The following is a 139,219-nucleotide window of genomic DNA, read 5'->3' on the forward strand; positions in this document are numbered from 1 at the left end:
CAAACTCCTGAGTCAGGCCCTTTGGTCCATCTTAGCTGAGTAATGTCTACAGTGATTGGCAGCAGCTCTCTAGGATTACAGACATTAAGCCTTTGCCAGCCTACCTGGAGATGCCAGGGATTGAACCCGAGACCTTCTGTGTACAAAGCAAATGTTCTGCCTCCGAGCTACAGCCATGCACTATTTTAACAAACCTGCAATGCACATAAAGCTATTACAGTTGCGGGAACTGTGCTGTCTGTTTAGTTCAACTACTGGAATCAGGCTCCCCACTGGGTAACTAACAGCCTTATTAACTGGGCTTTACAGTGTTTTTTTAAAAAAACAAAAACCAGTTTTCTTTCCTCAACTTTCAGGAAACAAACCAAACCAGAATAATAATAAAAAACATAGTTAAGCAGCGAGTGTTGTTTCTAATGCTAGTTGTACTCAAAATAGGCACATTGAAATTAATGGGCATAACTAACTTATGTCCACTGATTTCAGTGGGTCTACTACTGTAAGTTAGGGACCCAGGTGGCGCTGAGGTTAAACCACAGAGCCTAGGGCTTGCTGATCAGAAGGTCGGCGGTTCGAATCCCTGTGACGGGGTGAGATCCCGTTGCTTGGTCCCAGCTCCTGCCAACCTAGCAGTTCAAAAGCACGTCAAAATGCAAGTAGATAAATAGGAACCGCTACAGCGGGAAGGTAAACAGCGTTTCCATGTGCTGCTCTGGTTTGCCAGAAGCGGCTTTGTCATGCTAGCCACATGACCTGGAAGCTATACGCCGGCTCCCTCGGCCAATAATGCGAGATGAGCGCGCAACCCCAGAGTCGGTCACAACTGGACCTAATGGTCAGGGGTCCCTTTACCTTTACCTTTACTACTGTAAGTAGAAGTTAGAAACACAGGAAGCTGCCAATGCACTGAATCATTAGGGCATTTAGCACAGCATTGTCTACACTGACCGGTGGCAATATTCCAGGGTTTTCCTGCATGAAAAGCAGATGCCCTACCACTGAGCGGCAGCCCCAAGTTAGCTCGATGCAACCCTGAACGTTCATCACATAACCTGCATTGACCATACCTTTCGGATGCCCTTTCCTTTGCCCAGTCTGGTATTAATAAAGTAGGTCTCTGGGAGACACTTTAAGGAGCAGGATGCTCAATCCAACCTCTGCAGCTTCTTGAGAAGTCTTTTCAGTAGGGGGCATATCTCTCATGGGAAATCAATGCCCAAAACTCAGCAGCAAAACATTCAAGAGGGCAAGAAGAGGGAGTGGGGAGGTGCGTGTGGCTGACGTTTTGCTGGTCTGAGTCATCCCTCTTTAATAATGGAGTTACGTGTTTTCTTATTCGAACTTGTCTCCCAGGTTCACTACGGTGCTTTAATTGGTTTCCAGAAGGATTGATTTCTCTGCAGGTTGGGGGCTGGGAAACCAACCAACTGGAAAGTAGCAACTAAATTTGTAACATTTTAAATTCTTGATAGATCGCTGGAATCGTACGTAGTAGCACATTTGCCTTTTGACAGCTTCCTTGTTAAGATTATTTGATGTATGCTCTTCTTCGTAGGGGCTGGGTTACAAATGTGTTTTTCTAGCCCAGTAAAACTGTCGACTTGAGGCAGTGCTGCCTATTGCGTATTTGGACTGGTTAGAGTAGAAGGCAAGGAGGCCCAGAAATAGGGTGTGGGAGCTAGACACAATGACAAAGCCAACCCATTTTAGTTTAGTCCCCATCCTCTCCCTGCTGAGTTCTGCAAGGGGAACTCAAGAGACTAAGGCAGTAGTACCGGCTGGGGTTGGCAGTGTCCCAATTGCCTAAATCAGTGGTTCCCAACAGGTGGTCCGGGGACCCCCAGGGGTCCGCGAGCTATGCCAGAGGGGTCCTCAAGATCCTATTAGAATAAAAAAATATATTAACTATATTTCGTATGATAACAGATTTTTTGTTTTGGCCGCTTCCTGCATGAGCAGAGTCTAGCGCAAAACTAGAATTCGATAGAGGCAGTAGTTCTGCTGTATGCCGCAAGGACTACAAGAAACTTGGAGATAAGGCAATGAAAAAGATCCTTCCATTTGCAACCACATATCGGTGTGAGCATTTTCTTCCATGTGTTTCATGAAAAAACAAATATAGGAATCGACTCGACATGCGGTTGGATTTCAGAGTGAAAGTTTCAAGTTTGGAACCTAATATTTCAGAAATAATGGGCTCAAAGGACAGATTTAACTCATCTCATTAAGAACTGAAAATTAAAACTAACTGTATACTGATGGAGTACTCTGTTGTAACTGTAAAAAAAACGTATAAATATAAAATATAAAAAGACTCTTAATTTGGCTCTCACTTTTTAATTTTAGGATTAGGAATTAATGGGGGTCCTTGTCACAATAGCGGCTCGATGAGGGGTCCTCGAGAAAATTTTGTTGGGAACCCCTGGCCTAAATGGATCAGCCTTGAATGCCTTTGGCAGAACGTCTTTCTCATCTCCTGTTCAATTATAGATCCCAAGGATTGAACCTTGTACCATCGGCATGGAGGGGTGGCACTCTACCATTGAGCTATGCTCCCTCTCTTAGAGGAGCATTGCCCATCGTTTTCTACTCTGACCGTATCTTTTAAGATCCCCAAGCAGAAATGGGCCATTTTTTGTCTTTGGTTGCCAAGAGTTAGATTTAAAGCCTTCTGTGGGGAAAGCAGGTGCCCCAACACCAAACCATGTCCCCTTCCCCACATCAGGCAGATTCAAATTGCTATTCCTTAAGAGCCGTTCTTAACATCTTCTGACACTGAAATGCAGTTTGTGGAGGGGAAAGTGGAGGCTGTGGGCCCGTGGGAGGGTTGAAAACCCATAATTTTCCAAGGGGCAGCCAGAGCAGATGGTGCCATTTACAGATTTGTTGCATTAAACAGATTCTTTGCTCTCCACTTCCAGCTCCCCAGGTAATCGCCTTCGAGGGTCAACCGTGTCAGGCAGCACTAATCTAAAGCAAATGACTGATGAATAATTAAGGGAAGAAGCGGCGCTTTTGTTTTGAAACCATTGGGCACCGTTACCACCACCAAGAGCTCCACCACATTCAGTGTTTTTAAGGCTCAACACCCCTTCTCAACACAATTAATTTTTCATAAAAGGGATTTCTGCTTTCTTCAACACGCAAGGTGAAATGTGTGCACATTTCTAGCCAACCTGAATTTAAGGGTCGGAGCCTACCTTCAGTCCTATTCAAAGCAGACCTACTGAAATGAATGGCCATGACTAACTTAGCTGCTAATATTGATGGGTCTACATTACATTACACTGATACAACCCTAAGTTTCAGAGGGGTGCATTCTTGCCTGGGAAATCTTTTAGAGGGGCCAGATGCCAGTGGTGTATGGATCAATCATTTTAAGTGCTACCTTTGTACAGTAGGCCAGTTTCTGTACACACCCTTCTCTCTCCTCTATCCAGGCAAGCAAGAGGCATTGTCAAAGATCAGAGGCACACGCCAGCCAGGCATAAACATTAGAGGATGCAAAGTAGGGCTGGTGAGGGGGGTGGCCTGTCCCTGAGGTTACCCACCTTTGTTTTTTAAAAAACCTACTACGGTACTAATACTGGGGCACTCAGAGTCATTTCAGTAAATTAGCAGGGTAAAAGTCCTGTAAAAAACCTGGCTAGTGATGGTTCCATTCCTACTTAGTGGTTTACAGGTGGTGGTGCAGCCAGGTTGCTCACAGGAGCAAGGTAGTCTGAGCACATAACCCCCACCCTAGCCTGACTGCACTGGCTACCAGCTAATTTCCAGACCCAATTCCAAAGTGCCACTTTTGATCCATAAAGCTTTAAGTGGTTCAAGACACCAATACCTCAAGGGATGCCTCTTCCCATATGAGCCAATGCGGGCCCTGCATTTGTCATCTGAGGCCCTTCTCCGTGTGCCCCTTCCAGGAGAGGTCCAGAGGGTGGCAACACGAGAACAGGACTTTTCAGAGGTGGCTCCCCACTGGAAGAAATATCCCCCCAGGGAGGCTCTCCTGGTGCCATCATTAGGTGCCAGGCAAAAACATTTCTTTTCAGCCACAGCTTGGGCTTTTAATTATCTGTGGCTTCCTTCAGTTGGTGGGACGTTTCAGGCCTCTTTTTCGTCTGCATCAATCTGCCTCAGGAGACAATGGAGTGCATCTCTGGGGTGACTTTACATTTTTCTATTCTGTCTTTATGCTGGAGTTATTGCAGGTCTTACTGTTGTAGCAAGTTGTGGGTTTTTTTTGAAGGGGGTTGAGAAAGTGACTATCCTAAGTTAACGGAAAGGGCATAAGGCGGGTAACAGGCATTGATATTGCATATAAATTGATAAAATTGAGGTTGGAGGGGATCCAAAAGACATACTCTAAGCAAATAGCATTACCCCATCCCCTTCCCTTCTGAAGCAGAGGGATGACAATGCTCTAGGCAATAAACCATGTTCTAGAAGACCAAGCTACCACCTCCTCACATTCCAATTCAGGTCAACAGTTCATATGACCTGAGGAATATTCCATCCCAACTCCGGATGTGGGGATTTCTTAGTTAATTTGAAGTTGCAGTTTTGATTCCTGCTTGTAAGAGTTGAGGGCAATATACAATAATAAGGTTGGCTGCCATTTTGGAACCATTATGATCTCAGTTCCAACTTGGGAGAGAAAAACAAGCGGCCCAAGACAACTCATGTCAAACTGCTTTATTACATCTTAAATAACAGTACATTTTAATATAGTATCTATCTTGCATCCAGCTTTCTTGAAGTACACTGACTTTAAAATTAAATACAAAAGGTGAAGGATACAAGGGTGTGGAGAAAGCTCTACTGAGAATAGTTCCATAAAGGGGGGAGGGCGCAGGGGAAGAAGAGGGGGTTTTTTCTTCATTTTTTCTTTTTTTGAAATGCCAAATCCAGGCCTAAAAACGCACAATTACAGCACATTTTGTACAAAGTGTTGCCAGAGGGAGGGTGGGGAGAGGAAGAGACACACCCCAAAATGGATAAAAGCCATTGCTGTAGCAAAGGGGTGGGGGGAGAATTCCAGTACAGTGAAAAAGAGAGGAACAACGTTAGACAGAGTAATTTGCTGCCCAAAACACTATTTCGTTTTTTTGAATTTTTCTTTCATTTTCAAAACACAAAGCCAGGAATGGTTGCTTGTTAGGGGGAAGGAAAATCTAACCTGATAAAAAGGGTTCCTTTGACTAAAGTCAACAGGCTGTTAGAATTTAAAAGCATGTTATTCCCCTCCCTTCCCCACCCTAGAATCAAATCTACAGTGATTGTTTAAAATAGGTGGTCGGGTTTTTTTTTTTCCTTTTCCTTTCAAATTAAGAATAGTGATTTATCTATCACACTACTCCATAATGTGCATAGCTCAGTACTTTTCATCCTTTTGTTTTAATGCACAGAGTAGCAACAGTAAATGAGATCAGCAATGGTTACAGCTTTTTTTCCAAATAAAAAACAAACAAAAAACAGGTTATTTCTTGAAAGAAAACACATAAGGACACATTAGTCTCATATGCACTTGAGCATTTCTACAGCATGCGATTCTAAAGAGTAATCCAACCCAATATGGCAAACCAAAACAAATTTTCTCTCTTTCCATTGTTCTTGTGTAACTTAGAAAGTTTTTTAAAGATCATTATTTCCAAAAACATTAATTTGTACATTGTTTCATACACAAAGAATTGATGGAATAGCCAAGCGCTGAACAGGTTTCTCTTTTCAACACCTCCCACCCCCCCCAGAAAAAGCCCAAATCCACAGAATCGTGTTTGTTTATTGAGATTATGGGGTAGTGTTAGGCTATGAAGCACCTTCCAAGTGGGCATAAGAAATCCATACTATGCCAAAATAAGAGAGTAATAACATGTGAGGTGGGGTGGAAAAAACTAGATTTTGCATTTTGTTACCCATAAAAGGTGATTTAAAAAAAACATTCAATACCATGTACAGCGTGTGCTTGGTTATCTTAACATTATCCTATATATGCAGTATTTGTGCAACAATTTGTGACACTAAGACAGAAATAATAATAATAATAATAAAAAGACTTCAGGGACTAAATTTACAGCATTAACAATCCCAGAGGTATCTGGGTTTGGACTCCCTTGTCTTGGCTTGGCTCAACAATTGACCATAAAATCAAATTGCACGAAAGGGAAAAAAAAGAAATGGAAATATGGACAAAAAGTAGATATCAACCCTGCTACAAACACGACTTCAAAGTTTGAAAGTGAGATAAAACAAGGCCCTCCCACCCCCAACTCATAAAGTCAGTAAAACCAAATCAATGGTTTGCAATCTTTAAACTACAGTGAAAGTTAAAAGTTGTCTGCTTCACAATGATTTTTTTCTCTTTTTGTCTGGACATGCTTAAACAAAGTGTGTTTTTTTCCTTTAGTTTTCTAGACGAAAGGTGGTCCCAAAAGGAATGCACAATTTTACTTCTTTTTCTATTTTGTATATAACCACAGAAATTCTTCTTTTAGAGATAATTGTGCTCTTCATTTCAGCAGTAGGAGACGTGAAAGATCTTGCCCTTTGGTGGCTGGGTAAGATGGGAGGGGGGAGGCAAAGGGGGGTGTCCAAGTTAGTATGGTTGGATTGGATACATTATTTTAAATTTTCAACCGTTGGAAAAGTCTTCCAGTCAGCGTGGAGTCCACTGCTATTCTGACACAGAACACATACAAAAGGTTTTGTTAATGATCATCATCAGTAACTTCTAATGCTAATCCTTTCCCTCTCTTCCAAATTATTTTAAAACCAACCTGGACCTTGCATTCATACATTTTTTTTCCAGGTATTAAATCTATTACCCTATTCATTTCCTATCACAAGCTAGTTTCACATAATACAACACAGTGTAAATAAACACTACTTGGAATTCTCTCAAGCATCAACTCAGCATGTTAAGAGAGGCCCCGATTTACATTAACAAGGACATTTAATCTGTGTTAGGTACTCTGGATTAAATAATTTTAATCATAAGCCAATGAGCTTCATGAACAACACATCCCAATCATAGAAGCCTAGAAAGAGGAGACAGCCTCCATGTGTGAGAGAAAGGGGTGGGGTGGGGAGAGAGTATGTTGGACCCCCCCAAAAATATCTTTTTTTTTTAAAAAAGTACCTACCAGACTTTAGTTCCAGATCTTGAGGAAGCTATCCCATGATCCTGTTGCCACCGCCATGCCATCATCAGTTACACCTAAGCAACTGACACGGTTATCATGGCCAGCTAGGACGCCTAGAAATTGAACAGAGAAACAAAAGCAAAAGAGTTTCAGATTCTGCATGTTCCAACATCCAAGAGAAATATGCAAAACAAAAAAATGTTCAAGTGGAGCCTGTTACTTGGCTCCCAGGATTTAAGTTGCTCTTTGGTAATTGGGAGAAAGCAACTTTCAATGACAGTGATGTTCAACAGGTTTACTCAGCTGCTCCAGTCTGGAGGTTCTTTATGCACATGAGTGAAAGCAGAAAGCTTTGGACAAGCATATCTCCTTGCACATCAAGTGCTCTTGTACACAGGAACTGAATCAGAGATGTTCTGGAGCAGGGGTCCCCAGACTTACCGGCGTTTGGGCCGGTTCCCACCGCGCCGATCGCGCAGCGGGCCGGAGGACGGGGGAGCGCGCGCCTGTGTGCATGCGCACGGGCGCGGCGGCGCGCTTCCAGGGTGGAAAAAGCGCCGAAAATCCGTTGTGCGCATGCGTATGGGCCTCCCCCGACCCGGAAGTGCACCAGAAATGACCTCTTCCAGGTCGGGAGAGGCCCATACGCATGCGCACAAAGGATTTTCGACGCTTTTTCCCCGATCCGGAAGAGCGCTGCCGCGCAGCGCCGTAAGATAGGGCGGCGGCGGTCGTCTCGGGCCGGATTGGCAGGCCAACTGGGCTGCATCCGGCCCCCGGGCCGTAGTCTGGGGACCCCTGTTCTGGAGCTTTCAGTTGAAGCAAGCAATTACAAACAAATTGCAGCCCATCATGGTTCCAAGCCAGTTGTCACACTAAAAAAACCAGAGAGTGAAGCCGTCTGCACAAGGCATAAAAGGGCAGCTACAGAAACCTCAAGGAAGTCTGAGTCAGCAGCATCCAAGCCTCAAGCACCAGAATCCTACACATTAGGAGAGATAGCCAAAGCCTGGAGACCAACGGCATGTTGGAGAATACAGTCGAACCTCTACTTACCACCACCTCTTCTTACAGTCATTCCAAGTCGCGACCGTGGCAAACCTGGAAGTAACCGGCGAATTTGTCGCCGTTCGCGCATGTGCAGAAGTGGGCAATCGCCGATCGCACATGCGCAGAAGCAGGCAATCGCCACCAGTGCCTGCACACAACGACACCTCTCCCAGCGACCCGTTTCGACCTCCAGAACGGATTATGGTCGCAAATAGAGGTTCCACTGTACATGCTGCCACACAGAAACCAGCTCCAAATGGCAGGGAGCTATTTTGGTGCCAATAATTGTCAAAATGAACAGGGTATTTATGACTGAGGACAAAGTATGTATTAGTTTAAGCTCACTCAAGAAACTAAAGAGCTAGCAACGACCAGCTGCTGGAAGGGCTGCTCTGTTATGATGTAGCAGAGTAAAGAGGCAGCTTTATTTTAAAGAAATTGCCAGGTTCTTCCACATTTCTTCTCTTCTTGGAACAGTAATATCAAGCAGACAAGTACTGGCTCCTCTGTTGTGGGAGGGTGTGGTTTCTGGGGCTACACTACAGATCCCCCCCATTATAATTAGTAAATACCAAAAGGGGGGGGGGAGAGAAAGTGTCAAGTTAAGGTACATGAACAGTGGAAGCTCTGGAAACAATGTTTAAGGGCAGGAACAGAAAATAAATTCTATTAAGAGAGGGAGCGTTTTGCTGAGGGCAGGATTTTAAGTTCATAAAAATCAGCAGCTACAAATCATTAACTGAGAGTTACTGGTACCTTACAAACAAACAAGCAAAAAAACTCACAGCGTGAATACCCAGAGGAATATTAAACATCAGTTAAGTATTTCTATGCAGCAGAACTACCAATTCTTCATATGAATCATCATGAGGTAATGTCAAAACATTAATGTCGCACAGGTGCTAGTTCTTTGGAGCACGGGTGGACCACTTCCATTTTGTTAGCCGCAATATGGAACATGCATGTGAACACACACACTCATCCTTTCGCTCTCTGACGTCCAAAGTGTGTGCTTTATTCCCCCGCGTTCACTTTCTGATCTCTTCTTTCCTTGCCTTCTCCAACCAGACAAGTTACCAAAATGTTTGAAAATGATTATGCAACTGAAGCCCATGCATGGGAATTTATATATTCAATCCCAAGTGCTGCATTTGAAAGGAATGTAAAGCTTTTTAGAAATACAACATCAAAGCAATTAGTGATCAGCAGTGAATATGGGCTTCAGGTGTGTTTTGTAGAATTTAGGCTATTTCTGTATCTTATCTGGATCATTCATTACCTGCCCAGAATAGACAGCTTGAGTAAGTACAATATGGTTTTATATGGATTCCCACGGCTACCATCTGATGTGATTCAGCAAGATTTGAACCATATTATTTTGCTGATTGTGTAGCTTGGCTTCAGGTTATTTTTACCACTGCCATGCCTTCGCTAGCCTATGGTGCCCCAGGTTAGCACTCAAATTACCAGAGGGGAGTGGCTGTCTTAACTTTTGGTTTTTGATGCCGCGGGGGGGGGGGAAGCTAATCTGACTAAAATTGCAGTAAGTTCTACATGGGGCTGCCCTTGAAAACAACTTGGAACCTTCAATAGCAGCCAAATTTCTGCTAGGGTTCCGTTTAGATTGCATATAACCTATTTTAAAACAGCTGCACTATTTGCCAGTTTGTTTCTGGGTCCACCAGTGTTTAAAGCTCTGAATGACTTGGGCCCCAATACCTGAAAGACTCCCTCCTTCCCCACAGACCCTCTTAGGTGCTAAGAGCAGCAAAAGGAGCCCTCTTGATTGTTCCTCTGCCCTCAGAGGCTTGGGTGGTGGTGGTGGTCCAAGCCCAGCAGAGGACATTTTCTGTGGCAGCCCCTAAGTTGTGTAACTTCCTCTCCACAGAGATGTGTCCAACACCTTCATTATACAGTTTCTGGTGAATGTTGAGGACACACCTTTTGACCCTGGCTTTTCACCCTTGAGGTATTTTTAGGACCCACGTTATTTTTGTGATTGTTAATTTGTTTTAAACAGTTTTAAATATTGTGTCATAATGGTGTGACCTGCCCAGGGTGAATGTTAGTTTAATAATAATTTTTAAAATCGGCAAGTGTCCGAAGTCGGGGATCATGGATTTGATTCCCCCCACTTCCACTCAACAATTGTGCACTGCCTCAGTTCTCTATTCTTTTTTCTCCATCTTGTTGCTTACTTCACCCTCTTTTGTTCAAGCACCCTGCTTGTTCCATAACCACACACATTTCTTTCCCCAGTCCCTATTTGTAGTCCAAATGACACTAGAAGCATTACCTGCTCTGTCAGCTTTGAGTGTGTCCCACACATTGCAGTTGAAGTCATCATAGCCAGCTAGGAGGAGACGGCCGCTCTTGGAGAAAGCTACAGAGGTGATGCCACAAATTATGTTGTCGTGGGAATAAACCATCAGCTCTTGGTCAGCACGGAGATCAAAGAGCCGGCATGTGGCATCATCAGAGCCTGTGGCAAACGCGTTGCCATTTGGGAAGAACTTTAGAGAAAAAAGAGAAACACGGATGTAACACACAGGATAGATGATCTAGTCTGGAAGAGGCTTCAACAACAGCTGGGAAGCTGTTTCAAGTTCCATCAAGAAGATCTAGTGATTTTCCAATACCAGAAAAATGGGCAGATATATGTAAATATTTGGGCTGAGTTATTTATAGGAGCAATTTAATATAATAAGAAGGATGTGTTCATTTTTCATATGGAAATATGGGGTTGTATCCTGCATAGCTGGATAGTAATGCAGTCTGTCAGTAAGAATTTCTACTTGTGCAATAGATCTTCCCCACTCTCCTCCCCGCTATTTCTCTTCTAGGGGTTCCCCAAGACCTTTGGAGCAAATGTGGGGAGGACACAGGGCATGCACAGGGAGAGCAAGCAAGGGGGTGATGTTCTGCTGGGCAAGTGGAAATTAGCTGAATACCACTCATGGAATAAAATAATTGTTTTTTATAATTAATTTTGGAATAGTATTTTACAAATTAATAAAAAAGACAGTTTACTAAGAAGATGTCCATAGTAACTGCCAGCCACCTGCTATGCATGAAGACACACTGTCAAAATCCCATCTCCTCCCCATAACGTTCTTACGTACACAGATGGCATTGATGTCTGATTCATGGCCAGTGAAGGTTTGCCGGCACATCCCTTCTCGGACATCCCACAGCTTTGCAGAGGCATCACAGGCACCAGAAACAAAACATTTGGAATCAGGAGCGAGGGACAGACTCATAACATCTCCGGTATGACCAGTAAATGTGGTTGTTTGCTGGCCTGTTTCTATGTCCCAAAGGGCGCTGGCGGAGAAAAGGTTTAAGGAGAATCCAAAATGAAAAGGGTGACCATCATAGGAAAACAAGCAAGCGTTTATATAGTGCTTTAGAGTGTTCCAATTGTTTGTTTGTTTACATATTATTAACTCAGTAACAGGAATCTAGGAAAGGAAAAGAAAAGCAATACTAGGAAATAACACTAGGGAAAATAAGACCGAGACGCTGTGGTTTGTCTAAAATCGTGGTTCACTTTGGCCTTGTTTGCACTGAAGTGGTAGGCCTTCATATGGGCATACCACTACAGATTAAAGGTGAGGACACACATGACAGGAGTGCTCTTCCATTAAAAAAAATCCTCTTGGGGAAAAAGAGGCTCTTCAGGGTGCAGAACTATACTAGGAAGTACACTCTAAGATGAACATATAACAGACAGAGGGGTAACATGAAGATCTGTGGGAAGTTTACAATAAAAAAATAAAACAGTGAATCTGCCACCTTTTGAAGATCCAATGAAAACATTCTTAACACACAGGCAAGTAGACTTTTTCCATATGAGAGACTCATTTTCTTTGCAGTTAGAGCTCTCTTTCTCAAAGGAATTAAGAGCCCTAAGAAACTACAGACAGGTAGCGACCATTTTGCGTACATTCAAGGCATGCACAATTGTGCACTCCCGCATCGCCGCGAACCCAGAAGTGGCAGGAAATGGGGGCAGGGGCGAGCTTATACATGCTCCGCCATCACACTCAATGTCCTGGAACACAACCCCCACACAAACAAAACAAATATGTTTTATTGACAGCTGGAGCACCCACCTAGGTGAAGATTGTATGGGTATAGCAGTAAAAATATTGACTCTAGTCTACAAAGCTCTTAAGGTGACAAAAGACTTGTGGGGTTTTTTTAACAGTTTTCTGAATCTATCCTAACATTAAATGTGTATGCCACATTTGCACATGCAAACAGGAATAGCATCAATGTGAAGAGAAGGTATGCTTAAGTTGTCCTGTTCTCAGACTGGCAAGTCCTAAAGATCAATTCTTATTAAATCTCCTTGCTAGTTGAAAGCGAGCAAAGCAGGGAGCAGACACTAGAGACAAGGCGCTCCCTAAGTTTGTTTAGGATATAAGCCAATCTCTACAGTAACACTATTGGTGTGCGCCTTACCAAGTAGTATCTCCAGAGCTGGTAACAATTTGATTATCATCCACAAAACGGCAACATGACAAGTAACCTGCAGCAGGAAGAGGATTAAAAAAGGAAGAAATGTGATTAAATATGGATAATTCCTTTTTGCATCTCACACCCACTGTTTTTGTTAACTTCCACCTTATTTTCTTCAACAGCAAGACAAAGATATAGGCCAGGGCCAAGGGATCCCAAGCATCTTAAACAAATTTCAGGAAAAGCTTTCACACAGTAAAGTATTATAAGAACATAAGAAAATCCCTGCTGGATCGGGCCAAAGGCCCAACTAATTCAACACCTCTGACACTGGCCAACAAGATGCCCACAAGCAGGGAGCTGAGCACACCAGCACTCTCACCACTTACAATTCCCAGCAACTGGTATTCAGGAGCATACTGACTCAAATTCTTGAGATAGAACATAACCATTCTGGATCGCATTCACTGATAGCCTTATCTTCCACGAACTTGCCTAATCTTCTGTCAAAATCATTCAAGTTAGCAGCCACCATTGCCTCCAGGGGGAGTGAATTTCATAGCTTAAATTACATGCTCTGCGAAGAAGTGCATTTACTTTTCTCACACCGTGCATAATTTTACACATCTCTATCATGCCCTGCCATACTTTCTTTTTTCTAAGCTAAAAAGCCCCCACTATGTTGTAACCTTTTCTCACAGGGGAGTTGCTCCAGACCCTTGATCATTTTGGTTTCTCTTTTCTGAACTTTTTCCTGCTCTACATCACAGTATTGCTTCTTAGAATCACAGATTAAACACATCAACTTCTGAGGCCTGGTCCCATAGCTGTTACTAACATGACTGGCTACTTTGCCCTCACTCCAAGCTCCTTGAACTGTGTTTATAATAAACTAGTTATATGGACAGACCAATTCAGCAGAGACCATAATTCCAGACTGCAAAGGCTCCGGCTGCTTTAGAAAGTAGCTTAGTGCTTTGTCAAACAGCAGTTCACCAGAAGTACAGGCCTATCAGGTGTCCTCTCCTTATGCTCAAAAAAAGGTTGATCAAACGAAACAAAAATCCCATCACAACAGCTATTCACTCTTTTTCTCTTTTGCCTCCTACCAAGAGCTTTTCTTGTGAACATGATTTGCCTGCGTTATCAAAACTGCCAAGAATCAGTTTTAACTGCTTCTAGGTACCTATAATAGAACAGAGTTCCTATGAACCAGCTAAAAGACAATGCAAGAAATGCACCACAAACACCAGTTTGAATGCGGCATTTGTTATTCATTACATTAAACTGAGAGTTCTGAACACTTTGGCTTTGCTGGATTATAAATAACTATTCATTGCCGAGTAACCTTAGTTCCCCTCTGTGAACAGTTTTCAGAGAGCTCCCTTTAGCCTGTATCAGTAAAGCCTTGCAGCGGTGAAAAGCCAGCAAGACACAGAGCCCGCCTGAGGTTTCCTCTTAAGAACTGTTAAAAGGTTTTTCCGGAGCCAAGCTGGCAACCTCTGGAGGAAGAGGCCTCTGCGCTTGGCTGCACCTTGAGATTTTGTTCTTTTACAGAAACAAAAGACAGCGTAAAAATGTGACATAGCTCTGGGAGAGGTGGCGGGGGCAGGAATCTATAACCTTGCAAGATGGAATTCCTCCTGAGCCACTTTTCTGCAGCTCATCTGATGTATTACTACGGATTTCAGGAGCCAACTGAAACTTTGTGGGGGCTTCACTGAATGTTACATATGATGCCCATTAGCATAAAAGTACACCAAGGAGCACCAGTGTCTAAGTAAAGGCAGGAAACTTGCCCTCAGTTCCAAAATCCACACAGGCAATACATCAACACCAGAGGACTCAGCATATCTAAGAGACTAGCTCTTTTGCTATATCCCTCCCTCTGCTGTCCAGATGACTATCTACAACACCATGAAGCAGCTACACAATTATTCCCCTTTCCAGGGAATCCTGGGAACTGTAGTTTGAGGGTGGAGTAGGCATCTTCAACACAGAATTCTCAGACCTCTCAACAAATTACAGCACTCAGGATTCCCTGGAGGTAGTCATGCCAGTTAGCTGGCACACAAACCATTTACCGGTAGCTCATAGTGGAAAAGTGGGCATATAGCAGCACAGACCAACCAAAGCCTGACAAAAGTTCCAATAATATATCTGGAACTTTGAACAAGTGAAACAGATGCTCAGTCTTTAGAAGAGAATACATCAGGATTTTAATCTATTAAATAAAGGAACCTGACCATGGTACTGGAAAATAAGGAAACAAAATGCTTAAACACCTATCATAATGTTTGCTACATAAAGATTATTTTTAGTTTATACAGTGTTGTATTTGGCAGTGTTTGCTTTTTTTTAAAGACCAGTTTGGGGAGGATTGTCTAGACAACAAGATTTACAGAAGACAAGGGAAACCATTAATGTTTTTATTAACATAACTGCCTGTAAAACTATGGATTTATTGCTAAATTTGTCCCCTAGCTTTTGTGCTTTTGTTTTTTAAGATGAAAATGTGGGGAGGGGAAAGGTGGCAGAAATAAATATCACTAGGTTGGTGAAACCCACGTGTCACGCACAAGCAAGGTGTAAGCCAGTCTTTCAACAGATGCCATGGGGGCGGGTGGGGACACTGTTTAAAAAGACATGTTGAAGGCATGTTGTAGAGCTAACTGAAGCAAAAACACACTCACCTGTATGGCCAGCCAGTTCACGGCTTACACGTACATTGCCTTCACGTGTTTTCAGGTTGTAAATGGAACAAATGTTATCAAGACCACCGCAGGCCACATAGTTTCCAGATGGAGCATATGCGCATGTCATTACCCAGGATGAACGCAGGGGAATAGCATGGACCTAGAATGGAAAAAAGAGGGGGTAAAGCTGCCATTTTGTTAGGTTCCTTGCCCATTATCAAGAGGTAAAGAAAGCTGGCCAACCCAGACTGTAGATTTCTTTTCCTTTGCTAACAGTTAAATGCAGTGGAGTGGGGGAGAAACAGATCTGACTTTGGGGTGGAGGGAGAACCCACCAGAAAATTCTCCTGTAGAAACCTCTTTGAAATAAAAGTAGAACTGTGCAAAAGGTTACATGCTCCAGAATATATATTACTTGTCAATTTGTAAACTGCCTTCCAACATGTGCAGAACATCCTTAAAAACCTTTTTAATAGCTACATGCAGTAGATTAAGTTTACAAGAAACAGAGTCCGAAGTCCCAGAGTTCACACGGTGGTTGCAAAGAGGATTTGAGGATGGTTTCAAATTGTCTAGCCAAGGCCTATTTTTAGAGCCTGCATCCATTATTGAAAAATTTCCCATTCCCAGCCGTCAATATCACATTTTCAGAAGCCCAGGCTTCTGTGCTTTTTTTCCCAACCCCAACTACATATTATCATAGTCTGCATTTGAAATTTATTTTGCTTTCAACAACGGTAACATCTCCGCATTTCAATTCTAAGCTTTTCCAACTCGGCTTAATTCTACCTTTTCTCATCAAAACCTGCCCATCTTTCATGCTTCTAAGCTCCATGAGCCAGGGGTGCTGCATTTATTTGTGTGCCCCTGAGATTTACTATGAAATAAAGCCCTTGAATTTTTTTTTAAAACATTTTCTCTTTTAGGGATTAAAAGATGAAAAAAATCAAGACCCAGCACATGTTAGTTGAGCATGTCACTGCAATAGGTGTGATGCTTCATTACTATAAATACAGCTATTTAATCACCAAAGAATATATCCCCTCCCTGACAGCCAATGAAATGGCTCAAAGTGGTTGCTCATAACCACATCACTGGAAGAGGACACGTTTTTAACGGGCATCTTCTTTGTTAGGACCACCATCACATCCAGCACAAGTGCAAGACTGCTTAGCTACAGCGGTGTTGCTAGAGAGATATATTTATACATGACTTCGTATGTGTAATCCAGCCAAAGACTTATAAAAATACAAATCTAAAACTACATTCTGGTTATTGCAGAACTGTCATCCAATTTCCTGGATTTGATTAATACCCTTTACTGACAAAAGTCTCCTTATCCTTTTTTGGTGGGGCTGGGGGAGCAAGGGGGTGAGAGATAAATAGGACAATAGCCTGTAATTTGACAGAAGGACTCTGGTAAGTTTTCCATCTCAGAACATTTGATCTTCTTGGAGATATGCAATTATGCTTGATCACACGGGAGGACAAATCCTGGGGAACTGCATAGTCTCTTGACTCTCATAATACTGTCTTGAAGCATGTGGACGGCATGAGCAAATATAGAATATGGGGGAGCAAGTGTTAATTTCTTCCCCCCTCCCTGCCCACTGCAACAGAAATATGGTGAAAAGTACCACTGTAATGCAGATTAGTTACCTTATTACAATCATAGCCACAGGGTAATTTCTCCCCCCATCTTTTCACTGTAAACATAGGGGTTCTGATCTGCTGTAAGTGACTGTAGTAAGTTATTGTAGACCAATTAATGTGAGGTGCATTCCTTAGAAACACTCCATGACATTCTGCAGTGCCCCAGAAATTCATAAAATGGTATCTGCTGCTAACTATTGCCCACAGATGCCAATAGGTTACTAGTGACAAAGTGGTTGCTCTATCATTTGCAAGGGCAATAGCACGGAGTTGGTTAGCTCTTCTATATAGTGACAGCTTAAATAAGTACTGCCTCATGCAAACCATTAGGAATTTTGAATGGTCTCCCTAGTGAATGGCCCTGTTGCTACACTAATTTCTGGCATTTTGGTTCCAAAAGTTGTAGATACAACTAAAGGTAAAGCTTTTTCTACTTAAAATCTCATGAGCCCCTAATCCTTAAGCATTAAGGTGGAATTGGATGCCCATTGCTCAGGTTTTCAATCCTTTGACCCAATGAACTCCTGGTATGCGCACCTCATCAAAATGTATGTTTCTGCATTTAGAGAATTTGACTAAGGTTTTTGCCCCCGATGACAAATGTAAGCTTAGATGCCAATATTTTTATTGCCTACACTTTAGCAGCCAATGAGGTCAAGTTAAATGTAGGGACAGTGATTCCCCAGTCCAATATAGTTAAATCCACTGTTATTTAAGTGGACTAGGGACTGTTACTTGTCACTCAAAGTCAGCACTGTTCAAAGGTTGAAGCCACACCCTATGCCAGAAAAAAAACAAAGATGAATCTGACAGTATCCGGAGACCATTTCCACCCTTACTGTGTTCACCAAGGAATGAGGAACAGTATATACAGTTTTCACCAAGCACCCGAGGGTCTACATTAGACGTACTCAGGACCTCAGGCTCTTAATTTGCCAATAAAGTGGTGCCTCGGTTTACAAACACAATTGGTTCCGGAAGTCTGTACTTAACCTGAAGTGAACTTTCCCACTGAAAGTAATGGAAAGTGGAATAATCTGTTCCAGACGGGTCCGCGGAGTACTCAACCTGAAGCGTACTTAACCCGAGGTATAAGTGTAATTGGTTCCGAAAGTCCGTACTTAACCTGAAGCGAACTTTCCCATTGAAAGTAATGGAAAGTGGATTAATCCGTTCCAGACAGGTCCGCGGAGTACTTAAACTGAAAATACTCAAACCGAGCAGTACTTAAACCGAGGTATGATTGCATTGGTGAGCAAGGAAGAAATCCCCAGAAGCATAATCAATATAGGGGTTAGGGAACACATTGGCTAACTTATTATGCACAGGTGTGGATACACATGGGTGTAACAGCCTTTTTTCATGCGCAGAAAGGCTACCACATATGCCTTGGGACAAAGTCACAAAGCGGTCAACAGGTCAATCTCCATCCTCAAATGACATTCAAAGGTCATCAAGTTTGGTCATGCTGAATTATCCCCTCCATATATGGGCCCTATAACAGGTGCTATAAAGAGTTATTCATTTCTCTTTGTTTTGAGGTTCATGGTCTTGAAATGACATATTGGACGGCCTCTTTGCTGTCTATTCCTCCACTTCCCAAGAATGGGAAGCTGGGTGTGGAGCAGACAGATTCATCCATTGTGCATTTCACCTATGCAACTTCTCCCATTAACTCCTAGGTACACTGTTGGATTTCTCTTTCCTGTCCCTCTATTTTTTCTTCATAACTACTATTAAATTGTTGACAACTATTTTTTGTTAATGATTTTCTTTCTTTCTTTTTAATTCATAAGCAATTTCTATGCTGAAGTTAATTCCTGTAACTGGAATGCTTTTCATCTCCAGGAAGGTCATAACAATTCCACCCCATCCCCCTGGTTTGGCCTTGCCTTCTTCCATTTGTCAGCTCCATTGCCTGCTGATGAGAACATCACTTCATGGTTAAGTCCAACTTTCTGTTCTTGCCTACCGGTAGTTATACTTTTCAGTTCATAAATCACTATAGTGCTTGCTTTCTCCTTTCAGTACCCACATAATTAAATGCAAAATCACTTAGTGTTTAACCACTGTTAAAGGTGTTAAGCCTGTTATAATCGAGATCCATGTCACATGCAACTGCACCCAGGATGCCAAGGATTATCTTGAGTATCCCCATCAGTTTTCACTATAAAGGCCAGAACCACAGAAGCTATTCTTTGCCCCACACAGCTTATATCTCTAAGAAAACAAATCTGCTACTTAGCTTCTTTCTTATCATCTCCCAAAGCGGGGGGAGAGGGTAGGCAGGACCCCGAGCTATTACTTTAGTCTATAATTGTTCTATATTTGCCCCTCCATCAGATCCTTCTTTCAGAGAATAAAACAAAAGATGAACAAAAATACACAATCTGAAGGATTTGTTTTATTAGTGTGCTTCCTTTAGTTTGCTTTTCCTCCCTTAGCAAAGTTGGAATTAAGTCACTGAACCTTATTAATTGCTCTCACCTTGTTTGTGGTGTAGCTGTCCCAAATGATAAGCTTGCCATCCTGTGATGCACTAACAAGAAGCCTGGAAGCGCAGGTTAGGGAAAAGAGATAAAAAGTTAAATGTAAACTAAGCATACATCAGAAGTGCAGGAAGACAATTTACATTGGAATACATTAGTCTTAATCAATTCAACAGTATATTTTGATATGCAAAATGCTTTACTGCCGTTATCATCTAAAGCTGCCATTTAAAGTCCTTTTTACATATTGAGAAATTGAGACAGCGGGATCTGCCCAAAGTCATCCAGGGAGCCCATGATGGAGTAAATATTTCAAACAAGGTCGCCCACTGATCAATGGACTGAACTGGCTCTCATTGTGAATGTTTCCAATATAACAGTATCCTACGAAACTGGATTAATGGAAGCAACAGGCAGAATTCAACTGGAAGTGACATACTTCCTCTAATGTACCATCTTCCCAGCTCTTTTCTATTCTTAAGGAAAGATCTAGGGTTCTGTAAGGTGCTTAAGAGTAGTGCAGATTATTTAACTTGAACAAACAAGCTCAAGTGAATTAATAAGATTGCTTTCATTAGATTAAAGCCCTCTCCCCCCATCAGCTTCTGCTGATTTAATCACTATTAACTATGAGCAGACAAATCCACTATATACAAATATTTAATTTAAAAGGAAAATTATGAGAGCATTGATTGTGCTCTGGCAGTCAGTCCATGACAAACACATATTCACCCTGCTGACGGCCAGCTTTGGATCCCTGAATATTTAGAAGTGTGAGAGCTTCAGAAATATTATTTTAAAATAATTTTATAGCAGCCATAAGGCATTTTCTATCTGTATTTTTTCCACACAAGGAGAAACCAACATATGAAAATGGATTTCAGTTTTGCTGTCGGCACAGATGAACAAATGTTATTAGTTTTCAGTGTTGCTCAATTCCTTTGGTACTGGAGTAGGGCAAGAGAATTATGAAATTCCCTATGAAGTAACTGTGTGTACTTTTAAACACACGACTAAGTGGTGGTGCTAGTGGGAAATCTCTTCTGCTAGGCAAACATATGGCCCTTCAGAACCTTGCCTATGTAAAATGTACATCTATCCCTTGTACAGCTGTGTAAAATGTACATCTATGTCTTGGGTAAAAACAAACACATTTTGGGGGTAAAAGTGACATCTTCAAGTGGGAATCTCAAAAATGCCAATGTTATATTTTAGGTCTGCCAGGGCTGTTGGAAAGTAGAAACTGGCAGTCAGATATACACACACATGTTGCTGTTGCAACTGCAATCGCTGGACTTAGTTATCCCTTGTTATCTTTGCCTTCCTCATTTCACTCTCCCGCCACTAGTTTATTTCCTCTCCCTCCTCCTGTCTACAGTCTGCTTTTTTAATTCCTTCAAGCAAGGACCAGTCATATATTTATACATTTTTATCCCACCTTTCCTCTAAGGGGCTCAAAGTAGCATACCTCCCCCCCCTCCATTTTATCCTCACAATCATTAGGCTGAGAGGCTGTGACCAACTCAAGATGGTGCTTCTGCAGCGCAGGAACTCACCTGGAATCAGTGCCCCAGTGCATTGCATAAATTTTAGCCAAGTGTCCCCGCAGTGTTCTTCTAGTGCGCATCTGAATACGACCCACTGGATCAATGTTGGCTGTGATCTAAACGGGAGGTTAATTGTACATATTTATAACTGTCAGCTGCAAAAGCATTTCCTGACTGAAGAAGCATTAACTGAAACTACTCTCTCTTCTTGAATTTCTTTCCCTGTTGCACCAAAGAACTTGACCAAAACACCTTACTAGCTGCTTTGAAAGGTGTTTACTACTGCTTCTTCCCAAACAAGCTTCTCGTTTCAAACTTCTAGTATAAGCATAATTTATCAGAGGTGGGCAACCTGGGAACCTCTGGATGCTGCTGGACAACATCCCATCACCTGACTATTGGTTATACCGGACAGGGCTGATGGAAATTGGGAGCCAGCAACATAGAGAAAGGCAGAGATTCCCCACCTCAGAATTATCACATAACTGAAGGACAACTTGCAGGTGTTTTTTTTTTTTAAAGCAGAAAAGTACTCACATGGCATTTCCACTGCATCATTTTTCACTATTTTCACACGAAAGCTCATACCAAAATAAAAACTTAGTTGGTCTTTAAGGTGCTACTGAAGGAATTTTTTCATTTTTCACTGTCTGCTTTCTGACTTACTTAAGGACTGTTATAAATCCAGATTGTTCCAGCTCTTACATAGCAAAATCACATCTATTGGTACTGACTTGGAACTCTTGTATAATTCAAGTGAGCAATATATTTATCGTAATATTCAAACCAGATTAAGGGACATTGAAAAACAAAACATTTAAGTCAGCTGTAAATAAAATCTGCTCCGACTTCTATGGTTTAAATACAACAGATAACAGGGTCACTTATACAGTGGTACCTCTAGTTACAAATTTAATTCGTTCTGGAGGTCCATTCTTAACCTGAAACTGTTCTTAACTAGAGGCGTGCTTTCGCTAATGGGGCCTCTTGCTGCTGCGCCGCCGGTGGCACACAATTTCCATTCTCATCCTGGGGCAAAGTTCTCAACTTGAGGTAACTCTTCCAGGTTAGTGGAGTTTGTAACCTGAAGCGTTTGTAACCTGAGGCGTTTGTAACTCAAGGTACCACTGTATTTCAAAATTAATAATTCCAGTCCAACGCAGGGCCTTTATGTTAGCTTGACTGAATCAGATTTTGTCAAGGGCAGATATTTAAACATCCCCAGAAATGACAGACATTGTGGGTGTTCTTTCATCATCCCTTTTTCTGGAACCATATTATTTTGGTTTTGTGTATTAGCCATACATTCACACTTCTGCCTAGCAATGGAGGCTATCATTTCATGCATCTTGATGGAAGTGACCTCTGACTTCATGCCATAAGGCAGCCTTCCCCAATCTGGTACCCTTGAGCTGACAATCATTCCTGACAATTGCTCATGATGCCTGTGGGTGATGATAGCTGCAGCCCAAAACATCTGGAGAGCACCATGTTGGGAAAGACTACCATAAGGGTTTTAAAAACCCTGCTACAGCTTTTAGAGTATCTTTGAGTATTCTTTCTTGTCTAAAATAATCATATCTTCTAGGAAAACACTAGTAAAAGGGAGATAAATACCTTCATTTCCCTGTACTGTGGCCAATTAAATTTAAGCCTTCTCTGTAGCATACTGCAGTGAAGCCAGAAAAGTTTGTAGCACAGCCCACTTTAAAAAAATGTCTGCATATTTGTTCTGTCTCCATGTAACACAATTATTTAGCCAAAGGACACAGGCAAAGAATTCCTGCTTCCTCTTGAAATCTGTCAAGGCAGCTTAGTAGGGTACAGGCCGCTTTCCGGATTTAGAATTCCTTCATAATTGCCTGTATGTCAGGTTCTTAGAAGCTCCCTCCCTGTCCCCATAGTCTACGTTACAGCATATGGAAAATACTGGAACTGTTCATTCAGCATTTTTGGCAACTCTGTCAAACATGAATGATTCCCTATAAATTGTGCTAAAAAGAATGTCTTGCAGTTCACATCACTTTGAGTCAACATTAGCAGTGGAAGCAAATATCGGGCATCTCGACTCACACACCATTATTTTATTTTAAAAGTTGTTTTTAACTGTTTTTTACATTGTGCAAATGTGGTTTAATAATAAAGTTATGTTTTAATTGTTGTAACCCACCCTGGGACCTTAAGGTTAATTTGAATAATCATAATAATAATGTCATTTAACTTCAGATTCTGACCAAAAAGCTTCAGCAGGACAAGCAATAGGAAGCCGAATTCAAATTGGGAACATTAGTTGTTGCTGGCTCCGTTTTATGTGTGGGTAGCTTGCCCCACTGGCTGCAAGAGGTCTAATGTACTTTGATTTTTTGACCTCTTGTTCAAAAATCTGAAGACTAACAAACTTAATGCTGGGAAAGGCAACAGATGGCCAAGCAATGCTTATAACATTAGACATACTGAAGGCTACATCTAAAGGACAAAGCCCAGCATAAGCAAGAAGGTGCTGAAAGGCTCTTCGTTGCTTTTGTTGCAATGGACCAACACAACTACCTTTCTGGATGTCTTCTGCTTTACACACCCTCTGATGCTGAATAGAAAAAGCACTTCAAGGCAATAGTTGTTGGTCCATCGTCACATGCAACAGGCATTTTGGGACAGCATCTGTGAACTGGATGCAACTCCTTAAGCACCACAGATTAAAAAGGGGAGGCTGCAGGACTCCAACCACCCTCCCCGGCATGAATCTTCCGTATGATTGCTAACCAGGGTTTACAGTCAAATCAGTTTTGAAACAAGCTTCAACCCTGTGCATACACCAAGTTAGCAATAAGCAGGGTTAAAGCTTGCACTAATGTAAGCCTCAGCCATGTTTTAGGTCAACCAGGAGAAAGCACAAAGGGAATGAGACTGAGAATGTGATGCAGTTATAGGATTGAGAGCATTACATATAAATCAGACAGGTGACAGCGATAAATGAGGATGATTTAGAGAAGCGTTATTCCTGGCATCTGCTGCCAAGAAAACCGAAATGGTGATCATACAGCAACCTTTCAAAGAAAGCATTCCTATTAAACCAAGTTGAAATACCTCAGCTTTGTTCTTGATATAAGCAATTTTTGGGTTGTTTGTTTTGTAAAAAAAAAAAAAGTTTGATAACGCCAATATACTTTTGATGACATGTTCATTGAGCATCCACCTACCTGGGCCAGCGTAGCATCAGCACATGCTTTCCTAGCATCCTGAAAAAAGGGAGAATTAAGAGTGTCAGAAAAATGGAATGTGCTCATTGATATGACTTACTTGATCCTAAGCTACTATCTACTTGTATGAATAGATTTCACAAGGTGCTGAAAAAATGAAGAAACTGGGATGACCCAGTACATGCGTCTCAAAGGAGGATCTTATAATCCGCAAGTAATTTAGAAAATAAATTATTGTAAATTTGGATGTACATCTCTCTCACACTCTCTATCAAACTTCACTGTACAAAGTTGCTTTGACTGTGGAAGTAAAATCAGGGTGACAAAATAAACACTAAGATCTCATAAAGCTAAGTAGGATAATTATTTTTTCTTTATGAAACCCCTTTCTATGGGCACAGATTCAAACCAGCTGAGTACATAAAGCTGTACTGCTCACATTTATACAAATAGTACATATACATAATCAGCCTTCAAAATAGTATCTAGCTGCTGTAAGTAGCCAATTAAAGTCACTGGAGAACTCCATCACTGACTTTAAAGCAGCTAACAGAGATTTAAAACTAGTAGTACCTCTTAACTGACTAAAGGATCAGGCAGCAAGTGATGTATCCATCAATACATCAGTCACGAAGTTGAGATGCTTTACAACAGGGGTTGAGAACCTGTTTCAGCCTGAACATTAATTACCCTTGCGGGTAAATCTCTGGGGGTTGCATGCTGGTGGTGAGCTCGTCCATCCCACCCCCTCCATTAACCCATTCAATTCCCACTCACACACAGTCATTTAAACTTCCCTTCCTCTTATCTCTTTTTTATTCCTTCCCTTATCTCCCTTTCTTCAGCAAATGGCTTAGAAAAAAGGCAGCATTTCAGGAACTGGACCTGTTTTCCTAAGCCTAATGGGGCACACCAGAACAGGGATTTTCCAGGGGTGGCAGTGTAGGGAGCCATTCTGATAGAGCCACATCTCCCCCTAAAAATCATGCATAGCTTAACTGGCTGTAGATCCTCCAACCCTACCTTACAGCGATACTGCAGCCAATCACCATAAAACTATTTTCAAATAAATGAACTAGAAGTACAGTACTATTGTGAAATACACCTGAGAATTCTCGCCACATATATCCTTACAAAAATCATGTGAAGTAGGAGAAACTTCATTTTTATTTATTTATTACAGACAGGAGGAGCAGGGGGTCAAGATATGGTGCTTTCCCCCAAGGCTCCTCAAAATCAGCTGCTTCGAATCTTTTCTTTCCCACTCTCACTGCAGCCATGTAAATGCCAAGTAGAAAGACTTGTTTAACAAGTTTATTCATCATAATTATTTTTAAAGCACTTGAAATTTACAAAGCACGGCACAAATATTCAATACAAGACAGTCCCTGCCTGCAGGCTTACAATCTAATAGACAACACAGAAGAGAAAAATAAATAAGTGAAGCCAGGCACTAATTTCAAGTTACTTAGAATGGAAACGGTTGAGGGAAAGGAATAGAAGTGGCTTTAGTTCTACTGATCTCACAGCCATGGCGGTGAAGTGTCCCCCAACCCCATCTCTCCCTCTGCTGCAGCCTGTTGGAGAGGAGTAAAATATAGAAAGCCTCCAGGTTTTAATGCCACTCTCATGTTGTGTGTGACACAGGAAATTATCAAGTGCTCAGATTCAAACTGGGTCATGTAGGGACACATGTGACATAAACAGCTGGGAGTAGAGGGAGAGACTACCAGTTAGGGAGTGTAATTGACCAGCAAGACTGCACAGAGATAATGAACACAATCTACAGCAAGTTTCCAGTGCACCAGCAAGTATGCCCTTTCACAAATTCCTAAGTTCAGTGGGGTTTGCATAGTTCACTATAATGTGTGTCAACAGTTAGGTTAGATAGCTCTTCTCAATAATAATAAGAAGAGTGGGGGAAAGCCTCAGAAATGTTTGCTGTATTGTAGCTTCTCAATACACCTCATGCTGTGCAGTGTATTTGTTCTTATTTTAAACAAGAGAGCCACACAGGAAAGCAAGATACAGAAAGTCTCCTTGCTGAAGCCAAAACCTTTCATTTTTGTTTAAAGAAATTTAGAATTAATGAAGGCAGAAAGACATGGATATTAATTTCTTTAACTAGTTGTGTATACAATGGCTAGATAATTTGTGAGTTGTCCCACAACAGTCTTTTATACTGATATATTTAACATTAAGCTATTTTATTTAGTTTAGGAAGGATGTGGGGGAGGGATGATACAATGGGTGGAATTCCATGTCACGCTATTACAAATGTTCCATTTGCAAAAGCTTTTTCAGCTTGCCAGATGGAACAATCTCCCCTTCCCTTCTCCACGGTTTCAGAGTTTCTCCCACCCATCCTCCAGCCAATTTCAGAGGTATGGGGCAGGGGAGGAAAAGGAAAGGCAGAGGTTCCACTGACAGGCCACATTAGGTGAACCCTGCCCAATGAATATGCAGGCTGCTTTTGAGAAAATACTCAAGGTCTAGCTCATAGTTTAAGAAAACAGTCCTAATGAGCATCTTCATTAAGGGTTTGAGGAGCTCTTTAAAAAAAAAAAAGCAGCCGCCTAAAATGCAGCTTGCAATTAACATAAAAAATATGTAATAAACATACTCAAAGGATTCTAATGATAGCAATTTGTTGCCAATGTTATGCAATGGGGTGCTACATTCATATATGGGAAGTCCATTTTCAAAATCTTGGATACTTCTAAGACACCCATCCATACATCACACTGCCCAGAACAAAAGAGAACTTCTGCTCCTCTACTATTACTTCTATTGAAAACTGTTCCAAATTAGGCAAGAAGTACATTTAAACTTAGTCTGCCTCAATTATCCAACAACTTCTCATTGCAAATCATGGAACTAGGTGTACATCTATGTGCAGCATAATAGATCCCTGCCCGTATATATTACTGGTAGGAAGCTATTTCAGAGCTTTGGTAATCTGCTCGAGTTAACCTCCAAGGCACACACACACAGCACAACTCATAATAGGATTTCCTAAGCAGGTAAGCAGTGTTCTGCTCTTAATCACTCGACCGAGAACTGAACTACATATAACTGAACCTTCAGGAGAAAGTAGAGTATAAAAGTAAACACAATGAACTCAGCATTCAGTGTGTAATCCCACCTTTAATGCACACATAGACAAATGAACATGAAAAGCAGGTCTGGAAAGTCTTTGGTGCCATCTCCCTTTTGGAGTCATTCCAGTGGAGGGGTCAAAGTGGGGCTAATTATGCTTTTCTTGATTTCTTGTTCACCACAGTCAGTTTCAAGAGCTTAAATCCAGTTTTGTAAAACCCCTGACTACTTTTGTTTACACAAAGTGTGTTTGGTCAGAAGTTGTATGTTATTTACACTATTGTGGCTGTCAAAAGTCTTGTTTCACAATATACCTGTACAAAATTATGCATACATTGTTTAAATTCTGTGTTTAATAGTGTATTTAATGTAGCTCTACTGGTTATCGACATATACTATACATACACTCTCTCTCTCAACCTAAAATGAGATTGCCTCAGTTTTAAGCAAAACAGCATATACTATGCATCCAACTTAGGTATATGTGACCTAAAACTTGTGCGCCAGGTCAACAGAATGATCTGCTTTTATTATTTGTGTAAGCTTTCAACCAGAAGGAAAGAAATAGTTTCTTTTTCATGTAAATAAGCTTGATGTGCCTTGACTGAAAGTAATACTTTTTTCAAACTTCTGGAGGGCTTTGTGAAGGTTCGGCCCTGAAAAATGACTAATAAATAAGTTTTAAAAATAAATAAGTTATTTATTAATCACTTTTCAAGGCCAAGCCCTCACAAAGCCATGTAAAGAGAGAAATAAAAACAGTAGAATCTCAAAAAGTGCATAAGGGATACTGAATGAGATCATCAAAATTGTCTTTAGAAAAGGCAACAGTAAAAAGGTCTTAATTAAGGTCTTATTGAGTGCCAGAATTGAAGCACAGCATATGAAAATTATCACATTGCAATAAGTAAAATAAAGGGTTTGCAGGAAAAATGAAAATGAAATTCAATCTCTGCCTTCTACTACTTAAGAACTTTTTCCAACATGATGGAGTTATTTGTCCACAGAGAAGCAAATGATAGCAATTATATAGCACATATGTGCTTCCACATATGTTACCTCAATAACCACCATACTAAGATCAGTCAGTATATCACAATAAATGACTAGAAACTGTGTTGACAGCAGCTTGCCTAAGCTGATGGCAGAGATGAGAAATGAGCCTCGGGTTTTGTAGCATACAGCTCAGTCTCATAGTTGCTTTCCTCAGAAAGAAATGCCAAGGAGGAACAAGCAAAACTTTATTTTCTGGAATAAATATGTTATATTCCCCAAATCATATTTCTGTGCATTTTGAAACAGAATGGTTCAAGCAACTGTGCAACACCATTATTTTTATATTTGGTGGCTAAGTTATTTTGACACTGATTTGCTGAGTTGATATGATGGCCTGAAATGTTCTGTTGCTTAGGGAAAGAAGTGTGTAGTCCAACTTCTATATCGGAAAAAGAAGGAAGCCAAGATGGCACAGGTTTGCTAAGGGGAGTTTCAACCCTGGCAGGGAACTTCTGCCAGCTGCGGCTCCTACTGCGCCTGCATGATTCTTACCTAGAAACCATAAAGGGAAACGGAAGATGAAGAAAGTGGACGGTGTAATGGATGAATCTTACGAATAAGTTAGTAGAAACCTGGAGCTGAAGAACTGGCTAGTTGCTTCTATTTTTAGAAGGTGGCTGTAGTCTGGAGGGTTTCTGTGTAGTCCCTCTTCTTTTACATAGAAAGAAGCCAGATTATACTAGCCTCTGAAATGAATAGTATTAGGCTTTAAGTCTCAAGACTATAAGTCAATGTGCATGTCACATGCTTTTTTCCTTCACTGAAAGCTAACAAGCAAGTTTAGAAATTTATGCCATACTATAGCACAGTAAAGTAGCACTTTGAGATGGGTAAGCATAAGCAGTTAATGCCAAATGGCAACATGACAGACACTGAAAATGTACCACCATAAAGAGCAGTTTTAAGTGTCATCTTTATGTGTTTTATGGTTATATTTGTTCTTAATGTTGCTTAAATTGCTTTATTATACATTTATTTGTTTTGTTAATCACCTGGGACGCTTCAGCTGAGATGTGGCCTGGAAATCTTTTTATATAAAAAAAAGCTCTTTATTTTAAAATAGCAGCTCTTTCAAATAAAACAAGTAAGTTGTTTTTAAAATCCCCCCTACCACACAGATTAATTTGAGAGAGAACGAACGCACCCAAACATCCAGAACAGGTGAGAAAGGCAAGATGTTTAGTCTATAATACTTACTCTGATTTGGTTTTTCAGTTGCTCCGCCTCCTGGCGTAACTGGTCAAGTTCACTCATCTTCCCGTACTAAAGGTGTGCTTCTACAACACCTCTCAGATGCTCAAAAATCTGGGAGAAAAGTAAAAACAATTTGAAGTCAACTGAACCTTTTTAAAAAAAGAAAAGCATTTTAAGTAACCACGGTATGTTATTTACAATTAAGCTAATATACATGAAATAAACATAAATAAAAGCAAATACCAAGAGCGCATTAAAAAATTAGCTTAACGTAAGTATCCTTACAAAGTGCAGTCATATGCATGTTTATTCAGAAGTAGGCCCAAATACGTGCAGCCTTCATCTACGTTACTTAAAGCTGTTTATGTAACTTTAGGTCATAGCTAGGGTGGAGTATGCACTCCGCATTAAACTTAAACACACGTGGATCCAAGGTAATCAAAATTCTATGCTAAGTAAAGCTCTGCCCTACAGACTATGTAAATCATGCCAATCTGCATGTTTCTCATAATTTGCATAAGTTATTCTGGTTTTCATATTCATGGGGAAGGACAAGGAATGGTGCATGACATGGAAGCTCTACCACTTTCTACTTGAAATGTTCATCATTTCCTCTGGTTCTAAATTTCAAAAGACTTGCTTCATACATTTTCTAGATCAGCCTTCAATACTCTTCCATTGCCTCCCAAGACAACCAGATACCAACTAGTCTTCCCCAACCTGATCCCCTGCAGATGTTCTAGACTACAATTTTTGTCATCTGAGCCACTGGCCATGATGGCTACGGCCGATGGAAATTGGTAGTCCAAAACAGCTAGGAAGTCGCCCGTTTGGGGAAGGCTGTTTATAAACATATTTGCAACTACAGGGAAGATAACTGCTTTTCTGGAATCCACTGGAAGCCAATTTCTGCATCCAACGTATTCTGCAAGCCTTCTGCACCCTCGTGGAATTGTGGAACACACACATTTGCCTCTCTCAACTTACTGCTAAACTTACAGCAAACTTACAGTTCACTTACAGCTTACTCTCTCCCTTAACTTACTGCTAAAAGTTCTAATCACTTTAGGTTACTGCCGTCTTGCTGTTTCACAAATAAATAGAAGAAATTTAAGTTCACAGAGCCAATTCTAATATTCAAATATTTCATCAGAAGTGGCATTTGTTATTAAAATAGCAGTTTTAACCATCTTGATTAAGTAAGATATCTCAGTTCAGCATCTAAAGCAAGTATAGAAAAAACAGAGTTTGCATGGTTTTGCCCTATAATCACCATCAATAATATTTATATACAGTTAAATATGCAAAATCCCTAAGCAGTTTACATTACATAGTAAGAATTTGTGTTCTACCATTGTGTGTGGTAGGAATAGTTAATTTTATAAGTTCACTTCCATTAAAGTACAGGAACTGGGAATCAGGGTATCTGGAAATTAGGATGTGTTCTACCCTCCTTTAAGGGATTGCAAAAAAGTGAAAACTGAAATTTTGATTTATTATCAAATTAACTAATATCTGCTTCTGACAAAGGGGACTTAAGAGGAGTGCACTGTAGTCTCTCACAAAAATACTGTATAAACTGTGTCAGAGCAATGTGGGGTAAGAGACTTTGTGCCAGAAGTGGGTATGATGTAGCAGCAAACCTGTGATTGAAATGCATCACACACAACATGGTAACTATATTTTGTGCTTTTATCCTGTATTTTAATGTTGTTAACCGTCCTGAGATCTTTGGATGAAGGGCAGTCTATACATTAAATAAATATTAAATGATTGGTGTGTGTGCATGTGAGCAACAATAATTATTTTGAGGTAGCTACAAACACACTAGTGATGTTATGGGCCGAAATCCCCTTTACACTGCATCACCACAACTTTTTTTAAAAAAAATTAATTCCAAGACAACCTTGGAATTCAACGCACATAGGATTGAGTCAGTGTACCCACAACCTCTGCTCCTGCTACTTCTTCCCCAACATGTTATTTCTGCCTCATCATCTGCCTACCACAGCCTTACGTTCTTCTTCCCAGCTAGTCAACCCACTGATTTCCCCACCGCCACTCCACGGCCAGGAACATAATTTTCAAAGTTAGTCCTTCATGGACCCTCTCCTGCTGTTTAAAATTGCCAGTTTCTGTACTTAGGTGACATCCCTTTTCCCCTGTGCTGTATGTGGGGGAAAGAGTTGGGGCAAATTTATCTGACTTTTCCAATAGCCTCACTTGAACAGAAAGCTACATAAAAAACAACAACCCTGAACAAGCAAAGTGAATGGTCTTAGCAGTACTTAAAACATATTTTACAGTCAAACGTTGTGCTGTATTGATATCACAACTTTGAAGTTGTAAGATTAGAGATTGCAAACTTTGAAAGCATCACTTCTGAGGGCTGGCTGCTGGTGAGACAATTCATCTATGAACCCCAACAAACCCTAGCCATGAAATTAAGAGAATATTCTACTTTGAGGACATTCACTTTATATGAAATTCTGCTTAGGTCTAAAGAACTACCAGCTTCTAGTTACTATTCTAATTTCCCAAGTATTAACAATACATTCTCAAAAAATGCCCAAAATATACTTACAAGACACAGAGCCTGTAAACCTCCCCAGTCCTGTGAATTTCAGAAGCTAATGGTACAATTTCCACATGAACACAGGGCTGAACTGCCTGTCTTCTGGTAGCAGTGTCATTGTTAAGCCTTAATAATCTCTTGTCTGAGCTTAACTACTCATTCAAATCCAGTTAAGGTGAAACCTACATTTTAACACCTATCGCTATCCTCATCTCTTTAGAGGAGAAAAATAAAAAAAATCCTTCAGTAGAGGAGAGTCTGTCTCAGAAATCCTGCCACTTTGGGGGTGGCTGGGAGTGATGAAGTTCCCCTATTTAGGAGTCATGAGCTACTGATTTGCGAGGCAACCACACTGAGCATGTGGTCCCAACCTAATGTAATATACTACTGTGGCAAACACATATCATTTCCTCCTTATTTGCTGCTGCTAGCTCTTCTGGTTCTTTAAGTCCAAGAGAAGCAGCTGCTATAAGCACCACATTCCTCGTGCCCTGTACTAAAAGCAGTGCTGAAGTCCTATTGGAACTGGTTCAGTGTCTCACATGGCAAGAGACAGCTGTCATAGCATACCTGTTGTCCTTTCTGGCCCAGGCAGCAAGTACCCCAATGCCTTGCCCTGCCAAACCCATTGCCCTGCCAAACCCATTGGTCTCCCCAATTCTATCAAAGCTTGTTGGAAAGGACGGGGGGAATCTTACTCTACTGCCCCAACACTGAAATATGATGTTCACTTTCTGCACAAGTTCTTTATTGCTGGTGCAGAAAACCCCAGATTCATTTTATCCCAAGGGTGCTTAAAGCAAACTACGTAATCAACTAATAATCACTTTCTGCCTAAATGAGGTCAGGATGACATGGGTCAAAGTGCTTGCAAGTTGAAATGGGCCAGTATTCTCATCTTCCTCATATTTTCAAGACAGCACAAAACCTAAAGGGCCTAAGCGTTTAAAGAACAGCCTGATGAGGACTTAACACAGTCAGTAGCCACACAATGAGCATCAGCCTGAAAAGTAAATCAGAAGGAAGAGAAGATAACAGGGTGAAGGAATAGCTGACTGGAACCCTGAACAGGAATTATAAAATGGTTGCAGGTCCCACTTGCCTATAAATTCAAACAATCCTTCAGTCAACAATCTCCCAACATTCTATCACTCACATCAAGGCCAAGCAAAAGGATCAAAAAGCAGAAAGAGGCAACTTGATTCCTGGAGTAACCAATGGTGAGGTGCAAGTTTTGTTCCAACTCCAATGGTGCCTCTGAGTGCAAAACCTTTTCTTTCTCCTATAAGAGTGACAGACTGCCATTCATTCCTATGAGAGACTAGTGCTGAATCTGGCACTGTTGTACAAAGGAGTGTGTCGTTAACATTATTAATGTTAAGGGTCATGTTATTATTTTAAAATTTTATCTTTTGTCTAAATGCTAGAATGCCTGCAACATAAATACCTTCCTCCACACGTATTTTATCTTTAAAATGATGGGGATTTTCGCTAGCACTATATATGCAAAAGAGTGTCTGAAACCATTGTTCCATTACTTATATTTATTGAGGTGGGGGTTATATGCTACTTATAACTATCATACACCACCAGTCACATTAAAAAGATGATTGGGTATCATGGATAAAATACTCTTCCATGCAACGTCATCTGATTACTATAAACATGCCTAACCTGCTGTCCAATTTAAATCCTCTTATCAAAACTGATTGGTTCAAAATTGGGAAAGGAGTACGACAAGGTTGTATATTGTCTCCCTGCTTATTTAACTTATATGCAGAATTCATCATGCGAAAGGCTGGACTAGATGAATCCCAAGCCGGAATTAAGATTGCTGGAAGAAATATCAACAACCTCAGATATGCAGATGACACAACCTTGATGGCAGAAAGCGAGGAGGAATTAAAGAACCTTTTAATGAGGGTGAAAGAGGAGAGCGCAAAATATGGTCTGAAGCTCAACATCAAAAAAACCAAGATCATGGCCACTGGTCCCATCACCTCCTGGCAAATAGAAGGGGAAGAAATGGAGGCAGTGAGAGATTTTACTTTCTTGGGCTCCTTGATCACTGCAGATGGTGACAGCAGTCACGAAATTAAAAGACGCCTGCTTCTTGGGAGAAAAGCAATGACAAACCTAGACAGCATCTTAAAAAGCAGAGACATCACCTTGCCGACAAAGGTCCGTATAGTTAAAGCTATGGTTTTCCCAGTAGTGATGTATGGAAGTGAAAGCTGGACCATAAAGAAGGCTGATCGCCGAAGAATTGATGCTTTTGAATTATGGTGCTGGAGGAGACTCTTGACAGTCCCATGGACTGCAAGAAGATCAAACCTATCCATTCTTAAGGAAATCAGCCCTGAGTGCTCCCTGGAAGGACAGATCGTGAAGCTGAGGCTCCAATACTTTGGCCACCTCATGAGAAGAGAAGAATCCTTGGAAAAGACCCTGATGTTGGGAAAGATTGAGGGCACTAGGAGAAGGGGACGACAGAGGACAAGATGGTTGGACAGTGTTCTCGAAGCTACGAACATGAGTTTGACCAAACTGCGGGAGGCAGTGCAAGACAGGAGTGCCTGGCGTGCTATGGTCCATGGGGTCACGAAGAGTCGGACACGACTAAACGACTAAACAACAACAACATCAAAACTGATACACAGCCTGCACTCTTTCAGAATGTGAAAGTACAACTTAAAGTACAAGTACTTAAAGTATAACATTTTTAAGTTGTGAGTTGGAAGGATGAGATAAAAACAAACAAACAAACATGGATGGCATGATTAAAGCAAAGGTGCAAGCTTGAATGGAGTAGGGGTAGATATGAGAATCTCATAGAGATGTTAAAATTTTGTAACAAATTAACTTTTATTCAAATACAGTTGTACCTTGGAAGTTGAACGGAATCCGTTCCAGAAGTCCGTTTTGCTTTTAAAATGTTTGAAAACCAAAGTGCGGCTTCTGATTGGCTGAAGGAAGTTCCTGCAGCCTATCAGAAGGCACGGAAGTCCCATCGGACGTTCAGCTTCCAAAAATAGTTCCCAAACCGGAACAGTCACTTCAGGTTTGCGACGTTTGGGAGCCTAAACATTCAGGAACTAAGCTGTTCGACTTCCAAGGTACGACTGCATTAGGGATAAGCAGCACCAGTGCTCTTGTTTAACAATAAACATTCAGCTAGGTGAGGGGACTCACTTGCAATTTACATAAGGGCAGCCAATGGTCCATCTAGTCCAGGAGCTTATTCTTAAAAGCGGCCTCAGAGATGCCTATGGGAAGCCTGAAAGCAGGACTGAGTGCAATAGCTTTCTTCCCACCTGTGCTTCCCAGAAACTGGTATTCAGAGACATACTGCCTTTGACAGTGGAGGTAGAACACAGCCATTGTGGCTAGTAGCCATTGACAGCTTCGTGCTCCTTGAATTTGCCTAACCCTTTTCTAAAGTATTCCTGATTGGGTGGCCATCACATTCCAATTTTTACAATATTGTTTGCTGAAGGAAAACCTTAGATTATTTTAGAGGTCCAAGACACATGGCCAATGGAAGAGGAATGTTGCTTAAGCACAACAGCACCAATTGTAGGCTGAAACTTGCCACATTTAAACAGATATGTATGATCACCAATATATAAATGATTCTTATTATGCACAGTTGTGACATTAATTTTCAATTATCTGTATTCTTTGCCTTCTGAGCCTCAGGCAGAATTTCTGACAGCAGACCTAAAGAGTAAATCTATCTTGCTTTCAATTAGGAAATTACTTTTAAATGGGCCTTGGTTTTTAAGAAAATATACAGGTCATGTTTACTTATTTTTAAGGGGGTCAATGTTTAGTGTTTTTGACTGGTTTAATCAACACTTCGTTTTTCATATTACTGTTAATATCACATTGTGTGATACACACACATGGTGTGATATAAATTGAAATAATATATACAGTAGTAATATAATATAAAATTTCCTGTGTGTAGCACAACCTAACTGATTTTAAGGATTGTCTGCAAGTTACAACATGGGACAAGAAGGCAGAATGTACAAGTGACTCTTGTTTACTTTTCACTGCATGCTGGCTCATTCCCAAACAGAAAAGAAAGTAATGTGCACATATCCCCTCTGTAAGGTGATGGTTGGGCCCCGGGAACTTACAAAACATGGGTATTGGCAATGAAAAGCAGAGTCACTTGCTCATTCTACGGTATTCTTCCACCACACTGTCATACGTATTTGAACAAATCCCAGGACTTGCAGACTTGCTTAAGAGAGGGAATATGTTGTCTTTTGTGCTGAATATAACCAAGGAAGTATCATGAAAGGCATTTATTAATTGATTTTCTAAGGTTTAGGGTGTCTTGAGTTAATAGTTTAAAACAAAACGTAAGAAAGTGCAGATTTAACAGCACCAGAAACACCCAAATATACTAACCAACCAAGGCAAAAGCTACTGTTTTGCTGTTTTGTTTTTAATTACTGTTGGGGACCACCAGGGGTCAGCAGAGAGCCCGGTAGATTGGGACAGGGGCTCTCGGATGAAGCCAGAGCCCCAGGGCCTAGCGTCTTGACAGCTTCCTCCGGAAGGTGAGACTGGGGCTCAGGAGGAGGTGCAGACCCTCAGGGATATTGAGGAGGCTAGGTGAACCGCCCTGAGATCTTATGATGAAGTGTGGTGTATAAATCTAATACAGTGGTACTCAATTCGTTCTGGGGAGCCATTCACTCCCCGAAAAGTACTTGAACCAAGCGCCATTTTCGCGCGTGCACGGAGCGCTTCTGCACATGCGTGAACCATGCAGATCGCTTCTGTGCGTGCGTGCACCACGGAAGTAAACACTTCCAGGTCCACAGAGTACTTAAACCGAAAGTACTCAAACTGGAGCGTTCTCAAACCGAGGCATGACTGTAAATCAAATTAAAAATTAAATTAAGTTCTCTGGTCAATGTGAGATTTGAAGCCAATCTTGGGACCACAGACAGCAACACTTCACAATAAACAGATTCCTGGCATTCAGGATAAAGTAGTCTTCACAAAGAATACAACAAAGGGATCCTTTTTAGAAGTAATGTTAATATACTCTAACTAAATCCAGAGACAAATATCATAAGAGCATGTTCAGAGTGCTGTATTATTCAACACTAAAACTTTTCCAACTTACTTTTGATCTCAGTATAATGGAAAGTCTACTTCTACAACCAAATACGCAACTACTGCAAGAAAAATAAAAAAATTCTTTCAGTAGCACCTTAAAGACCAACTAAGTTTTTATTTTGGTATGAGCTTTCGTGTGCATGCACACTTCTTCAGATACAGTGAAATGGGAGTCCCCAGGCACTTATGTAGAGAAGGGGTGGGGAGGGGTGGGGATGGGGAGGGGGGATTACTCAGAAGGGTGGTGGAAATGGGTGATTGACTGACTGATAGCTGTTGATGACCGAAAACGACTGCAAATGGGGACTCCCATTTCACTGTATCTGAAGAAGTGTGCATGCACACGAAAGCTCATACCAAAATAAAAACTTAGTTGGTCTTTAAGGTGCTACTGAAAGAATTTTTTTATTTTACTTCGACCCAGACCAACACGGCTACCTACCTGTAACCAGAACTATGGTACTGCAAGAAAAATAAACCTGAATCATCAGTATTTTAAATTTCAAACTGATAATCTGCAGAGACTAAATAAATTCAAGAACATGGCTACCTGGTAAGCTTTTTCCCATTGACCTGCTACACTTTAAATAATCACATCTCTCAAAATATGTCAATGTGTCTCCCCCCAGATTTAACAACAACTGTCTCTTTCTCTTATGAAGCTCCAAAGATTTAGGGTGGAAAGGGGGTAAGGATTAGCAATCTGATAAATAATCTGACAGGTCAAATTAATTTTGTAAAACAGCAACCAAGTATTTGAAGAATTAAGAGAACAGAGATAAATGTACTGTAATCATAAATGTTAATTATTATAGAAGAATTATGCAAAACTGTTTATTTGCAGCTAACAATATTATGTGAATATTAATGTTATCTGACCCATATTTATGTGACTCAACAGTTTTTCTTGGTTTTTTTCCTGGAAGCCAGAGAAACAGGCTCAAACAATTACAAATTTCATTTGAAATTAAAGTAAACAGGCACCAGAAATGCTGCAAATACAGGGCAAAGGTTCTGAAAGGTGGTTATGGTTATATTGCAAAGCACGGAGTACAAGCAAGGACACACAATTACTGTCAAATAATACAAGAGTCAGTTGCCCCAACAGAGATTACCAACTGCCCAGTTTGGTGCTGTCTCTGTGGCATTTCCCCATTTGTGAATTGTTTTCCCTGGTGAGGTGTGACTGTCATTATTATTCAGGAAGAAGTTTAAAACATTCCCGTTTAATCAGGCATTTGATAGCTGAAGGAACCATTCCTGGCAACCTTGAAATTATTAGCTGTGAGGGTATGTGATTGTTTTTGAATGTTTATTTTACATTTTTATTTTAATTGTACTGTTTGTAGTTTCCTACAAATACAGGTTAATTTTGCTTAAATTACATTGCAGAGGTTTTCAGCTGTATCTGTATCCAGGCATAATACATTAAAGCTTTGTGATGCATACACATTCACACCTTACAAAAACATACCAACATAAATTTTCAATTATTGAACATAATATGATCTATATTTATCCATAAAGAATATGGAGAAGATGATGTGGGGCTACATTAGCCTGCTAGAGATGGACCTCATTTCCTTTTGGAACTGCATGCCTGCAGGCATGAGCATGCACCAATTTTTTAAAAAATTGACTGTGCTGAGTGCAAAACACACATGGGTAATCTAAGCAACAGCATGTCGCAATAGATGACTTCACAGAAGTAAAAGGAACACCATCTTCTTTTTAAAAACCAGCCATTGTATCTAAGGATCTACTCTTTGAAGTACCATAATCAATATGAAAAAGCTTTTAAGACTGCAAGTACTTCCCTAAAGAAAGAACCAGGAAGCAATACAACACTACAGAACTGCATAGAGGGATGGGTTTCACTCCACAGCAGAGCAGGTCAGCAACTAGGGATGAAGCAACAATCACCATAGAATGACAGAAAGCCAGCCACAATTGTCTATGTTAATAATAATAATAATTTTTATTGATACCCCACCCTCCCCGGCCAAAACCGGGCTCAAAGCGGCTAAAATCAAAAGCATAACACATAAAGGTCATGTTGCTGACCTTTCACACACCATGAAGAAGCAGGTAAAACGTCTCCAGATGTGGTAAGGTAATAATTTGTATTTATTTAATTGGCAATATCTAACCAGTTATTGAATGGTAACCAAATCCTAAGGACTTAGTATTCAACTATTGTTCAAGTTTTGGGGCAAAACACCATTAGAACCTAGAAATAGGCAATGACTTAGGCCAGGACAAGAAGATTAGACTCTTAACTCATTATGCAAATGACAGTTATTGTGCTTTCTCCCTCAGATACACATAGGCCCATGCATCATAAAATGGAGAAGGGAGAAACTAACAGAGCTTATACTATTGATTGATTTATCAGGCAATGCTAATGTTATTTCTATATAGGAGATGACTACAGGGTACCTCATTGGGTACTTTTCAATACAAAGGAATTAAATACTTGAAATTATTTTATTTCAACCACTTTTCTTTAAAAAAATGTATACTATATCAGGTGTTGGAGAACACAATGGAAATATGAACATAGTTCCCCTGATAATATAATTATGGATTGGCTTTTTCTTTATTTTTTTAAGAGAGAGACAAAAGCTCCTCTTTTACTGGCTGCTTAAACACAAGCAAAGTTACTAATGTGGGTCAGTTAAACATGTTCCTCCTACTTTCTGGGTAACAAGGAGACAACTGGAATAAAGAGCAATACCTTGTTACCGAATTAAGATTCGTCTTGGAAACTGTCGTCTTTGCACTTCTCTACAAATTCATGGTTTCAGCTTTGTCATATCTTTTTCTGGAGACAGAAGATTGAAGGATTTGGAGACAGTACTTACACCAGCAGCCATCTGCACAGCTGGCTGTTATCCAGATAACAGTGTAGCCTGGTTTACCAGATCAAACTGTGGGTATTGCAAAGCTTCTACATTCCCATTTACCGTACTTTGTTTTCCTCATTTTTTTTTAGTAATCTCCAACCCAATGTTATTGTACTAGTTTCTTGACGCTGCTTGTTTTAAATTCCTCTTATCCACTTTAGGCTCTGTTAGAAAAAAATATTGTTGCAGTTGTTGTTAACAATACAAATAAAAGTCAGTTCTTACAATTGTTCTTACAAGACAATTGGGAGAGGTCTATTAGTGACAGGACAGAAGCAATGAGCTAGTTTCCACCCTTCTGAAGAGCCAGTGTGGTGCAGTGATTATAGTGTTGTACCAGGACGTGGGAGAACAAGGCTCAAATCCCTGCTCACCCATGAAACTCACTGAGTCACCTTGGGCCAGTCGCCTAGCCTACCTTATAGGTATGCCAGCATGAGCACCTTGAAAGTGGGATATAAATGCAACAATAAAAATTTATTAAGACACAGCATCTGTTGCATCTGTAGGACAAGCAAATATATGTAGAATGTCAAGACAAATCCACCTTCAGTTGTATTTGAAAAATGGGGATTATCAGCATTTACACAACACTTTCAAGTGGTGAAAGCTCATCAAATAATAGAAGCCAGTATTATTATACAGTGGTGCCTCGACTTACGAATTTAATCCGTTCTGAAGGCACCTTCGTAAGTCGAAAAATCCGTATGTCGAAAAACGGCATTGGAAACGCGATTTCCCATAGGAATGCATTGAAAACGGAAAAATTCGCAAGTCGAAGCAACCCTACCTTAAAATTTGTACGTCGAAAAATCCCTATCTAAAACCGCCACAGTTTTTTTCCGGATGTCGATACATCCGTAAGCGCGTGGCCATTACCCCCATTCATAAGTCGAAATATTCGGTTGTTGAGTCATCCGTAAGTCGAGGTACCACTGTACATACAGTATATCATTCTTAAGACAGAGAAAGAAAGAATGCATGAACCCTAAAGGCCATGAAGTGAGTCTATAGCAGAGGCAAGATTTGAAACAGTAACTCCCTCCTTGTGGTGTTTTATTTCTTCTTCATATAAAACATGTTTGTCTTTCTTTTTTGCTCAAAATTTCACTTGTTTTAATCCATGCTTTTAAATACATAGCATGGCATTCATTCAGTGCAATTTCACCGCAACCAGAGTTTGTACACAAGGTAACATTTGACTGGTTGATAGATGAAACAAATTTTGCAGTATTACCCGACCATGCACCCCTAGCATAACATGCCACCATGGGTGTACCCAGGGGGGGCAGCTGCCCCCCCTAGAAGCAGAAAAGGGGAAGCGGCCGGGCAGCGCTGAGGGGCCAGCGGGGAGTCTCTCCTTCTTGCTCCTCAGGCCCCACGGTAGGACACGCTGCTGCTTCGCCCCAAGCAACGCCTCTGTGGGCGGGAAGCGGCGGCTTTGCCTCTCCCTCTGCCCAAGCTAGGCTCCCCCCAGCTGCTTTAGTGAGGGGCGGGGAGGCATTAGGGAACCGCAGGGGGAAGCGAGGGGACAGGCCTGGCCCAGCCTCGCCCGGGCACAGGTTTCCCGCAGGCGCAGCCGTTGGAGCTGAGGGCCGGAGCTCTCCTGCCGGAGTTGGGCTTCCTGGGCAGGGGGCAGACTGCTGTTTGGTCTCGCCCCACCGGCCCTCCTTCAAAGGTGAGGAAGAGGGGGGCGGCTACTGCTCCTGCTGCTCGCTTGACATGCAGCCCATGGCTCAGCTCGGCTCGGACGGCTGCCGGGGGAGGCGGACCCCGCTCTTGCCGCCGCGACACACAAAAGGCTGGAGAGCAAGCAAGCAAGAGGGGAGAGCTCCGTCTGCGTGGCCCGAGCATGGCAGGAGCCGAGAGCAGTCCGGCAGAGAAGATACCGGCAGCCAGATGTCCCGTCCCGTCCCCTGTGAGGGCGCCTCTGCTTCTGTCCGCCGGCTGCCACCGCCCTTGAGCGAGAGCAGCAGCAGCAGCCAATGCGGGGAGCCGCGTCTCTTTCGCTCGACATCCCAGCAGAAAAGGAGCGGGGTGGAGGCACAGGCGGCTCTGTATGCCCCCTTGATGCGCCCCCTGCTGGGTGGGCGGCCTGGCGCACCACAGAAGTCAGGCCAATAGGAAGGATGGCACTGTCTCCCGTCCTCTCCAGCCGAGCAGGGTAGCCGCCGCCAGCCCCAGAAGCACAAGGTGGCCGCTGCAGCCGCCGCCGCGGTGTTGGCAGGCCCGCTGGCCCTGTAGCCCCGCCCACATTTCCAATTCGTGGCCCCTCCCCTCCCGTGCCTTGAACCCCCCCTGAAAGAGCATGGCTCCCTCCCCCTAGTTTTGATCCTGGGCACGCCCCTGCATGCCATGCCACCCTCTTTGCTATATGCCATTAGGCTGATGATGAGACCCCCCCCCCCGCAAGGATCTCACTTGTAAAAATGACATTGCCAAAGATGGGGAAAGAAGCAGTGAAGAAATAGGATACATTTTGGAGGAATAAATTAATTATTTGCTTGGCAAAAGGTTAGGCTTCAGAATGCAAATTTCTGTATGAAAATTGGGGAAATCCCTACTTTTAAATAATACAGTGACTTGCTTTCCCTGAAGAAAGCTCTCTCAAGGTACAAAATAGAATAAGCAAAGTTCTAATTTAAAAGTGCCTGCAGCACTTGAAATCCCAAGAAGCTGTTCTGGTTCTCCAGAGCTAGGCCTGTAATTTTAACATTGCTCTTAGAAGAATATGTTTTCTCTAAATATGGAAGTTGGGGTGGCAACGTAAGAGCTATTTTCTCATTTTCCATGATTCCAAAGCAAGTTAAAAGAAATGAAGGGCATAGATACACACTATATCTGTATCTATAAATATCCCATCTGTCAGTGCCTCTGTCTGGAATAGAGTAGGAACCTAATGTGCCGGGTTCCTCTGTTTGTGGTCACCATTAATACTTTATTCCTGACACTCTCCCCACCTGTTTCTTCTCCATTCTGCCTCAACCAGTTCCTGGTTACTATTTTTGCTAAGACTACTGCCTTGTATTTACTTAGTGCCAAGTGTTCTAGGTACTTTATAGAAGAAAACTGTAACACAAGACACAGTTAAAAGAGTTTCAGTCTATTCACACAGACAGAATAGGAAACAAACGGCCTAATAGCAAGAACAGGGCAAGTGAAGCGATAAGAAGAACATAGGAGAAAACCTGCTGGATGAGACCAAAGGCCTATCTATCTAGTCTAGCATCCTGTTTCCTACAGTGGTCAACCAAATTCCTATGGGAAGACAGCAAGCAGGACATGGCCATGTTAGCACTCTCCTCATCATATTCCCATTGTTCAAAGACATACTGCTTTGCCTCTGATCCTAGAGGCAGCATACAGCCATCAAATACATCCTCCAGGAATTAATCTCATTCTTTTTAAAAACATCTTAGTTGGCATCTATCACACAATTTGTGGTAGCACATGCCATAGGTTTAACTATGTGCTGTGTGAAGCCTCTTCTTTTGCCTGTCTTGAATCTCCCAACATCTAGCTTCATTGGATGACCCAGGTTCCAGTATTATGAGGAAGAAGAACCTCTCTCTATCTACTTTTTCCACATCATGCATAGCTTTATAAGCCTCTGTCATGGTCCCCCTTACTCAACTTTTTTCTCATCTAAAGAGCCCCAAACTGTGTAACCTGTCCTCAAAGGACAACCACTTCAGTTCCTACCAGGCCAAACACAGCTCATCAGTGATATGGTATGTGATGCTGGGTGACTTTTCCCCATGAGTAACACCAATGTTGGTTTGGATTTCTAGCCAGTCATTATTTATGGTTGCCACCAATCCCCTCTCCATGTAGCCTGGTATGCAGAATACTGTACTCAGGAAACAGGCAGGACCTTCTCTCATCTGTAGAGGATACCATGTGTGCTGTTTACTAAGAGCTCACACTTGGGTTAGTAAACTTATGGAAGTCTGTGCAGAAAATCACAGTTACTTGCTTCTAAACCTAAATGAAAGAGGCTATCCTAAGTGTTCATTAGCCCACATTAAATGACTATCTGAACAAGTCCTGAGATTGTTGAAGCATTGACACGAACTTTGTACTGAAACATAGTGATTTCCCCAGATTAGGTCTAGCAAAATAGAAAGGGGGAAACAGAAACCACAGTTGAAGTTGAAGTCTCCATAATGTTATTTATAGGATCAATCAGTGACAGGGATGAACACAAAGTCTTCTTTGGAAGCTCTGGCAGAGAACAGCATTAAAAGCTGTTAAGAGGGTGGAGGATGGATTACAGTAAAGCATGTACCTTAATAATAAGAATGTGAACAAGTACGTAGCAGCAGCAAAAAGAATAAAGGCAAAACTCTAGGTAAGGGATGTCCAACAGGTCGACCACGATCTACCGGTTGACCACGAGACCCTGATTACCCCCCCCCCAAAAAAGAAGCTCAACAACTTTGGGCAATCTAATGGGTAGATCACTGCCAGTTTTTTTTACAGTGGGAGTATATTGCAGTCTCTTGGAAGTTGGATGTGCCTGCTCTAGATTTTCCTACCAGGATATATGGAGTGTGACATGGTAAGGTGAGGTGGGGTACCTGTGCCCCTCCAGATATTGCTGGCCTACAGTTCCCATCATTTGACTATTGACCATACTGTCCGAGGCAGATGGAAGAGTCTATTAACATCTCTGCAGTAAGTTGCTGGTCCAAAAATATGGCCACCAACGCTGACCATGAGTTGTATCCAACTAAATTCTACTCAGGGTAGCAACTGAAAGCAACAAACCTATGTTAGATAAAGGTAAAGGGGCCCCTGACCATCAGGTCCAGTCGTGTCCGACTCTGGGGTTGCGGCGCTCATCTCGCTCTATAGGCCGAGGGAGCCGGCGTTTGTCCGCAGACAGCTTCCGGGTCATGTGGCCAGCATGACAAAGCTGCTTCTGGCGAACCAGAGCAGCGCACGGAAACGCCGTTTACCTTCCCGCCGGACCGGTCCCTATTTATCTACTTGAACTTTGATGTGCTTTGGAACTGCTAGGTTGGCAGGAGCTGGGACCGAGCAACGGGCGCTCACCCCGTTGCAGGGATTCGAACCGCCGACCTTCTGATCAGCAAGCCCTAGACTCTGTGCTTTAATCCACAGCGCCACAGCTGCATTCACCATTTTTTAAAAAACGGGAAGATCTTAGTGTCATTTAGTTGTATCCATAGTCTCTTTCCACACCAGAGTTTTCTTTGCCATCTTTAAGGCTTACTTCGTTTTATTATGTCAGGAAGATACTTTATCAAATGCACAGAGGGTGAAGGGGGCACACACACTTTATATTTATCATTTCCACAACTATAGCATTTAGAAACTAAGGGAATACTTTTATCTTTCTGAGAACCTTTTGTGTGTTTATCTGTATTTTGTTTCTGTAAGTACTGTTTACCATATGGATTTTACAATCTGATCAGCAAGCCCTAGACTCTGTGGTTTAACCCACAGCGCCACCTGGGTCCCATATGTTAGTTATGCCATAATTAATGATTTCAACGGCTTAACTCTGAGTAGGACTGGCATTGGCCACAACCCTATATGTGACCACTCTTCCAATGCTCAGCATAAAGAGACAGACACCTTTCCAGAGTCTCTGCATTTCAATGAACTCAGAGTCACTTGAGCTGGGAGCATCAGTTTTCCTTTTCCAAGTCTTTCACAAAACTTAAAAGAGAATTTGGGGGATGATCTCTTGCTGCTTTTGTCAATCTTCAAACCATAGTACAAAGTGAGAGGCAAAACCCCAACCCTGCTGTGAATACTTCAAAGGAGGCTCAACAATGGCCACAAACCATGGCAGGATAGCAAGCAAATGCAGAATTTGTGGTCCTCACCACTCACAATGGAAGGCCAAGATCCTTGAGTGCACACTGACAAGAGAAAACTCTGAACTGTGTTCACTATAACTGCTGCATTACAGCCATGTAACTTTAAAGACCTCTACTGCCCTTCTCTAATTTAATCTGTGCATCTCAAATATGCTTGACAGGATGCTATTACGTTAAAAGAATTTCTAAACACAGTGATGCCGACAAAGGTAAAACAAAAAACAAAACAGGTTTCTATGTCATCTCTCAGCCCAGAAGGGCACAGCATATGGAATTTAAAGAGCAAAATATGTCCTAATTCCACATACAGTATGTAATAGTGTTAAGACATGCTTGTAAACAACTACCGTATATTCCGACGTATAAGACGACTGGGCATATAAGACGACCCCCAACTTTTCCAGTTAAAATATAGAGTTTGGGATATACTCGCCATATAAGAAGCACGACCCGGCGTATAAGACGGCCCCTGAATTTTGAGAAGATTTTCCTGGGTTAAAAAGTAGTCTTGTACGCAGGAATATACAGTACTTGCAAATGTGCCACACAAAGTAGCTTAACAAAAGCTGGCTCTTCCAGACCTAAAGCAAAACCTTTTTTAAAATTCACCCGGCTTTTCTGAGGTTTAATTTACTACAATCTTGTTTCGTTATAAATGTTTGTTAAAACCTGTAAATCACTTTAGGAGGTTGTATTTATTTATTATATATTATATATGAAAAGCTGTATTGTTTTAGTTACTAACTAAACTCATTAGACAGCTAATAGAAAATGTCCTCTGGGTGTCATGGGGGGGGGTTAAAACATCCAAATGTTTCAAATAAATAAATATTCCAACTGCTGACAGCAGTCAAGTGAGGGAGAACATTCCAAAGAGAGGCTGCTCTCTGACCAGAGGGAGAACGTCTCACAGTAAATGGTTATACCTAGGATTATTAAATTTTTCTTAGTAGGAATGTGACAACACAACAATACATTTCATGTTCAATACATGTTGATTGCCATTTCAAAGTAAGTTCATTGATAGTTGTGAGGTTCAACATCTCTTCACTTATGGAGTATTCTCCATATTCTCCTCTGGAAAAATATGTCTGGTTTCAATAGCTTTTACCTTCACTTTGTAACTGAATACTAATAAAAACGAAGGCATTTTCTGAAGAGTTATTATAGAACTATGAAGATATTTTTCAACCTACAGAATGGTTGTCTTTGCACAAAGAAGTACTTTTTAATTACTTTGCTTTTTCTGATCATGTTGAAAGGCCCTGCTGCGTACATTCCAGTTCTCCAAATTACTAGTTTGTGCCAAGTGTTCCAACACGAGCGATTTGATGAAGCAGCTGCAAGTTAGAAGGGCACCATGGGTATTAACATGTAGGCGAGAACTCCAAATGCCCAATTTTGATTCAGATTTCACTTGCAAGCAAAATCCAGTTGAAAAAGATTTTATTCGTTTAACTTATCTAAGCTAGTTAGAGGTAATAAAACTCGCAAAACACCAGTCATCCTCCACAGTGACCAGATTTGAACACCACAGTTAAGTTAAATTAAGCTAAACTATGCCTTCCTCAGATTGTGCAAACATGCAAGCTCCCAGAGAGGAACTTAACATAATTTTGCTCCTCCCCCATCATCTTTTTCACTTCTGCACCACACTGAGCTAAGCCAGGTTTGGCCTAGCATGCTGTGGTTAAGCTCTCATTTCACTAACCGTGACATAAAGTCAAAGTTGATTCTTGGCTATAACACATGGATAGTGAGAGAAGAGCTTAACTAGGAGTCTGGTTTTAGACAGCATGGTAAGCCAAACTCTGACTTAGCTCAGTGCAGCAAAAGGACCAGGGAGCAAAGTGGCTGCCAGTAAGCCATTGTTCGCTTTGTGCGTTCTGTGAACTAGACTACTACAATGAGTTGCAGTTTTTAAAAATACTGGTTATAAAGATAGCCTTGGCAGTGGTTGTCTATTGTCACCGGGATGATGGGGTTCCCTCTGGCTATCACTGGCTAATATCTTAGGGAAGGATGGATCAAAGTTGTAATGGCAAAGCCAGCAACCCAAGGCAAGTACCGTAAGAGCAGTTTGAAAAACAAGGAGAAATAGTCCAAACTTGGAGAAATAGTCCAAACTACTGATTCATTTGGGCTTGCACAGCACTCCCTATATTGGGTACATGAAGCAGGCTTCCCTTTCAGCCTTTCACGGGTTAAGTTTAACCCCCTTTTGGCAAGTGAGAGAATGTACATTTAAAGGCAGCTTGCTGCACATGCCTTCACAGAAAGCTATGAGTTTGAAAGATTAAGTGTCATTTTGGAGAAGAGAAGAATACATAGCAGCTCTGCACCCATTAAGAAAGCACAGAAAACTGTACAGTGCCTTCTGTAGCTACAGGTATTGCTGCAGACAGAAAGCAGATAGATAGGGCAAAGGTTAGTCGGGCCAATCATCACTTTCTACATAAAATATTTGCCTTCTATTATTTTATCTATTATGTTAAAAATAGAAACTACAGATCAGGAAAGATAAGTCTAACAAGCAGATGGCTAATGCTTTAATTTCAAGATTTTGTACACAGCATGAGTGCAACTCAGTTACCTAAACCAATGCTGCATGAAGTACTTGTCCCTGTGTCAAGCATTCCACACAGTACCTGCCACTCTCCACTTGAAACTGGAAAGATACAGCTAGATAAAATATATCCAGTCTTGCTAACCCCCACACACCCACATGTCACAGTGTAAAAGACGCAGACAGTCCTGTACTTTTCTGCACTTTTCAGAATATCAAAAAGAGATATGACATATCAAAACAGTACCTGCAAAAGCCACTTAAGCAGATATGTTTGTCAATGCATGCTGCACTGGAACACACACCTGTGATGTGTCACATAAGCATACTGTGAACATCAGCTAAACTGCCACCAGTCTAAAAATGTGGAACATCTTCTTGGCATCCTGAGAAATTGCCACATTAAGATAGTTTCATTATTTCACTGAGACCAATGAGGAACAGCAGCCATTTTGAAAGAGGACAGTTAATGGGAACCCCAAGTATGTGTACAGTGCAATTTTACAACTACTGAACAGAAAGTACAGTATGTTGAACGGAGGAACACTGAACAAATATATTAAAGCTAGCCGTAAAGTTCATTGCACTAAAAACTGAATGTAATTAGCAGGCTGTTCAAATGTCTCATGGTGCCAATGTTAGAATAACGGAATTGTAGAGTTGGAAGGGAATCCTCTGAGGCCCATCTGGTCCAACCCCCTGCTACGCAGGAATATGCAGGTGGCCCATATAGGGATCAAACAGGCGATGCAACCTTGGCATTATCTGCACCACGCTCTAACCAACTGAGCTAACTGGTGATGGTGTTGTTACTTGGACCAATGTTTTCTCCCAGCCCATCACTGGTAGAAAAACTCATTACACCTGCTCAGAAAGTATAGTGCTTCCCCATGAAAGGTTAAGATGTCACATTCCCAGATAATAAGCATACAGTATTGACACAGCCACCTAGTTAGGCAATTTATCATAGACTAACTCTTACCGTTAACAGTAGTTGTGGCTCAACTGGTCTCTTGATATATTTGGGGTACAGGGGAGAAGAGATGAGCAAACAAGGTTGCACAGCAAAGGCATTAAACCTGTGCAAGGAATGGGCTGTATAAATGTTTTCTCTTAAATTTGGCAAACAGTTAAAAAGGAGTAAGTATTTTTAGTAACACTGCCTGAAAACGTGTGGATTTTGAGTCTTAAGAAAATGTTAGGTAACTCTGTTGTAAGTTGTGGGTAGGAACTTAAATAGTCTACCTTGCTTTCTCACTCATAGTAAGTTGCCAGCAGATCAAATGAATATTATGCAAACCTCAAAATTAGGTGAACTCACTCAGGTGAAGTGTAAGAATATGATTTAGAAGCAAAAGTTCTCAAATACTCAACTCAGTATTCACATGACATTACATGTGGTCACACGATCAGTGTTGATGCTTCACCCATATAAGGTGATAGTTGCTACCGACACACTGCAACCTGTTGCATAAATGCTGTAGGAAGGCAGCTGGGGACTGCAATAAGCCATGCCTCTGTTGATATCATGCTGCACCAAGGCTTGTCCCTTAGGGAACTCCCCAGCTGCACAGGCTGGGAAGAAGCACCAGCTGCACAAAACACAACTGGTTTTAAGTGACTTACATGCTGGCTTTGCCCAAAATTTCAGACCCACTTTACCACTTTCCCAAACATTATTGCATAAGGTACAGTTATATGAATACAATACGTAAGGATAAAGGACAAATGTTAAATATACATTAAAAATATTTTCTTGAGTACGAAGTTCTCTTTTAATGACTCAAGTCTCAGGAGCTTCCCTTGTCAACAACATACAACCCTCCAGCGAGCAAGATTACCAATTAAATCAGAATGCCTGAGTCCTGTTTACCACTGACAGAGAGAAAAATAAGTTAAAAACAAGTCAAAACATTTTATGCAGGTGATGTGCAAGCTTTCAGTTCTAACTAGGTATTCTGCTTTTAACTTTTCTCTCTTTTACAGGTCAGGTTTTTAATGCCATATTTATATTCTGCTTTCCCATCTAGGTAGGGAAATCAAGGTGGATTCCTTTTAGAAGATATCTGAAGGCAGTCCTGTATCAGGAAGTTATTAATGTTTGACATTTTATTATGTTTTTATATTTTGCTGGAAGCTGCCCAGATGGGTGGGGTATAAATAAAATAAAATAAAATAAAATGTATTGTTATTAACAATAATAATGATTCCCATTCACCAGGTAGCAGTAAAATCCATGTTAATAAGTCCTCTTAGGTAACTGTCTTCTTATGACACACAGTATAGTATGTAAAATGCTATAATAACCAGTTTTTATTGTTAATGGAAGGTCAGCAAGAAAGAAGGTAAGGTGCCTTTTAGGGAGAGTAATTGGATAAGAATAGACAGAGACGTTTCAGTGGGGTGATGTGTACGGGGGAAGGGCAGTAAAACCATGATGGCATTTGCCTGAGCTCTTTAGTCAAGGCTGTGGGTTAGCACTGTTAAGTCAAGTGTACAGAGCTAGAATTTGAATGGTGGCTAGTCTGAAGTAATATTTCTCTCTCTGAATGAAGCCATTTTTATAGTACATTGACAGTGTTTAAAAGGCTACACATATTAGCTTAGTAATCCTATAAGGGAGACCAATACGGTAATATCACCTAATATGTTGGTGGAGAGGGGCTGAGAGACAGCAACTTGCTTTAAGCCACATAGTCAGTTTACAGCTGGGGTGAAATCTGAATTTGGGGACCTCCTAGTTGATAATCTTAGGAACTACAGCACATCAACTTTTAGTATTTTTCTGAAGAAAGAGATTTAACTATTGCTGTTAGTACCCTACAATTTCTATAAAATATTATGGTTGAATATCTATAAAACTGTGATCTGTCAACTGTTGCACCTGTCTCATATTTAGCTTGTTTATGATGTACAAATAATTTTACTGGCTGGTATACCACATAGCAACATTACACCTAGATTGGTAAGCAGAGAATTGGGTGGGAGAGAGAAGAGAAACCAGAGAAGAGGGATAAAATAGTACTATTTTGAACACAAGGAGATGACTAAGCATTTGATTAACACAAACTTCAAGCCTTCACTAACCCATTTATTGTTGCAAAAAATCCCCCCCCAAACACTGTTGCAGGGTAACCAGCTTTTTTTAAGAGCCAGAGGAAGGAAGCCTGCATGAAATAAAAAGAAATGCTCATGATTACTAATGAAAGCTGGAAAGGAATCCGAACAGAAAGGAAGCCACACCCTAAAGCTGCACACAAATTCAGACCACATCCAAGTTCTGTTTGTTAACTCACAGAAGCCAGCACATGATGCAGTTCAGATTTTCTTTGCATTTCTAAACAAATTTTCAGAAAGTGATTACCATTATAGCTTTTAGAAAGCAAACAAGAGTTTTCAACATCTTGAGCTTAGACATGTAATATCAAGTATATAATGCATAGAGAAACAAGAAAATATGCTAGAAAAAATTACTTAGTGCAAGGACAGGCCGACTTCTGTCTTGCATAGCCTGCTTTTTAAAAAAATTGTCCACGTTAAATTTTCAAAACAAAAGAACACATTCAGGAGGATCTCAACAGTTAAAGCAGAACTGACCTGCATTTAACAATCCCAAGTACACATTCTTCCTTAAGAATGTATTAAGTGCATACATGGAGCACACCAAGCTGCATCTGACCCAGAATTTGACAACAGAGATCCCAGTGATCAGCAGGCACTAGATGGGTCCTCTGGAAAGCAACCACCAGTCTGCTGGCAGACCACATTCTATGCGTGCCCTTGCAGAGCTCTTTAAAAGAAACAATATATTCTTAGAAACAGGTAAAATTCCAATCTTGCCCTTTTGCCTCAGGCACTTGACCCTGTGTAATTTACAAAATACTACAAGCAAAACACCACAAGCCCTTGCCCCAAAGAACCTGCAATCTAGATTTCCTCCTGAAGTAGAAAAGAGAGGCAAGGCTGACAAGAGACAAGAGGCTTAGTGGTGCTAGTCAGTTGGCCACTTAGAAAGACTAAAATAAAGGCTTCTTTTACAGGTTTGTTATAAGGTTGGAATTCACAGCTGCTGTAAGGACAAGATTTAATTTAATAGCAGCAGTAGTAGTGATGACTTATTAGTTGCTTGTTATACAAGGTCTCCAAATCACTTCCTACATATTTTAAAACACAAGGTTGTTATCTAGTGCTATACCTAGACAAGGCACATTGAAATTGAAGCACATGACTAAGGGTCATTTTTTTCAAAGAGTCTACTCTGAGTACAGCTTAGTTTTCTACAAGCCATTAAAAATACGTAAAAATACATTATCATATCAACAAATTCACACAAAAGCACATGCAATCCATAAACACACACCACAAAACAACCCACCCACTCCCAGCATAACAGCAGCAGAAAGCTTTGGCAGCACACTAAGATCAAAACAACATCATCACACTCTATCAAAGCCTTGGGGAAAAGCAAAGTTAGCAATCTCAAAAGGGTATTGAGGGATAGGACACAGAACATTATTATTTATTAAATTTATATACCACCCTTTATCAGAAAATCATAAGGAAGTTCACAGCATAAAATATACAGCATATATGTATATGTAATCATGGAATGACGAACCAGATCGTGTAGACAGATGATGCTTGCCAAATTTGCAGAAAACACTAAGCCAAGTTATTTAGTTTGTTTAAAGCATAAGTTGCTTGTTGGGCACACAACCTGAACACCTATGTTACATTCCTCCCTTTGTCTAGCAAGCATCAACAAACCACAAGTCCTGACTTAGTAGAATGTCTGAACCAGTACTTGTGGTTTGTTTTTTCTTCAAACAAACCATGATTGGGAAGCCAAGAACAAACCTTAAGCTTTGCATTGTGTCTCTTTAGATACTGTACTATGCTAAGTCAAGACTTGTGGTTTGTTGCTCCTGGTGGGATGAAGGGAGAAGTGGAATGGGAGTACACAACACATTTTGCCTTTGTGTTACATGTGAATGCGGAAATTTGGAAAAGATTTCTCAGGAAAGATGTCTCACCTTGTATTTTGATTTAAAGAAATGACCAACAAATTCTCTCAAGATTATGGTTATGGTATCCAACTATACACAAACCGTCGAAAACACTTGGACTTACAGAAGGCTAAATACAGCGCTATCTGGTACAAAGCTAACATATGTTTAAAGTCTCCTCGTGTCAATCAGCTGAATCGCCAAGCTGATGGTTCAGCAAAGCTTAGAAAGCAAATTCCAGTAGCAGTGCACTTCTTCTCTCCATTAAAAACAACTAAAAACACTATGCATTTAAAAGAAATCAAACAAGTAGAAACAATCTGTTGTAAACTGCTTAGATCAACTACCTGACTCCAGCTGTGTTCGAGAAAGCAGTGTCACTCATAATTCAACGTAAATGTAAAGTAAACGTGTACTATTTTGTGCTGAAATACACACCAGTTTTGGAACAAAGCAAAGAACAGTTTTCATTTGCAAAAAACATTTACTTCGGCCATTTTGTAGCAGCGTTCTGGAATTAAATGCAAAGTCTTTGTTAGGTGTAGTGAACTGGGTAGGCTAATCTAGTGAAACCTTTTCAAACATTTTTGTAGCAAGTCTATGAATTAGTTCTACACAATGCCTTCCATTGCAGGTTGCCTTGATGTGTATCATTTTACAGAACATACAATTCTTTGTATGTATAAATGTTGTTATATGTAATGTACTTGCAACCTACCAGTTCAAGTGCTGGACTAGGACCTGGAAGATCAAAATTCAAATTTCCACTCAGTCATGAAGCTCACAGGGTAACCTTGGGCTAGTCACCATGAAGTAGCCTAACTTACTTAACATCAGGAAGAACTTTCTGATGGTAAGAGCTGTTTCAGTGGAACAGACTCTCAAGAGGTTGTGGACTCTCCCTCATTGGAGGTTTTTAAGCAGAGGTTGGATAGCCATCTGTCATGGATGCTATAGCTGAGCTGAGATTCCTGCATTGCATGGGGTTGGACGACGACCCTTGGGTATCCCTTCCAACTCAAATGATTCCATAATTCTACTTCACCAGGTAGTTGCAGCAGGAGAACCATGTAAGTCACCTTGAGTTCTTTGGAAAAAGGTAAGATATAATGTATATAAATAACCCTGACTTGAGGGGGAAATTTCTTAACTTGTACACTTACAACATGTAAACTTGACTTGCAAATACCCATTTGCCTGGTCACCTGTGGTGTTTAAGCATCTGCCCACATACATCTCAAGATCAGACAATAAAAAGATGTGCTAAGATAGTCTCTCTCTATTTCCTGGAAGGGAGAAAAGCACACTCCAAGTCTGTCTCGGAATACAGCCTTCTATAAAAACAACCACCACAGAAAGCTACACAATGGGTTTCACTCTTCCTGCCTGCCTTTAAAACCAGGGGTGCCAAAACTTTTTTTCAAAGAGGGCCAGATTTGATGAAGTGAACATGCGTGAGGGCCAACCAAGTTGTTGAGCTTTTAGATGCAAAGCTGTAAACAAGATGCAACCTTGTGCACAGCTGTAGCCATCCTCTCTGTGCTTCTGGCAGATAGAAGATGTGGAGGCTGGAAGCTGCCTGTACGCGCTGAAGTATTTCACAGCTAGGAAACATGGTGGAGCATGGAGGTGTCTGGCCACTGCCTCATCTCATCAGTGTCAGAGACACAGCCAGAGGGAGAAAGATGGCAAAGTGCTCTGGTGACAATTAACCCAAAGGGACTACGGTTGGGTAGCTCCCTGCAACTTTACCGTCTAAGCTCTGAAGTTGGAGGGAGGGAATAGAAGGCGCACCAAGTGCTTCCTGAGTGAAGCACTCATGCCACATTTTCTGTGCCTGGAAAAACATGCATGGGAGGATAGAGAAAAGCAAGACGGTGCAAGTAGATTTGGTTTCTATAGTATCCTTACTGCAAAGCTAGTGAATAATAATAATAATAATAATAATAATAATAATAATAATTATTATTTATACCCCGCCCATCTGGCTGGGTTTCCTCAGCCACTCTGGGCGGCTTCCAACCAAATATTAAAAACAGTATAGCATGAAACATTAAAAACTTCCCTAAAAAGGGCCGCCTTCAGTTGTCTTCTAAAAGTAAAATAGTCTCTTATTGCCTTGACATCTGCTGGGAGGCTTCCTTCCCACTCTCAGGCCAGAGGTTCTGTGTTTCTGCTCCAGAGCTTACATTTGGAAAGATTCAACAGGGGGAACCTAACTATAACCACAAAAAAACCTTGCTACATTGAGATCTTTACAGCTAAGGCTAAGTATGCTGTTTCCTCTCCCCCAGATAAATGTATTTCATACTAAAGAAACCAAATCTGTGAATCCCAAATTATATAAACATATACATGACATTCGACTAAATAATTTACCAATCTCCATCCTACCCTAAAAGATTCATGCAGGAAACAGCATATTAAAATTTAAAAAATCAAAGGATTTCAATTATATTGGCCAGGAGAAGCTTACTACAGGGCAAGGGTGAAACACGTGCAATGAAAATGGAATGGAGAAGAAGGAACTAGGATGATGACAAAGGAAACGGATCTAGTTACAGGAAATGGAGCTATTCCAACTTTAAACTTCTCCCTTTGGTATTCAAGTTTCCCGACTCCACACATTTTGAAACCTCACTGGGCGGCCAATAATGGCTGAAGAGAGAGAAAAGTCTGTGTTTTTCTAATTGAAGCAGATTCTCAGGAATATGAATTCTGTACCAGAATAGAGTCCTAGCACTGCATGTGCAGGCACAAAACATACAATTATCTATTTTTAGCAGCTCTGCAGGACAACAAAATGGCCTGGTTTACACATCACTTTAAACCACAGCTAGCTTCACTATGACATAAAGGTAAATATACAACATGCCGGTACATGGAGTAAAATCACAGACTCTGCTCTCCTTCCCCTTGTGCACTAGGAACTACTACGCCAGGCATCCCCAAACTGCGGCCCTCCAGATGTTTTTGCCTACAACTCCCATGATCCCTAGCTAAGAGGACCAGTGGTCAGGGATGATGGGAATTGTAGTCCAAAACATCTGGAGGGCCGAAGTTTGGGGATGCCTGTACTACACCATGGTTTGGTTTTTCTCTATCCAAACAAACCACAACCTGGAACCAAGATTTGTTCTTTCCTTACTGCTTGTGGTTTTAGGAAGCCAAACCACGAGTCCTGGTTCGGATGTAACACTAAGCCAAACCAGTGTTAGAAACTCAGAAATATAAGCTAATTGACAAATGACTCCTTAAATCACAAATTCAAGCTTCAAGGAAAATATTTCAGATTCTTCTCTAAGTGACATTTTCCCTTCCCCATATTTATTTACCTACTTTATTTATATAACTGCCTCACAGGAAAAGTACAGGAAGCCAGTGTGCTATAGTGGTTAGTGTCAGACTTAGGACCTGAGAGAGATCATAAGGTTGTTGTAAGGAGGAGGTTGAACTATGTACTCCTTGATGAAAAAGGTTGGGTTATTAATGCAATAAATAAGCTCTTCTGCTTACCTGTTTAAGAAAGCTGGAGGGGCCAGCCAGATGGAGATGTCAGTCGCCAACCTGGCATCCAGAGATCTCCATGTGTCGCAACTGGACCCACTTCAGTAGCAAAATGCACCTGAACACCGAGCCAAACCATAGCTTAGCTCATGGCAGGACCAAGAGGAGCAAAGCAGTTACCATTGTACTCCATGCGCCCATTGTTAAGCTTAACTGTGGATTAAAGTAACATGTGACCCAGTCCAATGTCACACACATATGACACTAATTATCAAGCTCTTGCTCTCTATTCCGTATGTTTCAGGATTAAACATCCACAGTCATTTCACTTTGCTGTTTCCTTAAGGCACACTTAAAAGAAGCATTTCTATTAATGATCATCTCAGTTAAGGTTTATAAACATAGTTTTTGAATTTTTTATTTCATTTTATAATGTATATAAAACACAGAGAACAATTCTAACAGGTGAACCCTATGAAATAGGCACATATAATGAGTACAGTTGCACATGGATTAAAGCAATGAAGTCCATGTAAAGACTTTCGTTATCAGATTATCAAGTATAGTTCCATATTTGCCAGGTTTGGGACAAGGGTTGCCTTGAAAATGAGAGTACTGCTGTATATGTTATAAAATAATGCCAAATCACATTAAAAGTTTCTGGAGGTTTTAGTCTTGTCAAAATCTCAAACTGTGCATAATTTCCTCCGTTATACCTCTATTCCAGAGAGAATAGTACCAAACATCCAACATAAGAGTTTGGGCTGTTTTAAGGTTTATAAATGCTAACCTACAAACAGTTGTGCTCACAATGGATCAAGATTGGATCTAGGAAATTATCGTTACTGGAAAACATGTGCTCTCCATCCACAAGGACAAAATGATGTGCACTCAGTGCCTTCTGAAGGAGCATTTTCATTACAACAATAAACTGCAGCCCACTAATAAGTGTAAAATAATCCAGATCTTCATAAGTAGCCTAATTATAGCTTCATCAATTATATGTTGCTGGCTATAATATGATATAATGTTGGGGGAAGGGAGTGACAGGGGATAATGGGTATGCTTTGTAATTTTGAAAAAAGAAACAGTTTGAACAGGAAAAAAGGTAGGCTGTCAAATGCTCTTTAAATAGAGGCAGTGAAGGCCTCCAGCTTGGATGGCTTTAACAGAGGATTAGACAAATTCATGGAAGATAAGGCCATCAATGGTTGCTAGTCACGACAGGTTTTACTCTCCACAGCATGAGGCAGTTTGTCTTTGAATATCAAATCAAATCACAGGTGGGTAAAGCACTGCTGTGCTGAGGTCCTGCTTTTGGACTTCCCATAAGCATCTGTCCAGACACTGGGAGAACAGGATGATAGAGTAGATGGGCCACTGGCATCAGAACATAAATAACACCTGGATTATAATTATCCCCTCTTCCCTAGGATTACCAGAGTGCAGAAAATTGTGTACTGCCACGTTTAGAAGACTGTCTTGAGACATTCTATGTTCTATATACAACCACAGTAGATACTGGGGTGGGGAGCATAGCTGCCAAGTTTTCCCTTTTCTCGCGAGGAAGCCTATTCAGCATAAGGGAAAATCCCTTTAAAAAAGGGATAACTTGGCAGCTATGGTGGCGAGTGAGATTTGGAAGTGAGGGGTGGGCACAAAGAGTTTAAAGCTGACTTTTATACTGAGGTTGTCATTTTAAGATATATTGAGCTCAGTTTTGAAGCTATAATTTCCTGCACAAAAATGTATTTTTGTATGCCCCCGCAGTACATATTTAAAAATCAAAGGAGCACTGCAAAACATTCAGGGAAGTTAACAATCCAACTTATAAATTATTTCCAATACATATAAACCGAGGGTTGATGAATGAGGTCAGTTCATTTTAAAATGCAGACTGAACTAATTTATCCACCATCCCTATGCAGAACATGCAAACACAAAAGAACACAGGCACAAAGGACACAATTTGAGGCAACAGTTAAACTGTTTGTAGAGGACAGATCTTTCATACAGCTGCTGTGCCTGAAAATTTTGACATGTTTATTTACTAGCTGTCTCATGTGAGGAGCCTCTATTTAACTTAATAGAGGCTTATTACAGCATGTTAAGAGGTGGCATACTTTAACTTGTTTAAAATCGAGTAAGGGCAGCCTGCATTACAGATACATCATAATTAACCTAACATTTTAAGAGATTAGGCTAATATACTATCCCAGTTAGCATGTTAACTAAACCACAGTTTAGCATTACATAGATAATTGATTCTAATCAAAGTGTAGCTGAGCTCACATGGTCAGAACTTCTGCCAAGTTTAGTTTCACTTTCAAAGAATCTCAAATTAGCATTCTGCATTAATTGAAGGTCTTAGTTTACAACAACCATGGTTAGCCAGCTTTCTTTCACTTACCGTATTTTTTGCTCCATAAGACGCACTTTTTTCTTCCTAAAAAGTAAGAGGAAATGTCTGTGTGTCTTTTGCAGCGAATGCATGGTCCCTAAAGCCGAATTGCCCAGGGGTGAAAGGCAGATTGTGCTTTTTTAAAAAAAGAAAAAGAAAGAAAGAAAGAGCTAAAGGCTAACAAGAGGGAAAGGGTGTAGAAAGGAACCCGCTCAGCAGCTGATTGCAAGAGATTGGGGAGGGAGATAAGGGATGCTAGCTCCCTTCCCGGCCCCACCCCCTTGCCCAGGCCACCATTGTTGAATGTTCTGCAGTTGGTAAGTAATGCAAAACGGATTAATCCATTCCAGACTTTTAACATGAATGTTACTCTCTAACAAGACCCTTGATCCATAAAATGAAAACAATAATCAATGTACTGTACTATAAAATAAATAAGACAGTATAGTCATCATTTGGGGGGGGGGGCTTTTATCCATTTCCACAGTCACACAATCAATCAATCAGCTGAACTGGGTTCCACACAGTCACAAAAACAAATTAACCGAAAAAGCCTCAAAAACAAAAATGCAAATAAATAGCAAAACCAAAAGTGCAAAATACAGTGGTACCTTGGTTCTCAAACTTAATCTGTTCTGGAAATCTGTTCCGAAATGTTTGAAAACCAAGGTGCGGCTTCTGATTGGTCCAGGCCCCCCGGAAACAATAGCCGACAGCTGCATCGGACATTTGGCTTCTAAAAAACGTTTGAAAACCGGAACACTTACTTCCAGGTTTTTGGTGTTTGGGAACCAAGGTGTTTGAGAACCAAGGTACTGCCATTAACAACATTAGCAATTCAAATGCAACTTGGTGTGTGTGTGTGTGTGTGTGTGTGTAAGATATTGTTTCATATCCAACAAAATTATACCATAGAGTAGATCCATCAAAATTTATGTGCCTTAGCTAGTCATGTCTATTAACTTCAATGGTCTATTTTGAGTAGGACTAACAATAAATACAACCCATTGCATTTCTGGTTGAAGATTAATTTCCAGTCGTCATCAGAATTGATGCTGGCTGCAGTTGTAAAGGGTGTCATGACATGGAAGCAAGATTCCTTTGATTTCTTTGGCACTTTCCACGTCCTTTTCATGCCAGAGAGAGGTCTGTACTCATACAATGGTTGGGGGATATTGAGATGGCAAAGACTGTTTGAATGGGGAAAGGTTAAGAATTTTTTTTCTTCTGGTTCATTCTGTTGGGGTGCTGCTTTCACTACCCATCCTGAGCAACAGGGTTGGCATAGTTCACATAAATTCCTAGCTATTTACATAAACATGTCTTTAAAAGGGCTAGACCAGTGATGGGCAACCTTTTGAGCTTGGTGTGTCAAAATTCGCCAAAAAAACGAGCATAACTCGGGTGGTGTGTCTCTTCGAGAAAAAAACCATAATTTCGCGATATTTATAGTTCAAATAACAAAAATGTATAATTGTAATATATAATTGTATTTAATAAACCAAAAACTAATTTAACCAAACCAAAAACCCCTTATTTATCATAAAGTGCCCAGAGTTGTTGAGCTTTTTGGGGGGAGTTGCTGACCAAAGTTTGGGAGGTTTTTTGGGGGGGTGCAAAAGTTGCTTTGCTTTTGGGGGGGGATGTGCCCCAAAGCTGCTGCGCTTTTTTGGGGGGAAGAGAACAGAAATAAATGATGAATAATACCTTCGCTGGAACTAACATGCAGCACCGACATAGTCTGCCAAAGCGCCAAAAAAACTCAGCACAGAACGGGTTAAAAAACGAACGCTGTTACACCCAATCATAGTCTGCCAAAGCGCCAGAAAAAAACAGCACAGAAAGGGTTAAAAAACCAATCTCTGTAACAGCAGAGACAAGCTCTAGCAGAGAAGAGTGGGAGAACAAAGGGGGGGGGGGACAACAACAACAACAGCCCGATTGGCCATGCCAGCAGTGAGGGCTCTGCGTGTGTGTCATAGGTTCGCCATCACTGGGTTAGACCATTGTTCCATATACGGTACCTCTACACTGCCTACACCAACTGGCAATGTTCTCAAATGAACATGAGAGGTATCTTTAAGGGGCAAAAATGATGTGACAAATACAGCTGACCCACCCTCAAAAGTTAGAGGAGTTCCCCTCCCCTCCTTTCAACCAAAACACAAAGTAACAAAGACTTTCCAGCTTGTAGTCTCACATCTGGCAAACTGTGTAAGTCACTTCCTGTTTAGAGCAGGCGTTTCCAACTGCTCGCTTTCCTGTGATGCAGAAAACCTGTGTTTATTTTATACACACATACATACACTCTCTCTCTTAAGATGGCTCTAAGCACCTAGGAAATGCTGTTAAAAAAATAATTGGTTTATTGCGCTCTGAAAAAGTTAAAGCGTTTTTGTGTTCATTCATATATATACTTGAAAGGTTTCTAGGTGAATCAATATTTTGATTAGGAATGACTGATTTAGTACTGCAGTAAAGCCACCACAAAACTAGGATTGCACTGCTGAAAGGCAAGATAAGGGACGGGGGCCTCTAAGTGCAAGAAATATAGCTTATTAGGGGTACAATGCAGTTCAGAAAATTCCTTCTTCAAGTCCAATGTACAGCATACACAGGATAAGGCAGGTATCCCCAAACTTCGGCCCTCCAGATGTTTTGGACTACAATTCCCATCTTCCCCGACCACTGGTCCTGTTAGCTAGGGATCATGGATATCTTAATAAGCAACTTAATATCTTAATAAGCCTAATTTAGATCCTCTGACACTGGACAAATACTACTAGTCTCTAGTTTATTGGGTACCACAAGGTTCTATATTGTGTTCCCTGCTTCAAATATTTAGGCTACAATGACACCTGTAGGCTTATGGCATGCAGTGTTAACTTTCTTTTTCATATCCTAATGTCAGGGAGGGCTGCTGTAATTCTAAACTAGTGCCCAGATGGTTCTCAAATGGATATGGGTAAACAAGCTGAGGTTAAACTGAGACAAGACAAAGGTGATGTTGGGGTGGGAGATTCCCTCACTATGGAAGGGCTACAACTAGGCTACAACTGATGATAGATGGGGTAGCACTCCCTCTAAAATACTACAGTTTGGGAGTGCTCTAGGATTTGGCACTGACTGGGGAAGTCCAGGTAACATCAGTGGCTAGGAGTATGTTTTATCATTTTTAATGGTATGTTAAATGCAGCCCCTTCTGGGGAGGACAAACAGGAATCCATGCTCCAGATAGACAACTGTAATGTACTCTGTAGGACTACTGTTAATGACTGTCTTGAAACTTCAGCAGGTTCAAGTCCTGATGGGTATATGACAGTCCACTGTAATATACCAGCTATGCTGGATACCAGTGCTCAAACTGGGCTGCTGGTGTTAACCTTGAAACCCTAATGATTTGGGATTGAACTACTAGATGACCGCCTACACCTGTACCATCCTTCTCATGCAGTGAGATCATGCAGAGGTATTCTTGGTGTATCCACATCCAACTTCTTTGAGATGCATGACCACATCTTTAGATCTCCCTCCCAGTAGAGATATAGTGTGTAGGTACATGTCAGGCTTTTCTGAAAGTCTTAGACATTTTAGTTGATTGGCTTTCCCTAGGTAACGTTTTGTCCCAGTCACCAGATGAGTGATGGTGCACTGTTACACTACTGCAGTTCTGAGTGTTTTCCTAATAATGGATTTTAAAAATACTTGTACTTTTTATTGCTGTGTCTTTTATGAGCTTTGCTTGGAAAAGCAACATTTTTAAAAATACCTATAACAATAAAATCCATTTGTCTACAGTGATAGCATTAGAACCAAGTACTGGTCAGCAGTAATTTAAGTATGTGCAAAACCCTGCTTGCTTCTTTACATATCATCCCAGTCCAACAGATTCATGCTGTTCTAGTCACAGACTACACCACAAAATCACAGGCAAACATGCTTAACATGTTCAAGTGACGGGGTGTTCTATATAGCTTTCTCCATATAAAAGGATAACCATTGTGGTTCTTTCCTAAGGCAGGGGTAGGGGAACCTGTGGCCCTTCAGGTGCTGCTGGACTCTAATTGCTATGAACTGGCTCAAGCAGATGGAAATTAAAGAGTCCAACAGCATAAAGGTTCACAGGCTCACCACACCTGCTCTAAAGGTTCAGAGCTACTTAAAACTCAAGGAAATCCTCACACAGAACTAAGAATCCTACCTTATACTTAAATACAGGCCAAAGTAACAGAGCAGTTTTTAAGATGCTTGTATGCATCTTTTCTCTGTTCCTTATCTCTTCCAAGTAACCAGGCTAATGACATTTCTTCTTTGATTAACAACTTGAAATACATTAATGCACCAAAATTCCAACAGGACGACTTTGAGCAGGGCTAACATTGAACACAACCCAACACCTGGCACTTCCCTCACCCCCTAGTAACAGAGATGGAAACAACCATTTCCTGATTTAAACTAAGCTTCTTCCCAGTGCTCAGTTGTGAAGACCTGTGCCTTTCTGATTCCTGGGAGCTGGAGGAGCAGAGGATCTTCTAGGCCAGCTCAGCAATTATCACCCTTGTACCACTATTCCAATTCCTGGTTGAGACCAACCAGTGTTCAAAATTCCCCAGGGGTGAGGTGTGTTTTGCTACTGGTATGGGTCCAATTGTGGCTATGTGGAGATTTCTGGGTGCCAGGTTGGCAATCACAGTTTAAAAACCTCTGCCTAGTCAAGTCACCCCAAGCAAGAAATCTTATGATGCTTCTATGAAAAGCTAGTAACTTCTCTTATTTCTGACTGCTGCATTTGGGGCAACTATATTTTGACTGGCATTCTATCACTTTAATATACTATATACTATGTAATTCTTCCCTGACACCCAAGAATTCTTGGAATAGAAAGCAGCCTTCAAATTTTGATCCACACAATGCTAAATGCTCCTATTACAGACATTGCACTACACTCCTAGACCTACATCTTCACTAAGATTCCAAGAAACCCCGTTACTAAAGGTTCATCTTCTAGCACAAAGATCTCTCTAGCAGACAGAACCATTATATGCAATCATCATTTCTGAAGTGTTTATTATCAGGGATGAGGGAATCTTTTTACTGTTAAGGGCTGCATTCCCTTGATGCAGTAATCTGTCGTAGGCTGCATGTCTGCAGTTAGGGGAGACAGATCAACACCCACCGCAAGATAATCATTACTCTCCGCCTGCCCCCCCCCCACCTCTCTTGTATAGTATGAAGGAATTGCTGACTACAGGGGGGTTGCAAAGCATCTAGATATGCAATGCACTGCCTAGTACTGCATTTCCCCTGCATTAGCTCCTTGAGGCTGGGTGAAAGCCTAGTGCTAGATATTATTGCCTTTCAGAACTCAAAGGGTTCCATGCTCAAGAGACTGGCTAACTTCTCATTACAGTCTCACACTCACTTGGGCTGCACAAATCCTGAGTGGATGCCAAGCATCTTTCAGAAACAAATGTTCAAAACAAGATTAAAACATTGGGTTAAGTGCAATTCAGACAGGCACAAAACTGAAAGAGAGCAAATTGGTTATTAATGTAAAATTACTTATGTGTCCTAAGGTGAACAGCATTTCCAATTTCAATACATTTGCATTTTTTACAAATTTTTTTACATACATTGAATTATCTCCTTCCAACTGGTTAGATTTTCACTATGATAAGGACCAGATGGAACCCTATCTTCAATGGATAATAACTACTAGAACAAAAAACATTCGGTGGAAATTAAAGACGTGCCCGTGGCTGAGGACAATTGTTTGAACCATTTCAATGGATATGGGGTGGGGTGGGAAGGGGAAATTGTATGGGAAAACTAACAAATCTCACGAAATCATATGGGAAATACATTTGCATTAAACATAAAACTGTATCCTATTAAACGCTCTAGCTAGTGTTTGACAATCACCAATTATGGCTCATGGTTCATTTTGTCACAATTACCTAAGCAAGGTAAAATTCCTATTCCACTTTGTTTGCCGTAGGAGACTACATCGTAGACCAAACCTACTGTTTCTGCCAAAAGCAAGGTTACAGAACCATGCATTTGTCAAACTCCATCCATCTTCATGAGTCAGTGGGGCCATCCTTGATACTGTAGTTTTGCAGCTGCTGGATTCCTGCATAGCTTTTAAGCTTGTTGGGCTCCTTTGAGCTCCCACCCTTGCCAGCCATTTCTTTCTTGTAGGATCTCAACCAAGCATCAGTATGTATGCAGTGTTAGAAATGCAGATATATAAGCTAGATACCGAATGGCTCCTTAAACCAGAGTCGCCAAACGGTTGCCAAAATGGAATGCCTAGTTGCCATTTTGGGGCCAGGTGACTTTTTCGCCACCTGGAACTTTTTGGTTCTTGAAATCCATTCTGATTGTGCAGATAAAATACAATGGACAGAATTCTACAGGATGTGTTGCTAGTGTATGAAAACAGTCAAGATCCAAGGATCTCCAGACATACACCTCCAGATGGTGGAGACATCAGGTGCCATCCTAGCACATGGGCATCTTCAAGTGGTTGTAAGTGGCCAATAGTAAGGTACAAAATGTACCTGGTGAATTTCAAACACTTTCTGTATTTGTATACTTGCTTATTTGTTGCCAGAATTTGTGTGAATCTAGGGAAGATGAAACTTATGATCAAACTGAAATCTTTGAAGCAATAGTGTGTATTAAATTTAGAGAGCCACTACACTCCTTTCCAAAAAGATATAGTTGTGACAGCAACAAACTTTATAAGTGTTTAAATAAGAACACCAATTGCCACCTCATGCAGAACTGCTGTCATTAGTTCAAGTGATTTATGAAAGTAACAGCTAAGTCTGTTGTTAAAAGGTGGGAGTTAACACAATCTACCTAGTTTTCAAAAGCAACTGGGACCAATTAGAAATGATAAGATTTCAACATACTGATTGGTCAGGCTATGTGCCAGCCATAATAAACCTAGGACTTAGTAACCTGCAGTGCACATAAAACCTAGGACTGCATGATTACCTATAAACATTAAACAAATGGCTGATCTTTGATCAAGCACCTCTGGTCAGCAGTTATCAATTCGTATATCTTCATCATGCCATCATTAAAACAATAGTCTTCAATTGGCCAGATTCAGGACTCGCCTCTAAGCTCCAACTGCAACAAGGAGCCCACACTTAAAATTCTTTTTTTTTAAAAAAAAAAATATTTTTATTAATTTTCCAATTAAAACCAATTATATCACATTCAATATTTCAAATTATACACATATATATATCAATCAAACCGAATGTTATGCCAAATCATCTAAATAATTTATTTTTGGGTTCCCATGCTTCAAGAAATTGGGAATTCCTCGCAACTGTCCACTGCCGTCTTATTTCTAAAGTTCAAATCGTCCTCCAAGCTCATAATATTCCAAATCTTCCCCTTACAGTCACCTAGATGTTTTCCACTTTCATCCGATTGTTCCAGCTGCTGAGATAAATGTCAAACGAAGTTTCACAGATGTTCTTTCTCCTGTGTGAGTTAATCAGTCCAGCCTCCCCATAAATCTTCTTAGTGGAGCTCCCTGTTGCGACGGAGTAGCAGCGCCATCTTAAAAGGCTCAAATCACTTTCATTTTCTCTCATAGCCATGAAGATTTACGATTTATTTATCTTTATAGAATTTACAGCTTTTTCAGGCAGGAGACCCAAACATCCAACCATGAACTCTTGGTAAATTAATGGATCTCCTTGCCCTATAGCTGAACTTAGCTTCAGGTCGCTGCTCCAATTTAAAGTGCGTCACAGCTCATAAATCCTCCGAACGCGTCCAGAACTCCTTCCGTCTGACTAGGGGGGGGCTTTTCTCATCGGCAACTTCACATCTTTAAGAAATATGCTCAGTAACAACAGCTATAAAGTTCAACTCACACAGTCTTTTGCTTCTCTTTCACTCCAAACAAGCCAGGACATCGCGTCCGGGAAGATACGAGGCAACAATATGAAGAAAAAATAAAAACTTGCTTCCCTTATCGCTCCGTCCCCATCAATCCTTCTTCCAGATGCCGTACATTCTTTGACTCCTCTCGCTCAGCAGCATAAAATTCTCAGCAGTAAACAGCGCTTCTTCCCCTCCTTCTGAAGTATGTCCATAGATTTAAGCCTAATTATCTTCTTTAACCATGGAAATCCCCGCCATGCAGATTAGCGTCCGGGAGTCCTGGCCGTCGTAAGTGCTCAGCCCAAGCTCCCCCCACTCCAAAAACAGTCGGAGTGGGTCTGGGGGCATCGCGGGCCAGCGGCCCCTCTCCGTAACCCCCGGAGAGGGTAGGGGGTTGCCATTTACTCCCCTAGCAACCGCCAAATTCCTTACGAAGGTCAGAGAGATGGAAAACAGGTCCGCCATTCCTGCAGGCGGAAACCGGAACCCCACACTTAAAATTCTTTTAATGTATCAATATTTAATAACAATCCAGTATTATACAGTCGTACCTTGGTTGTCAAACGTCTTGGTACTTGGACGTTTTGGCCCCCAAACACCGCAAACCCAGAAGTGAGTGTTCCAGTTTGTGAATGTTTTTTGGAAGCTGAACGTCCAACGTGGCTTCCGATCGAGTGCAGGAAGCTCCTGCAGCCAATCAGAAGCTGTGCCTTGATTTTCAAACCGTTCCGGGAGTCGAATGGACTGCTGGAACAGATTAAGCTCGACAACCAATGGTTGGGTTTACTTCTTAGCCTTTTCTTCTCCCAAAAATGTACTGCAAGGCAGCAGAGATTTAGTTTCAGGGTTTTCCTCCTCCTAGATGGGCTACATTCCCAGGCTGATGAGCCCCATCTGCCCCTTACTTTCCTCTACAGGACCTGCATAAACTGCCTTCTTTGCTGTTGGATCCAGTACTGGTCTCATCCACTTAATCTGCTGCAGCCTGTCTTCGCATGCAGGGGAAGTCGTAATTCACTGAGGGTTTGAGACCCATTGGCTACTCTCCAGAGTGGAATCTCTAAGACGGTTGGATAGCACCTTGTATACCTCCTTCTGGCAACTCCTGCAGCCAAGCTGGTGCCAAACATATTGCTCTGCTTTCCTTTGGACCACATCAGTGAGACCGGGGTGTGTGTGTAGTTGTCTGGGCAGCCCAGGACCTCCAAACATACTGCCCAGGTTTGTGCCCATGGGAGGTCACTTTGGTACACCTACCACTGCAGTTAAGACTTCACCACTGGAGGCACACTCCATTGTCTCTCAAGACCGATGGATGCCAACAACAATAATATACAGATGTGAGGGGCTAAGGCAGATGGTTGCTTATCTGAAGCCACTTAGTGAAGTCAAGTATCACCTCATCAATGAACAGGTATCTTTTCAGCTCACACCATTACCAATTACATTACTTACAAAACCTTGAGAGCTGCATACAGGGAGAGAACTTTTCATCCTCTCACAGAACAAGCTATCACCTGGTAAAATTTTGCAGATCAACTTAGCAAATCAAAACATCATTGAGTCCAGTCCAAAAGTATACAAACACTTCTAGAGATGTATTCATAGAGCACTAACCATACTTTTTCATGAACTTTAAACATGTGCTTTTTATGCTCAAGGAGATGCTTTTCTTAAATGCAGCAAAATATGCCATTGCAATATTCTATTCACATGGAAACAGCTCAGAAAAATAAGGTCAGAATTTTACATCAAATCATTAAAATAATGAAACTTGCAAAGAGGAGCCATTGCAGGTTGAGGTTTATGTTAAAAGCCTTAAATTAAAAACAGCTCACACTACTGGTATCTCTCATATATATGAAGTTCTTTTTAGTCTGCTTTTAAAACACTATGCAGCAAACATTTGGATCTGCTATAATATTAAGACAAAGGTCATGGCTCAATGCAGTAGATAGAACACATACAAAAAGTATCACAATCAGCTCCTGGCATCTTCCAATAGAGCTGGGAAAGACTCCTGTCTGAAAGATGTTTGACTACTGCCAGTCCAAGTAGACAATACTGAGCTAGATGGATTAATGTTTTGACTCAGTATATATCAGTTTCCTAGGTTTCTAAAACACATTACATTTATCACCTCCCCAGTCCCCCTGACATTTCAATAAAATAAGGCCTCAAATTACACAGGGGCTGCATTCAGGAAATCGCACCTAAAGCCAAAACACATGGGGTTCATTGGCAGGTGAAATTGCCAGTCATTTTTCATGGAACACCACCCCCTATTCCAAGTTTGTTTGTTTTTAAAATCCCCACACACATAAAGCTGAATGCACACAAGTTAAATGTGTGGATGTTGTGGGTCTACTGTAATGGCAAACAATAAGAAGAAAGGTGTACTTGGAGGCAGGGCTGTAAAAGAAAGATCAGTTAATTTTAGCATTCCCACAGGCATCCAAAGGGGCAAAAACACAAGTAATTTCAGGAATGCGTTGAAAATTACTTCAGGCCATTTAAATGAGCCTTTGAAGTAGCTAACTTGTAATTAGAAGACAAAGTTAAAATTCTTCTCTCAGGGGAAAAAATGTCATTACTAGACAAAAGCTCACATCCCTTACCATTCCTTTATGTGTCAATATTCTAAATGACCTTCCTCTTATGAAAGTATCTTTGATACTTCAAAAAGATAGTGAAAGAATCATGGAAAGCTTATGTAGATTTTCATAAATTTTGGCAATTCTATTCAAATTAGCAGTCATGGCAAAACACAGGTTTTAAGTCACCTAATAAGTCTTATACATTTCACCTCTCGCTAATGTGCTCCTAATTTAATACAAGAACCTAAGCACCAAACCTATACACTACACTGTTATTTCATTAGGGTATACATAAAGCTAAGTACACTTTTTTTTGTTTAAAGTAGGGAGTATCAAAGTTTGCCACAAGAGACTCCTCAATTTCAACATCCAGAAGTGTTGAACCTACTCACATATCCAGAAACACCACTCTGAACACAAAATTAGATTTTGGAAGGTATCACTCTCTGGCTTCTTGACAGGCAGCTTAACGGCTCTTGCCCAACTTTAAGCTGCACCTGAGAGATGCCTTTGCCCTCAAACAAGAATGACTCCTAAAAAACTGAACTACTGAATTAAAAAGTGACAGCCTGCTTGTGTATAATAGGAGAGTGGGCCTAAGGCATATCCTCATCAGAAAAATGAGAATTTTGCCACAGCTCACTTTGTTTATAACACCATCAACCACCATTCTTAAAAGACCAAGAGCTTGCATTTAGATCTTAATGCTGTGGAGAATGCATATACAGTGGTACCTCGGTTTATGAACACAATTGGTTCCGGAAGTCTGTTCATAAACTGAAGCGAACTCTCCCACTGAAAGTAATGGAAAGTGGATTAATCTGTTCCAGACGGTCCGCGGAGTACTTAAACTGAAGCATTCATAAACTGAAGCGAACTTTCCCATTGGAAGTAATGGAAAGTGGATTAATCCGTTCCAGATGGGTCCGCAGCGTTCAGAAACCGAAAATTCGTAAACCGAGATGTTCATAAACCGAGGTTCCACTGTACCACTCTTTCAAGGTCCTACCAAACTACAAACTGAGAAGTAAATCATGCCTTCAAGACTCCTGAAAACTCACACTTAGGTGAACCACAGCTTTAGAGTTGTTAAGTTAGAGAATCCCTTCCTGTTCTTAGATGAAAAGATATGAAACAGTTTTTTAATGCATCTCACTTGTAAGAGAACATATCAGCATAATTCACTTTTAAAGATGTAAGAGATGAGTATCAGATGAGGTTTTACACATGAATTATATCAATTCATGGGCGTGATCTTTGGTAAAGGATCTTCCACTTGCCTCAGGTTAGCCTATTTTTTCTTACTAGCAAGTACGGTATATACAAGAAGCAATAAGATTGAAGCAGAAAATCTGTAGTGAATTTATGAAGTTACACATTTCATTTAACCCTTTCCCACTAATATATTAGCACTACATTCACACAATTTTCCAAATCCCCATAGATAATTTAAAAAGATGGTGCCAATTGGCATTTTTTATTGCTATGTGGCAGGAAGGTGAGAGTGAGGTAAAGAAGATAAATATAACACATATTTTCAAATTTAAACTATTGTAAAATCCATATGGTAAACAGTACTTACAGAAACAAAATACAGATAAACACACAAAAGGTTCTCAGAAAGATAAAAGTATTCCCTTAGTTTCTAAATGCTATAGTTGTGGAAATGATAAATATAAAGTGTGTGTGCCCCCTTCACCATCTGTGCATTTGATAAAGTATCTTCCTGACATAATAAAACGAAGTAAGCCTTAAAGATGGCAAAGAAAACTCTGGTGTGGAAAGAGACTATGGATACAACTAAATGACACTAAGATCTTCCCGTTTTTTAAAAAATGGTGAATGCAGCTGTGGCGCTGTGGATTAAAGCACAGAGTCTAGGGCTTGCTGATCAGAAGGTCGGCGGTTCGAATCCCTGCAACGGGGTGAGCGCCCGTTGCTCGGTCCCAGCTCCTGCCAACCTAGCAGTTCCAAAGCACATCAAAGTTCAAGTAGATAAATAGGGACCGGTCCGGCGGGAAGGTAAACGGCGTTTCCGTGCGCTGCTCTGGTTCGCCAGAAGCAGCTTTGTCATGCTGGCCACATGACCCGGAAGCTGTCTGCGGACAAACGCCGGCTCCCTCGGCCTATAGAGCGAGATGAGCGCCGCAACCCCAGAGTCGGACACGACTGGACCTGATGGTCAGGGGCCCCTTTACCTTTACGGTGCTTTAACCCTTCTCTCCCTTTTTCCTAGTTAAAATATACCTCCCAAAACTGCTTTTGGCCCAAGACAGCAAAGCATGTACTACACAGCAAATGGATGTGGAGCAACCAGAAAAATTGTGGGTGGGATTAACTCCAATTCCTCAGTCCCAATATGAATGACTTCCACTGCTATATTTAAAACAAAAACAAAGCAAAACATGGAAGTAATGGATACAAACATTGTCCAGAGTTTCCAAATTTTAAAATGCAGGCATCTAAACACACAACTCCTCTGAAATATCTCAAATATGTATTTAAGAGATGCATTATTTCTCATCAACTCTGTAGGATTCTGCTCCAACATTTAATAAACGATGTATCCAAAGTTTGGAAACTGCTTTTGGTTTTTACAATCAAACAATATATGAATTTTATTGCTTTAATAAATAAACAAACAAACAAACACTGCTGAGAGACCATCTTCTTATTGAATCAGTACCGCTCAACCTTCACTCCCCATTACATATTCTCATCTGGTATCAGCTCCCTTTTTTCTCTACTACTCCTTATGACTGGTATAGCTTCCTGCTCTTTATCATCAATGCCTTTAAATTTTTACCTTACAATGCACATTTTCCGAACAAAAGCTTTCATAAACCATCAGAGCCTGCACTTATTCTACAGTGTCAGAAACCTCCCTCCTCCTGCCCTTTGTCGTCATCTTAGTTCTGCCTTTGCCTATAAGCCTTCTGGGATGCGACCCTGTCACTTGCATTTGTAATGACTGCCATTCTAGGCTCCAAATATACAGTAATTGACTATTTGGTTTAAAAGCAACCAATCTTTAGCCATTTCTCAATGACTGATACTTTCAAAATGACCAATTATCCTAGAAACTCTCCTTTTCCTATTATGCCTGCTGAGGGCAAGGGGAAAGAAGATGACAGCACTAAGGATTTTTATTCAGTGCCAAATCTGCCATCTACACAAAATTATTCATTCCCTTCTTTCTTCTATCAAGCTCGTGTTAATGGCAATCTCAAACAATACGGAATGCCATATGGCTACATCTGGATATTAAAATTGAGAATATCAATTACCAATCCACTAATGCAAAGCCAAAATCCATGGACAGTAAGAATTTAATCCAATCCAGGGACTGAAACTTGAGCCAATTGCAGGAAGCAAAATACAGAAAGCAAAAGCTACATTCATTTTTAGCAGAAGTGTGATTATTCCACTGAAAGTCCTGTTAATAGCAAAATATATTTTATTCAGTCATACTCTTTAATTAGTACCAGTTGGATTATATCAGCATTATGTGAGGTTGTAGAATCAACTTAATATGTAATGCACATTTTAAAATTCATTTCTAGATCATAGACTAGATACAATCTTCACCTGAAGAAAAAGTGCTCTGACTCCAAACTGTGGTTGAGAAATCACAGCAATGCCTCCTAGAACAGTCAGTGGCTCTTTTAATGACCTAACTTTACTTCCTGGAACTTCAAGAAGCTTATTGCACACAAAATGCAAGCTATGTGCAGGGCTGATTCGCAGAAAGGATGACCAAAAAGCCAAAACAGTAATGTGTGTTTCTGTTAATCAATCTACTCAAAACGTACAGCATTTATTTGCTGGCTACATAACCACTATTATGACCGGTCACTATGCTTAGCTGTTAAAGATACAACAGAAATTGACATCCTTATACTAAAGCCTTGTTTGTTGTTAGTTTTCATCTGCAAAAGAGGCCAAGCCACCTCTAACTTATGCTTTTAATTTAGTTTAATAGAACATATTTCAGACTTCCTCATCCATCCATCTCCCACCAGACATAATGCCTAGGTATTGTAACATCCACCAGTGTCCCCATACAATGATATGGTTAACTTCCAAGTTCAAACTTTTCCAAGTAAGTGGATTAACAATGAGTTTCTCAATGCCAGACACATAAAGTATCATGACAGAATGCCTACTTCCACATTGACCTAGAAGCTGCAAGGAATAAATAGGGATAAACCCTAGTGAACACAGGCCCTTAGGTAATTTTAACACCTGCTCATAGAGAAAAGGGCAAAGAAAGGAAAATATAAAACATGATCAAAATTTTCCCTGTGGTGTGCACATGAAAATACAATACTGACAAGTAACTGTCGATTAATATCTTACGCATTTATCCAAATTATCTATTCTTTATGTGGGCCTCAACTACAATGTACTGTACCAAAGCAGAAACACAAAACAGACCCAACTCCCCAGAAAAAGAAACCCGATGCCAAATGCAAAGAACACTGATAAATTAAAACCCATAATAAAGAGTTGGGGGTTACTTTTAAACTCAAGATATACTTTGCATTTTACTAATTGCAAGATATGTGTACTAAATAAATAAATGTCATCTAGACTGCCCTGGTGACTTTTCAGATGCAAGATAAAAAATTAAACTAATAAAATTTGATAGTATTATTTTAAAGCAATAAACAATAATTTGATGCCATCTGACATCCAAATAGTGTAATTCCAAATGTTTCTGCAAAAGCAGGTACAATTCCAAACATGCACACTGTATTGTGAAATATGTTCTGCTCACTTCCAAATTAATCTGCTTTGGGTCAGTTTGAAGTCTGCAGCACTGCACTTTAACCCAGTTGGAATGTGAATTAATATTAGCTATTGGTTTTTTAATGAAGAATGTTACCAACTTTTAAAATCTCATTCAATTGTACAACCTACTCCAGTAAGTACTTAAAAATATGTAAAAACTTGTATAAAAATATAAAAGACTAGGGAAAATGTTCTACTGATCAAGCAAACTTCTGCTTCATGCCCCTTTTATATATATATATATATTTCACTGAAGAATTTCAGGTCAAATACTGTTGCAGAAGCTGTCATATTTTTTGCAAAGGAGCAGAACTGCATTTCCTTTCCATCACAAAGAGGTCACATGTGATCACACTGACAGATTACACAGTTCTACAAATAATGCTTGTATAAGATTTATGTAAGCCCTCTGTAGAAGAAAATTGGTGGCAACATTCTAGGGGGGAAAGAGTGTTAAACTCTTATGAGGAGGCTTTGAGAAGTTAAAATGATCCCATCACTTTATCCCATGTATTTATGCCACTATGTAAAAATTTCAATAAAACTATTTACTCCACCCACCCAGCTTTATTTGGAGACTGAAAAGCATCAAAAGATTAAAAACCTAGAACATCTGCCAATCCCCTAGCCCCAGCAAAACAAATCTGTTAATTAAAAAAAAAGGCTTATCAAAGTCAGAAGAGGAATTTAAACATGATTTGGTTTGGTGAAGCTGTGTTTAGTTGAAAACGAAGAGTTGCCTTCATGCAAACGCCATCTTGTTGCAGTTACCGGGCCCAGCACAAAAAGATCCATTCATTCCCAGAAAAAAATGGGGGGGAGGGAGAGAACAAGCACACCCTCCATAATCTGCAACCACTAAAACAATTGACCTATTCAATCCCCTCTTCCCAAAATTACAAGAGAGAGAATGCTTAATATATAAGATTAATTAAGATCTCATCTTCATCTCTTGTTTTCTAACATGCATTTCACAAAACCAGAAGAAACAGTTTGTCTTTATTTACAAGCCTGTGCTTAGAAGGAAAGCTTCAAAATGTGCAACAAACCTCTCCTCAGACTATGTACATAAATGGTGACAGCAGCCTCCTTTCAATTTTTGGTACTGTATTATTCTTTCACCACATCCAGATCCACATGGATAGGTGGTGGGAGAAGCAGCTTTCCCCATTTCCAAGCTTTCATTTTTTTTTAAGGAAACAGCATTTGCCTTGTTTAAAGTGCCTAAAATATATATATCTTGCATAAAATGTGTTCGAATAAGTGGTTTTGCTAAGGCAATCATGACAAAAAATCACATTCGTTAAATTTTTAGTTCTTCATCACAGTGACAAATTGATAACCTCTATATCATTCTAATATTCTTCTTGACACATTATTTAAAAAATAAAATCCTTCCTTATCCTCTGGATTAATTTATTATTTAAAGTCACACAATAGCCTCCACAAGCATTTCCCTTATGTGGTTTTAGAAATTCAACTAGTTATTTTAAAAAAAACCTTTTACTACAAAAGCAATTTTCCTTAAATTGCTTTTTTTAAAAAAAAACAAAAACACAAAAATCATATTTGCATGTTCCCTAGTTCTCCAGCAGCCAACGTCTACCCTGAGCAGACATTAATGGCAAAATTATACAACACCTATTAAAGCAGAAAGGCAACTAAAAAAACAGCAGATAAATCTCTCTGCTATGACAGTGAAAGTAGAAGCATTTCTTATTCTCTCCCCGCCTCCAAACCATTTCCTACCGTAGGAAGAAGAAAACCACCAAGATTCCATTTTCTTAGCCTTCTCCTTGGCCAGGGGTTGCCTAAAGCAATCTCACCCTGTTTTCCTCTCCTCCAATCAATTTTCCACCATTACAGTACCAGCCACACACAAACAGCACTCTCTTGAGATTTTCTCCCAAGCATCCTCTGTGGACTAGCTTGCCTCCTTCCCCTCCCCCTCCCCCAATTCTAGCCTCAACGCATGCAGAAAAGAATCAGTTCTTCAACAACAACACCCCCCCCACACACACACCCTTTTCCTATCTCTGGCCAGCTGCTACAGAAAAACACTCCCCCTCCCTGATGTTCTGAGATGGGTGGGACAGTGATGGAGACAATGAAAGCAAAAAAACCGAAATGGTTATTTCTTGATTTCCTGTGTCAGCAGCCCTAACAAAAAAGGGCAGGGCACCTCGCCTAGTCAGGAAGGATGGCATTGTAGGATGGGGGGAGAGGACAGGATAGGGAAGGGGAGAGAGAGAGAGAGAGAGAGAGAGAGAGAGAGAGAGAGAGAGAGAGAGAGAGAAAAGAGTGCAAAATGGAGGGGAGTAGATAGGGAAAGGATTTGAAACAGCAAGGGAGAGTATTAAAAAGGGAGGGGAAAGCAGAAGTAGCTGTAATAGGGAAGGGCAGTCAAAAGCAGCTGGGAGAGGGAAATTCTGCGGGGAGAGGTAAAAACAGAGGGGTGAAAGAAAGAAGTGGGGCAGAAAGGAGCAAGATTTAAGTCATGAAGTAGGAAGGAGATGAAAGTGTATGAGGTGAAAGGAAAGAGAAAATATGGGGGGAATTGATCAGTTCAGTACTCTTAGTTTTTGCATTGCTCTTTTTAGAAGGCTAGAAAAGGAAGAGAACCATGATTTGGCTAAAACAGGAGGGACCCAGGCTTGGGGATTAAAGGGTTCCTCCGTCCCCAATAACAAACACTGAATTTTTTCCTTTTTTTGCCAACAATTTTTTTTTCAGAAAAGGAGATGATATGGGGGGGGGTAGGTATCTAGATGGGAGAAGTGAGGATAGAGTATTTTAAGGTGGGGGGAGAAAATGATTTTAAAAGGGAGCGAAATGGAGGCTTCTGCGGGGGTGGCAGAGGAAGAAAGGGGGTTAGGAAGCACCTAAAAAACAGGGCCGTGGGGAGAGAAACAAGATTGGCTGATGTTGAGAGTTTAGAAAATACTGGTTAAAAGACAAGGGTTTAAGGTGACTTAACAGGACCTGGAGAGATCGTAATGGGGCGGGGGTTGAATAGGGTCTCCGGGGAGCGATTTGATGGGGCTGCATGCAAGATCAGCGATTGGGAGGTGGTTGGTTTTTTAAAAAAGATGGGATGAATAAGGCCTGATTTTAGGCTTCGGGAGATGAACAAGGTCTCCCGATTTTTCAGGATTAACCGAAGGCCTGGTTTTTTGCGGGGTGGGTGGGAAGAGTATGAACCCGCCCAGGATCGGATCAGTAAGGCCTGTTTTTCAGGGTGGGGATGTGAACAGGGGCTGTCATGGGGTTCGGGGGTTTTGTTGGTATTTATAAGAACGGGGCGAACAAGGCCTGTTTTTTCAGGGTGAATATACGAGCTGGGTCCGTAATAAGGACGGCAAGCAAAGCTGTAAAGGGTGGGGTGGGGGGACGAGATTAGGATCCCTGCGAGGGAGATTTCGAAACACCCCCCTCCAATAATACTACATATTATGCTTTCTTCTCTCTTTCTCTCACCTTCCTCGACGGTCGTTGCTCATCCACGGCCGCCGCCGCCGCCCCCAGCCAATACGCCCTCCTCTCCTTCTCCCTCCCTGCCGGGCGGGCGACCCCCTCGCAAGACCCCCGCCGAGAGGCGCCGGTTCTCCTCCTTCCTCCTCCTCCCAGTCAATTCAGTCCGTCAGTCCAGCCAGCGGGGCAGGAGGCAGCGTCGAGGGAGGAAGCAGAGAGGAGGAGGAAGAGGAAGAGGAGGAAACCGGGGGAGGGGTGGAGGGGGGACACAGAAAGAGAAATAAACCGGGAGGGGGGAGGAGGAAGCCCCTGCTGCTGCTGCTGTCGCCGCCGCCGTCGCCTCGTCACCGCCGCCGTCCGTCCCGCGCTGCGCCTGGCAGCCGCTCCGTTTCCTCCCGAAGAAACGCACCAAGGAGGGGGAGGGGGAGAGAGAGAGAGAGAGGGAAGAGGGAGGGCGGCGGCTGCACCACCAACAGGAACGTCGAATCAAGAGGAGGCGGGCGGGCGGGCAAGGGGTCCCCTGAGGGAGTCGCTCGGGCGGGCAGGTTTTGTTACGTGTGGGAGGTCGTTTCCTCCTCTCGGTTTTTCTTTCTTTCTCTTCGCGGTCCTCGGTTTTTTGTTTTTTTTAAAAAAAAGCTATTGTGGGTGGGTGTGGGCTCCGCCACTCAGCTCCCGCTCGCGGCCATAGGGAAAGCAGCGGAGTCTCGGCTGGCTGGGTTGGGCGCGGCAGGCGAGGGTAGGCGGCAACTCCCCGCTTGCTTGCTTGCTTGCTTGCTTGCTTGCTTGCTTCCTTCCTCCCTTCTCTCTCTGCCTCTCTCTCTCTCTCTCTCTCTCTCTCTCTGCCTCCCGCTCGCTCGCTTCCCCGCCCTTGCGGCCCGGCTGGGAAACCCCGAGCACGGCCGTTTGGCCTGCCTGGGTTCTCTCTTTTTTTGCTCCTCGACGGCCCCCCCCCCCGCCTCGTGCCGTCTCCTTCCTGGAACTGAAAACCAGGCAGTTTGAGGTGATTTTTTTTAATAAACAAAAAAAATCAAAAATAATATTATCAAAGTTAAAATAAGTCACTTCACGTTGCTTTGGGGTCCTTTTCTCCTTTTGGATCAAGCCCACCGCCGGCCTTTCTCACAGGCTGCTGCGTGTGAGGCGATTTTATTATATTAGTCTTTTCCAATAAATAAAAACGTCATGATTAGAAAGGAGGGGGGGGGTTAAAAGGAGCCCCTTCGTGGTGGTGAAGGAAGGCAACATGGGTGGTCTTAGTAGGGTTGCCATGTTGTCCTCTTTCTCCAGGACACGTCCTCTCTTTTTTTCTCGGGGTAAAATTTGAGGCAAATTGCCTTTATTTGCTTTGAATGGCCGTCATAGCGCCCTCTTTTTTTTTTTTCTTTTTGTTCTTCAAAATAGGGCAACCCTACATTTTGGGTTCCCTGTACTGTATACTTACAACCTTTCTCACAGACAAAACCAGGCTACGTGAGGGGATTCGTTTCTTTTTGGGGGAGGGGAGTCGTTTGTGTGAGGAGATTTTTTTGTTTTGTTATGAATAAGAAAGTTATTGTAGTAAAAGTTAAAAGTCACGTAACGGCGATTCCAAATATAACTGGTTCTTGCTCCTTTTGGTCCGCCCTCAATCCGAAAACCAAGCTATGTGAGGTGTTGTTTTAAGGGGTTTTAAGCAGGTTGTCAGATTATTTGATTTTTTAAAAAAGTTTTAAATATATGCTGGGTTGAATCCAAATTTAGTTATGCTTATACCCATTAGCAGGCGTTCTGAGAGTGCTGTACCTGGCCCCACAGCCAACAGGGCCCCCAGACGTTGCACTTTAGTTTAAAACAAAATCCCAAGTCTCTAGTCCTCTTAAAAAGAAAGTTATGAAGCAAAATATGCAGCTAACCTTTGGAGTGATTTTAGTGAGATGACCCAGCCTGCCTGCTTCCACCTTTCCGTACTTTTAGCCAATGAGTAAATGAGAGGTGGAATTGATGAGTGAATTGTTTGGACACCAAGGTCATGAAGAGCTGCTATCTATTTTTTCCACATCGTTTTCTAGTCTATGTCATTTTCTAGACATCTATTTGTTATTTTCTAAAATCTCTATAGAGTGTCCTTCCTTTTCACCTAGCAACCAGGATTACTATACATTAAGTTCAGGTGGATGTTAAAGAATTCCCAATAGCAAATACAAACTTTGCCGAGTCTTAGGCATGTCTCTTGTTGTGCAGAACCTAAAGCCAAACACTCATTAAGAACCCACTGTATACAGTTCACTTACAGTACAATGCTATGCATATCTACTTAAAAGTACATCTCTTTGCGCTTAATGGGATTTACTTTGGGGTACTGTATGTTAGAATAGTTGCCCTGGCTTTAGTTTAGGATTGGCACTATGGGGAAATGGGGATCTTGTGCCTTTAACAACTGTGTCACAGGTAGAATATTATGAAAGCCTCTTCTAATATGAGAATACAGTTTGTGCCCCTGATTTGTACAGGAACAAAACATATGCAAATCTTATGCAAGTCTGTCTTCTTTTGCAAGTAGGTTGTAGAGGAATAATCCACAAACATTGTAGTAGACTCAGAAAACATTGTTGACACCGCTGCCCTCTACTCCACTCTAAGCATGGCTAAGAATGGTTTGAGTTCAGTAAGAATATATACAGCCAAGAGATCAAAACAAAATGCAAGATTAAAAGGTGAGGCTGTGATCTTGTACTCAAATAAATCTTCTCTACATTTATTGTGGGGTGGGAAGGATAATAATTTTCAGCATTAGCTAAGTGCCAAATTCAAAACTAAAATAAAATCAGTGAGCAATTAACAATTATTGAGAAGAGAATCTAGCCCCACTGCCATGGGTCATAACATAAGCTTTCTTCAGTCGCATGTTGATAATGAAATCTTGAGAACAGTACAAAATAATTCTTTATCTGGTTGCTGTTTATTTTAAATGAGTCACCTTATAATAAAAAGTTATGAATAGCGAAGTTGAATTATTAATAGCTCCCCCAAATCCAAAAAGAATGGATTGCTTATCTTCCCATCCCCTCTCGTTCGGTGGTGCTACATCTGGACAAGTCTGGATCTTTTTGTGTCTCAGAAGCAACCATAATGATGACATCAATTATTGATAGATGATTTTGTGTGAAAAAACACATCCCGCCATTTGGGGAAGCTGAAATGCAGCAAGGAAGCAAGCAGCCATATATGACTAATTCTGAGTATCTTGCAGAAGTCCTGTAAGTTATTTTTGAGGAAATTAAGCTGGTATAGTTTGGGTTTTTGATGTCAATTGGTAACCTCTTTAAAATAAATTTAATCCCAACCTCACCTCTTGGTGAAATGAAATGGACTCTGTATTTGATTTTACTGCACTGTTACCCTGGAGAGAGCCCTGCCTGAAACCCCAGAGAGCTGTTGCCAGTCAATGTAGACAGGACTGAGCTAGATGGATCAATGCTCTGACTCAGTATAAGGCAGCTTCCTATGTTCTATTCCTCAGATCTTCCAAGATGGAGCAGGCTGTAAGTCTGTATACAGGGAAAAATGATTCTATTTTTAAGCTGAAGCTGTGTTTTTCAACAGGGTATTTTAAATGTAATAGACTGCAAGGTGGGAGGCCCCAGCCTGTAAGAGAGCCCCCTCTGCCACCTGAGAGTATCTGTAGGAAAGGAAGTTGTCTTTCAGATATTTTGGGACTCACTACTAGAAAGCACAGGGACGCGGGTGGTGCTGTGGGTTAAACCACAGAGCCTAGGGCTTGCCGATCAGAAGGTCGGCGATTTGAATCCCCGCGACAGTGTGAGCTCCTGTTGCTCAGTCCCAGTTCCTGCCAACCTAGCAGTTCGAAAGCACGTCAAAGTGCAAGTAGATAAATAGATACCGCTCCTGCGGAAAGGTAAATGGCATTTCCGTGTGTTGCTCTGATTCGCCAGAAGCGGCTTTGTCATGCTGGCCACATGACCCGGAAGCTGTATGCCGGCTCCCTCGGCCAGTAAAGGGAGATGAGCGCCATAACCCTAGAGTCATCCGTGGCTGGACCTAACGGTCAGGGGTCCCTTTACCTTTACTAGAAAGCACTTATTGACTATGAGTAACTGAGTAAATTGGAAGGACTAATATCAAAAGTGAACAGTATTGTAGGAGAAAATAAATGCTAGACCTCATATATCAAAAGACTACAAGGTCTAACCAAGAGATGGGGCACCAGTGCTAGGAATTGATGAACACCCTCAGTTGATTTTTATCCATGCCTGCATACGTACAAAAGAAGTCTGTCCCATCCTGATTCCATGCAGATTTTTGGGGGAAAACCTTAAAAAATCCATATGGGGGGATTTCCAGGGGTAAATGTAGATACTACACTTAGAAGGTGATCAGAGGGCTGCTTTCATTCTTAAGTAACAAATTGAAGTTTTCTGCCAGGCAGAAAAGCATTTTATTTTTTTAAATACTCCAGGAAGTAGCCCCATGTTGCTTCCTGGTTAATTGTATGTAGTACAGTATGTACAAGAGGATTTTATACAGGGGTTGGAAATGTCTGCCTGCATCAGCATTGATGACTCTTAGTCATTTCCTTAAATGTAAGGAGCCCTTTTGTTCGCCACTCCAGATCCAAGTTAGGGATGGGTGAATCAGAGGCGGGTTTAGGGGAGCACAACCAGTTCACCTGCAATGGACACTAAGCCAAGGGGGTGCCGCAATAATGACTTCGAACGGAAGGTGAGAGGCGGGGGGATTTTGGCGCCGCAGAAATTTGCAAGCCCAAAATCTGCCACTGGGCAAATGTTTCAGTTTCTTTTTTTTCCAGTAGTTCAGTTCTCCACATTTCCACATCAGTATGCAATTTAAGAAAATATTTGTGAAGGTTCATCATCAGCATTTCCCCTACCATGCATTTTTGTATGCAATTTTGCCTAATATATCCATTTTTACAAAACAGTTCCCCCATATATAATGCATTTAGTAGGTTATTTTGACTAATACATTTATATGCACATTGTACCTCCTTGCATGCATTTTTGTGCTCACTGCAAAATCTGGAAAAGTGCAAGTTTCAAATGACAGCTGTGTTTCAGTTCTTGTATTGCTTCATATGGGGCACATTAGGTTCACCTTTTAATGTGAACAGCATCAAAATTATCCCCATCATATGTAACGCTTGTGAACCAACAGATATGTGGCCACATCCAGGGCTGGCCCATCCATGAGGCAAGGTGAGGCAACTGTCTCAGGCGGCAGGATCCACTGGGGTAGCAGGTCATGATTTTGATGTTCCTTCCCGCTTTGTTCCTGATATAGATCTTCCCTGGTGGGGAGTGGGGTGCCATTTTGGGTTCTGCCTCAGGTGCCTAAATGTATTTGGGCCAGCCCTGCCCAGCCGGTTGAAGTCATGTTTCTTCTAAAAAGATGCAAGGGTAGTACTAAGGGGATCCATATCACTGGAGATTGCATTACTGTTCTGTCCCCCCCCCTTACATTTTCTGAAAAAGACAGGAAGCAACATGGGATGGGGGACGGGGTAGACACTAAGGAAAACAGCCATTTAATGATGACATCATAATGTAGATTCCCCATGAAATCTGGGTGAGCAAATTGCAATTCCCACAGTAAGCATCTAGTATGGAAGCATCTTAAGTGGAAAAGGTTATGAAAGAAAGTATTACATGCTCCAGGGCAAGGAACCAGCTCTTTTCAGCACTGGCATGCACTACGCTTTCTAAACAATCCATAAACTCCTGCTTTTGGGCAAAACTGAATAAAACTGCAAGGGCTCAGAAGGCAGATTGTAGAGCGCACATCCTTAGCACTTTAGGGTTTCTAAAAAACAAAAACAAAAAAATTAAAAGCCTAATTCTCAGCCATTAAACAATATTCAGCTAGCACAGGAGGAAGAAAAAAGGTGGGAGTAAGTAATTCAGTCTCCCTAGTTACATTCTTAAAGTCTACACACACACACACACACACACACACACACACACACCACTTTCAGCTTGACTGTTTCTTATGCAACAAAGGGGTTATTTTAAACACCTTCTGAAAATAGAAAATTTAAGAGATTAGCAACAATCATGATCATGAGACGTTCTTCAGAGCTGATGTGCAGAGAAAGAGCTTCTGAGTGTAATGGAATATTTTGAAGAAGCTGAAAGGCACCTGAATCCCCATAATTTTAGTCATATCCACACCATACATTTAAAGCACATTTCTAACATGTCATGTCTCCCTCCTTCAAAGAACCCTATGAATTATAGTTTACCTTGCACAACACCTAAACCAAACTACAGTTCCCATAATTGTCCACACCCCTTTTTCATACCCCACTGCCAATTTTTATAACAACTTCTGGAAGTCCTCAGGTTCCCCCATCTCTGATATTGAGACACAAGACACTTGTCAAGTCAGCTGCATCTTTTGTGAGGGATGGAGACATTTTTACCTTCAGGTTGTGGGCCAATGAAGACTAGTCCATTGGAGCAAATGGGTCACTGCCCCACCAACCTCAGCCTGACCTCAGTTCCCTCCCTCCCTCCTTCCTACCTACCTTCTTTCTTCCAACCAACAGAGGGGGTGAAACTGGCAGTCATCTTTCTCCTCCTCATTCTCAGTGATGCCCTTGTAGAAACCAGCAGGGAGGAAGAGGAAGGGGAGAAAGCAGAAATGGTTGGCTTCACCTGTCAATGGCTCTGGCTCCGCCTGCTGTTGGTCTCCCTGCCTTCCTCCTCACCAGTTCCAATGGGCACCAGTCACCACTGCTGTGGGCTAAATTACAGTGATGTATCTTTCCCTTGAGGACAATGCTTTTTCTTTGCAACTTAAAAGCCTTTGCATGAAACTGCTGCTGTGCTGTTACTGAACTGAGTATGCGTAAGTGCCTAAGAAGAGTCTGCTGGATCAGGCCAATGGACTATCGAGTCCAATATCCTGTTCCCATAGTGGCAACCAGAGGCCTATGGGAAACCCTCAAGCAGGATTCAAGCAAAAGAGCACTGTCCCCTCCTGTGGTTTCCAGCAACTGGTATTAAGAAACACTCGCCTCTGACTGTAGCAGTAAAACCTGGTAATCAAGGTTATTAACTATTGATACCCTTATCCTCCATGAATTTGTCTAATTATATTTTAAAGCAATCCAACTTTGTGGCCATCACTGTCTCCTGTGGGAATGAGTCCCATAATTTGACTACCGGTATGTGTTGTGTGACAGAGTCCTTTATTTTATCTGTCCTGAAGCTTCCAGCCTTCAGCTTCACTGGATCTCCAAAGTTATAGTGTTAGGAGAGAGAAAGGAAAACTTTTTTCTATCTACCTACCCCTTGCCATGCATAACGTTATATACTTCTATTATGTCACTTCTTACTTGCTTGCTTTTAAACTAAAAAAAAATCACAAAGGCTGCAACCTTTCCCCATAGGGGTATTGCTACATCACCTTGATAATTTTTGTTGCCCTTTCCTGAACCTTTCCCAACTCTCCTCAGAAATATCCTTTAAAAGTATATTGTATATTTTGAGGCTATTCCAGCAGCAGCCTGTGACACCTTTGTTTCAGCTTTGTTTTTGTTCAAGGGAGCGTGTCTCCACACATACACATACACACCCTGGCCATGCTCCCAAACAGCATGAGATGTTCTGCACACTCTCCTCGTCCTCCAGGATCCAATTACAGCACAGGCCCAGCTTCTCGTCAACAAGGGAACCCTGTTCAGCCTCTCGAGTCAGCACCTGTTACTTCACAAATGAACTTGTAAAATGGATGTTTCCATGCAACAGAGCATACATGGAGCAAAAACTTCTTCTAAGCTTCCACTCCAGGGATCAGGCAACGAAACAGCTGCATGGTGAAGCAAGATCATTAGCCAAAAAGCTTGAGCAAGACTCCTGTGGGAGTCATTAAAACGATCACTTATTAGGGGAGAGGAACGTTTAGATTGAGGCACCAAATGTAAAAGTGTTGTATGTTTTTTTTTAAGAAGTTAAACAAATAGTTCATGTATTGGGGTAGCTATTCTCCACTTTGGAGAGGAGTAACCTTTAAATAGCAGAGATGCAGAGTTTTGCCATTAAATTATACATGGGGCCCACTTAGCTGAGATGGCTTTTAGAAGGTGGGTAGGGACATCATGGTTATAAAATCATGCATGGAAAAAGTGAATAGAGAGATCCCCCCACCAAAAGAAACCCCCACAACCTCATAGTACTAAAAATCTGATTAACCAAACGAAACAGAAATGTTGAAAGAGTAAAGAAAGTATTTCTTCACACCACACATGATTAACCTATGGAATTCACTACTGCAAGATGTAGCAATGACCATCAACTTGGATGGCTTTAAAAGGGGGTTGGACAAATAAATATGGATATAGCCATCAGTGGCTTCTAGCCAGGATGCCTGTTTTCTCTCTGTCTACTGTCCGATGCCTTAGGCCCCTGAACTCCAGTTGTTGGAAGTCACAAATGGGAAGAGCACTGCTACACTCAGGTCCTGCTTTCAGGCTTCCCATTGGGGCAGCTGGTTGGCCACAGTGAAAACAGGACACTAGAATAGATAGGACTTTGGTCTGATCCAACAGGCCATAGCTCACTGGTTACTTGGAATGCAGAAGGTCTCAGGTTCATCCCCTTGCATCTTCAGGTAGGACTGGAAAAGACCCATTTGAAACCCCAGAGAGCTACTGCCAGTCAGTGTAGACAATGCTGAGCTAGATGGACCAATGGTCTGACACAATGTTAGGCAGCTTCCTATGTTCTTATGAACTGCCTCTTGTCTATTTTAATGTCTTATACCATGAGGCAAATCTCTTTTTTGCACACACAGCCCTGCTTTAAAAATCGGCTGTCTTTAAAACATCCTATTTTTCAAATTCTTCACTTCTTCAGTCTCATAGATTTTACCCTTTATCGCATTAATTCAGGTGTCATTATACTAAGATCAAAACTTGCTCTGCAACATAAATAAAGCAGATGCCTCGCAACATAAATAAAGCAGATGCCAAGCACTATCCTTTTCCTCATACACACACAGAAAAGCCCTTCTAAGATAATGATGGCTATTATACACAGATGCCTATGGATGAATGTTTTTGGCTTTTAAAACACCCTAATTTATTTGCTTTGGACCTAGTAAAAAAAAAAAGCAAACTTGCACATACGCTAAAATGCATGTACAGAATTATGTGGTGGCTAGTGGTGGACTTTAGAAGGATTCTTCAAATCTCCACTCAGCTATGAGGTAAAGGTAAAGGACCCCTGGACAGTTAAGGCCAGTCAAAGGTGACTGGGGTTGTGGCGGTCATCTTGCTTTCAGGCCAAAGGAGCCAGTGTTTGTCCACAGACAGCTTTCTGGGTCATGTGGCCAGCTTCTGGCACAACAGAACGCTTCTGGCACAACAGAACACTGTGATGGAAACCAGAGCGCACGGAAACGCCGCTTACCTTCCTGCCACAACAGTACCTATATCTACTTGCACTGGCGTGTTTTCAAACTGCTAGGTTGGCAGGAGCTGGGACAGAACAACGGGAGCTCACTCCGTTGCAGGGATTGGAACTGACGACCTTTCGATTGGCAAGCCCAAGAGGCTTGGTAGTGGTTTAGACCACAGTGCCACCCATGTCCCTATTCAGCTATGAAGCACACTGGATGACCTTAGTTAAGCCACTGCCTAACCTACTTCACAGGGTCCTCCTTAGGAAGGCACGCCATTTTCTGAGAAAGAGCAATGAGCATGTTTTATCAACCCATCTCCTGAAGTTAATTACACATTCTCCTTGCTATTTATTGCTCAGCCAATATTTTCACTTTGTTCACAGAGGATCAGGCCAGCTCTGATCCTTCGTTTTTTATCATCTTACTGTCCAAGAAAGGCAGTGTGCACAGCATGGGCGAGGGAGATGCATCAAAACACAGTACAAGTGAAAATATAAAATATAAATACAATTGGATATAAAGGTGAATAAATTTGATTTGCAACTTCTGTGCATTGTATTAGGGAATGTTGCTTGCAAAAGTGTCACAGCTTTGTACCCAAATGTGTATATTTGTTGAGAATTTCACACTAGGATGTTGATGAATTTTCATGAGGATTTTTTGGGGTTTGCTGCAAAGACCTGAATAACTGAATTTAATACTGGGGCATTGAGAAACTGAAATGGACAGATTTGTTAATTCCCAACTGCACATTGTTCGTTGCAATCCTGAAACAATATCATTTGCAAGTAAGCCTATATAGTGTCTGGTCCTTGTGTAAAGGCATCTTCTTAAAAGCACCCACCCACCCTATGATTTTTTCCTCAAGCAAATATGGTGGTGAAGGAGACCATATCTTGTACAGCTAATTTACTTTATTTATATGCCACCTCATAACAAAACCTTTCTGGATAGCTTACTACATCAGTGTAGCGGTGGCCACCCTTATTAGACAGATGGGCAAAACTTGCAAATGAAGAGCTTTAATGCATATCATAAAAAAGGTAAAAGGTAAAGGACCCCTGGACAGTTAAGTCCAGTCAAAGGCAACTATGGGGTTGTGGCGCTCATCTTGCTTTCAGGCCAAGGGAGCCGGTGTTTGTCCACAGACAGCTTTCCGGGTCATGTGGCCAGCATAACTAAACCACTTCTGGTGCAACGGAACACTGTGACGGAAACCAGAGCACATGGAAACACTGTTTACCTTCCTGCCACAGCAGTACCTATTTATCTACTTGCACTAGTGTGAATCAGGTGGGCTATCCCATGATTCAGGTGTTAAAAAGTGCAATGACTGAGCTAACATGTTGCCCCAGTAGCATTAGACCAAGCCATTTAGAAGCATGACTGGCTGTGCATCATGCAAATCAAGGAGAACATAGAGACTTATTGTGTCTTTGGTAGTTCCCCCCCCCCCAGTGCTGGTGCCAGGCAGCAGGATTTGCATTCCATTAATATCACATCAGCAAACACAACTCAGTGGATTGTTGGCCTCTGCCATTTGCATGCCTCATAGCTACATACTCTTTTAGTAGTACCAGCACCAAATTTCAATTATTATTCTACTGGTATCACTATTGCTTACTGTTCATTTACTACTAATTATGGGGAAAGCACAAGAAAGAATTGAAATGTTGTCATTTCTAAGCAGAGGAGCTTACTAGATCCTGAACACAGAAAGATGCCCTATACTGAGCCAAACCAGTGGTCCACCAAGTATTGTCCACACTGACTTGCGCTGACTCTGTAGGATTTCAGACAGGAGGCATTTTCAGTAGTGCAAACCTAAGAACATAAGGAGAGCCTTACTGGATCATAGAATCATAGAGTTGGAAGAGACCACAAGGGCCATCCAGTCCAACCCCCTGTCAAGCAGGAGACACCATCAAAGCATTCTTGACATATGCCTGTCAAGCCTCTGCTTAAAGAAGGAGACTCCACCATACTCCTTGGTAGCAAATTCCACTGCCAAACAGCTCTTACTGTCAAGAATTTCTTCCTAATGTTTAGGTGGAATCTTCTTTCTTGTAGTTTGAATCCATTGCTCCGTGTCCGCTTCTCTGGAGCAGCAGAAAACAACCTTTCTCCCTCCTCTATATGATACCCTTTTATATATTTGAACATCATATCATATCACCCCTTAACCTTCTCTTACACAGCTCCCTAAGCTGTTCCTCATAAGGCATTGTTTCCAGGCCTTTGACCATTTTGGTTGCCTTCTTCTGGACACGTTCCAGCTTGTCAGTATCCTTCTTGAACTGTGGTGACCAGAACTGGACACAGTACTCCAGGTGAGGTCTGACCAGAGCAGAATACAGTGGTACTATTACTTCCCTTGATCTAGATGCTATACTCCTATTGATGCAGCCCAGAATTGCAGTGGCTTTTTTAGCTGCTGCATCACACTGCTGACTCATGTCAAGTTTGTGGTCTAACAAGACTCCTAGATCCTTTTCACATGTACTGCTCTCAAGTCAGGTGTCTCCCATCCTGTATTTGTGCCTTTCATTATTAGTTTTTGCCCAAGTGTAGTATTTTACATTTCTCCTTATTAAAATTAATCTTGTTTGCTTTGGCCCAGTTGTCTAATCTGTTAAGGTCATTTTGAAGTGTGATCCTGTCCTCTGGGGTATTAGCCACCCCTCCCAATTAGGTGTCATCTGCAAACTTGCTCAGGATGCCCTCAAGCCCATCATCAGAGTCATTGATAAAGATGTTGAATAAGACTGGGCCCAAGACAGAACCCTGTGGCACCTTCAAGTCAAAGGCCCATGTCATCTGGCATCCTGTTCTCACAGTGGCCAACCAGATGCCTATTAGAGAAAGCCCAAAAGCAGGACCTGAGCACTCAGCCCACTTGTGATTCCCAACAACTGACATTCAGAGACATATTTCCTCTTATAAGATTTCTTGTGTGCCATTCACCACAAGGTTCCAAGGTGGGTTACAGGATAAAAATGCAACATCAAAATAAGTGAATCAGGTGGCCACTCAAGCATGGCTTGAGTGCAACAGCACTCTCCCTTCCTGCAGTTTCCAGCAACGGGTATTCAGAAGCATTACTGTTGCCAACAGTGAAGGTAGAAGATAGCCACCAGTGTTAGTAGCCATTTGTTGGGGCCAAACGGCTCCTAGCTGGAGGGCTGTGGGCCAGCCAAAAATTGTTACCCTGCAACAGTGGGGAAGGTTTGGACCTCCGGATGTTGTTGGACTCTGAATGCTGGTTGCTGGGAATTGTAGTTGGAGAGAGTTGTTGTTGCACTCAGGTCCTACTTATGAGTTTCCTGTAGGCAACACTGTTGGCCATTTCCTTATGGGATGCTGGACTAGATGGGCCTTTGGCTTGATCCAGGAGGCTCTCCTGATGTTATGTTATCTGTAGACAGCTGAAAATCCAGGAATTTGCCTTTCTGCCTGTCCAAGTATTCTGTGGGACATATTTATGGTGATCCCACAGAAGTGGGGCCTGTCCTGTTGTGCATCTCCCAACCGCCAAGAAGCAGTAGCTGGCAGATCTGTGCCGAGGCACGGCAGAGCTCCCTGACATTTGCTATCGCTTGTGTCACACTATTTATTATTTAGTAGGCCCTAGCAGCAGGAGCATGCTCAGTGGGGCCTTGCGCATGCAGGTGTGTGATTTATTATGTCTCTTTGCGTGAGTGGGTGGCATGGATGCATAAATGGCAAGGGCGGAAGACATGCTTTCCCCCTCCCCCCTTATTTATTGTTTATTTGTTTTTAAATTCTATGTGTTAAGTAGTCCCGTAAAAGCTTTCATCTCCTTCCTAATGCTTTTCATTGCTTTCAACCCAATTTAGGAAAGAAAAAGAAATGGAGATCAAGGATCTGCTACCCTGTGGATCTCACTGTGGTTTCTTGGTTACATTAATTCGCATACTTGCAACCCCTTCCACCATTGCATTTTAAAAATAGCTGGCCAGTTTCCTTCATTTTATGAATTTGGAGAACAGATGTCCATAAATGTGCTCATTAGATGTTAGTCATTCTGTTATATCCAGCAGTGATAAATGCATTGATGTGGTTTTGGGTACCGAATACCAGCATAAAAAACTCTGGGTTGTATACAGTGTTAGTTCTACAGAAAGTAGAGCCATTGAAATTAATGGACATTGCTAACTTAGGTCCATTAACTTCCATGGGTCTACTCTGGGTGAAACTTAGTTGGAGGCAACCATCGATTGAGACCACCTATGGCCAAGAACATAAGAAGAGCCCTGCTGGATCAAGCCAATGGCCCATCTAATCCAACATCATGTTCTCACAATGGACAACCAGATGCCTGTAGGAAACTCAAGGAGGATCTGAGCACCAGGCACGCTCCCCTCCTGTGGTCTCCAGCAACTGGTGTTTGGAAGCATTGCTGCGGCTACTAAGCTATGGTGGGCTGCTTGCAACTAAGTCTTAGACGAAACCCATTGAAACTAATGGTACTAAGTGAGTCCTGCCTATCACTTTCAATGGGTTTACTCTGAGTATGACTAACACTGGAGACAGCCCAATAGCTATGTTCTACCTCTACTGTTGGAGGCAGCATGTCTCCAAATACCAGTTTGCTGTGGATCACAAGTGGGGAGAGTAGCTGTTGCACTCAGGTCCTGCTTGTGAATTTCCCATTGAGTCATCTGGTTGGCCACTGTGAGATGAGATTGCAGGACCAAATGGGCCTTTGGCCTGATCCAGTAGGTTCTTATGGCTTAGTGGAGGAGTCACTGAGTGAACATAGGTTGTCCCTGATCCTAACCTCAGCACATTCCTCTGAAGGGTTCAATAGGGGGCATAGGCAGGTATGGCTGCAGGTATGGTTGGTGGGGTATAAATCCCACAAATATAAACAAGCACCTGGCCACGTGGAAGGAGATTGTAAGGAATTAAGGGTTGTAAATATTGGTGGTTTTTTTCTTTAGGAGTTTATCATTAAAAAGAGGGGAAAGCTTAATGGAATTAAGTGGAGAGACTCAGGCTCTAGAAGGAGAAGCAGCTGGAAAAGATGTCTATGGGCAGGAAATGTGCATCGGGTGTCCACTTATGCATCACCACACAGGAGGAAATGCATCACCAGATGAGGAAAATGACCAGAAAGGGCACAGGGTTTACATAAAAGTTGCACATGCTAACTTTGCTGAGACCCATCTGGTGTGACCTTGCAACCCACCTGGTGTAGCCTCATGACCCACTGATTGAAGACCTATGGGTTAGTGGACCTTGAGATGCTAGAGCAGGCATAGGCAAACTCGGCCCTCCAGATGTTTTTGGCCTACAACTCCCATGATCCCTAGCTAACAGGACCAGTGGTCAGGGATAGTGGTAATTGTAGTCCCAAAACATCTGGAGGGTCGAGTTTGCCTATGCCTGTGCTAGAGGAAAGGAAAGGAGATCCCACAAGCCTGTAGCTTCTTGCATGTGGAATTTCAGGGTTGTCTCCAACTAAGTCCTCAGAGTAGACCTGTTGACCCAAGTTAGTCATGCCTGTCGATATTAATTCTAAGTACGAATAGGTTTGGCTATAACCCCAAGTCTTGCCTGCGCTTGACTGTGTTATTCACCTCTGGCCCTATTGGATTGAGAGCTAGACTCCCCACAGATGCCACCATTTATTTTTATTAACACTATTTATATGCCACCCTCTCATAAAACATCAGGGCAGTGGACAACACTATAAATATATATATATCAGGACAATCATTAAAAAGGTTGGATTGGATACTCAAGAAAATTTTGAACAACTGCAGAAACTTGTTGGCATAACAAAGTCTTCAAGAGATCCCTGAAAGTTAAAGCATGGATCTGGCACCACCAACTGGTTGGGGCTAGTCAGGTTTCTGCAGCGAATGGTGCCCATCCAGGTGCTCTCATTGATCAACCTGGGATATAAGGAAGCAGGTAGTCCTCAAGGTATCCTCGTTTCAAGTTGTTCAGGGCTTTCTTTATGTGTCAACACAATTTGATCTCTTGAGGATGCATCCTTAAACTCTTCTCCACCTGCTGCAATTTCCCCCATCAGAAGCTGCAAACATGTGCTTATAACACCAGCTGATGGGAAGCAGCTTGGTTTTTTAAGGGAATAACAAGTGGGTAGATGTGTTACACCCTCCCCTCCCTGTGAATTCCACCTTCCTTGCAAGCTGCACTGTCAAGACCGGTCTTTGGAGCAGTTATCCAGGGGTCTACTCAACAGAATGAGTGGGCTGGCTTTTTTGGATGGAGTGAAGGAATATACATTACCATGTAAAGAGGAAGTCTCCGTTAGATCATTAAATTCAGAAGTATGACACATTGCCATCCCAAAAGCCCCCCCAGAAGACTGTTACACCCAAAGTCTAAAAATCACCTAACAGGACCACCATCCCTCACTTTAGTTTTTCGGACATGCGCTAGCAGAGGAACATGATAAAAGACACAACGCTGAATAAATCTTTACAGCAAAGTTAAATGCAATAGAAGGTGACCATAAGACACGGGGCTTGCCCCTGTAGCACATCTCATGCAGGATCTATCCATTTGATTCTGATTTTATTTTAGCTTATTTGGAATTAAGAGGAGAGCTAAAGTTGCGTCTTTTGCTCCTGCCGTGTACACTCACAGACACACACCCCATGCGCCACTGCCTCCTCTTGCCAGCTTCTTCTAGCCATTTCTCCCACCACAGGGACCTGAGCAAGGAAGCACACCCAGCCAGCATCACTTAATACTCGGGCATGCCAAAGAATCACTGTTGCAAGATGACGCAATGATGAACTAAGTGGTGCAATGGAGGGATGTGTGAGTGCATAGGAAATCCTGCATAGGCAGCAATGCCCAACAGCTTACCAGCAGCATTTCTAAAAATAAACAGTATGATTTATTATTCCCCCTCCCTCAATGCCACATTCCCTGGAGGCGGCTGCACATGGCAGTCTTATATTATTCTGCTGCACTCTGCGCAAATGTGGTCGTCCCCCCCACTGCATCAGACCCAAAGATGGGATAGGAAGGATTCCCAAAGGTGTTGTTTACGTTACAGAGGGTTGTTTATTTCTTGCATTTATTTATTTCTTGCATTTATATACACCTGGGTGGCTCACTAATATATGTATATATTAATACAATAAATTTAAAACAATAAAACCAGTTATAAGCAAATATAAAACAAGCATAAGAGAAGTCCCCCTAAAAGCTAGCAAAGACATAGCAACATAAAGATCCCTTTCAAGCCAGCAAAGGGAAAAAGGAAGCTTTGTGCAAGATTTTAAAATCTCCAGGAGTGGCACCATTATGCCACAGGGCACTTTAGTAACATAGCAAGCAGACCTGCACTGACTCAGGCTATTGCTCCATCCTTCTCAGTATTGTCTACACTGGCTGACAGTGACTCCCCAGAATTCCGGACAAGATACATTCCCAGCCATAGGGGTCTGCAGGATAATAATAATAATAATAATAATAATAATAATAATAATAATAATAATATATTATTATTATTTATACCTCCATGGACAGCTGTGAGTCTAAAATGCATGGACAGCTGTGAGTCTAAAATGACTCCCAGGCTGCGCACCTGGTCTTTCAGGGGCACAGTTACCCCATTCAGGACCAGGGAGTCCTCCACACCCGCCCGCCTCCTGTCCCCCACAAACAGTACTTCTGTCTTGTCAGGATTCAATCTCAATCTGTTAGCCGCCATCCATCCTCCAACCGCCTCCAAGCACTCACACAGGACCTTCACCGCCTTCACTGGTTCTGATTTAAAAGAGAGGTAGAGCTGGGTATCATCAGCATACTGATGGACACCCAGGCCAAACTCCCTGATGATCTCTCCCAGCGGCTGCATATAGATGTTAAAAAGCCGCTGGGACCAAAGTCCCACCAAGTCCAGACTCTTGTCCTCACAGTGGCCAATCAGATGGCTGCAGGAAGACTACAGGCAGGGCATGAAGGCAACGACCCTCCCTCTCTATTACTCATAATAATATCTTGGCTGCTGCATCTAGTCCAGCATTCCCTTCTCACAGTGGCCAGCTAGATGCCCCTGGGCACAACAGCAAGAAATAAGAGTGGGCTGTACCCCAACTAGGTCCTAGTCAAAGTATATCCATAGAAATTAATAAACCTAAGTTAAACATGTCCACCGCTTTCAATCTGAGTAGAATTAACCTTTGATACAACCCAGTATTAGTATATACTGGCGTTTGAAACAGTACAAGTCTTTAAAAAGCAGAACTCAATCAAGTAGCAGGATACCAGTAACAGAGGGCCAGCTCTTCAGGAGTTAGGAGAGCTCCTAGGGAAGGCAGATGTTGTTCTAATAAGGCCAAATTTTTAACCGAGCCTTTATATCTCCAAGAACGGCCTGGTGACTCTCACCAGGAGAGCCCACAGCCAGGCACAGTGGCACCATTGAATGGCCTTGGATTGCACAAACTGCAAGGAAATATCAAGAAAAGAGTGATTTGTGAGCCAATTTAGCCTTCTTTCTCTCAAAAAAGGTCTGAGCCACTGCTCCCAGTTCAGAATCTGGGGGAAGGGAATTTCTTCTCCTCTCAGAGAGGTCTATCCAATGAACAATAAATTTTGAGGTGCTGAGGGACTCACCTGGTTAAATGATCTAATTATTAGAATACTAGCTATCTGGGGTATAGAAGTCTTAGTCATCCTATCACATTGATTTCCTCAAGTTGGAGAAGGGAATGAGCATCATCTGGAGATGGAACATTCTCTGTTGTAGTTGGAATTTACATCCTTCATTAAATCCAGGGTGGTAAACTTGGTACAGTACCTCTGGGTGCCATCTTGTGGAAGATTGACGACACAGCAAGAGTAGCACGTAAAGGATTTGTTTGCACAATTGGATGGTTATGCATATCCCACCCTTCAAGGTAAAAAGGGAAACAAAAGGTCACATAGAGAAGACTAAAACCAACAACCAAAAATACAACACAACAAACAAGCAGAACAAAAATGGGTAAAGCAACCCCTGGCTTGATGCAGGAAACAGATGAATTCCTAGGCTGTGCGTGAAGAACTCCAGTGATTGGGGAGCCCACCACCCTGTGCTAGGGAATTAGTTCTGGGAAGGGCTATAGTTGGTAGAGCATCTGCCTTGCATGCAGGAAGTCCCAGGTACAATTCCTGGAATCTCCGGGCAGGGCTGGGAATGCCCTCTGCCTGAAAAACCCTGCCACTCAGTGCAGACAATACTGGACCAATGGACCAGCTCAGTACAAGACATCTTCATGTGTTAAGGCGAAGGCCTGTAGCACTGTGGTAGAGCATGTGCTTGGCATGCAGAAGGTTCCGGGTTCAATCCCTAGCAGGGCTGGGAATGTCCCCCTTCTGAAAAACTCTGGAAAGCCGTTGCCAGTCCATGTAGACAAAACAATGCTAGATGGAGCAATTGTCTGACTTTGTCAGGCAACCTCCTATGTGATTCAGATTTTTTTCTTGTTATAAGACACATAACACACCTGGAGATGCGGCAGCACATTTGGGGAGGGGACGGTGCTTCTCCAGTGCATTTGGAAAGCGCTTGCATCTCAATCCTTCTTAAAAAGCCCTTACGAGCGCCCACATCTCCAACTAGCTGAAACCAGGAGAGAGGAGTGGAACCTAGAGCAGCAGAAAATCTATGTGCAAGAGAGAGCTATTTTTAGCCAGGCAGCGAGTAGGGGGCGTGCATTTCTGTGTGTACACGCATCACCCACTTCTCCGCACACAACACAATTTTATTCAGACACCTCTCTTGGCAAGCGAAAGTACAGCTGGGGGGATGCTTGGGGTTTGGAGGAGCGTTTGCTAGCAGCAGGCAGCTAGAGAGCTGAGCCGGAGGCTGGGTCTCCAAAGCAATTAAAATAAACTGCAGGAGCCAAATAACACCAGCTCACAAGAGCAAATGTAATGCAACAAACCAGACCAAGAGTGGGCAAGCGCTCTCTCTCTCTCTCTCTCTCTCTCTCTCTCTCTCTCTCTCTCTCTCTCACACACACACACACACTCTCTCTCCAGTGCTTAGCAGTTTCTATTTCTGACATCATACTGAAAAGCAATAATGGTATTCCTCCTTGGTTCAAGATAATTTAAAGGAATGTTCATGTATGTTGCCAAGCACAAACAACCCCCCCCCCAAAAAACCCACCAAAGTTTGGGAAAGGAAAGGGCAGGAGATGTATGTGCCTCAAGGGTCATTTGAATTTTCCAAGGATAGTCCCGTTTCTCAGGACTGGTGCTGCCTCTTCAATGACTTTAAATGAGGGCCAGGCAAATTCATATAGGAGAAGGCTATCATTGGCTACTAGCCACAATGGCTAGGTTTTCTCCCTCCACTGTCAGAAGCAATATGCCTCTGAATACTAGGTCACTGGCAGTCACAGACAGGGGGAGCTGCTTTTGTGCTCAGGTCCTGCTTGTGGACTTATCATTGGGACATCTGATCGGCCACTGGGAGAGCCAGTTGTTGGACACAATGGGCATTCAGCCTGATGCAACAGACAGCCTCTTTTTGTTTTCTTACAAACTGTTTGCACTTGCCTCTACCTGGCTCTCACATTTCTGGGGGGAAAGATATGAGCAGTGTGGGGTAAGTGGAAAGGAAATATCTCTTGCATGCTTTCTGAGCATCTGTCGGGATCTGCTGAGGCTAAAAGTAGGACCCATCCTCACTTATACTAGCCTGTCCTGTGTGGAGTACAGCACAACTGCAGACTGGCATATCTCCCTAGGCAGTGAACCAGGGAACCTGTGGCCCTTCAGATGGTGTTAGCCTACAAGGAGGTTTTAGGCTTGTTTCAGCAACTAAGCTCTTCTTGCATTCTTATGTGTCTCTGTCTCAGCCAAATCACTGATCCTATTTTATCTCTTGGGTGAGATATAGGGCATTATCTTTCCAAAAATAATGAATTGAGAGTAGCACTCAGCTTTCAACCTTCTCCTGCAGGTCTCCGAGAGATCCATTTTAATGGGGAGGGACCAAGAGGTCTCTCTTGCATGTACTTCTAAATGCACACAAGGAAATGCTAATGCACGACTTGGGAGCAGCAGCAGCTCATTGGCAGAGCCTGCACTTTGCATACAGAATCTTCCAGTTTCAATCCCTGGCATCCTCAGCTAGAACAGGGTGGGGAGGGAGCCTGTTTCATCCCATGGGCCACTGGCCCTTCTTAACAACCTGCCAAGGGCCACATGCCAGCACTAGGCGAAGCGAGGAGCACAAGTGGGTGGGACAATTGACTGCAATTTAAAAACACCACCCACCATTATTTATTTATATCCTGCCCTTCCTCCCCAAAGGAGCCCAGGGTGGCAAACGCAGCAATGACTAGAACAATTTATAAGTATCTAAATATCTAAAAAGATGCAGGCTGGGAAAGATCTCTGCTTAAAAGGCTAGTTGCAAGAGAAAGAGATTCAGCTGAGAAGGCCACAGATTCTAATATTCAATGCTGATTAAGACCTTTCCAGTCCCTGGGCACTGAAACTATTATAGCCCCCACTGGAGCCAACTCCAGGGGGTCACGGGTGCTTCAGCACCCACAATAATATATTTGTGAGGGCTGCCCCCCCCAAAGTCAATAGGCAAAGTTGAAGCCCTTTGGTGCAGGCACCCACAATCTTCAGCATGAGATGGCACCTATGATAGCCCCCCAATATACTGTATAATTCAAAATAAAAGTAGTACTAAACCAAAACTTAGATGTATGCTGAAATGGGCATGCATGTGTGTCATGTACAACACATGACGAGACCCGATTTCCTTGCATTACTTCAATTTACATTAGTAAGGGAGACACACACACGGTTTTGGTGGGGATAAGGAATAAAAGAACAAAAACATCAGAGGTCAAGGAGATAAACGACTACCTGACATTTAGAAAACACCTAAAGGCAGCCCTGTTTAGGGAAGTTTTTAATCTGTGATATTTTAATGTATTTTGGTATTTGTTGGAAGCCACCCAGAGTGGCTGGGAAACCCAGCCAGATGGGCAGGGTATAAATAAATAAATAAATAAATAAATAAATAAATAAATAAATAAATAACAAAAACGGGGAGAGAGAGTTTGGAGTGGAATGTAAGAAGTCTAACCAAGTTCTAATTTCCCCCATGTTGACTACTTCAGTGCTTTTTTTTTTAAATCAAATTCTTTCAAAAAATTCTCAATTTTTTTCATTTTGGTGTCCCAAGTGCATGCATAGCCTGCCTGCTGGGAAGAGAGATGGGAAAAAACAGAAGAAAAGTCTGGCTGCTGTATCAGGCCAAAGGCCCATCTAATCTAGTCCAGCATCCTGCTCTCAGCAGCCAACTAGATTTCCATAGGAAAACCCACAAGGAGGACCTGAGTGCAACATCAACTGTTCCCCCACCTGTGATTCCCAGCATCTGGCATTCAGAGGCATACTGCAACCAACAATGGAGGGAGAGAAACATAGCCATTGCAACTAGGAGGTGAGAAGGGCAATACACTGGAGGATGTTAGCGGAAGGCAAGGCTGACTGGTCAGAACAGGACCACACGGCAAAGCTCTGTTGCAGGAACTACCAGCTGTGAACTCAAGTGCCTGGTTATGATTGCATATATAGTCCAAAGATGGTAAATAAAGTGCATGGCTTTGGAAACCCCAACTTTTAAACAACGACAAAAGCCATCAAGAAAATTTGCCAGCATTTTTATGCAAAGCTCCCCATTGTATGCCATTTCTTTTTTTTTTTTAATTTATTTTTATTAAAGGTTTTCTCAGTTTACAAAGACATGGGCAGTGTCTCTCATAGCATTTTTACAGATCAGTTTCAATTGTTGAGACATTGGGGAGGAAAAGGGGGAGAACGGTAGATAAGGGAAGGGGGTGGGGGTAGTGTGACAATGTTTCTAGTTTACTTAAAGTGTGTTGGGGGGGTTTGTCAGCATTGGTTGTGCAGGTTCTTTGTTGTGCATTTGTTTTCCTTTGATGGTGAGAGTTGTTGGGGTTGGCCTAGGATATAGTTTTCTTTTGTGGTTGGCTGTGGTGGTCTGTTTTATGTGAGTAGGGTGGGCGGGTCAGGTTAGCCATATTGATTTGTATGCTGTTGGTGGATTTCTGTCGTTGTCGTGTTGCGCTGTGTATGTGATAAAGGGGAACCATACTGGGGTGAAGCCGTCTTCTTCTATTTGACCCCGTGTCAATTTCAACTTATTGGTTAATTTTTCTAATAGGGCTATTTCCCATACCGTCTGGTACCATTGGTCTATGTTTACTCCTGCCAGGTCTTTCCAGTGTCTGGTTATGGTGTTTCTGGTAGCTGAGAGTAAGTGGGTTATGAGTTCTTTGTGATGTAGGTGGGCATTATTGTCCTGGAAGATGTTTAGCAAGGCCAGTTCTGGGGTAAGTTCTAATGTTTGTTGGGTTATTTTACCTACTTCTCTTACGGTTGTTCTCCAGAATTGTTGGGCTTTGGGGCATTCCCACCACATGTGGAAATATGTGCCTGTTGATGTGCATCCTCTCCAGCATTTTGATGAGGTTCCTGGGCGTATTAGTGCTAGTTTTCGTGGTGTTAGGTACCACCTGTAGATGGTTTTCAGAGTGAGTTCTTTCCTTTTTGCTGATATGGATTTAAATGGGGGTTTAGACCACATTCTGGTCCATTGAGTGGGGTTGATTTCATAGCCTATATCTTCTTCCCATTGTTTTTTTATTGCGTCTGAGTTTGTGGAATTTTGGTGCAGTATTTTATATATTGCAGATACCATCCCTTTGCCGTGACCCTTTGTCGTTAGAAGGAGGTTTTCAAAAGGTGTCAGGGGTCTTGTTGCTGCTGATTTTATTACTGGCTTGTTTAAGAGGGCATGTAATTGGTGTTGTGCTAACCAGGGTATTTGGGTGTCTTCTAGTTTATCCTGTATTTCTCGTGTTGTCAGAGGTATGTTATTTTTATAGAAGTCTGTTAGGCGATATAGGCCTTTGGTTTGCCAAGTTTTAGTTTGGATGTTTTGTGCTGCCTGGTGGAATAATGGATGGTAGACCAGGGGGAGTAGTGGGGATGTGGTTGGGGTTAGTTTGTCCGTTTCTGTTTTCCATGCTTTGAACATGGTTTGTGTGTACCTATTAAGTGTTGTGGGGATCCTTCTTAGTTTGTTTGGGAAGAATGGGTATGCTGTGGTGCTGATATTCTCAATTGTGTCTCTCTCTAAGTGTATCCATTGTTTTGTCTTATGCCATTTCCTTTAATATATACGCAATTTTGCAACACAATCACCCTTAATACAGTGTAGTTGTTGTTGTGTATCTTATTTTCACCAATGCATGCATTTTTCTACACACTTTACCCTGCATTTTCACAGACATGTGGTTGGAGAACAGCCCTGCAAAATTCAGGGGAGCCTAGATTTCGAAGGATGGCTACATTTCGATTTTCAGATTGTTCCAGAAAATGTGAATTGAGTAGATTTGCCTTTAAATGCATGCTGAATCAAATCACACACACACCGCAAATCCCTCTCTGGCTAATGGGTAGGTGCAGCTCTAGCAGAAAGGGGGGGGGAGCAACCTATTTGCTTTTGCATCACTGCAAGGCAGGCGACTAATGAATCAGAGAATATAGTTGGAAAGCTTTCACACTGTTACTCCATGTTCTCTGGCCGGGTTGTGACTGCAGTGTCTCAGAAGAAATGGACTATGTGTGTGTGAGACCAGGAAAGTAGGAGGCTGGCTCAGATTGGGCTCATCCCTGTTTTTCTCGAATTCCTTTTAAAAATAAAACGGTAGATCATTCCTTGGTCCTAGATCACTGGAATACCTGCTTCCAGCACATTCTGAAAAAGACAGCTGCATACACGCAACATTATATTCTACATTCAATGCACACTGAGATCTTGCTTATTTCTATGTAGTCCACACACAGTCTGAACCTGACATATAATTTATGCCCCTGAAAAGCAGGGTAAACTGCTTGAAAATGCATATCATAGTGAAAATATTATATGTGAGCTTCCAGACTATCACTGCTTCGGAGGTCAGATTTAATGACATAACAGCATCAGGGAGCACAATCAAAGATGATTTTGGAGCTCTTGCACAACAATCTCACTACCTGCCAATCTGCAAATTGAATTCTTTGGGATAATAACAGCAATGGGGAAATGCTTGGAAAAGGGGGAGCAACATTTGCTTCCCACAATGTAATTTAACCTCCCCATAAATCAGAGGGCCCACTACAAACTGGTGCTTTTAAACAGCTGTATTATGCAAGGTGCAGTTCACACACTAATAGTGCATTAATGGTGGAATTATGCTGGACCATTCACACACCATTAAGCATTATTCTGTGATGCTACCCCAATGTTACGGCGCCATCACTGTCTGGGGGCAACTCAGCACAACAAAAGCAGGACAAAACAACCCAACAAATGGAACATTTATGGTAATTAAAATTACAGGGCTTCAGCAAGAAATGATGGGATATGCACCGATTGGAAAACATGCACCCTGGAAATTTTTGCAAACACTACGGAAAGCCAGATCACATATAACCACCCCAACACCACCATGAGCACAAATAGTCATGAATGCACAACTGAAAAGGATGCCTGGGATGCTCTAGATTAGAATGTATGCTCAATTGATAGCCAACACCACCTAACCTCATCTCAAACTTTGTTCTAACGAATCGTGACAAATGTTCAATAAACAGACTTGTCTCACTCCATAGTCAGCAGCATTTAGGGCTGTGGAGACTGAAGTTTCATTTAAAATATCAGCCGATCCAAGGCACCAGGTTCCTCTGAGCAAATGTGACCCCATGAAGCTGGTAACATCTCTCCCCCCCCCCCCCGCCACCCAAGTTGGCCTCCTCAGCAGTATTTCCCCTCCCAGGCCCAGCAGCAGGAGTAAACGTAGTGGCTTTCCATAGCTAGTAGCTTCCAGTTCCTTTGACAGTGTTCAAAATATGCTTGACCTCTGACCGCTCCCTTATATGGCATGCCCAACTTGGAGAGCCTTTGCTCTTGGGACTGCTGTCCACCTGGCATGGTGCTGGTGGTGCTGATTAAAGCCTTTAGGGACAACAACAGGTGCTCTGCTTGCAACCGTATCATCCTATTTCCTTGCAAGAAAGATGCTTTCCCCTATTGGGTTCTGCAACAAATGTAGGGCAATCAACACACACACACACACACAGTCAGAGGGTGTTATCTGCATGCTTAAAGTTGTGGTGGGGAAGAGGGGACATGGCAGAGGTGTGCAGGATTATGCAAGCTGTGGAGGGACTAGAAATCAGGGTCATCCAGCAAAGCAGAATGTTGGAAGATTCAGGACAGATACAGGGACAGCATATAGTTAAACTATGAATTCACACCCAAGAGAGGCTGTGATGGCCACCAACTTGATGGCTTCAGAATAGGGTGAAGGGGGCATTGGCCTCAGCCCTGAGCCAGCTCCCACCTGCCTGCCTGCCTTCTTTCTTGCAAGCTGCCCAAGGGGTGGCCCTGGCTGACACCTTCCTCAGGCTCAGTGTTGTAGCACTCAGCAGGGCAGAGACAAAACAAGAATTAGCCTCACAGGGTTGTTGTGAGGATAAAATGGAGAGAGGGAGAAGTGTGTGTGCCATCTTGGAATGAAAAGTGGGGTGCATATGGTATAAAAATAAACAAACACATTGATGCAAGCTATTGTAAATGTTCTCCAGGATCTAGGAATACTTGGCATTGCTAAATGCTGAAATCTCAAACCAACCGCTCTTCCAGTGCCCCGATTTCTACGGCAGTTCTGCTCTCCTTCTCAGCCGCTGCTACTTCATGGCCTTCTGCTCTCCAAACCGTTCTCTTAATCTCCGCATTAGAGATGTTATGGCACATTTGTACAATTACTCTCTAATGCGCTCTGGCAATCATGCTAGGCTCTGTTCTGGCTAATCAGAGCTGCTATTTGCTCCCTTACGGGAAATGCCGCCAGGGGCATAACTCATTAAGAGTGCCAGCAGAGGCTGGACACTTTGCTTGGAGGGAGGAAAAACAGGGGTCGGGAGACAGACGGGCTGGCTGGCTGGGGGAATTGCGCCTCAGAGTCAAACCAGTTTTTCAACACACCTTAAAGAATATGCAGTTGATCTCTGTGTTGATCACATACAAATGGAGTTTGTTTGGTGATCATTGTGTACAACCTGGCACTCTAGGAACTGCTATGTGCAACGTTCTCACACACCTTACCCTGCCCTATTCCAGCAACCACTGTGGAGAACCCCAATCGGAGGAGCACCCCATCTTGGAAAACCACTGCTGCTGCCAGAAACACACAACTAGAGGCTGGAATAGGTACATCACAACTGGACCAGGCCATTGGCCCCACATAAGGGGAGATTAGCTCTGCTCTTTCCTCCCTTTCTCAATATTCATTCATTAGACTTTGACTACAAACCTTTCCCAGACAGGACTTGCATGCCTTGTTCTACACTGCTTCGCTGCCTGCACCTTGGCTTGTAAGCAATCATTTATAGCAATAGTGGGGGAGCTTTTTCAGCTCTAGGGCCATGTTCCCTTGTGGGCAACCTTCCAAGAGCCACGTGGCCCTAGATGGACTTGGTATGGTAGGCTGGTTCCTGCACACACACTCACAACCCTCTCTCTGTCCTCCTTCCAGGCAAGCAAGAGGCATGATCAGAGTTCAAGGACACATTCCAGCCAGGCAAAAACATGCAAGGAGGATATGGAGGAGGGCTGGTTGTCTGGGGACAGTCACAAGGCCTAAGGTTTCCCATCCTTGCCTCACTACTAAGATATGTTTTGTTCTGTTTTTCAGAAGTAACCACACCAGATAAAACTTTGCAATCAGGAGCAAAGTGCTTAATGCTTTGGTGAAAAAAGTCCAGAAGGGAAATAATTACAAATTGGAAGGAAAGGATCTCCTTTTGCTCTCTTTCTCATTCCCCTGCAGCTGTAACTATTTTCTTGCTCCATTCTTTGAAATGTATGGTTTTTTAAAAAACAACAACAACCCTCTTTGTCCTAAAAAGAGCCTTTAGAAGCAGTGAGAGTGCTTCCACTCACTTATTTCCATGTCGCCAGAATGTCATTGGGAGGGGGGCAAACTTTATGAAGCAAATAATGCAATCCTGGAGAAATCTGCTCAGATGTAAACTCCCGTTGAGTCCAATGGAGCTTACTTCTAGGTAAGCACGCTGAGGACTGCAGCTTAACATCACAATCCAAAACACAGCTCATATATGAAGAGTTGGGGAATGACTCTTGAACACAGTAGTATAGCATAAAATCATTGACACGTAGAGCTGGAAGGGACCCCAAGAGTCATCTAGTCCAACCCCCTGCAATGCAGGAATCTCAACTATAGCATCCATGCCAGATGGCCATCCAGCCTCTGCTTAAAATCCTTCAAGGAAAGAGAGAGTCTGTTCCACTGTTCTGAGTCTTCTTCCTCCTACCCAATTTACATTTGTAAGCTCATTGGGAGCAGGGAACTGTTGCAGTCCTTCCACCACTCTTTGTTAAAACAAAAGCTAAACACACACACACACACACACACACACACACACACACACACCCCGCCTCTGCCTTATTATTCATATAAATGCTTTTACAAACAACTCAGAGAGAGAGAGAGAGAATGTGAAGCAGGGGAGACATTTTTGAATGAACAAAATGGTCTTTTCTTTCTTGCCATTGTGACCACACAAAATAGCCATAGAAGTTGCCTTGTAGCCAAGGGGCCTCTGGGATGCAGCAGCAGGTGCTGTTGAGAGGGAAGATCCCTCCAGAAATAGGGCTCCCTCCACCTTTACTTCCATAAAAGGTTGCCAAGAGGCTCATCCCCCTGGGTCCTGAGTGCTGAGCACTTTTTCTCTAGCTGTAAAAGGGAGTGACTTCATGCCCTGTCCTCCTGCTCAGCTCCTCCACCAGCAAACTCATCTTCTCAAAGCAGTTCGAAAAGACCAAGAAAATGGTGAGTCTCCTTTTACCTTGAATTACTGCAACTTTGAATGAACTTGAATTATGCTTTCAGAACTGGGGAGCGTTTGTGGCTCAGTGGTTAGAGCACCTGCTCTGCATGCTGGTTCAATTCCCAGCATCTTCAAATAGGGCTGGGAATGTCCTCTGGATGCTGCCAGTCAGTGTGGACAGTACAGAGTTAGACGGACCAATGGTTTGATTCAGCTTAAGGCAGCTTCCTATGTGGGTAGAGCATCAGTGGTAGAGCATCCGCATGGCATGCAAAAGGTCTCAGGTTCAACCCCTGGCGTCTCCAGGTAGTATTGGGAGAGACTTCCCGCCTGAAATCCTGAAGAGCTGCTGCTCGCCAGTGTAGGCAATACTGATACTGAGCTAAATGGATAGAATGTTCTGACAGTATAAGGCAGCTTCTTCTGTTCCTAAGTGGTGGTTTCCTGTTGCACTGAACAAGTGAAATGGGGATAGAGGGACATTTTCCCTCTTCCTTTCCCACAACTTGGGTTCATCCAAAGTAGTGGACTTTGCAGTACGTTTAGGGAGGTTAGCAAAAGATCTTTAGAGGGTTGAACAGGACCCCTTCCTTTAATGCCTTTCGATGTTCTATCTAAGTGTTAACCAAGCTCACGTAAAAGGTCTCTCAATGTCTATTTGACAGCCTTTGCTAAATGGAACGTCTGTGGTAGACCTCTAGATACCATCACCAGAAAACCTGAGCTTCTCAGAGGAAGTTATCTAGCTTTTGATTATTTGCTTTTACTGTACTGTATAGGCAAATCTCCCAAATGTAGGACTAAATAGATATTTTAAAATTTGATGGAGCAAAAACAACAAACAACAACAACAACAACAACACTTTTTATATATTATTCAAATGTTCTCCTCAAATCAGGCCAGTAACAAAGTATTGCTGTTTTACACGGTGGGATTTTGGGGTGGGGGTGGGCAGGGTGTATTATGCAGCAATAAGGTATTAGTGGTGGATTTATACAGGGCCACTCATCCCCCTTCCCCCCGCTTATTAGCGATACTTCCCTAATGTTTGCCGTCTGCAGGGGCAATTATTGCACTGTAGCAAGCAACAAACTAAAAAATAAACTGGAGCATTTGTGGCATGAAAAGTTACAGGATTTCAACAGGTCACACAGCATGATTGGAAATGCAGCACTATGTCTACCCAAAAACTTGGCAGGCGGGCGCACAGTGTTTTGGAAGCAAGGATACTGTATAACCACCTTGATACCACCATTACTACAAATCATCGTGAACCCACCATAAAAAGGGCATCTGGAGGGTCTCTAAATCTTCACCCATAACGAGAGTTCTTCTGTCCATCCATCCACCTCCTTCTCCAGGGTGCTATATAATCTGTATGAGGCTCAAGGAGACAAATTCATTCTCTCCAACATTCTGAGATGGCTGAAGACCCAAAGCATGCTTATTCCTTTCTGGACTGCTTGTTTGAGAGAGTGGGGTTTGGGGTGTGTGTGTGTGTGTGTGTGCTTTTTGCTTATTATTTTAATGCTTAGTGGCACAGATTTGGCACTGTTTCTGCTGGCACGGGAGCACTGTGTTTGCAACCAGAGGGACTGATAGAAGACTTTTCACCAGTGCAGCTATTCAGGGGTGGGTGTGCATGTAGCAGCTTCATATTCAACTTCCGGGCTTCAATATTGAATGGGGTCCAAAAACATGTGGTTGTATCTAATTAAGTGCTACCAAGAGTAGACTCATTGAAATCAATGGTCATGATCTAACTTGGGTCTGTTGATTGTCTTGCCCCTGAGAATGCGATCCCAACCAATCAGAGATCGCATAGTGTAGGTGTGGGAAACCTTTAGCCCTCCAGATATTGTTCGACTACAACTCCCATCAGCCCTAGCAAACCTGGCCAATGATTATGGGAGTGGCGGCTCGGCAACATTTGGAAGGCCAAAGGCTCCCCCTGATGGATTAAATGTGATACGGTGCTATGTAGCCAATCAGATTTGGGCATGCAATGACATCACAAAGCCAATTCATAGTGGCAGCAATGTTGCCTGGTTGGATATCTGGCTCATTCTGAAAGGATGAGCCATTCAGCCCATTTTGCATCCCATTACTGAAAGAGGATTATATTCCCACCACCACCAAAAAGGCCCACCCTCATTTAAACTCCTCCTTTTTGCCAGCAGTGCTTTCAAAGCATTGGGTGATTACAGTTAATGGGGAAAGTCCAATCAAAATCCAGAACTTCAAAGTTCCCTTGATAGCAGTGAAAGAGTATGCCTATTATTACTAATATCTGCCTGGATTTCTTTTTAATAAACCTAGTGCTTTCTCAAGCAGGGATCTGATATCCCATGCACCTTTCTCTAAAGAACAATCAATCATATTTATTATAATTGTTGCAAACCACGCAGGTGATGTGTTGCTGTAGCAACAATTACCTTCAGCGCTTCCCTTTCCAAAACAGTTTCTGTTTTCTCAGCCTTCAATGAAATAAAAAAACTCATTCATGGGATGCCAAGGTACACAGTCTTCCACCTGGGAGCTGAAATCAGCGGGAGTGGCGATACCCTCAGATGTTTTTTTTCTACAGGAAAGTGGAGAGGAGTGTTAAAGGACACGATCCTGACCCTAGTTTTAAAAAGTGGGTTGTAGGCAACATTAGACCTACTCAAAATAGACCTACTGAAATTAATTGACCTTAATTAGTCATGCCCATTAATTGCAATAGGTCTAATCTGGGTCAGACCAACCCTATGCCCCCAAATACCACTCTTTGCAGTTAATGACTAACCCACCACTGACCCCCCATTCCTCTTGCTCTTCCTTGCCCCCGCCTCTCTTACAAACATATATTTATTTCACTGGGACACTCTTCCCACTTGTTCACCGCAGCAACTGGTATAAGGAGGCATCCTGCCTCCGACAGCGGAGGCAGAACACAGCCTGTATATTCACTATAACTTTAAAGCACATTCGAAACACATTCTGTCCTCCAAAGAATTCTGCGCATTGTAAGTTCACCTCTCTGAGAGTCGCAAGCAACCCCTTAACAAACTACAGTGCCCAGAATTCTTTGAGGGAAATAATTATGCCCTTGGATTGTAGATCAGTTGGTTAGAGCATGGTGCTGCTAACACCAAGGTTGCAGGTTCCATCCCCGTATGGGACAATGACATATTCCTGCATTGCAAGGGGGGGGGTTGGACTTGATGATCCTCTGGGTCCCTTCCAACTCTATGATTCTATGAAAGCACATGCTCTGAATGTGCTTTAAAGGCTCAGTGTGTACACGGCCTATGTGGCTAGCAGCCACTGTTAGCCTAACCCTCTTCCCAAGCCATTCAAATTGGTGACTGTCAATGGCCTCTTGGGGGAGCGAATTTCCTAGTTTAGCTACCGGTATGTGTGCAGGGTGAAGAAATCAGTTTCCTTGGCCTGCACTTGAATCTTCCAAAATAATGCTTTACTGGATAGCTCTGAGTTCTAGTGTTAGGAGTGGGGGAGAAAAACTTCAGAGACTCTCCTCCAGGTGAGGCAAGACCAGAGAGAAAAAGATGGCAGAGTGTTTGTAGAATTCCCTGCCCCAAGCGATCCACTTAGCACCAACCTGACTCTTCTTCCACCCCTAGGCAGACATGTTTATTCTCCCATAAATGCCCCCATGCCCTTTAAAAACCTTTTCTTTTTCTTTTTTGTTATATTTCATCTCTGCATCTATTTTTGTAAAATGCCCTAGATGCTGTGCTGAAGGTGGTGGTAAACAAACCTTGAACATATATATTTTGCAGAGGGTTGGACTAGAGGACCCTTGGGATCCCCTTCCAACTCTAGAATTGTATTATTTTATCTCCCACACCCCTGGCAACAGCTATGGCCAAAAGCAAGACGTATTCCAACAAAGGGCAAATTAAATTGGTACAAGGCTTTCATGAGACTAGATAAATAAATAAATTTGTAGTTATAAATTGGAAATGCCCCCAATCACCCCTTGCTCGAAAATGCTTTGCTGATAATAAAATCATTCTGGGATGGACTGAATAGCGCTCAGGATCCTGATCTACACAACACTGCCCTCTGGTGCTTGCTCCTAGTTTGAGCTCAAAATTACTCTGAAAACAGGTGGCAAGCTTTCTCCTCTCTTCTTCCTCCCAGAAGCAATGATGTGTGTTCCTCTTTGCAACAACCCAGTGAGATTGGCTAAACTGAGAGGCTATCATCTGGTGAATGCCATGGCTGGGTGAACAGCTGTGCCCAGGTCTTAAAAACAACAAACAAATAGTCTTGTGGCAAATTAAGGAAAGACTGGCGAGATTAATTTTGGCACAAATCACTGAGGAATATGGCCACTTCCTCAGATCACACATGGTGGAGGGCTACTGGTGGTTTGTCCATGGTGAGAACAAAGGGAAATGGAGTTGTTATTGTTATTACTTCTACTACTACTTATTAAACTTGTTAGTTGCTTTAACTTGCTCAGGGCAACCCAAAGCCAACTGATATACCAAAAAAAAAACAAAAAAAAAAACAAAAAAAAAAACAAACCCCACATACATTAAAATGGAGGATTATATATATATATATATATATATATATATATATATATATATATATATACACACACACACATACATACATACACACATCCCACCCACTGGTTATAGAAGAAAGTTATAGAAGAAAGTTTTTGCCTGATATAGATATAATGATAATAATGATGGCGCCAGGAGAGTGTCCCTGGGGAGAGCATTCCACAAACAGGGAGCCACCACAGAAAAGGCCCATTCCTGTGTTGTAGAAAGTGCAGTGATATTTATTTGCTTAGGGAAGAGGTGAGGAAATATTTTCAGTCTGAGGCAACCTTTTCTCTTTTTTTGGGGGGGGGGTGAAGAGCAAATGCCAGTGTCTTGCTCTCTCTCTCTCTCTCTGTGTGTGTGTTAAGGTCTGCAAAAGTACAAAAGGGGGCAACCCTAAGGGGGCAACTCTCCTGAAACAGGCAAACAAGACATGAACATGCTCTGTGGGCATGGAATCCTGGCTGGCAGGCAGAGATAGGGCAGCACAGATCCCTGGACGGGATGGAACGGGGTACCATGGAAAAGGAGGTTGGCTGGGGGCCCCTGAACAGGAACACTACCCAAGGCATCATTTTGTCACCCAGGCACCTTAATGCCTCTCTTCACCTGCAGTCGATCGCCCTGACGCCGGAGCAGATCACAGAGTACAAGGGCATCTTTGAGATGTTCGACGAAGAGGGGAACGGCTTGGTGAAAACGGATGAGCTGGAGAGGCTCATGAGCCTGATTGGCATCAACCCCACCAAGAGAGAGCTGGCAACGATGGCAAAGGATGTGGACAAAGACAGTAAGGATACCCCGCCTGGCCTGGCTTTTCAGAAAGAATTCTGGCCCCCAAACTGAATAGTGCTGCAATTAAAGGAAGCGCTGTGGGAAGAGAGAGAGTTTGTGTTTATCAATCTATCTGGGAAGCTCAGGGGTAGAGCATCTGCTCTGCATGCCAAAGGACCCCCAAGTACAATTCCTAGGGCAGGGAGAGACAACCCTGCTGTGCTGCCAGTCAGCATCAACAATGGTGAGCTTAATGAACCAATGGCCTGACACAGCATAAGGGAGCTCCGTATTATCTTGCTATATATATAAAAATGTAAAACGTCGTCACACTCTGCAGTTTGCATAGCTGCCGACAGGCAACCACTCCAACTGCACATTGAGGAATGGGCAGGCTGGCCCAGCCAAGTTGTTTAACAGAGGGGGAGAGCCACTCTGAAACACCTCCCACTTCTGGTAAACACACTTGTGGTGAGGTTTAAAGGAGGCGGGGAAGGTGCTTCACACAGCGGCTTAGCGGACTACTCTGTGAAGCACCTCCTCCTCCTTTAAAAGGGGGTGGAGCTTGGTGTCAGCTATGGGGGGGAAACAGGTGAGGGTATGGTGCAAAGTGGGGGTGGGAGTTGGTCAGGTGTGGGGGTAAGGCAAAGAGCTCGGCAAGTGGAGCAAACAGGGGCAATAGCATCTCTCTCTCTGTGTGTGTGTCTCTCTCTGTGTGTGTTACACATACATTCTATTTTTCTCTTCCCCTGTCCACACACATTAGTTTGCAATTTCCAACCATTCCTCTCAGTAAAAGGCGCCTATTTAGAGTGGTAACCTCAAGGCAGGACTGTGTGGCAGACCAGGTAGAGGGAGGAGGCAGCCAGGTACACTTGCCCCGGACCTTGGAGGGCTAAGCCAACCAGAGCCCCCCCATTAGAGGCTTACTGGTCTTACACTGTCATGCCAAGATCAAGACTCCTCCCCCAGGCCTCAGACAAGCTCTGCACAGGCCTGGTACAAATGCCTGTGGCCCTACGCGAAAAGGATAAGCAGAAAGCATCCCAAAGTGCAGCGAAGTCTAAAATGTCCAGAGTCTAAAATCACCAGTGGGGCTTACTTTTATATAAGCACAGCAAATGTAAAATCTGCATCTACTGTTTTGCATCCACTGCCTCTGGTCCTGACCACCACTGACGTGTGTCCCTCAAACAGCTGTCCAGAATGTTTTCGACCCTTGGGTTGAAAAAGAACTGGCTTATAGGAATGCATTAATGGATTCCAGAAGTCCTTCCTTCCTTTTCTTCCCCTAGACAAAGGCAGCTTCAACTGTGATGGGTTCCTAGTTTTGATGGGGATTTACCACGAAAAGTCAAAAAACCAGGATGAAGAGCTAAGAGCAGCTTTCAAGGTCTTTGATCAGGAGCACAAAGGCTACATTGACTGGAACACCTTGAAGTAAGTGAGCAGAAGACAGGGCAAGGGAGGGCAGGCGTTGCCAAGTCTCTCGTCCAAGTTTGCTACTCACATCCACACCATTTAAAGCACATGGCTTTGGCCCAGAGAATCCTGGGGATTATAGTTTAAGGGTGCTGGGAGTTGTAGCTCTGTGAAGGCCACCCAGTATTCATCCTGGCCAGGAGCAATCCAATTCCGCTCATCCAAGATGACATCTGTGATGGTTGTCATGTTGGCGGCCATCACTGCCTCTTGTGGGAGTGAGTTCCATGGATTAAATATGCGCTGCATGAATCGAACGGATCTATAGCTCTTTGTGAGTGAAGGTAAAGCAGAACCTCCATGTTTAGAGGCAGCATACCAGATAGTGCACAACCACGCCTTACCGTGGCCTCTTCCCTTTAGGTACGTGCTGACGAATGCCGGGGAGCCGCTGAACGAAGAGGAAGCAGAACTCATGATGAAAGAAGCTGACAAAGACGGGGATGGGACCATTGACTATGAAGGTATCAGAAATGCATGGGGAGTTTGAAGGGAGGAACATCTCTTAGGTACAGTCAGCCATATAGAATCATTCATAGAATCATAGAACTGTAGAGTTGGAAGGGACCCTGAGGATCATCTAGCCCAACCCCCCTGCAACACAGGAATCTGCAGCTGTCCCACATGGGGATCAAACCTGCAACCTTTGTGTTATCAGCACCATGCTCTAACCAACTGAGCCACATCAGCACCCCTATCTTTCTGTTCAAAACACACACAGCATTAATGAAATAAGTACACACAATCTCTCCTGCCAACCTAGCAGTTCGAAAGCACATCAAAGTGCAAGTAGCTAAATAGGTACCGCTACAGCAGGAAGGTAAACGGCATTTCTGTGTGCTGCTCTGGTTCGCCAGAAGTGGCTTTGTCATGCTAGCCACATGACCTGGAAGCTGTACGCCGGCTCCCTCGGCCAATAATGTGAGATGAGCACCGCAACCCCAGAGTCAGTCACGACTGGACCTAATGGTCAGGGGTCCCTTTACCTTTACCCACAATCTAACAATTGGCAAGACTTCCACAGTTCTGCCTCCTCCTCCTCCTAAATCTCTTATCACCAATACAACATGGTCTTACTTGATCTGGGCTTTGGGGATTGCATTTTTATTTTTCTCTTTAAAATTTTTGGAGTTTCAAGGAACATTCCATAGCCCCTCCGTAGCCGAGTCAATGGTTCAAGACCGCTCAACCTTAATCCAGTAAACCCACAGCTCTTACACATTTTGTGTGCACACACTGTGCAATACTGTACATGTGTACTCAGAAGTAATGCCCATTGAGTTCAACGAGACATAAAGCAACAGCAACCCCCCCCCGTCCACTGCACCCCTTGGTCTGTAGAGTTCACAGAGTACAACAGGTATTTGGCTACACCCTCTGAGATACCACCATCTGACTCTACTGTCGCCGCCATTATTTTGCACGTATCCTGAACTCAATTTCCTAACCAATTTCCTAGTAGGATGTTACAGGTAGGTAGCTGTGTTGGTCTGACGTAGTCGAATCAAAATTCCTTCCAGCAGCACCTTAAAGACCAACTAACTTTTTTTTTTGTATGAGCTTTCGTGTGCATGCACACTTCTTCATTTTTTATTTTGTTTTCCTAGTAGGATGTTTGACTTGAAACACAGATAAACCTAGGAAGCACGATTGCAGTTCTGCAGACCTTCCAGCAGATAGCAGTATAGTGCACCATTCTGACATTAGTCTATATCCATATTTGATAAATTGCAGCTTGTGCCACTTTTCCTTCTCTTAAAGCTAGTCCCTTAATTTGCTTTCACAAAATACATGGCAAGGAGCTAAAGACCGTTCTTGCATTGCAGGAGGGCTTGCGGTGGTTGCTGCCCAATCGTTTGATCCCACAGGTTGTGGTATAGTGGTTAAAGTGTTGGAATAGGACCTGGGGGCATAGCTGCCAAGTTTTCCCTTTTCTCGTGAGGAAGCCTATTCAGCATAAGGGAAAATCCCTTAAAAAAAGGGATAACTTGGCAGCTATGCCTGGGGGGAGACCAGGGTTCAAAACCCCATTTGGGTGATCTTGGGGCCAGTCACTGCCTCTCAGCCTAACCTGCCTCACAGCATTGTTGTGAGGATTAAATGAGGGCTGGGGCTGGGGGGTGGGGGTGGGAAACCATGTATGCAACCTTGAGCTCCTTGGAAGGAAAGGTAGGAAATAAATGCAATAAATAAATTGAAAACAATGCTTGGATTACTACAGAAACATGGTTGTGGTTTTGGGTGGTGCAGACAGCGGCGTAGAGATGGTATTATCTAGCAGGAGGTTCCTTAGACATTTCCCCCCCAAAGACCAACTGAGCATGTTGCCCACCCCCAAGATCATGTATGGACAAGAATGTCTGGCTCGGATGCACTCCCCAACCAAGGATGTCCCTGTACATGTTTGTTTCAGAGCAGCAAACGGAGGGGTGCTCTTTCTGCCTCTGTAAGACCCATCCAGGCGAAGGATACAGCTTGCCTGCACCCTGACCACAAGGAAAGTCTCATTAATATGACCAAAATCTCTCTGGCTTTGACTCCAGAGACTTGGGGTTCTCAGGGCCCATCCTTAGGGTCTGACACCCTTCAATCTCTGGGCCATTCATTCAGGACTGGCCCTGTCAAACATGCAGCCCCCTACAAGGTAATGTGTCCCCTCCCCCGGCTGAAAAAATGTTCCCCACTCCAGGCGTAGTGTGAGGCAGTGACTATTTCCACATTGCCAAAGGAGAAGGAATACATTAACTCCCAAAGAGGAAGAGGACATATATTTGAATAAGATACGCATATGTAGAGATGCACACTTTGCAGGAACTACTACTGTATGCACAATGCATCTCACCGTAGCAGGGGAAATTGTGACTGGGTCCTCCATGGGTGATGTGTCAGTGGCTGAAGCTGGCTCCATTAACCCACACCTGGCTGCCGTTTCTGGATTTCTATGCTGTAGAGAAAAAAGCAAACTATTGTCACGTACTGGTTGGAAACGGAGGAATGGGGGGAGGCACCAGCTGAGGAACACCCCGCCTCCCACAAGGGAAGACAGCTGAGAGCCTGGGGAGTGGTGGTTGGACCATGATGAGAGGTCAGAGGGAAAGGGGGAATAAGACCAAGAAGAGTAGGTATTGGGAGCTGAAGAGGTAACAGAGCTTAGTGAGCGGGGAGAGTCTATAGCAGAGAGGAGACCAGAATAGGAGGCAAAAGCTGAAGCAAGGAAGTGGTAGGAGGGAGGCCAAGAGGCAGAAATGAGTCAGGCTGGTGCAGAGTCATGGGTGTCTCCCCCTCCTGCTGCGACAAACTCCCCTCCCCTAGAAGAGGTATGAAAAGGGCAGAGGAAAGGTTGGTTGCACCCAGGCACAATCTCTGATTGCTTGGAAAAAGCCCTGGAGAGGAGATGACTTGGACAGCTGCAAGAAGGTGGGGACGTTCACACTTATCAACTGGTTTTCATGGAGTAAGACCACCAGGAATGAGCTACTCTGCTCATTAAGTCTAACACACAACCAAGTCTGCAGAGATGGTGTTTTTGCTAATAAATAGTTAAATCTGATTTTAAACTGTGTGATTACATACCAGCATGCTCCTGTGACAACTATTGATTAGCAATTCAGGCAGGGTCCTTGAAGGTAGGTTGCAGTCTGAGCACCTGGAACTAGGAGGCAGAAGGAAGGGCTCACTAACAAGCCAGAGGGAAGTCAGAAGGTCTGCAAGGCTTACATCTCTCTTAGGTTGCTGACTGGCCCCTTCAGTGTCACCTGCTTTCCCAGGCCACATGGACCATGCACTGTTGGAGCAAACTTGCAGCAGGCCCCATTCACACCATACATTCAAAGCACTGTAAGTAGCCATTGCTTCTCCCAAAGAATTCTGGGAGTTGTCATTTGTTAAGGGTGCCGAGAGCCATTAAAACACCCCTCTTTCCCTCACAGAGTCAAGTGCAGGCATAGGCAATAGGCAAACTTGGCTCGTCAGATGTTTTGGAACTACAACTCCCATGATCCCTAGCTAACAGGCTACAACTCCCATGATCCCTAGCTAACAGGGCCAGTGGTCAGGGATCATGGGAGTTGTAGTTCCAAAACATCTGGAGAGCCAAGGTTGCCTATGTGCCTGGTCAAGTGCTTTAGCAATCAATCCCTCTTCCCAGGGAATTCTGGGAATTGTAACTGTGAGGGGGGATAGAACTTGTCTCCTAACAATTTTCAGCACCCTTAACAAATGACAGCTCCCAAAAAATTTGGGGGGAAGCCATGGCTGTTTAAAGTGAGCATGGCCAAACTCTGGGAGCTAAGGGCCTGACCGGCAGGACTCTACACAACACCCAGGCCTACCTCAAACAGGGCAGAACAATGGCTGGCTGGTGCTGATGGTCAGGCCTACCAGCTCAGGCCTCCATGTGAAAAGAATGGATGGTACCTATCGAGTGCAATCCTAAGCATGCTTGCTAATAAGTGGCTTGGGCTCAGATTACCAGAAAGATGGTATCTCCCTTTATGAACCTGCTCACGTGCTAAGATTCTCAGGCGAGCACCCTGTCTTGGTCCCATTAACATCAGAGGCACAGTTGGTGGTGACATGACAGAGTGACCCTTTTCTGTGGCTGCTCCCAGACTGTGGGGTTCTCTCCTCCCAGCTACCTGTCCACCAGCAGGCTGAAGACCTATTCAGGCAGGCCTTTGAAAAGGTGCAGATGATGTTGACCAATGGACCAACCATTGGGACTACATTTATATCCCAACTTTATCTCCCAAGGAGCTCAAGGTTCTCCTCCTCCCCATTTCATTCTCACCACAACCCTGTAAGGTAGGTTAAGAGATTTACCCAACGTCACCCAGTGAGTTTCATGGCCAAGTGGGGATTTGAAACCTGGTATCCTACAGGTCATAGCTTGGGAGAAGTGTGCTATAAATACATTGCATGAAATAAACAAACAAGCCCCACTGAGCTCAGCAGTACTTCTCTTGTATGTGCGTTTGAAAATACACCAGAAAGTTAAGAAATGGGCAGGGGGAGGAAGAAAAACAATCAATTCTACCTTCTTCCTATAAATATCTATGTTTGTTTTCCCCCTTCTAGAGTTTGTGGCGATGATGACCGGCGAATCATTTAAATTGACCCAATAAGGCCAACTGGAAAAATTAATTCTTGATGTCAGAGTCCCCACCTCTCTCTCCACCCAAGTGACTTTCCTGCTTACAATGTAAATAGGCAAAAGAGGAAAGCCTCATGATGTCTGTAGGTAAAATAAAAAAAAATTGGTGTACAGATCTCCACATCCCTACAGCAAGAAGTTTGCAAGCAAAGAGTGGTGAGGGAAAGCCAGTCCCAGCGTGTATCTACATGACAGGGTTAAAACAGGTTTAAAAGTTTAATTCGGTCGTTCTGCAAAAAGAGCCAGGCTAAGCCACTTTAGCAGAGGATTCTCCTTCAGCTACGGTTCCCAGAATTCTTCAGAGAAAACCCTGGAACTCCAACAGGCATCCACACCATACAAAGTTAGCATAGCTCAGGCATCCCCAAACTTCGGCCCTCCAGATGTTTTGGACTACAATTCCCATCATCCCTGACCACTGGTCCTGTTAGCTATGGATCATGGGAGTTGTAGGCCAAAACATCTGGAGGGCCGAAGTTTGGGGATGCCTGGCATAGCTCTAAGGCTGTGTACACACAATACTTTTAAAGCACATTATTTTCCCCAAAGAATCCTGAGAGCTGTAGTTTGTTAACCGTGCTGGGACTTGTAGTTATGTGAGGGGTAAACTACAGTTCTCAGGAATCCTCATGGGAAATAATGTGCCTTCAATCTGCCAGAAATACATGGTGTGTGCCCAGCTCAAGTTAAATCGCCTTGGGCAATTGAGGGCTGGAAACTGGACAGATTACCCTTGTTTAAAATTCATATTAATAAAATTTCAATGAAACCAGTTTCCATTTTCTCTCCCCCCCCCAAGTGTGGCTTTTTGGGTAGAATCAGTGAAAGAAATGCAGGCCTGTAAGGCCAAGAGCAGGGACCCAGGTGGCGCTGTGGGTTAAACCACAGAGTCTAGGGCTTGCTGATCAGAAGGTCGGCGGTTTGAATCCCTGCAACGGGGTGAGCTCCCGTTGCTTGGTCCCAGCTCCTGCCCACCTAGCAGTTCGAAAGCACATCAAAGTGCAAGTAGATAAATAGGGATCGCTCCGGTGAGAAGGTAAACGGCGTTTCCGTGCGCTGCTGTGGTTCGCCAGAAGCAGCTTTGTCATGCTGGCCACATGACCCGTAAGCTGTGTGCGGACAAACGCCGGCTCCCTCGGCCTATAGAGCGAGATGAGCGCCGCAACCCCAGAGTCGGACACGACTGGACCTGATGGTCAGGGGCCCCTTTACCTTTTACCTTTAAGGCCAAGAGCAGATGCAGTTAAATGCTGGAAGATGCATGACAGATTTTTTAAAGAACTTCTTACGCAGCACATAGTTAAGCTATGGAACTTGCTCCCACAGGAGGCAGTAATAGCCAACAACTTGGACAGCCTTAAGAGGATTGGACAAATTCTGAGGGGATAAGGTTATTAACAGCTACTAGGCATGATGGCTATTGCTCTACCTCCACATTTGGAGGCAGAAATGCTTCTGAATATCAGTTGCTGGAAACCATACAGAGAGAATGCTCTAGTGCAGGCATCCCCAAACTTTGGCCCTCCAGATGTTTTGGACTACAATTCCCATAATCCCCGACCACTGGTCCTGTTAGCTAGGGATCATGGGAGTTGCAGGCCAAAACATCTAAATTTGCATCTGCTCTGCATACAGAAAGCCCCAGGTTCAATCCTGCGCATCTCCAGGTAGTGTTGGGAAACACCCATCTCGGAAACCCTGGGGGTGGGGAGGTATTGCTTGGTCAGTTATACGCCAGGTTTGGGGAACCTTTGGCCCTTCAGATACTGCTGAATTACAACTCCCATTACCCTCAGCAAACATGGCCAATGGCCAGGGATGATGGGAATTGTAGTGAAGCAACATCTGGAAGGCCAAAGGTTCCCCTACACCAGGTATAGGCAATAGAGAGCTAGATGGACTGACTCTGTAATGGCAGCTTGTTATGTTTTGGAGAGAAATAAAAAGAGGAGAGATTAATAGCCAAGTGGTAGAGCAACTGCATGCAACCCACAATCTCCAGTTAAAAGGAACATGTAGATTATATGAAAGATCTCTCTCAGCTTCAACCCCGCAGAACTGCTGCCAGTCAGAGTAAGCAATACTGGACTAGGGAACTGGCTACAGGACAGCTTAAGAAGTCTCCCAACCAACTTTTAGCTGGAACTGGCAGCTGCTTCTGTGTATAAACATGAGATGAAAAGAGATGCAATCATGGATCTCCTTTGCAGTTTGGACTTCAGGCTCTCCGAAATACCAGAAGGGAGGGGGAGCTGCAAGAAAACGTTGCATTGTCAGGCACTCTTGTTCAGTTCCAACTAGCTAGCAATGCTATCTCACAATACTCCCATTTGTCATTTCCAATCAATTGGCTTGCCCGTTTCCAAGTCAGTCAGCATTCTAGGCCTACTGAGCATGATGAAACCTTGTTGACCTGGTTTTTTTGTTTTTGTTTAGTAGAGGGTGCCCCTCTTTAGGGAACCTCCCAAAAAAAATAATGTTGATTCGTACTTCTGCAAATCTCAAAAACTCCTCAAGCATACCAGGACCTCCTCCTCTAGGCACTGTGGCACCATAAGGAATGACGAACACCCTGAACATCAGTAACAGAGAGATGCCTTTAAAAGGTTCTCTTTTTACACACTGGATTCTCCTTTGCAGGCTAAAATAGGCACATGTGCGACAGCCAAGTCACTTTTGGTCACACCTGCTGAGGGAAATGCAAATCCATTTTGGTCTGAGGAGCTGAAAAGAGAAACAGCCTCCCTCCGGTAGATGGTTGCAATTTCAGCACTTCCTGAGCGCTGGAAAATACCAGGAGGTGTTATGTTTACGAACGCCTGCCCAATGTGCTGACGGTAGTGGAAATCCCCCTTCTCTCCTCAGAAGGAGGAAAAGTATCAGGTACCAGCGGCGGCCCTGTTTGAAACCAGAGCTCTCCAGGGACAATGAAAGATTTGAATAGGAGGAAAGGCTCAAGATCTCTGAAAGGTTACTGATGTTATTCTTAGAACAGCATTCGATTTGATGGCTAAAATACCCATGGGCTGCCAGAGAGAGCTTGGGATAAATGGGGAGGGGGGACTACACACTGGGCCCAGGCAGTATTGGGCATAGGATCCTCCAACCAACGGAGCTGGTCCATTAGGGGGTTCAGGGCATTGCCCCACCAATGTCACTGTCCTTTCGGCCAGCCTGCTGGTGGTCTCCTTCCCTTCTGCCCTACCAGTCTCCACGGGCACCAGCCAGCACTACCTAGAACTTGGACGTACAAGGGTGTGCACATGCCCCAGTTTATTTCATTGGGGAGGTTCTTATGGTGTCGTGCTAGAACAGGCATAAGCAAGCCAATGAAGAGTATGCATAAAAAGTGAACCTAAGAACCACCTTGCTGGAAGAGCCCATAGCTCCATCTAAACTACCCTGCAGTTATGTTTTTAGGACAGCATTACATGCTAAATGTAAAATAAACCTAGTCCAGCATTTTGTTTCAAATGGCGAGCAACCAGATTCCTCTGGAAATGACAACAAGTACAGCCTTCCATGGACACCAAGCATGCTCAGTCCTCCTCATTAGAATCATAGAATCATAGAGTTGGAAGAGACCACAAGGGCCATCCAGTCCAACCCCCTGCCAAGCAGGAAACACCATCAAAGCATTCTTGACATATGCCTGTCAAGCCTCTGCTTAAAGACCTCCAAAGAAGGAGACTCCACCACACTCCTTGGTAGCAAATTCCACTGCCGAACAGCTCTTCCTGTCAGGAAGTTCTTCCTAATGTTTAGGTGGAATCTTCTTTCTTTGGGAAAAGACCCGCTTAAATGCATGTGTTTGTGTTTTAACTGCACTCCAGCAAAGCTTTGAGCTTCCTCGGGAATGCAGATACTTGCCCGCTTCTTGAGCTCATGGGTGCTGCTGCTTCAGCTAAATATGCAGTGGTACTCACAACTGGATACAGACAGAATGACTGAGTTTGGGAACGCCCCCCACCATGAATGAATTACACAAAATGTCAGTCAGCCCAGGAGACAAACTGAGGGGATGGATGCTCACTAATGAAGTTCCTGGAGCTCTCCTTCACGCCATGAAGCTAGCACAATATTAAGAACCTTTTTGGGTCCACAGCTCCCTTGACCAACTACATTCTTTCTGCGGCACCCCTGTAGGGCTCAGGAGCCCAGTTATGTCACCTCTTACCTGCTGAGCTGGCAGCCTCTCACCCTTTTTTGAACACCCTCCTTTGTGGAGTGTTCCCTCAGACTCCTCCCCTCTCCTTGCAAGTCCTCAAAGCCGCCACCGCCACCACCCCTCGTCTCTGAGCTGCCTTGGCTCCTGGCAACCAGCACCCCCTGTCCAGCTCCAGAGGAATCATTTGCCTGGGGAGCTTGTAGCCAGGGCTGCTGCAACAAACAGCTGTGTAAGCCAACGTTTCTCAACCCCTGTTCCGCGGCACACTAGTGTGCCGCAACGTGCGGCGACGAGAAGGGCGATTTGCATTGTCACGTGCCTGGCGGCCGCCAATAAGTTACACTGACCCGCCGGAAAGGAAGCCGGCCGGGTCACGGCGCGGGGCGAGCGCAGCTCTCAACAGCCACCACCACGGGAGGGTGGTTTTAGACAAACTTAAAGAAGCTGGCTGGATGAGCTCAACCTGAAACTTGCTGAGCAAAGGATTGTGCGGGCAGAGAAATCAGCGGCTTGTGAAGCCTTATTACAGGAGATTGCAACCAACACAGCAATTGGCAAGTGTTTCTTACAGTCATAATTATATAGTCAATATAGGGCGGCACAGAGTTAAATTTTTTAACTTTTTTAATGGTGGTGTGCCTCGTGATTTTTTTCATGGAACAAGTGTGCCTTGGCCCAAAAAAGGTTGAGAAACACTGGTGTAAGCATTTTGGAGGCAGAGATGTGAGAGGGCATCAGAGGGAGGGAGGGAAGGAAAGAGGGACAGAGGCCAGTGTGGCCAGCGGCACCCCTGACCATCATTCAAGGCACCCTAGGGTGCCATGGCGAACAGGTTGAAAACCACTGCCGTAAGACAAGCCAGCTAGATCAGGCCAATGGCCCATTTAGTCCAGCATCCTGTTCTCGTCATGGCTGCCTGTGGGAAGCAGGGCATGAGGGGATCAGCACTCTGTCCAATGGTAATTCCCAGCGAGTGTTATTCAGAGGCATACAGCCTCTGACAGTGGAGGCCAAGCATAGCCAACATTGGCTACCTGCCTTCGTTGACCTTCTCCATGAATTTGTCTAATCCTCTTTTAAAGCCACTCGGGTTGGTAGGCATCACTGCCTCCTGTGGGAGCGAGTTCCACAGATTAATATGCCCTGCATAATTTTATGAACTGCTATCGTGTAGCCTCTTTAACTTGCCTTTTCTCTAAAGACCTCTCCCAGAAGCACCAAAAACAACGGAACAAAAAATAAACACCGGGGACTATCCTTTCTTAAAAGGGCTTAGTGAAACGTGTTTCCACTCGTTACATGAAGATATGTCACATATCCTCTCAAACAGGCCTTCACTTGTTTTCTAAGCATTCCTTAGAGGGGTGATTTATCAGCCTGTATTTCTTAAGAAACAACCCCCCCCCTGATTAAAACACACACACCAACAATTCACTATTCCCAAATGCACAGGACACGTTAGCATTATGGTGTATACAGTATATATATTTACATTTCAAACCAGACATTTCTTTTTCTGAGGGAATTGAATCTTTGGAACAAAACAGGACAAACCTCTTCGGATTCGGGTAGGGATAGTTGCTTAGAAAGGGGTTTTAGCCTTTCAGATTAGCCCAGTATTATCAGAACTTCCCACCCCCCCTTCCCCTGTCCTGCACCCCCCCTCTATCTACAGATAAAACATGGAGCATTAAAACAACCATCGGAGTCAAAGGTCGTCTGCCGTTACATAGCAACGAAGCCAGTACTTCAGCAATTTGCTGGATAGTTCAATCTTCTCAGAAGAAGGCAGCAAGAACCCGCATTCGGTTTTGCCTCGTTTCTTCACCTCACCATGAGGGGAACAGGCCTCTGTTGAAGCCCAACCAGCAGCCATTTCCCCTTGCCTGGTCACATGGTGTCCTCTCAAGAGCAGCTCTTCTCCTCCCCCCCCCCCCCAATGTTAAGTCCAGAGCATCGTTTTTCACTCTTGCATGCAGAGAGCGGTATTTTTAACCTGCCGTTCCCTTTGGTACCCTTGAAACGTCAATGGAAAGTTATAACAACCGGCAGCAGACATTCCTTCCGTGTAACAGGTCTCTTATGACTCTCTCCAGGCTAACCAAGTACATACATGGTCAGGTTTCTCATGCCCAACAGTTCTTCCCACCAGGGGCTACAGTTGTGGCGGCTCTTCTGTGGAAGCTTCCGGAACCCTGGGGCCTTCTTGTAGCACCTCAGGGTTGTCGTTTGACGGCGTCTCAGGGTTGTCATTTGACGACGTCTCAGGGTTGTCATTTGACGACATCTCAGGGTTGTCATTTGATGACATCTCAGGGTTGTCGTTTGACGACGCTTCTGGCGGCGTCTGCGGCTGACTTTGTTCCTCAGGGACTGTTGGTTCTGAGGTGCAGCTTTCCAGCTTCTGGACAACAACTGGAGTCTCGGTGCAGGGCTTGGCCATCTTGATGGCCTCATCGTAAGATGGCGGCATTTCAATGGCATAGAGGCTGTATGCCGGAGGGCTCGCCATACTCCTGTCCAGCTCTCTGAAGGGCATGGGAAGTGGGAGGTTCTGAGGATACTGCAGAGAGCTGTATGCTGCAAAGAGAAAACACAGAAGAGAGTTCATTTTAGGAGGTCAGCCCAACAAATGTTCGACAGAAAGGGATGGTGGGAAGGCAGGTCCCTGGACCATTCACAGGGCTTATTTCAGGTGTTTTAGGACACCTTTCAGGGCAAAGGTGGTGCACGAAGAACTGTAGAGTTGTAAGGGAGCCCCCCGCCAGGGTCATCTAGTCCAACCCCATGCAATGTAAGAGTAACAGCTAAAGAATCCCTGACAGATGGCCACCCAACTTCTGCTTCAAAACCTCAAAGGAAGGATTCCATTCCACTGTCAAACAGCTCCTACTGTTTAGTCACAATCTCCTTTCCCATAATTTGAATCCACTGGTTCGGGTCTTACGCTCTAGCACAGCAGAAAACAAGCTGGCTTCCATGAGGCAACCCTTCAGATACTTGAAGATGACTATCCTATCGCCTCTCAGTCTTCTCTTCTCCAGGCCCAACTCCCTCAACCATTCCTCTTAAGGCTTGATTTCCAGACCATCTATCATCTTGGTTGCCCTCCTCTGCACACGTTCCAACTTGTCGATATCCTTCTTAAACTGTGGTGCCCAGAACCCAGAACTGGACACAGTGCTCCAGGTATGGTTTGACCAAAGCAGAATAGAGCAGTACTATTATTTGCCTAGATAACTTAAACATACTTCGCAACAGGGATGAAGATCCTTTTTCAGCCCAGCAGCTTTGACCTCCCCACTACACAGGTCAACTTTGACTGATGAGCGAGGCAACTTATTTGTCAAACTGCCCAAAGCCCTGATCATGTCAGGTGACTGAAGTTGACCCATGGGGCGAGAGGTCCACTTCACCAGCATATTTGCCACAGGGAACACACTAGCAAAGTGGCAGCTAAGAGATTCGAACTCTCAGCTCATTGGCGGATGGGTCAGTAAGTCACTCTTGCTCTCTTGAAGGGGTCTGCTTTGCCAGCGGGTTCTCTGCAAGGAACGCTGTGGCAAAGCAGCACCAAGCAGGATTGAACCCTGCCCACCTCTGCTGACATCACTCGATGATGTCAGAAGATTGACGGGTGGGTTTGGCGACCCTCCTGCTGTGCAAAGTCGCATTCCAACCAGGCAAAAGCACTCAACAGAGTAGGGCCTGTAAGGATTGCAGCCCAGGGAGTGAGCCAAAGGATAGGGGTTGGTGGACTGCTTTTGGACCTTTGATTCCCCCGCCAGTGTACATATTGAATGAATGAATGAAAACAACCCATCTCCACACTGTTTTCCAGCTGCAAGATAGGATAGATTTCTCCCTCACTCCCCCCCCCCCTACGGCTCCCAAAATTTGGGATTGCCAAATACTCACAGGTGACGGTGCTGTGGGCGGTGCTGTCGTGGTCCATGGGGATGATGGTGAGGTCGTGGGCATGAGGTGGAAAAGTCTGAATCGGGGGCCTCTTCCTACGGCAGCAAAACCGGACGCAGCTGGCGCCTATGCCGCACAGCAGCAGCAGAAACACTGTGAGCAGGATGAGCCTGAAGGAAAAGAGGCAGAGCCCCACATTAGCCAACAGACCCTGCAGTGTAGGCTCCCATGATATTTAGCAAGGAGGAAGTCTGCTGCAGTCAAAGCACAGGGAACTGAGCAGGGGCAAGGAACCCTGAATTGAGGCTCTCAGGTCTCTCTATTTGGCCCTTGAAACTCTCCGCGGGCCACACCCCCTCAGTGGCCTGCTTTGCATCCTCCTTGAATGTTTCTGTCTGTCTGGGATGTGTCCTTGAACTCTGAACATGTCTCTTGCTTGTCCGCATGGAGGAGAGAGACTGGGTATATATGTCTGTGTGGTGTAGAGACTAGTCTAATGCACAGAAGTAAATTTACATGTGTTGCTCCAACCAACTTCTGCCTCTGGCCCCACCCACCACTGCCATGCAGCCCCACACCTAAGGCTGCCCAGAAGGGAATGAACCCTCAGCACAATATGGCAAGTGGGTCAACCATTCTGATACTGGCATATGGCGTTGTGGTCGATTGCTGCATACCTAAAGCTGCTTAGGGAAATAGGGTATGCTTAGTGTGCCAAACACGTTAATGAGTATTAAGGACCAACGAGACAGTGTGGTGCAACAGTTAGAGCAGTATTTCTCAAACTTGGACTGTTGTTGGATTACAACTCCCATCATCCTTAGCTAGCAGGACATGTGGTCAGGGATTATGTTTTATAAGTGCTGGAAACTGCCTAGAGTGGCCAGATGGGCAGGGTATAATAATAATAATAATAATAATAATAATAATAATAATAATAAAAACAGCTGGGGGCCCAAGTTTGAGAAACACTGTGCTGGAGTGTCAGACTAGGAGCTGAGAGACCAGGGTTCAAATCCCTCCACTCAGTCATGGAGCCAACTGGGTGACCTTGAGACACTCACTGTCTCTCAGCCAACCCTACCTCACAGGGTTATTGTGCAAATAAAACGGAGAGGGGAGAGAGCAATGTATGCTACCTCGAACTCCTTGGAGGAAAAGGTGGTGTAGAAATACTTAAAACAAGTAATAACAAACACCCTCTTTTTGACAAAAAAGTATTTTCTATTATGTTTTTATGGATGTCTTTTGCCGATTTTATTCTTCTACATTGTATACTGCCTCAATGTGGTTTTTTTTTTTAAAAAATGAAATTGTTTATTTGCTTTCATGTTTATAATTGGCAAACATAAAAATGTTTCAGTCCAACATTTCCGGATGCAAATCTACATTAGAGGAGGGGCAGGTGGTTGGAAAAGTAAGCAGCCAATGCCATCGAGACTCCGAATTACTCCCATGAAGTATGTGAAACGAGAGCTGAATGCCAATCAGATGAGCAGAGAGAAGGCTGCCTCTTTCCACATTCAGTGAGGCTTCAAAAGGCACTCAAAATATGTGGTTCAATTTTTCCCCACCTGCTTCTCTCAGAAGAAAAACATTTATGTTCTCACAGCATCATTGAGCAATGAATCCCGTAAGCTGGCCACACATAACTATGTCACTGGATGACGAAAACTAAACAATTTTCCATGGAGGATCAGATCATGGGATTGTTTTGCAATAATTCACAGAGAGCAGACCTGCCTTGTTATTACATCATGTCCACTACCTCCCTGGTTTTAAAACTGCAACGCTGTGGCTCCTCTTTTGGAGTCACAGGATGGACATTAATGTAATAGGAGCCTGCTGGATACTTCAATGAGGCCTTGAGCACAAGAGCTCTCTCCTATCCTGTCGTTTCCAGCAACTGATATTCCTATTCAGAAGCACTCTTGCCTCCAACGGCATAGCCATGGTAGCTAGTAGGCATCGATAACTCACAACTTTTGGCCCTTAATCTGAGAAGTGGTGGCATTTTAGCCTCTTTTATTGGGAATGGGTGTGATCTTCAGGTGAAGGGCAGTGCACAAATTTTAATAGTAATAATAACAACAACAACAACAACAACAACAACAACAACAACAATATACAGGCAGTGATCATCTTAGGAGTGTCCAATTGATGCGTGATTGCAGACACGCAGGTCCTTTTGCACTTGGAAGAGAGCGGAACTGGGCCAGGGGCGCTTATACGCGTTCTGCTAATGCACATGGGGGCTGGGAATGGAACACACACGCACACATGAAATCGGTCATGGTGTGCATATGCAGACCTATTTTTCGGGGGGGGGGGGAAGGGAGGTGCCAGAACTCACCATCCTCTCTCCCTCCCTGCTGTGGGACCAGCAATGGCGCCCACTTGAGATGTGCCAAAACTGCGCTGCTTGCTTTCCCCCCCCCCAAACTTGGTTTTAAAAACCCTCTTAACAAATATAATAAATCATGCAAAGTCGTAAGGTCTGCTCTGAGTAAAACTTAGCTGAATACCACTCCTGGGTGTGTGTTATAGGATTGGCAATCCCTACTCTATGGAATAGTATGGTCCAGGGAACGTTTATAGCTATTTGTGGACCCATTTGCCTTTTTTTAGAGATTCCTGGGTGGGGGAAAAAATGAAAGGGGAGGTAAGCGGAGAGAAAATATCTGTTTCTTATCACTGAGCTGGTTTTGCCACTGAATGGATGATGCAATGAGAGTTTCAGTTGATTACAGGCCAAGCAAGGAGCGATGTTGGTTTGACACAGTCAGCAAGAGCCCAGAGGGCTCCTTCATGTGCCAAGTTCTCAATGGCTAAAGGGCTCCACGTGTCGGCTTGTGAAAGTGAGGGAATTTTGTAACAAAAATGTTCCATGAGAGCAACAGGGGGAAGGAAATATTACTTCATTCCCAACTATGCCAGGATTCTTGTCAAGTGGGATCAGGATTGCAGCCTGCCCTGTTTTGTTTTGTTCCTTTTCTGAGGCATCTAGTAACATATCCTCACCATCACGGGCTCGTCACCAGCTGTCCCTAATTGTTACTTATTAGTCAGATTTCCATAGACCTCCAGGAGACAGGAAAGTTGAGAGGTCACCACATGACCTACTAACCTTCCAGCAACCCCACGTTTTGCACCTGCTTGTTGTGATTACAGGTAATCTCCCAGGGAAACACCCCTGGCACCATCGAGGTTGGTTTTCTAGGTGCCAGGCGAGAATGTTTTTTTAAAAAATTACTGAAGCTTTGAGTGATTTTGTTAGGATTGGCTAACAGTTTTAGGCCTGAGGGCCACACTGAAGCTTGATAGTTCCTCCAAGGGCCACATGCAGACAAAAACATTGTGACACATAGGACATTTTTTTTCTCCCCATAGCAGTGTCGCTGTGGGGAGATAAAGCAGCATTTTTCATCCGCATCCCAGTGCTGTGCTAGGAGGATAAAAAACCTCTCCTACTAGCCCAGTGCTAGCATGTGTTGGAAAAACAGCCCCATTAGAAGAAGGTCTCTTGAACACCTTCCTATCTTCTAAGACTTGCTTGTTGCAACAAAAAACCAGAGGGAGAAAAGGCCTCTTTTCCCCCCCAAGGCATCAAACACCAGTCCTGCAAAGGGCCACCTTGCAAAGCGCTTCAAAAGACAGCCTTGCAAAGCACTCTGCAAGGGATGAACTGGGCAAAGAAGTCACCTGACATTCAGAAGCCCCGCCCACCTGTCCAACTTGGCCTACAAAGGGTGGGGGAGATAGCAATCTGGCCTGTGGCCCAGATCCAGTTTCTTACTTCTGGGGCTTGATTAACCAAAGAGCTGGCTCCAAAGTGCAGCCAAGGGAAGGGATGTGAAATTGGATCCCTGGTCCACTGCACACTCGACAAGCTTAAAGAACAGTAACTGTTGTCCCCGGCTCCAGCATCTCCAAACCCTCCTTTAGCATCCCCAAGTAGCCGCTCCAAATTAGTCACACAATGGCTTTATCACAACCTGCTCATTTCATAACGCACTCATTGACTGTGCAACAGGAAAGGTGGTCATTTGTTTATCTACCGGTTGCATTTCTGCTTTGCTAACTTCCTCTTCAAACAGGGCAGTGAATAGAGCTATTGTCAGGATCTGAACAAGGCATGATCACAAAGTAAACAGAAATAAAATACACATGCTGCCTCTCTTTCTCCAGTATAAAAGGAGAGAGGAAAGAGGAGACAGAGATGGCTGCTGAATGTGGCCCTCCAGGCCTTTCAATCTGGCTCTCTGTGCTCTTCCCAAGGCCACGCCCCTCACTGGCCCTGCTCAACACCTTCCTTGAGTGTTTTTGCCTGTGCAGAATGAGCAGAGTGGGGGCCGGGAGGGAGAGAGATGGATGCTGTTACTGCAACGTCTGCCAGCGACTTCCTGAAACAAATGAAGCCAAGGCCAAAAACTGATCTGAACTCACCAGACATACCACAAGCTTGTCCAACTGGTTCCCTGCTGAGTACACCTGGAAAATGAAGACAAAGAAATGGGGCATCACTCATCGAGCCTTGGATTTTTGATGCAGCTCACACACATGATCTCTCTCTAACTTTTGCGCAACAGAGGACAGGGAACCCCTGGCTTGCCAGCTATTGTCGACTGCCATTCCCAGCCAGCCTAAGTAGCCTAAGTAAAGCTGGAGGGACACAGGTCTTCCAAAAAGCTACCAAGCAAAAGCAGGCCAAGCAATTATACTTTCCGCATCGCAGATGGGGAACTGAAGATAAAAAAAAAAATCCCTGTTGAGTGTGTGGCCAAGGTTAGATGCAAACTAGGAAATTTCTCCCAGGCCTTTACTTATTTAAATAAAGCTTTCAGGTGGAGACACATTCCCGTCAAAGAAAAGCACTTCATGCAGGTTCTTACTTACCCTTGCTGGCTATTGCAGTGAATCTCAGCAAAGGCAGGCAGGGCCTGGAAGTAAGGAAAAGAGAAAGAAGGGATTTAGAACAGAAACCTAGAACTGAATGCTGCAGGGACAGAATTCTATGGCTCTGAAACTGAGCTGGGGAACCCCTTTTCAGCTTGAGGGCCACATTCCATCGAGGACATTCTTCCAAGGCAACAATTGTTAATGTGGCCTCTGCAAAGTACCCAAGTTTCTACACATGTTCCCACACCCCTCTCTGTCATCCATCCAGGCAAGCAAGAGGCATAGCCCAGCAAAAACACTTGGGATGCAAAGCAAGCCTCGGTGAGTGGTGTGGCCTGGGGAGACTTCTGAGGGCCAGATGTGAGTGGGATGGAGGGATACAATGAGCCTCTTGGACCAGAGTTTTCACCCTGCTTGCTCTAAACAACACACCACTCTCACAAGACTTGCCTTACTGGATCAAACAAAAGATCCCTCTAATCCAGGGGTCCCCAAACTTACTGCGCTTCGGGCCAGTGCCCGAAGCGCCGATTGCATGGCAGGCCGGACTGCGTGCCCATACGCATGCACACATACTACTACCGGGTCGCCGGAGCACCATAAATAGCTTGTGCGCATGCGCCTCCTCCGCCCCGGAAGTGTGCCGGAAATTACGCTTGCGCATGAGCTATTTCCGGTGCGCTGGTGACCCGGAAATGGGCAGCTGCGCCATGCCGCTAAGAGTGGGTGGCGGCAGCGGGGGTAGCTGCGGGCCGGATAAATCGGTCATTTGGGCCGTATCTGGCCCCCGGGCTATAGTCCGGGGATGCCTGCTCTAATCCATCACTCTCTCACCCAAAAGAACTAAGAAGATGCCCATGGGATGCTCATGAAAGAGAATGACCAGTATTTTGCAATCCCAGATTTCAGATGTTTTGCTGACTGAGGCAAAGGAAAAAGGCAGTACTCCTCCTCATTCAACATACAGATGATAAACATACTAGGAATTGACACTTGCTTACTGGTGACAGGACAGCAAGCTAGTCACTTTCAGCTTAACTATGGTTTAGAGCAGGGCTTCCCAAATTTGGGGCTCTAGCTGTTTTTAAACTACAACTCCCATCATGCCTAGCTAGCAGAACCAGTGGTCTAGGATGATGGGAGCTGTAGTCCAAAAACAACTGGAGACCATGGTTTAGAGTGACATGCAAGCGGTAGTGGGTGACATGGTGGGGCTGTGCCCCTCTCCTGACCTCCCTCTGTCTGAGCCGTTGTTGGTATACCAGGAACCAAGGTCAGCGCAGTGAAAACTGGCCTCTGCCACCTCCGATCTCTGTTCTGGGGGATGCAAATGGCGCTGCCTGCTACTGCGTGCAAGCAAGGCCACTGCAAATTTATTATGGCATAAGCTTTAGTGGAGTACAGTCTTATCAGATGCACACATTGGTATCCTAAATTGTTCTCTCTCTCTCTCTCTCTCTCTCTCTCTCTCTCTCTCTCTCTCTCTCTCTCTCTCTCTGTGTGTGTGTGTGTGTGTGTGTGTGTAGAGCCAGGGTAGGATGGTGGCTCTTTGGAGGAAAGGTGGGCCTTGAAGGAAATTAATACATACACACAGAAAGTGCTACATAAACATTGAACCTTGTTATTGATTGACTTTGCAAAGTCACCCAATGTAGCTACCCAACCAAGGAGTAAGCTTATGATCCATTTTATTGCACATGTCCCAGCATATTGGAAACTTAGTTACTTCGAACAGGCAAACTGCTGCTTGTTAACCCCCCCCCCTTTTGCAGTATCAGCATTTTTTTTAAAAAAAGAATCTTGTATTTGTTGTTGTTTTTCGTTGTATACATGTTTTCAGTGATTATTTTCTTGCATCTATATCCCAGCTTCCTTCTGCCATGGAATCTAAAAGCAGAGTACATGGCGTTCGCAGGTAGTCACCCATCCAGCCACTTACCAGACCTTGACCTGCTTAACTTCCCCAATGGCTACTAACCCCAATGGTTCTGCTCCACTTCCATTGTCAGAAACAGCATATGCTCTGAATGCCAGTTGCAGGGAATCACAAGTGGGGAGAATTGCTGCTGCTTGCATGTCCCACTTGCAGATTACCCATCTGGGGCTTCTGATTAGCCAGTAATAATAATAAATAATAATTTTTTATTTATGCCCCACCCTTCCCAGTTCAGAAACCCGGGCTCGGGGCGGCTAACAACAAATTTAAAACACTTAATTGTAATACAACATAAAAACAGCATAAAATACAGTATAAAAGCATTCCTTCCAGTAGCACCTTAGAGACCAACTAAGTTTGTCATTGGTATGAGCTTTCATGTGTATGCATGCACATGAAAGCTCATACCAATGACAAACTTAGTTGGTCTCTAAGGTGCTACTGGAAGGAATGCTTTTGTTTTGACTACGTCAGACCAACACCGCTACTTACCTGTAACTAGTATAAAAGCATGAATAACAATACAATTCAAAGTTCAAAAATCAATTTGGGGGAGATCAGTAGGAGATCAGTAGTCTACACTAGGTGGGCCATTGGCCTGATCCAGTACTGCTCTTTTTGCATTCATTTGCTAGAAAGGGCAACATATCTAAATTCTTTTAAAGCAAAACAAATATTCCCAAATCTAAAACTTCCAAGTATCTTGCACAGGGAGGGTTATTTTGGGAGGGGGGCAGGAAACAGGTATCATGTTTTATCACCAGTCAGTTGCTGTTGGGACCACCCACAGCCAGGAGTTTAGGGTACATATCCAGCTAACCAGTGTCTAAAATTACCCAACTGCACCCCTGTCCGAGAATCCTTTTCAGCAACGGTATACAGACTGAAAATACGAAGCTGTTTACACGGAAGCCTGCTCATTAAACCAGGATTTTAAAGGGGAAATCATGCCTCAACTATGAAAGATAAATGCTCAGTAAGCATTATGGCATGTAAAGCATAAGACTGATGAAATTAGAGAGATTCTGGCAAAAGGGGAAAAAATAGGCAAAAATCAAACCAATTCAGTAACTGCTTAGAACACCACAAATGGAGATGCCTTTTGATTCGTGCATATGTGGAAGAGGGGGTGTGGCTGTCTACGTGCAAATCCACTTCATAGGCTGGGGTAGCCCTGTAGCTGTTGCCTGAACTACAACTCCCATCAGCCCCAGTCAACATTGCCCATGGACAAGACAGATGGGAGTTGTAGTCCCAACATCTGGAAGGACCACCCTTGATTTAGACCAAGAGAACTTGAAGCCCCCCCCCAACATGTTTTCTGGACCACTCGGCTCTGTCAGAACGGAGATTCTGAACTGATTAAATGTATACCTCTTTTTCACTTTGTCCTCATCAGGACAAATGAGTCTGCCTTCACCTGCCTCCTTAACAACCAGTCCAGGGGATGGCTCTGCCTCTAACTGCTGGTCTCCCTGCCTTGGAAGCCCTAATGGTCACCAGTTACCACTGGACTTAAGATCTAAGAAGGCAAGACTCAACAAACCCCAGTAGATAAGGAGAGCTAACTCTTAGGGGTTATATTCAACTAAGCTCGGAGAGTAGGACCCACCGAAATTCATGGAACCAGCTTTGTCGCGTCCATTAATTCCATCGGGGCTTCTCGGAGTAGGGCTGGCACTGGAGGCAGCCCCCAACTCTCTCTCTCTCTCTCTCTCTCTCTCTCTCTCTCTCTCTCTCTCTCTCTCTCTCTCTCTCTCTCTCTCACACACACACACACACACACACCCTCTAATTTAGATCCGGATCATTTAGGGATACTGTGAACATGCTACAAGAAACGTACTTAAAATCACAGAAAACTGCAGAAAAGGAGGACGGGAGGGAGGGGTATGCGTGCGAGAGAGAGAAGAAAGGTCTGCAAAGAGAGGCCCCACATTCAAGCAGAAGAGCTTTTTTTTTCCCTCCAGAGCCTCCGACAAAGCCACTCCGAGTCCGATCGGCTGCGGGGCGAACCACCGAGGCCGGTTCGCAAGTGGCGCAAAGCTATGCTAGCGAGGAAAGCAAAACAGAAAAAAGAAGATTGCAGTCACCGATCAGCCCCGAAATGGAAAAGCAACACACACACCCCCAAAAAACACCACCCATCCACTAAACATAGCCTACTGCGACACCCACCTCCAGCAGAGCGAAAAGGAAGATTTTGGAGGAGAGGCAGCTCGCTCGCTGTGCCGCAGCCATGGAAGGCGAAGGGGAATCGCCTCGCCCGTTCCCCGCTTTTCGCCCGAGGACACCGAGGCTCCTTTGTCTTCCACGCACGCGGAAAAACGCCCCGCACCCCCTTCGGCAGACACCCAAACAGTCGCTCCTGCGCTTCGAGCGCACTCCTCGGCTGCAGCCGCTTTGCAAAGCGATATCTCTATCCTCAGGCCCCGCCCCTTCGCCAATTGCCCCCGCCCACTGCTGGCTTTCCCGAGTTTGCTTTGTTCCCCGCTGGGTTGCTGCAACGGATTAGGATTTTGCAAGCGGGAGGGGGATTTCTTTGCACCCATGGGTTGCTCTCCCTCCACGAGGTTCGGGGGCGCGGCGGAGGCAGGCCCAAAGCGATGACTCAACAGGGCGGTGGGGTGTGTTTGAGAAAAGTCACCGGCTGAATGGAAACGAAGCCTAATTCCGCCCACCCGGTGCTACCCACCCCCCAAACCCGCAGAGCAATTTTAAGATTGCAGCATTAGGACAAAGGAATTTCAGAGGGGAGCTCCAGCCTTAAATGGCTGAATTTACAAATCATTCAGAAGTTCAAGTCATCATAAATCATCAACATTTTTGCGGGTGGGGGACATGCACATTTGTTTTTTGCAAAAAGATTTTCCAGTAATAACTTTGGTATGTTATTTTAACTAGTGGCTTCCAACGCATGCTTTACCCCAGTCCACCCATTTTTGTACACGCTGCTTGGCTGAAAAACTACATGGCAAAACCCAGAGGCTTTTGAAGGATGGCTGTGGTTTGCTTCACCTATTGTTTCAGAAAGTGTGGATTAGGTAGGCCTGCCTTTTAATGCAAACTGAATCAAATTTCTCCTTAATCCTTTGTTGTACCCATCGTTAGTACTACGCAGAGTAGACCCACTGAGTAGACACGACTAAGTGAGGTCTATTCCGAGGTCACATACGTACCACACATCAAATCGCTATTATACCACTTCAACAACCATGGGCTTCCCCCAAATATGTAATCCTGGGAGCTGTACGTTCCCCATCACAGAACTACTATGCTCAGCACCTTTGACAAACTACACTCCCCAGAATTCATGGCTGGGGTGGGAAAGCAGTGTCTGTTAAATGGTACGGCCCTCTCCTTGAATCTCGTCTCTGCCACAAACTCACTAGAGGGCTGAACTTCTCAGCAAACTTCTTAAGACTCTGAGGAACACTGCAGCCTTCTGCCTCACTGGTTGATAAGGCCCAAAGATTGGCTCACCTTATGCATGCTTTCACTTGCCAGCTGCTGTGGCTTGCACATGCAAATAAACCCTTGCCTACTTCACCCTGTAAAATGCACCTTCATATTGTGCCTGTGTGTGTGTGTGTGTGTGTGTGTGTGTGTAGCCTGCTGCTAATCAGGTATGGATCTAGGGGAAGAGCCGTAGCTCAGTGGCACAGCACCTGCTTTGAATAGAGAGGGTCCCACATTTACAGTAATCCCCCAACAGCTGCAGGGAAGGCTGGGAGAGTTCCCTGCCCAAAATCTTTGAGAGCCGTTACCAGTCAGTGTAGACGATAACTGAGTTAAGAAGGACCAATGGTCTGATTCAGTATTAGGCAGTGTTAGGATGGGGATGGGGACAAAACAAGAATTAGTTGCCTTTTATCTGACCCTGCCATCTGGGCTCCCTGCCTTCTGCCCTCCCAGTCACAAGGCAAACCAGCTGTGACTGTTATTGTTTTACGGTGGCTCCATTCCTTCCTGGAGGGGCGAATCCAGATCCCTAGAATTGTAGAGTTGGAAGGGAGCAACCCCCTGCAATGCAGGAATATGCAGCTGCCTCATATGGGGGTCGAACCTGCAACCGTCCTTGACGTTCTCAGCACTGCACTTTATCCAATTGAGCTAAGTGTTCAACACCTTGGCCGTTCGCCTGTGGGGTCCTTCAGGGTCTTGTTCTGAAATTTTATTTAACGTATACATGGAACTGCTGGGAGAGGTTGCCTGGAATTTCAGGGTTCGGTGTCACCTTTCCACCTAAATCCAGGGAAGCTGGCTTGGTTCTAAACCAGTGTCTGTCATCCTAATGGACTGGGTGAGGGTGAACAAATTGAAACCGAACCCAGACAAGACAGAGGTACTCTTGGGTCAGTTAGAAGGCGGAACTGGGAATATGGATTCAGCCTGCTCTGGATGGGGTAACAAGACTCCCCCTGAAGACACAGGTTCTCAGTTTGTGTGGACTTCTGGACTCAGGCCTCTGTGCTGGCTGGGAGTGCATTCTCACAGTTATCGCTAGTGCACCAGCAACACTTTACCTTGAGATGATTTGGCCATAGTGACACATTCTTTAGTTGCATCCCATTTGGATGACTGTAACACAATTTGAAAAGCGCTCAGAAACTTCAGCTGGCTCAAAGAGCACACAACTCTCTTGCTGGAACAGCTCCACTGGCTGCCAGTCTGTTTTCAGGCACAATTGTAAGTGCCAGTTATGGCCTATAAAGCCCTGTGTGCAGCTTAGGTCCAAGCTCTCTGAAAGACCATATTCCCTCATGCAAACCTGCCCGGGTTTGGAGATCTTCGGGGAGGCACTTCTCTTGGTCCTGCCACCCCTACAGGCAGGCTTGGTGGGGACACAGGAGAGGGCCTTCTTGGTGGTTGCTCCCAGACTTTGGCAAACCCCACCACCACCTCAGAGAAGCTACACTGGCTCCCTTGTTGTCCTTCTGCCAGCAGGTAAATACTTTCTTGTTTTAACAGGCTTTTGGGAATTGGCTAGTTTTAATGAAAGGGCTTGTGCAGAGCTTTTTTGTTGTAATTTGTATAGTTTTAATACATTTTTAATGTAGATGTTGATATAATGAAAACTATACATGTTTATTATTTTTATAAATTATTTTCCCCCGCCCCCTGAATGTTTTTAGCTGTTCTTGTTTTTATCTGCAAGCCACCCTGAGTCCGTGTCAGGGGAAAAGGCAGGGTATAATACTAGTAAAGGTAAAGTGGTCCCTGACCATCAGGTCCAGTCGTGTCCGACTCTGGGGTTGCGGCGTTCATCTCGCTCTATAGGCCGAGGGAGCCGGCGTTTGTCCGCAGACAGCTTCCGGGTCATGTGGCCAGCATGACAAAGCTGCTTCTGGCGAACCAGAGCAGCGCACGGAAACACCGTTTACCTTCCCGCCGGACCGGTCCCTATTTATCTACTTGCACTTTGATGTGCTTTCGAACTGCTAGGTGGGCAGGAGCTGGGACCGAGCAACGGGAGCTCACCCCGTTGCAGGGATTCGAACCGCCAACCTTCTGATCAGCAAGCCCTAGACTCTGTGGTTTAACCCACAGCGCCACCTGGGTCCCTATAATACTACTACTGTAATACTAATAACAATAATAAGCCTACCTTACAGGGTTGTTTTGAATACTTCAG

At 43.2% G+C, this 139,219-nt stretch overlaps 3 protein-coding genes across 16 annotated transcripts; 1 reads left to right on the plus strand and 2 right to left on the minus strand.

Moving 5' to 3' along the window:
• Positions 1-4,677: 4,677 nt before the first annotated feature.
• GNB1 (G protein subunit beta 1) lies at positions 4,678-78,722 on the minus strand. Of its 14 annotated transcripts, XM_088671641.1 has the most exons (13): positions 78,322-78,478; positions 59,549-59,584; positions 56,967-57,045; positions 29,588-29,695; positions 24,236-24,274; positions 21,048-21,154; positions 19,490-19,553; positions 15,347-15,509; positions 12,657-12,723; positions 11,312-11,513; positions 10,486-10,702; positions 7,140-7,252; positions 4,678-6,670 (listed from the first exon to the last, which is right to left on the minus strand). In XM_088671641.1, exons 4-12 carry the CDS (start codon positions 29,642-29,644, stop codon positions 7,146-7,148), a joined length of 1,023 nt encoding a protein of 340 aa, XP_088527767.1. In that variant the 5' UTR covers positions 29,645-29,695; positions 56,967-57,045; positions 59,549-59,584; positions 78,322-78,478; the 3' UTR covers positions 4,678-6,670; positions 7,140-7,145. The 14 variants fall into 14 exon arrangements, with proteins under 14 accessions (XP_088527767.1, XP_088527771.1, XP_034977049.1 ...); XM_088671645.1 differs by lacking the exon at positions 56,967-57,045 and having other exon boundaries at positions 4,678-6,550; positions 78,322-78,722; XM_035121158.3 differs by lacking the exon at positions 56,967-57,045 and having other exon boundaries at positions 78,322-78,722.
• Positions 78,723-106,580: 27,858 nt separating this feature from the next.
• CALML6 (calmodulin like 6) lies at positions 106,581-118,774 on the plus strand. The gene is made up of 5 exons (XM_035119630.3): positions 106,581-106,688; positions 111,871-112,045; positions 113,325-113,469; positions 113,875-113,975; positions 118,588-118,774. The coding sequence occupies exons 1-5, from the start codon at positions 106,686-106,688 to the stop codon at positions 118,632-118,634; spliced, it is 471 nt and encodes a 156-aa protein (XP_034975521.2). The 5' UTR covers positions 106,581-106,685; the 3' UTR covers positions 118,635-118,774.
• A 5,521-nt stretch (positions 118,775-124,295) lies between these two features.
• TMEM52 (transmembrane protein 52) lies at positions 124,296-135,958 on the minus strand. The gene is made up of 5 exons (XM_035118823.3): positions 135,763-135,958; positions 131,646-131,689; positions 131,196-131,240; positions 126,750-126,919; positions 124,296-125,411 (listed from the first exon to the last, which is right to left on the minus strand). Exons 1-5 carry the CDS (start codon positions 135,823-135,825, stop codon positions 124,987-124,989), a joined length of 747 nt encoding a protein of 248 aa, XP_034974714.2. The 5' UTR covers positions 135,826-135,958; the 3' UTR covers positions 124,296-124,986.
• Positions 135,959-139,219: the final 3,261 nt, after the last annotated feature.

The sequence above is a fragment of the Zootoca vivipara genome, chromosome 6 (assembly GCF_965207765.1).
Source record: "Zootoca vivipara chromosome 6, rZooViv2.hap1.1, whole genome shotgun sequence".
Taxonomy (NCBI): domain Eukaryota; kingdom Metazoa; phylum Chordata; class Lepidosauria; order Squamata; family Lacertidae; genus Zootoca; species Zootoca vivipara.

Bases quoted from the DNA above. Each gene is read 5' to 3' on its own strand.
- GNB1 (XM_035121160.3), bottom strand. From the start codon at position 29,644: ATGAGTGAACTTGACCAGTTACGCCAGGAGGCGGAGCAACTGAAAAAC. The intron at 12,724-15,346 runs GTGAGTGTGTTT...TTCCTGCTGCAG, and splicing joins TGAACTGGCTGGCCATACAG to GTTACTTGTCATGTTGCCGT. The intron at 7,253-10,485 runs GTAATGCTTCTA...TTCAATTTCTAG, and splicing joins ACTCAAAGCTGACAGAGCAG to GCGTCCTAGCTGGCCATGAT.
- CALML6 (XM_035119630.3), top strand. The intron at 112,046-113,324 runs GTAAGGATACCC...TTCTTCCCCTAG, and splicing joins AAAGGATGTGGACAAAGACA to ACAAAGGCAGCTTCAACTGT. The intron at 113,976-118,587 runs GTATCAGAAATG...TCCCCCTTCTAG, and splicing joins TGGGACCATTGACTATGAAG to AGTTTGTGGCGATGATGACC.
- TMEM52 (XM_035118823.3), bottom strand. From the start codon at position 135,825: ATGGCTGCGGCACAGCGAGCGAGCTGCCTCTCCTCCAAAATCTTCCTT. The intron at 131,690-135,762 runs GTGGGTGTCGCA...CCTTACTTCCAG, and splicing joins TCCTTTTCGCTCTGCTGGAG to GCCCTGCCTGCCTTTGCTGA. The intron at 126,920-131,195 runs GTGAGTTCAGAT...CTTTTCCTTCAG, and splicing joins ACAAGCTTGTGGTATGTCTG to GCTCATCCTGCTCACAGTGT.